The 144,179-nt window shown below is 42.5% G+C and overlaps 5 protein-coding genes, 1 non-coding gene and 1 pseudogene across 9 annotated transcripts; 3 read left to right on the top strand and 4 right to left on the bottom strand.

Annotated features, from left to right (window-relative positions):
• Nucleotides 1-15,215: 15,215 nt before the first annotated feature.
• Nucleotides 15,216-26,116, bottom strand: LOC123491493 (TOG array regulator of axonemal microtubules protein 1-like). The gene is made up of 5 exons (XM_045222305.1): nucleotides 26,048-26,116; nucleotides 25,658-25,893; nucleotides 19,440-19,598; nucleotides 18,145-18,276; nucleotides 15,216-15,225 (listed from the first exon to the last, which is right to left on the bottom strand). The coding sequence occupies exons 1-5, from the start codon at nucleotides 26,114-26,116 to the stop codon at nucleotides 15,216-15,218; spliced, it is 606 nt and encodes a 201-aa protein (XP_045078240.1).
• A 2,487-nt stretch (nucleotides 26,117-28,603) lies between these two features.
• LOC123491492 lies at nucleotides 28,604-29,867 on the bottom strand. Its single transcript, XM_045222303.1, has 3 exons — nucleotides 29,727-29,867; nucleotides 28,995-29,546; nucleotides 28,604-28,768 (listed from the first exon to the last, which is right to left on the bottom strand). Exons 1-3 carry the CDS (start codon nucleotides 29,865-29,867, stop codon nucleotides 28,604-28,606), a joined length of 858 nt encoding a protein of 285 aa, XP_045078238.1.
• A 1,755-nt stretch (nucleotides 29,868-31,622) lies between these two features.
• Nucleotides 31,623-42,638, top strand: LOC121573061. Of its 2 annotated transcripts, none has more exons than XM_045222409.1 (2): nucleotides 31,623-31,875; nucleotides 41,892-42,638. In XM_045222409.1, the coding sequence occupies exon 2, from the start codon at nucleotides 41,896-41,898 to the stop codon at nucleotides 42,550-42,552; it is 657 nt and encodes a 218-aa protein (XP_045078344.1). In that variant the 5' UTR covers nucleotides 31,623-31,875; nucleotides 41,892-41,895; the 3' UTR covers nucleotides 42,553-42,638. The 2 variants fall into 2 exon arrangements, with proteins under 2 accessions (XP_045078344.1, XP_045078343.1); XM_045222408.1 differs by having other exon boundaries at nucleotides 41,889-42,638.
• Nucleotides 42,639-94,557: 51,919 nt separating this feature from the next.
• Nucleotides 94,558-94,631, bottom strand: trnas-uga. Its single transcript has one exon. It is a non-coding gene; the product is annotated as a tRNA-Ser (tRNA).
• A 1,569-nt stretch (nucleotides 94,632-96,200) lies between these two features.
• On the top strand, nucleotides 96,201-98,056 carry LOC123491542. 3 transcript variants are annotated; one of them, XM_045222406.1, is made up of 2 exons: nucleotides 96,201-96,243; nucleotides 97,306-98,056. In XM_045222406.1, exon 2 carries the CDS (start codon nucleotides 97,310-97,312, stop codon nucleotides 97,964-97,966), a length of 657 nt encoding a protein of 218 aa, XP_045078341.1. In that variant the 5' UTR covers nucleotides 96,201-96,243; nucleotides 97,306-97,309; the 3' UTR covers nucleotides 97,967-98,056. The 3 variants fall into 3 exon arrangements, with proteins under 3 accessions (XP_045078341.1, XP_045078340.1, XP_045078342.1); XM_045222405.1 differs by having other exon boundaries at nucleotides 97,303-98,056; XM_045222407.1 differs by having other exon boundaries at nucleotides 96,214-96,265.
• Nucleotides 98,057-108,187: 10,131 nt separating this feature from the next.
• Nucleotides 108,188-124,476, bottom strand: LOC121572667 (TOG array regulator of axonemal microtubules protein 2-like). Its single transcript, XM_045222302.1, has 9 exons — nucleotides 124,305-124,476; nucleotides 123,573-124,124; nucleotides 123,084-123,345; nucleotides 120,538-120,649; nucleotides 120,243-120,348; nucleotides 119,853-120,088; nucleotides 112,094-112,252; nucleotides 110,834-110,965; nucleotides 108,188-108,197 (listed from the first exon to the last, which is right to left on the bottom strand). Exons 1-9 carry the CDS (start codon nucleotides 124,443-124,445, stop codon nucleotides 108,188-108,190), a joined length of 1,710 nt encoding a protein of 569 aa, XP_045078237.1. The 5' UTR covers nucleotides 124,446-124,476.
• A 1,746-nt stretch (nucleotides 124,477-126,222) lies between these two features.
• Nucleotides 126,223-137,122, top strand: LOC123491491 (annotated as a pseudogene).
• The last annotated feature ends 7,057 nt before the right edge of the window (nucleotides 137,123-144,179 follow it).

The raw sequence follows: 144,179 nt of genomic DNA, 5'->3' as shown, positions 1-144,179 counted from the left end.
TCTAATGTCTAGCTTTGTTTTTAAAATAAGGGATTTTTGCTGAATAGTCCACAAAGCTAGAAACAAGTCATATAAACATCACATACTTTTAGACAAAGACACAAAATAATCGAGTTTCCAGTTGGTAAAAATACATGAAGGATAAATGTAAGAATGCTGGTGGTGGGTGAAATATTTTCATGCCAATTTGCAGCTAATGAAGCACATGTACATTTCCAATTACGATTTAAGCTTAAGGCGTTTCTCTTCGTTGTTGCGCCTCCTTTCTGCGGCTGTCACGGTATTCAAATAGTCAAACAGAGCACAGAAGTTTCCATTTTAGCAGATGACTTTGCCTGTCAAGAAACCTCACGTCTCGTGCTTTGAGCAGAGGGGAAGATAAACGAAAATGGGCTGATTTTCTGGTTGGCTTGTTTTTTATCCCAGTTAACATTGAGTGTACAAGTCTTGGGCCTCTTCCTCTTCCTAATCTTTGTTTGAGTAACTCAGAGTGTGGTTGCATTCCTAACATTGTTGAAAGTGAGGGAGAACCAGTAGGGTTCAGAAGCCAATGACATTCATTGACATGACAGCATTATTCTGCTAGATATACCTAATTGAGTGGAGTCTATGCAAATATAGGAAACCGACACTGAATGAGATATAACATTTTTTTAAACATTTTTACATTTACATTTTAGTCATTTAGCAGACGCTCTTATCCAGAGCGACTCACAGTTAGTGAGTGCATACATTTTTCATACCCCAGTGGGAAACGAATCCAATAATAATAATAATAGCCACCCCCAAAAAAGGCTACTGACAGGCTTTCCTGCATAGCACATAAACATTGGGTTGCATATGTTATCATAACATTCAAATTACTTGATATGGGGTGTAATTCAATTCCCTTGCGGGTCCTCCATCTGAAATTATATATTTATGGGGGATTCACTTTCTTTCCCATGACCTGGCAATGTAATGTCTTTTACATTGAATTCTCCCATGCAGAACATTTACTCTTGTATTACCACCGTGCACAGTTTCCAACCAATGTGCCATGGTCCATATCCTCACAGAGCAAAACATTTGCTGCCCCTTGTTGATGGATGGGTCCACATACTTATTTTCTCTTCATGAGTTTTTTTCTAAGTATTTCAGACACGAAAGGGGGAAAACATATCAGTCAAATGTCAAATTTCAGCATATTTCCATTTCTTAATTTTCTCCACAAAGCTTGCCGCATTTCGAGAGCCACCACCCAGTTGTTGATAATACTCCAAGTCAGAAGATTTCTGCAGAGAAAATATGGACAAATAAGTGAATGTGGGAATAAATGCTTCAACTTGTCCCCTTTAGTGACAACATAACGAGAGGGTCTCTCCCAGTACCAGTTATTGTTAACATGGTACCTCAGGGATGTCTAAGTCACCAACCTCCCTGAGCTACTGTCGCCACCTCCCAAACCCACTCTCCATTTATGAATGCACTGTTATGAACTCTACTGTATTGGGCTGATGTGCACAGTAAATACGCTCTATTTTTAGCTTGTGTTTGAATGTAATACCCTGATATGTGATTTTAATCTGTTTGTACAGTGAGGGAAAAAAGTAGTTGATCCCCTGCTGATTTTGTATGTTTGCCCACTGACAAATAAATGATCAGTCTATCATTTTAATGGTAGGTTTATTTGAACAGTGAGAGACAGAATAACAACAAAAAAATCCAGAAAAACGCTATAAAATGTTATAAATTGATTTGAATTTTAATGAGGGAAATAAGTATTTGACCCCCTCTCAAACAGACAGATTTCTGGCTCCCAGGTGTCTTTTATACAGGTAACGAGCTGAGATTAGGAGCACACTCTTAAAGGGAGTGCTCCTAATCTCAGCTTGTTACCTGTATAAAAGACACCTGTCCACAGAAGCAATCAATCAATCCGATTCCAAACTCTCCACCATGGCCAAGTCCAAAGAGCTCTCCAAGGATGTCAGGGACAAGATTGTAGACCTACACAAGGCTGGAATGGGCTACAAGACCACTGCCAAGCAGCTTGGTGAGAAGGTGACAACAGTTGGTGCGATTATTCGCAAATGGAAGAAACACAAAATAACTGTCAATCTCCCTTGGCCTGGGGCTCCATGCAAGATCTCACCTCGTGGAGTTGCAATGATCATGAGAACGGTGAGGAATCAGCCCAGAACTACACGGGAGGATCTTGTCAATGATCTCAAGGCAGCTGGGACCATAGTCACCAAGAAAACAATTGGTAACACACTACGCCGTGAAGGACTGAAATCCTGCAGCGCCCGCAAGGTCCCCCTGCTCAAGAAAGCACATATACAGGCCCGTCTGAAGTTTGCCAATGAACATCTGAATGATTCAGAGGAGAACTGGGTGAAAGTGTTGTGGTCAGATGAGACCAAAATGGAGCTCTTTGGCATCAACTCAACTCGCCGTGTTTGGAGGAGGAGGAATGCTGCCTATGACCCCAAGAACACCATCCCCACCGTCTAACATGGAGGTGGAAACATTATGCTTTGGGGGTGTTTTTCTGCTAAGGGGACAGGACAACTTCACCGCATCAAAGGGACGATGGACGGGGCCATGTATCGTCAAATCTTGGGTGAGAACCTCCTTCCCTCAGCCAGTGCATTGAAAATGGGTCGTGGATGGGTATTCCAGCATGACAATGACCCAAAAACACGGCCAAGGCAACAAAGGAGGGGCTCAAAAATAAGCACATTAAGGTCCTGGAGTGGCCTAGCTAGTTTCCAGACCTTAATCCCATAGAAAATCTGTGGAGGGAGCTGAAGGTTCGAGTTGACAAACATCAGCCTCGAAACCTAAATGACTTGGAGAACATCTGCAAAGAGGAGTGGAACAAAATCCCTCCTGAGACCACCACACCTGGTGGCCAACTACAAGAAATGTCTGACCTCTGTGATTGCCAACAAGGGTTTTGCCACCAAGTACTAAGTCATGTTTTGCAGAGGGGTCAAATACTTATTTCCCTCATTAAAATGCAAATCAAATTATAACATTTTTGACATGCGTTTATCTGGATTTTTTTGTTGTTATTCTGTCTCTTACTGTTCAATAAACCTACCATTAAAATTATAGACTGATTATGTCTTTGTCAGTGGGCAAACGTACAAAATCAGCAGTGGATCAAATACTTTTTTCCCTCACTGTATATACCTATACAATGCACACTATATATACAATTAGTAGATGTGGCTATTTCAGCCACACCCGTTGCTGACAGGTGTATAAAATCAAACACACAGCCATGCAATCTCCATAGACAAACATTGGCAGTAGAATAGCCTTACTGAAGAGCTCAGTGACTTTTAACATGGCACCGTCATAGGATGCCACCTTTCCAACAAGTCAGTTCGTCACATTTCTGCCCTGCTAGAGCTGCCCTGGTCAACTGTAAGTGCTGTTATTGTGAAGTGGAAATGTCTAGGAGCAACAACGGCTCAGCCGCAAAGTGGTAGGGCACACAAACTCACAGAATGGGACTGTCGAGTGCTGAAGAACTTGACTGGCCTGCATAGAGCCCTGACCTTAACCCCATCGAACACCTTTGGGATGAACTGGAACGCCGACTGCGAACCAGGCCTAATCACCCAAATTCAGTGCCCGACCTCACTAATGCTCTTGTGGCTGAATGGAAGCAAGTCCCCGCGGCAATGTTCCAACATCTAGTGGAAAGCCTTCCCAGAAGAGTGGAGCAAAGGGGCGACCAACTCCATATTCATGACCATGATTTTGGAATGAGATTTTCGACGAGCAGGTGTCCACATACTTTTGGTCATGCAGGGTATATGACTATGTATATGAATACAGATGGAAATTCACTGGCTGGCTAATCTGGCACGTTTACAAAAATATTGATTAATGTTCATTGTCCATGTCAAATAAACCTAATGTGAAGGTAATGTGCTGTTTTGTGATTTTAAAGTGGTTGTATGTACCTTACACCACAAATGAGGTTCCTGTGGGAAAATTAAAGTTATTCTAAATTTAAGACAGCCCATGTCTGGGCTACTCCGGTCCTATTGGTCCTTTACAGATAAGGGACGAGGGGACCATTCCCTTCCCGTGTCCTCATTGCTGGCAGCCAGTCACAATGGGCGGGATTCATCGGGGTAATTCTGTCGTGCAGCTACCGACTAGGCCAGCACTCCCGAAGCCAAAGAAGGAATGTGACCTCACAATACACCTCTTTCAACATGACCCTGGCCTGGATTGGACTGTAATGTACGTCTCCTGGACTCTCCTTTCATCACCATCAAAACTCGCCTCTGTTCACCCCGCATAGGCCAAACTATCTGGGCCACGTTCGGCAGAACAAAATGTTGTGGAACTTTCAGATAGAAATATGTGATTTTGATGTCTGTGTGAACAGACATGCTTGTCTATGTCAGCTCTATTCATGACGTCTCGATCTATCGCCTTTAAGAACTTGTTGGGGTGGGGGAAGGGTACCATCCCATTTACTGTTTGGTTTTATGAACAAAAGAGCGTAGGGACTAGGGAGTCTCCTCTCTTCCTTTCTCACTCCCTCATTTTCCCTCTTCTTTTCCTCCTGCACTTTTTGAGGCCAACCTCGTAAACTTGTGTGCAACGTGGGAATATTGCGGCGCACCATCCAAGTGCACTTGAGTGTACAGGACATACAGGACATACAGTAATGTAAAGCAGATGACTCCAAAGCCATTAGAATAGATATTCATTATAGTCAGTGTTGTGTTTCGAGCAACCTCACAAGTTGTCTACATCAAGCCCAATGTGTAATCAGGCCTGCTAACCAAAGAACCCTTTATAACTACATTCACATCACGCCTTGCACACAAAGCACATTGCTGGTTATATAGTCAGCTGTCACTCATCAACATACATATTTGTATGTCATATGTACGTATATCAACGTAGGTTTTTATCGGAGTGCATTTATGCTGTGTAATCACCTGGCATGACAGACCATGGAGACTCATTAAGATGGCACCCATTATGCTGTCAAACAAACCCGTAGTTATGTTTAAATCCCAGGCTTACATGCCGCTACCAACTGAATCTGCCTCAAAGGAAAGTTGAATCCTCCTCCTAGTCTTGACACCCATCCAGGCTTTTCACGATCCATACAACATTTGCCTGCGTGATATATCATCTTAAAATGGAGGACGATGTCACCCCGGGCTTGTAATGATGCCTGTCAGCCTCCCTGGGAAAGGCATTTAACACAGTGCATTAAAGGTCTATAAGTATTTTTATAGGATGCTTCTTGTAGCCATAATTGTTCACAATGACCATAAAGACGCGAGACAATCAAAACTGTAATTAAAATTTCGAACTGCCTTGTTTGTGCTCCCATAACACAGGGCGTGTAAAAAACAGAGGGAGAATTTGTTGAAGGGCACACACAAGAAAAAGCGTTGAAACCACAAACGGCTCCGTCCAAGTGGGAGAAAGCCCAGCCAAGGGCAGACTTTGTAGGGGGAACAAGCTGTTAGCTCAGCGTCTTAAAATAAGAATGAGGCAGCTCATTAAGCGAGAGGAAAACTATGTCACCCTTTAATGTCAAAACATCGCTGGGCCGATTCGATACATAAGAGGGCGCTGAGCTGACAAACTGAGCTGCGGAACCCATATTGAATGACGGTTGCCATGGCACTATTTAAAGTAGGAGAGGTTCAAGGCTGAGATTTCCCCTCGGGCACTCTCTCGGCCACCAACCCTAAATAAGGACCCCAACGATGACAGCAGGGCCATTTACTGAGTTACTCACTTCCTGGTGGCAACTGTGTTTTGAATAAACTCCCCTGATTGTTTTGTCTGGAATGCAGATTAATCGGTTAAAAGAGGATGACTGTAGACTGAGACATTGCAAAGGAATTGTCCGTTTGATGTTGCGGCTAAACAACAAAGTATTGTGTAATTCAATGGAGACAATGAAAACACTAATTAAACCATTTTGGAGGCCATCACACGCTGTTAAAGGAAGGCTATACACCTGCTAAGGGATTGTGGGACAGAGATATCTGGATGTGTATGTGAAATAAACGACATAACGCATAACAAAGCAGCCTAGACCTGGGTTCAAATAGTATTCGATATCCTTCAAATTGTCTGAGTGAACAAATGGGAGGGGTTTACCATTTTGGGACTTATTCCATTGGTTCCATTTTGGCAAGCTCAATCAGGCACAGCTAAAGCATTTGAAATAGACAAATGCTATTTGGACCCAGGTCTGAAGCAGTCCTCCATTTCTTTCTTTTTGCCTAGTTTCTGTTAGAAGCCTATGCATCATTTTATTGGATATCACTATGGAATGGAAAGTGCTGCAATGGAGATGGAGAGGGAAAAAAGGGGGACAGAAACGGAGAGAAGTGACAGATGAGTGAGTTAGGGGTGGGCTTCTAAAAAGCTTTCTGTTATTCATAGTGCCTGTCTATTTCACCCTCTATTAGAATACTCCGGTCAAAGGGGTAGTGCTTAATAGGCAAATATTCCAAGGCATCACAGATCTCTAGTCAAAACATGGCAGGAACAGTCCCTAACAAGTGGACCTTCAAGTGGTTGGATCATAATGGGCTACACTAATAATTCCTGTGTTAGTGAGTGAAGTGGCATTTCTCCACAATTTCGAACTTGTCTCATCGCTGCAACTCCACAACGGGCTCGGGAGGCAAAGGTCGAGTCAAGGGCCTCCGAGTGGCGCAGCGGTCTAAGGCACTGCATTGCAGTGCTAGAAGTGTCACTACAGACCCGGGTACGATCCCGGGCTGTATCACAACCGGCCGTGATCGGGAGTCCCATAGGGCGGTGCACAATTTGCCCAGCGTCGTCCGGGTTGGGGGAGGGTTTGGCTGGGGGGGCTTTACAAGTAGGCTGTCATTGTGAATAAGAATTTGTTCTAACTGACTTGCCTAGTTAAATTAAGGTTGAATAAAAAATGCGTCCTCCGAAACATGACCCGCCAAACCGCGCTTCTTAACACCCGCCCGCTTAACCCGGAAGCCAGCCGCACCAATGTGTCAGAGGAAACACCGGTCAACTGATGACCGAGGTCAGCCTGCAGGTGCCAGGCCCGCCACAAGGAGTCGCTAGAGTGCGATGAGCCAAACCGGCAGTATACATTTTTTGTGTGAAAAACATGAATTGAAACTGATTCAAATGTACTTTCACCAGTTTTTATTCCACTATCTCAGCAGCTCTGTTGTGTAACGCTAAGGAACGTTTTGTTTTAATGTTCCATCAAAGTGCTGATATAACTTTTTAATAAACAGGATGCAAAATGACTACAATGTATGTACATAATATTCATTTAGCATTTATTGTAAAAATTACGTTCGTAACCAGGAGACAAGCCAAAGTATATTCAACTATTATTTTCAAACCACTGACATCTACATTTCCAAGGACACAGGTTTCAAGGATTCAAGTACAATAGCTGGCCATACAACCACAGATATAAGAAATCCCTCCCTGATACAGCAAAGTTGAAACACGTGGGTTGAATGAATACTTGGTGTTGTTGTTCGCGGTGGCCATAGCTTCTGACTGCAGGGATATTAGTAGCATATTAGCATCCACACCGTGCCTTATTCAAAAGGGATTTCAATTCAATTTCACTCGGGCAATGATGATGGCCATGCAATCATAATGGGGATTAAAAGAGAGCCCTGACATCAGTCGACAACAATGCCACACCATTGGCATTTAGTCCATTCTGCAAGTTTCTTATGGTCCCCTTTAATGCTGTTTGGGCCTTAGGGGCCCCCATTGTAATTGCAGCCAATTAATTGTAATGCTAGACTGAATAGCCCGTGCTCATTGGCGGAACAATGGCCGACAAATAGAGCAAGAAGCACGCCAGGCTGCCAGCAGCCTCTCGCCAGATTATCAACAGCTGCTGCTGTCGTGGCACGGCCGTCCCTTTCAATGCCCAATCCCTTCTCATGAGGACCTGAGGTGGGGTTGAGGGGAGGACCCGGTGGCATGAGAGTGCCATCAATCTCTATTGTGTCCCCTCCCCTTTCTAAAGAAAACAGTCACTAAAGTCTCATTTGTCGCCACTTTTCCATGGTGGGTGGGGTTGTGGGTGTGCGTGATGGAGCCGCAGTGCTTTCTATGTGGGGATTATTAAGGGTTAATTGAGTGTGGTAAATGATTGGGTGATGAATAGGGATCAATAGGAGGAGGTGGTGGAGGTGGCAGATGTGGTGTGAAACGAGGAGCCACTCGGCTTCTAAAGAATACAAATCAGGGCCCATGCTCTATTCCGGACTCTATCTAAGACTCAATTATCCCATTCACGCTGGGAGCAAAGGAGTTGCTGGAGGGGCTGGAGTGCACAGATGGTTTCCATGCTAAAGAACTCTGGGGAAAGCAGAACTATTTTCTGGGCACCTTTTCTTCAGGTTCAATTTACCATGGAGCGATGGGCTTTTTATTGGGTATTCATGATGCGCCGGGCCTTGTCAACAGGTCTTTAGGATTGAAGGATTCTGAAAGGGACAATGGAAGAATGGAAGGCCATGAATCGGAATGAGAGGGTGAGGATGCGGCTTAGCTCTGTCTGTTTTCCGAATTGGGACTACTATACTGAAAAATGGGAACCTCTGATAAATGGGGAAAAATACGTAGATAGGTGTGTCCACCTGGGGGCTGCCTGCCTGGCACGCCGTCTGTCACTCGTCATCTCAAGCCAACGGAACAATAATCGAATTCATTCTCCTTAAAAAAACTCCAGACCTCTCCTTAGCCCCTCAAAACAACACAGCTCAAAACAGGCTTGAAAAGGCCTGAGAACCCTGGAGAACAGTGGAGACAAAGGTAAAGGGGAGCTCAGTCAGGTCATGAATATAGGGGCCTGTATTAGGGCTGCCATGTGTTCACTTCACCCTTGGCTGTTGTTGTTGTGGAGGCACACGATTCTCAGGCGATCGCCCCTCTCTCTATCTAGTAAAACCAAATGAATGCTACTTGTCAGGGAGAAAGGAAAAGAAAAACATCCAAAGAGTAATGTGGCTAATTTATCCTTTTAATGTATATGAACAATGCTTCATTTACAATATACTTCTAATTGACTTTCAAAGCAGTGGCACAGAACAGGATTGAACTATAGGTTACACTTTAGGATAGGGATCACATACTAGGCACTAATTTGCCTTATTTATACGTGTGTATTTTTGTGAATTTTTGTGTATCTTTGTGAATGTGTGGCGGGTGGAACGCAAACAAGACTGCTACATCTCTGCTGGCATGGCAACTGACCATGACGCCAAGCCTCCGCACAGTCGCTATGTCAGAGGTGAGAATGGTCCAGGAGGGTTTGTGGTCTTGAAGTCCAGCAGTAACCCCTCGGTTTGTACCTTTATCTGGGTGCTCAACACAGACCTCAAGGGTTGACTGCCCCGCTACCTTATCCACCAGAGTCTGGCTGCCACCATGTTTGAGTTCATGGCCCATCTACGCCAACGCATTGCTGACCTACGGTCCACTCGCTAGATGCCCTTTCACTTACTTCCTGTAGGGAAGCTGAATGCCTGCAATCCACAGCGCCACCACAGGTTTGGAGGCGTCACTGCAGATTTTTGGGAACACCTACAGTTGGAAGTGCACCTGAGATTATGGTGGATATCAAACTTACTTAGACTAGATGAAAGTCAACAGCATAGAGGATGGGAGACTGGTGTGTCTGTACTTTTACTGGTCTTTTAGATGTGAGGAGGTCTGGGGCTGTCGGAGGAGACCTTCCTCCTCTCCCGTAGACTCTATGTTGTTTTTAAACACAGTTACACACATTTTTATGTAACCTTTCTGCTGTTTCTCTCACTGTGATGCCAGTGCTGGCTGCAACTCCCTTCAGCCAAGAAGTCTAACAGTGTTGAAAGTGTAATGGAGTTCGAACTATGCTTGACGAGACTTGATGAAGGTGGACGTCTTTTTGACTGCGTAGGAAGAACTGGTACAATGACTGTGGGTTTGCTGCATCAGACCGCTAACTCTAACTCTGAGCCTTATTCAACTGTACATTTATGTTAGCCATTGACTGGCTGTTTTTGCTTTTTTCTTGTTATTTTTCCACTGTCTTCACCGTGTTTCTCTGGTAACCGGGGAAACAGCTACACATGACCACATCATAAGCAAAAATGGAACTGTTGGAACACAATGAACCCATAGCGTGTCCCCTTTTTCCTCGTTGACCCTCACTGCACTGTGATCCATGGAAGCAGATTGTAAGGGTGCTGTGGTCCTCCAGCCACTAGAGGGCGACACACCACTGATCTACTGACAACAGGAGACAACCTACTTAATGGAGCTCAAGATGGATGGTTTGATGAGTTATCGGTCGCTCATGGGTTCATAAAGAGATTCAGAAACTCTACTTCTCTGTGCCAAGCCTTACCATGGCCCCGTGTAGCTCAGTTGGTAGAGCATGGCGTTTGCAACGCCAGGTTTGTGGGTTCGATTCCCACGGGGGGCCAGTATGAAAATGTATGTACTCACTAACTGTAAGTCGCTCTGGATAAGAGCGTCTGCTAAATGACTAAAATGGTAAATGTATTGATATCTAATCAAATCATATCAAATTGTATTTGTCACATACACGTGTTTAGCAGATGTTATAGCAGGTGTAGCGAAATGCTTGTGCTTCTAGCTCTGACAGTGCAGTAATATCTAACAAGTAATATCTAACAATTTCACAACATATACCTAATACACACAAAACTAGTAAGGAATGGAATTTAAGAAAATATACATATATGGACAAGCAATGACAGAGCGGCATGGACTAAGATACAGTAGAATATTATAGAATAGAATGCAGTATATACATATGAGATGAGTAGTGCAAGATATCTAAACATTATTAAAGTGACTGTAAACATTATTAAAGTGACTAGTGTTCCATTTCTTAAAGTGGCCAGTGATTTCAATAGGCAGCAGCAGCCTCTAATGTGCTAGTGATGGCTATTTAACAGTCTGGCTCGTTTAGGCCTGTTATTAGGTATTATTTGCCATGACTTCTAATGTTAGAATAATACATCTCTGAATAAATACCTAATAAATGTCTAACAATACCCAATAAAGGCCAATTTGCTACTTATATTGCAAATGAGTGCCAATGATGTGATTCAGAAGTGTTAGATAATAGAGTATGGGCTGTTCTTCCACTTCAACCATATCTTCTGACCAAGTGCAACCGAATAATATTGTTTACCTCAGTCTGCAATCTCATTAAACAAGCTTTAACTTTGTGATCTATCACCTCCAGGACTTTTGCTTGTGAACTCCACATTGTTTGACGCTCAACAGTATGTTTCAAAGTTTGCACACCGACAACTAGCCTATAACTCCTCGACTGAAATTCCTCAAGGATTCCTGTCAAATGTAACAGGCTCACATACACTCAAGACAAACCGCAGGCATATTTCTCAGTCTCCATTCTAGCTATCTCAAACATTCGCAAAATGTCCTTCCTGGCATGTTTGTGTGTGGATGTAGAAGAGGTCATTAATATTGGGCCTAATCACCGTTCAAGGTCCCTCATCCATGTATGGCCTTGCCCCTGACCCAGTGGTTGAAAAGCAGCTAATATCAGCCAGGAAGGAAGAATGGACAAAGCCGAGCACTTGAATCACAATGAAGGAGAAGGACCTGCCCTGCCAATACAAGCTGCGAAGACCCACCCGACTGATGGATGCCTCACAATACACCCAACAATAAATCACAGTGTTTGAAACAAGGGCCCCAGACGATAACCTCTTATCGCCCCCTAAATACAGTACAAAAACCTATTCATTCATGTATATTTACCAAAGGGGATTTGAATCAAAACTCAATAAGCAAAATGGCAGTCAAACGGTACACAAACAACATATTTTTTTTATTAGAGTGTTGAACTGGAGGACCCATAGTATAATGGTCATTTCCTGGGTTTAAATAAACCATGAATAGGCTTTCAAAGGGCTATAGCAATGGCGGCTCTGAGAGAAGTGCTATTTCGGCTAAAGATTGGAATCAGGTCAGGGTCCCAGACAATACAAAGTGCTGCTGGCTATTTATGGCGCTTCATTGTCAGGGAAATGGGGTTCCTTTCTTTCATTGTGTACAGTATCCACTCCTTTCTTTCTTTCTTTCTACCCATAATCAAAAACAAAACGTCCCAGGTCTGTACTATGGGTCAATCAGGGAAAGCTTATGTAATGCTATTCATTGCATTAGGAGGCTAAGGGGTTGAGACTAGTACATTCTTGTGGTCATTTTCGTAAGCTTGCGGCAAAGCCGTTGCACTGCAGTCACCCTGTCCAGGTCAGCTCGTGGGAATGCGTCGATGGCTTCTCTGCTTTTACTGTTCATTGTTTTGGAAATGTGTGTTCAAAAATGTGCATTGTTCATGGGGTCTACACACAAGAATATGTTATCATAATTAATTTTCCTGATGTAACTTTTGTCTTGTGTACTATTACAAACATTCACTCTCTTTTCAAAGAGTGACTGTATCTGACATTGAATTGCATCGACTGAAACACTGTAGGTCTCTTGGCCACAATTTAGAGGACGAAAAATATGTTGTTTTCCGTTCACCAAAAAATACCCTTAGGATGTTTTCTCTACAGAAAGACTAACAAAAAAATGGCATATTCCACGCATTATTATTCCATGGATATTTTCTTCTTTCAGTTCCCATGACTGTCCCATACTGGACTTTGACCTTTATGTTTACTCAGTCCTGAACGGACTGGATTGGTGTAAACAATACGGAAAAAATGCTAAAGAAATCACAGAGCCTATCAGAGGTTAAAGTGACTATGCATAGATAATAAACAGAGAGTAACAGCAGCATGTGTGAATGAATGTGAATATATGTGTGTGTGTGTGTGTGTGTGTGTGTGTGTGTGTGGTGTGTGTGTGTGTGTGTGTGTGTGTGTGTGTGTGTGTGTGTGTGTGTTTTGGAGTGTCAGTGTAGTATGTGTGAGTGTGTGGTTAGAGTCCAGTGAGTGTATATCGAGCCTGTGCAAGACAGTCAGTGCAAAAAATACGAATAAATCAGAATAAAATAAGGGGTCAATGCAAATAGTCCAGGTAGCCATTTGATTAACTGTTAACTGCAATATTATGGCTTAGGGGTAAAAGCTGTTAAGGAGCCTTTTGGCCCCAGACTTGGCGCTCCAGGACTGCTTACTGTGCAGTAGCAGAGACAACAGTCTATGACTTGGGTGGCTGTGACAATTTTTAGGGCCTTCCTCTGACACCGCCTGGTATAGAGCTTGAAGAATATTGAAAAGAATAATGGGCAAATGTTGCACAATCCAGGTGTGGAAAGCTCTTAGAGACTTACCCAGAAAGACTCACAGCTGTAATCGCTGCCAAAGGTGTGTCTACAAATTATTGACTCAAGGGTGTGAATACTTATGTAAATGAGATATTTCTGTATTTAATTTTCAATAAATTTGCAAACATTTCTTAAAACATGTTTTCGCTTTTCATAATGGGCTATTGTGTTTAGCTGGGTGAGAGAAAAATATATATTTAATCCATTTTGAATTCAGGCAGTAACACAACAAAATGTGGAAAAAGTCAAGGGGTATGAATACTTTCTGAAGACACTGTAGACAAGGATGGGGGCTTGGGGTTTTGATGGGAAAGGTCTAGACTTTACAGTGAAGGACCATGGTTAGCAGGGTTGACCTTCATTCCATTTCAACTCAATTAACTCTGAAAATGAAGTCAAATGCAGTTAATGAGTTCACTCAGTTCAGGAAACAACAATATCATTGAATTGCATTAGCTACGTTTTCAAATGTCCAATTACTAAATTCGCTGAGCTGAGCCAGACTGGAATGGAATCAGAGTTGTGCAGGCAGATCACCCGTGATACAAGTCAGTATTCGACGTCAATCTATGGCTGAGAATGTTGGGAGATGACGTGGAAACCGGCCACTAGGGCCAACAGTGAGCGCTGTTACCTTTAAGTAAGTTTCGGTTTTGATAGAACATTGTGGATGGGGATAAGCATCTGCCTCTGATTCCAAAGGTTTCATGGTTGAATCCAGCGATATAAAGTAGTTTTTGATATTCTTGTTTTAAGCCTATCCCAAACCTTACCCTTACCTTAACCATTCGGAGTTAATGCCTAACCTTAACATTTCGGAGTTCATACCTAAACTTAACCCTAACCTTATAATCCAGAGTTAACGCCTAAACTTAACCTTAAACACTTTGAAATGTTACGTTTGGAACAACTTTGAAATTTGAAGTTTGAGAAACATGGATGAACGTGTAATTCTGATGTGAGACTGTGAGACCTTGTAGGAAGTTAGATCCTAGCTGATAGATTTGTGGATCCAGGATCATAAATTGGGATATGGCTCCCTCTAGTGGTGATATTCCATATATAATTACCACCACGCCAGGGTGTCAACTGTGTTTTATGTTAATATCAGCTCTAAAGACTTATGGCGAGGGAATCAACAACCTCTGCATCATTCAAGTCTGTTGCTTTGTGAGAAGGTGTTAAAGTTCACAGTTAGCCATTGTTATGTAAATGACAGGTGAAAAGAACACAGGGCCTTGCCTTGGCCCGAAGTGAGAGCAGGTCTGCCGGAGCGATGGATAAAACACTACGGTGTAAATCTTGTATGGAAATGCACCATTAGAAGCTGGATGTAGAAACCAATGGTAGAAACTCTGGGTGGTCGTGTTTGTGAGGCACCATCTTTTACTTGAGCATCATTTAGGTCACTGTAAACAAGGGCAACAAAGCCCAAATCCAATGATAATCAAACAGAAAGAAAGAAGCAAACATTATTTTTATCCCCACCAGTGACTACGCTTTTCCACTTGTGCTCTGACTAGCTATCCCACTTTCCCTTTCTTTAAATTTTCTCACCTAAATTATTGGGTAGTCCCATCTATGCAAATGGTATGTCCGCCAGCTAGTGGTGTTTTTCAGTATGACATGACTGGAGTCCTGTCTACCTCTGTAAACTTGCTACTGTGTTTCTCACTCAAGGTAAGCACTTTATCACATTTCTATGTCTGAAGGAACTTGATAAATTCAAGTAAGGTCATTCTGAGCAAGTTACAGAGCCCGGGAGGTGACACAAATTAGATTTGATTTGAAATTGTACCCATGTAATATAGAACGTGCCCATTAATTACTGAAACAAGCTCACAAATTGATATAAAACATGCCCACCAAATATAAAACATGCTCACGAATTTCTACAAAACGAGCACAAATTGATATAAAAGATGGCCACAAATTATGAAACGAGCTCACGAATTGTAAAATGTCCCCATACTTTTATATACATCCACTATACTTTTAGCTTTGGATGTTATGATGATATTCCCTGGAGGTCGGGGCCCACAGGGCATGTGCCCTGCGTGCCCGTTCGGTAATCTGGCCCTAATCATCAAGTTAAACCATAGGTATTGTTGTTACACATCCTCACACTGTCTTGGAGGATAAAACTGAGACAGTAGCCAGCTTCCATTTCACCTCATTTTATTGTCCAAAGAATGTTCTCATAGTCCATAAGTATTGGATGAAAATCCACAATGTTGGTGCCATACAGGAGCACTGACCAATCTGGCTCCAAAAGAAGACTGCTGGTTTTGAGGATGGTGTAGAGGTCAGTGGTTTCAGTAGACCACTGTTGGGCTGGTAGATCAGATATGCGCTTTGAGGCAAGGTCATTTAGTGCTTTGAATGTGGTTGATATCGCCTTATAGTGGATTCAGGACTTGGACAAGGAGTCAATGCAGCTTAAATATCCATTTACATTGGGGTTTGGATGATAGGGTCAAATTTCTTAGAACGAGCGAGTTCTGAAAATATTGGAGTTTGGGGACTGGAGGGGATACAGTGGGGGAAAAAAGTATTTAGTCAGCCACAATTGTGCAAGTTCTCCCACTTAAAAAGATGAAAGAGGCCTGTAATTTTCATCATAGGTACACGTCAACTATGACAGACAAATTGAGAAGAAAAGAATTCCAGAAAATCACATTGTAGGATTTTTAATGAATTTATTTGCAAATTATGGTGGAAAATAAGTATTTGGTCACCTACAAACAAGCAAGATTTCTGGCTCTCACAGACCTGTAACTTCTTCTTTAAGAGGCTCCTCTGTCCTCCACTTGTTACCTGTATTAATGGCACCTGTTTGAACTTGTTATCAGTATAAAAGACACCTGTCCACAACCTCAAACAGTCACACTCCAAACTCCACTATGGCCAAGATCAAAGAGCTGTCAAAGGACACCAGAAACAAAATTGTAGACCTGCACCAGGCTGGGAAGACTGAATCTGCAATAGGTAAGCAGCTTGGTTTGAAGAAATCAACTGTGGGAGCAATTATTAGGAAATGGAAGACATACAAGACCACTGATAATCTCCCTCGATCTGGGGCTCCACGCAAGATCTCACCCCGTGGGGTCAAAATGATCACAAGAACGGTGAGTAAAAATCCCAGAACCACACCTAGTGAATGACCTGCAGAGAGCTGGGACCAAAGTAACAAAGCCTACCATCAGTAACACACTACGCCGCCAGGGACTCAAATCCTGCAGTGCAAGACGTGTCCCCCTGCTTAAGCCAGTACATGTCCAGGCCCGTCTGAAGTTTGCTAGAGGGCATTTGGATGATCCAGAAGAGGATTGGGAGAATGTCATATGGTCAGATGAAACCAAAATAGAACTTTTTGGTAAAAACTCAACTCGTCGTGTTTGGAGGACAAAGAATGCTGAGTTGCATCCAAAGAACACCATACCTACTGTGAAGCATGGGGGTGGAAACATCATGCTTTGGGGCTGTTTTTTCTGCAAAGGGACCAGGACGACTGATCCGTGTAAAGGAAAGAATGAATGGGGCCATGTATCGTGAGATTTTTAGTGAAAACCTCCTTCCATCAGCAAGGGCATTGAAGATGAAACGTGGCTGGGTCTTTCAGCATGACAATGATCCCAAACACACCGCCCGGGCAACGAAGGAGTGGCTTCGTAAGAAGCATTTCAAGGTCCTGGAGTGGCCTAGCCAGTCTCCAGATCTCAACCCAATAGAAAATCTTTGGAGGGAGTTGAAAGTCCGTGTTGCCCAGCGACAGCCCCAAAACATCACTGCTCTAGAGGAGATCTGCATGGAGGAATGGGCCAAAATACCAGCAACAGTGTGTAAAAACCTTGTGAAGACTTACAGAAAACGTTTGACCCGTGTCATTGCCAACAAAGGGTATATAAGAAAGTATTGAGAAACTTTTGTTATTGACCAAATACTTATTTTCCACCATAATTTGCAAATAAATTCATTAAAAATCCTACAATGTGATTTTCTGGATTTGTTTTCTCATTTTGTCTTGGCCATAGTGGAGTTTGGAGTGTGACTGTTTGAGGTTGTGGACAGGTGTCTTTTATACTGATAACAGGTGCCATTAAGTTCAAACAGGTGCCATTAATACAGGTAACAAGTGGAGGACAGAGGAGCCTCTTAAAGAAGAAGTTACAGGTCTGTGAGAGCCAGAAATCTTGCTTGTTTGTAGGTGACCAAATACTTATTTTCCACCATAATTTGCAAATAAATTCATAAAAAATCCTACAATGTGATTTTCTGGAATTTTTTTCTTCTCAATTTGTCTGTCATAGTTGACGTGTACCTATGATGAAAATTACAGGCCTCTCTCATCTTTTTAAGGGGGAGAACTTGCACAATTGGTGGCTGACTAAATACTTTCCCCCAGTGTAATAGTAAAGTTGGGAAATGTGCAAATATTTAGATACAAATATATAGTCAAGTTGGGGATTATTTAGATATTCCTGTTGAAAAATAGAAAAGACAGAAAGATAGAATGTTACCGTATTTTAAATTCATCCCACTGGGCCAAAACTGGTTGAATCAACGTTGTTTCCACATAATTTCAACAACAAAAAAATCTATGTGATGACGGTGAACCTGATTACATTTTCAAGAAGTAATCAACGTAAGTTAATGTCGTCCATTTTTGGTTGATTTCACATTTTGGTTGATTTCCCAAATGTAAATCAAAACTAGACATTGAACTGACGTCTGTGCCCAGTGGGATTGGATTTCTGTAATCATATCAACTCATTTGTCATACTTCTTCCACTCATCCAGAGAGAACGTACCTTGCTTTGAGGTTAAGCTTTGAGATGACCTCCCTCAAGGATTCTCGCTCTTTCTTCGGAGCGAATTTGTCCCACATTTTAGCAAAGTCGCTATAGGTGGCCATGTTTTTCAAGATATTGCGACCATGATGCCTGTGGACAAAGATATTTATATCATCTTAAACGTGCGACAGATCAAACAATTTCTGCTGTCTGTGATTAAAAACAGTACACAATTGATGGCAACCTGAGAAAAACTATCCCATCAAAATAAGACATTAGGTAGAATTTGCAAGAGGGTCGGTTTGAGTAATGCACTGCATTACCTGATCTACAAATCATCTCAACTATCTAACAACTGGTCATTAACCGTTCGTTATTATAAAAATCTTAGCGAATCTGCACAGCGCTTGGCTCAGGCCAACCATTGTGTTCAAGTAGGGTTGTCTTCATTAGGCACCAAATAGAAGGAAGGAAACTGAATCAGGTACTGACTATTTTTTCCATTGCTAAATGTTTTAAAAAGTTTTGTGCCCTAACAAACACAACCCAAATGGCAACTATGTTGATAATCAGTTTGGGGTCACCCAGGTCATCCAAGTGTTGTCTACAGTTGTGTGGTTGTTTTGTCTGGTTGGTGTCTGGTTGTTGTGTCTGAAGATTGACTGTGTTCAATTTGTAAAGTGTATTAGGATCTGTTTGATGTTTGAAAGGGGTTGACATAAAGACTTTCTGTCTTTAAATGAAAAGCAAAAGGAAAAATTATATCCACAAATAGGTGCAACGTGACATAAAAGTCAAAGTCCAGGCACTCGTGTGGGTTTTAAAGGTAAAAAGCTTTTGGCAAAAGCCTTTGGCTTAGGCTAAGCCTTTGGCTTTTTAACTTTCAAACCCACATGAGTGCCTGGACTTGGATTATTCTATGCCAAGTAGCATCTATTTGTGTTTATAATTTTTCCTTTTGGTTTTCAATTACTATTCCCCTCCAAGAGCACGTGTGGTTGTTTTGGAATAGCGCTTCCGCTACTTCATGTTCTTCAAGACGTTCTGTCTTTAGATGGGTTTAGTTGAGGCCACAATTCAATTCATGGCACCCTTTAGCGTAGATGCTCTAGACAGCTGACAATGTGGCTTTTAAAGGCAATTTCAATTCGTAATCGTGGTAAACGCTGCAGATGTCGACTCAAGTATAAATAACCTTTAAAAGCTGCATTGTCGGTGGTCTAGTGCTATAGCGTGCCATGGATTGAATCCCAGCCTTAGTTTAGGCCGGCCATTATGTTTAAGCAAGCAACTATACAGGATGAACTTCCCACCTGACTTCCTGTGCAGGGTCCACAGCCAGTTTACTGACGGCAATCAAGAAACGGTCAGTGAGTTCTTTCTTCCCTGACAGGAGACGAGCCGCCCCAATTACCTCAGCCAGTCTCTCCAGGTGCTGAGCAGTGCAGCACCTCACCGCAGCGTTACGGTGGCTGAGGAAGGACAAACAGAGAACATCAGTGACAGGTCATAGAGATATATGAGTTAGGAGACAAATGATAATGGTTGTATTGATGAAGTCTCATCGATGGATCAAAATGTTCAGTAACACTTTATATTAAGGTCCCTTAATAAACCATTTATAAACTGTTTGTAAAGTTTACTTACCATTTATTAATCATTATTCCTACATTTGTAAATGTCAATAAGAAATCTATAAATAGTTATTTACACATTTATAAACATTATTTTAAATGATTTATTAATGATTTATAAGGTCATTAATAAGGTGTTTGATTATAGTATGTACACAATTTGTAAATGATTAATAATGTACTACTAATGTACTATGTGGTCCTCTGTAGCTCAGCTGGTAGAGCACGGCGCTTGTAACGCTAAGGTAGTGGGTTCGATCCCCGGGACCACCCATTCACAAAAAAAAAAAAATGTATGCACGCATGACTGTAAGTCGCTTTGGATAAAAGCGTCTGCTAAATGGCATATTATATTATTATTATAAACCAGTTATAAAGGAGTTATTGTCAACTCATAAGATTATTTATAAGGCATTTGTTAATGGTTGATTAATGGTTTGACTTACCATTTATATACATATTTATAAATGTCATGAAGGGTGTATTTATTCATTGTTAATGAGTGCATTTATAAATGTGAGTACATGCACTTACTAATACCTCAGTATCTCACTAATACCCCCTAATCTAAAGTGTTCACTATATATACTTTATAAAGTATGAAAATGTATGCACTCACTAACTTTAAATCGCTCTGGATAAGAGCGTCTGCTAAATGACTAAAATGTAAATGTAAATAAATGTTTATAAATGACTTGTTATTCCCCATAAGCTGGTCACATCAGTAGACAGTACCTCTCCACCAATGGCTAAAAATAACCTAAATCATGGAATAGTAAAAGAAGAAGTACACAACACAAGGAAGTATAAGACAAAATGGATTCCATTAAAATTTGACGTCTAGCATTGGGGTGAGTTGCTGCCAGAAGTGTTGTGGAGTCTAATAAGCTACTTTAGCATGTTAGTAACCTAGCATGCTGATGAAAAAGGCAGTTAATTAAAAACTAGCAGTATTTTATTTCAATCTTCTTGATTTCGAGGCTTGGATAATGGGACAATTAGGAATACAGCGACACCTTCCATCCCTGGATTGAGATAACGTTTTCAAGCCATATCCCTTTTCCGTCACCACAGTGAAAACATATTGGCATAGGACCGTTTCGACTTGATGGCAGATTTAACTTGAAGTCGAGCTTTGGCTAACTAAGCCCAGTAACATAACTAAACTCAAAATATGCTATTCTGTTATTTTGAAAGACATTTTTTTTATAAAAAGTAAGACCTGCCTAAATAAAAAAATAAAAAACATTGTGATGGTGTATATTAAATTGATTTACTTTGACGTGTGGTAGTATTTGATATACAGTTGAAGTTGGAAGTTTACATACACTTAGGTTGGAGTCATTCAAACTAATTTTTCAACCACTCCACAAATGTCTTGTTAACAAACTATAGTTTTGGCATGTCGGTTAGGACATCTACTTTGTGCATGACACAAGTAATTTTTCCAACAATTGTTTACAGACAGATTATTTCACTTATAATTCACTGTATCACAATTCCAGTCGGTCAGAAGTTTACATACACTAAGTTGACTGTGCCTTTAAACAACTTGGAAAATTCCAGAAAATTATGTCATGGCTTTAGAAGCTTCTGATAGGCTAATTGACATCATTTGAGTCGATTGGAGGTGTACCTGTGGATTTATTTCAAGGCCTACCTTCAAACTCAGTGCCTCTTTGCTTGGCATCATGGGAAAATCAAAAGAAATCAGCCAAGACCTCAGAAAAACAATTGTAGAACTCCACAAGTCTGGTTCATCCTTGGGAGCAATTTCCAAACGCCTGAAGGTCCCACGTTTATCTGTACAAACAATAGTACGCAAGTATAAACACCATGGGACCACGCAGCCGTCATACCACTCAGGAAGGAGACGCTTTCTCTCTCCTAGAGATGAATGTACTTTGGTGCGAAAAGTGCAAATCAGTCCCAGAACAACAGCAAAGGACTTTGTGAAGATGCTGGAGGAAACAGGTACAAAATTATCTATATCCACAGTAAAACGAGTCCTATATCGACATAATCTGAAAGGCCGCTCAGCAAGGAAGAAGCCACTGCTCCAAAACCGCCATAAAAAAGCCAGACTACAGTTTGCAACTGCACATGGGGACAAAGATCGTACTTTTTGGAGAAATGTCCTCTGGTCTGATGAAACAAAAATAGAACTGTTTGGCCATAATGACCATCATTATGTTTGGAGGAAAAAGGGGGTGGGTTGCAAGCCGAAGAACACCATCCCAACCGTGAAGCACGGGGGTGGCAGCGTCATGCTATGCGGGTGCTTTGTTGCAGGAGGGACTGGTGCACTTCACAAAATAGATGGCATCATGAGGAAGGAAAATTATGTGGATATATTGAAGCAACATCTCAAGACATCAGTCAGGAAGTTAAAGCTTGGTCACAAATGGGTCTTCCAAATGGACAATGACCCCAAGCATACTTCCAAAGATGTGGCAAAATGGCTTAAGGACAACAAAGTCAAGGTATTGGAGTGGCCATCACAAAGCCCTGACCTCAATCCTATAGAAAATGTGTGGGCAGAACTGAAAAAGTGTGTGCGAGCAAGGAGGCCTACAAACCTGACTCAGTTACACCAGCTCTGTCAGGAGGAATGGGTCAAAATTCACCCAATTTATTGTGGGAAGCTTGTGGAAGACTACCCGAAACGTTTGACCCAACTAATGCCAGGCTGGGCAGGGATCCGTAGTTGTTTTTTTATTTTTCTGTAGGTAGGCCTAAAAAGTTTTATGTAAAATAAACCTATCAAAATGGAAAGCTCCTTGAAAGAGGTAATATGCCAGACGTATTGGGCCAAAATCAATGATGGCCTATTGTATAGATAATATAATTAAAATTAACGAAACTTTTTAGAGTCGATTGCCATAACTCAAAAATATAGATTGCTTGCATATTCGCCATCACGTAGGCCATGTGTTCGTTATTTATCAGTTAATCTAATAGAATAAACTCAAATTTAGTCCAAAGTATCTGTAAAATAAATCACGTCAGGGTCACCAGTCTGATATATAAGTATTTACATATATACTGTGTATATTAGCCTATTAAAAATGTTAATCTGACTCCATAAAGATAATTAAAATATGCAAGCATTAAGCATTGAGTTGACGTTGACTAGCAAGAATTGGTCTGAGAGTGGAATACGAAAAGCAGATATTTAATACAATTATGGAATCACATACAAGGCATAATCTTCAGTTACAAGACATTAACAAACATTACAATGCAATACTCTAGGCATGGTCAGAGACGGAGAGAGAAGTTATAGCCTGTTAAATGGCGATATAGCACTGCAAATATGCTTTTTGTTCAAGTGCAAGTTGCCGAAGTTGATGATCACTTGTGATTTATCAGGCCTTTGTTAATGGCTGCAGTTGTGAAGCAAGAAGTTCAAGAAGTTCATGCAATAAAATAGATTCTGGAGATGCTCTGTTTTTAATGTAATTATTTTTCTTATACTTGTATTTTGTACTTCTATTATCATTGCATGTTTTAGGTTATTTTTAGCTATTGCTGGAGCATCAGGTACTGTCTACTAATGTGGCCAGCTTTTGGGGAGTAACAGGTCATTTATAAATGTTTATAAAGTATACATAGTGCACACTAAATTAGAGGCTGCGAAATAGTTTATTAATAATTAGTAAATGGTTTATAAGGAGCTACATTAATCATCAACTGAGGTATTAGTAAGTGCATGTACTCACATTTACAAATGCACTCATAAACAATAATAAATATACCATTCATGACATACTGTATATAAATATATTTGTAAATATGTATATAAATGTTGAGTCAAACCATTAATCAGCCATTAACAAATGGCTTATAAATAATCTTATGTGTTGACAATATCTCCTTTATAACTGGTTTATAAGTCCATTAGTAGTACATTATTAATCATTTACAGATTTTGAACATACTATGATCAAACACTTGATTAATTATCGTATAAATCATTAATAGATCATTTAAAATAGAGTTTATTAATGCGTAAATGACTATTTAGAGATTGCTTATTGACATTTACAAATGTAGGAACAATTATCAATAAATGGTAAGTAAACTCTTTATAAAAAGTGTTTATATATGATTTATTCAAGCTTGAATCCTTAGTTGCTACATCCATTTTTGGACTTATTAATTAATTATATATACCCATTGATTCTTGAAGAACATAACTTTGAAATGCATCATGGGCTTAGTTCAGAACCCAAAATATAAGCTTGTTTTACTCCAATGTTTGTAAACAATGTACATGTAAACATTTTACATTTTAGTCATTTAGCAGACACTCTTATCCAGAGCGACTTACAGTTAGTGAGTGCATTCATTTTCATAAACAAACACTGTTTAGCCTCAAATAATGGTTACAACTATAATTTTGATATCATGGATGGTCAGTCCTTGCATCCATAACTCTGTCTATGAATTTGATGGTGGTTACATTTCTCAAGGCCCATCCCTCAGCTATTTACCGAAACAGAGGCGGGGTGAAGCTTTGTTATTGTTTCAATTAAGGATTCTAGCTTTAAGCTAATCAGAATTTGTAAGATATCATAGGAATTGCAAAACAAATTGTTTTTTTATTTTATGATTTTCTTTGCAGGACGTAGCATATCATATGAAATGGATGTCATAGTACACAATTGTGCACAATTTTCGGGGACCAGTTTTGGCTTGTGAGCACTACTTTCAAAACTACTGGATGAAATTATACAAAAGCTCTTGAGCAGGGCATAAGCGACATAAGCGGTCGCTTAGGGGGCCCCCGACCCAAATTATTATATATACTGTATTTTTTTAGGAACTCAGTCGGCGTCTCAATTTCCTGCTGAGATTTAGAATAGTAGAATAGCAGTTTTTCTCTTGTTTTGTCAGTCACTGACAGTTACTCAATTAGCCATGTCAGCTAATAATTTTTAGATTGGTAAATTAGTCTAGCCAGTTATCTAAACTTGTAGTAATCATGGACGAAAATTGAACGGGCACGCAGGCCACGTGGCCAGGGGCCCTGACCTCAAGGGTGCCCATATTGAGTCATTTTCACTCAGATGTCATTAACATGGCATGAGTCATGGCAAAATGTGCAGAATTGCAGGACATTTGCTTTAAAACGGCAAACATTTTTCTCCACCCCATGGCAAAATGGGTAGAATAGCAGGAAATAAGCTTTAAAACTGCAAAAATATATATACGCCCCATGGCAAAATGTGTCGAATTGCAGGAAATTAACTTAAAAACGTAATTTTTCTCTCAGCCGTTATAATTTTTTTTTGCCTGCTTGGTGGGGGGGGTCTCCCAACTTAGGGCCCCTAAGAGGCTAGAGCCGGCCCTGCTCTGGATCATCACTTTCATAGAAAGTGTTACCAAACATTCTTGTGTAGAGATGACACACATTCACTGCTAACTAGGGCCGGGACATACCAGTATCCAAAACACGAAGCGGATTTAACTTCTTTAGGAAAACAGTTGTAATGTTGAAAACAAATATCATTATGTTGTCATCCTGAGTCACATTTATTTTTATTTCCAAGCTATAGCACACAATATTTTACATACATAATTTTTCTTTTTAAAGGACCAAAGAGTGAGATCTGCTTTGTGTTTTCATTTTTGCCATCGAAAAAATATTGTGATACTGGTATTGTCCTGGCCCTAATACTAATGTGTAGTATACATAAGCAAGCAGTGACCATTTTGCACCAGAAAGTTCACTACATATCAATGATCTATTGCATTGTCACATCAGGGATGTATGGACTGAATCCTAACTACCACTCGAGTCAAACTTTCAATGTGAGACAAAGTGAACATTTGTGGAAGTTAGGATCTACCCCTTAGTGAGTGACTGTTAATTGATCCCTCTCCCTCTTTACCTCAGCCCACCGACCAGCAGGGCTTTCATGACACGGGTAGGGGTGCAGCTCTGCACCATGTGACCCAGGGCAAAGTTTGCGCCCTGCCGGATGAAGGTGTTGGACTCGCTGGCTTTGTGCAGCAGCACGCGTGCCGTCCCCTCCACCTCACTGTCCATGGCCCTCTGGAGGTAGGCGTACATGTCACCCAGTGTGGCCATGGCAGCAGAGGACACTGCAGAGCGCAGGTTCTTCACCTGAATCATAATAACACACAGGACCAGCTATTAATGTTGAGCAGTACAACCCGCTAACATCAGAAACATGACACAATCATTTGTCTTGACTTGTTCTCCAAATGTAGCAGATTTGTGCAGATGAATAAATAGGGCAGTGAATGAATACAGCTACCTCATTTATAATAGCAAGGCAGATATCATGGAGTTTAGGCATCAGCATGTCCATGTGGTTCTGAGCCATCGCACGGAGAGAGGTCAAGCCCTCGATCTTCTTCTCCCCTGCAATTCAGTGAAATAAACATAAGCAATTTCCACAACATTTTCCATTGAAAAACATTATGATGATGTTCATCAATTAGGACTCCCCTGTAGTTTCTACGCTCTGTAGCTAAAATCTACATTTACAAGGACACTACACTGTGCTTCCTTTAGCCGAGCTCCATTGGTCTTGTCTACAGTGAATGCTCACCAGTCATCAGAGCGGAGCAGCTGGAAGGTCTTAGTCAGGGCCTGCTCTGGGTTGGAAAGGGGCTGCAAGCTGGTCTTTATTTGGTCCTTTGGCTCACTGGCTAACTTCTTGTCTATAGGTTGACAGTGGACATCTATCTGTCTGTGAACTGTATATATATATATATATATATATATATATATATATATATATATATATATATATATATATATATATATTTATATTTATATTTATATTTATATTTATGTATTTATTAATTTCCATATCTGTTTTTAGCTTTTAAAACTAGAACATCTTAGTTCATTATGACATCATATAATTCTAAATTTAGCACACATTTTTTGGGTGCTCACCCAGTTAGCCTTCAGCAAAGACTATCTCAATGTGAAACAAGCAAAGCAAATGTGGAAAAATGTCTTAGCCTTGGGCTAAGCTGGGAAAAAAGTCATATGAAAAGCTATTTGTGTCCCTTCCCTTTCTACTGTCTTCCTATCAATCTACCTACAGTGAGGGAAAAAGTATTTGATCCCCTGCTGATTTTGTACGTTTGCCCACTGACAAAGACATGATCAGTCTATAATTTGAATGGTAGGTTTATTTGAACAGAGAGAGACAGATTAACAACAAAAAAATCCAGAAAAACGCATGTCAAAAATGTTATAAATTGATTTGCATTTTAATGAGGGAAATAAGTATTTCACCCCTCTGCAAAACAGTACTTAGTACTTGGTGGCAAAACCCTTGTTGGCAATTACAGAGGTCAGACGTTTCTTGTAGTTGGCCACCAGGTTTGCACACATCTCAGGAGGGATTTTGTCCCACTCCTCTTTTCAGATCTTCTCCAAGTCATTATGGTTTCGAGCCTGACGTTTGGCAACTGAAACCTTCAGCTGCCTCCACAGATTTTGTATGGGATTAAGGTCTGGAGACTGGCTAGGCCACTCCAGCACCTTAATGTGCTTCTTCTTGAGCCACTCCTTTGTTGCCTTGGCCGTGTGTTTTGGGTCATTGTCATGCTGGAATACCCATCCACGACCCATTTTCAATGCCCTGGCTGAGGGGAGAAAGTTATCACCCAAGATTTGACGGTACATGGCCCCGTCCATCATCCCTTTGATGCGGTGAAGTTGTGCTGTCTCCTTAGCAGAAAAACACCCCCAAAGCATAATGTTTCCACCTCCATGTTTGACGGTGGGGATGGTGTTCTTGGGGTCATAGGCAGCATTCCTCCTCCTCCAAACACAGCGAGTTGAGTTGATGCCAAAGAGCTCGATTTCGGTCTCATCTGACCACAACACTTTCACCCAGTTCTCCTCTGAATCATTCAGATGTTCATTGGCAAACTTCAGACGGGCCTATATATGTGCTTTCTTCAGCAGGGGGACCTTACGGGCACTGCAGGATTTCAGTCCTTCACGGCGTAGTGTGTTACCAATTGTTTTCTTGGTGACTATGGTCCCAGCTGCCTTGAGATCATTGACAAGATCCTCCGTGTAGTTCTGGGCTGATTCCTCACCGTTCTCATGATCATTGCAACTCCACGAGGTGAGATCTTGCATGGAGCCCCAGGCCGAGGGAGATTGACAGTTATTTTGTGTTTTTTCCATTTGCGAATAATCGCACCAACTGTTGTCACCTTCTCACCAAGCTGCTTGGCGATGGTCTTGTAGCCCATTCCAGCCTTGTGTAGGTCTACAATCTTGTCCCTGACATCCTTGGAGAGCTCTTTGATCTTGGCCATGGTGGAGAGTTTGGAATCTGATTGATTGATTGCTTCTGTGGACAGGTTTATTTTATACAGGTAACAAACTGAGATTAGGAGCACTCCCTTTAAGAGTGTGCTCCTAATCTCAGCTCGTTACCTGTATAAAAGACACCTGGGAGCCAGAAATCTTTCTGATTGAGAGGGGGTCAAATATTTATTTCCCTCATTAAAATGAAATCAATTTATAACATTTTTGACATGCGTTTTTCTGGATTTTGTTGTTGTTATTCTGTCTCTCACTGTTCAAATAAACCTACCATTAAAATTATAGACTGATCATTTCTTTGTCAGTGGGCAAACGTACAAAATCAGCAGGGGATCAAATACTTTTTCCCCTCACTGTAGCTTCATCTCCCGTCGAATTCCCATTAGTGTGAGTACATGAGAGGGACTGACCTGAGCCGGTGGCAGCCTTTGGCAGACTAAGGAACCTTATAGGCCGAGCCAGTTGGCTCCTGGGCTTGGTAGGAGGGGGAGTAGGCCTGGGTGTGGGGTCACGCGGCGTGACCGAGGGTCCCGACATTCAAGTAGTCACGGAGCTCCTCAGGGGTGTTCATATCCACTGAGCTCAGGCTTCCCAGAGAGCTGGTGGCTATTTCCCCCATAGACATGACCGGGCTCAAACTTCTCCTGCCCATGGCCTTCACCGCATGTACCACCTTTGGAGTAGACCAAAAAATAATGCTCCTATCATAGAAATACATATAGAACTATATACATAAACTAATACATAGAGAGATCTTGTATTCTATGATCTATTCTATCATGCTGTCATAGACAGTGTCCTAAGACATGGAACCACTGTCTAGTTTGGCAATTTATCAGTCCAAGTATAATCCCGAACTGCAAATCTGCACATTTACAATAAATTGAAGTCCATCCTACCTTCCAGGCCTCCTCCTTCAGGTGAGCCTCCATGGCCCTCACCTCCTCCAACAGGTCAATGGGTCCGTTGTTGTCAGCACAGCCCTGGTCCGAATGGACTTTCAGGGCCTTGACTCCCCGCCTGCCCTTCCTCTTCTTGCCCCTTTTGGAGGGAGCTCCAGTGGAAGGGTCGGGGACAGGATGCACGCTACTACTGCTGAATGACTTCTTTACCTGGATGGACTCCAGAGAGTGAGATCCGGGTCGAACTTGGGCTCCGTCCACCCCCACCACGTTCTTCAGTGGGGCCAGAGCTATGTGTTCAAGCCTTCGTGGCAAAGGCCTTAGCGGAGCTTTCGGGGGCAGAGTGCACTGCATAGTGGGGATGAAGTGGTGCGCGAAGGTGCTGCCAACACCGACGAGAGCAGTCCGGACGTAATTCTCGTGGACAGCACTTATCTTCCTTTGCTTTGCTTCCATGGCCTCTCTCTCAGCTCTCTGCATCTGCCGAAGTCTGGCGTCACTGATGAAGCCACGATGGCCTTCTGGGATTGTGTAGCTCTCCTGATAGCCCTGGATCACAATGGTGAAATGAATAGCAGAAGTGAAGTAGTCAAAATAGTTTCTACAGTGTGTCATATAAAGCTTTTAAGCTAAAGATTTTATGGATGTAAGCCTACTGTATATCTATGAAACCACAAAATAAACACAGTGATATTTTAGAAAAACTTTAGAAAAACTGATGAGCCTTACAAAACTTGAAGACTTGTCCTGGTCACCCTGTTGGTTTAAAGCCATGTTTTGCTTCCTCAAGTTTTCGATGACACTCTTCATCTTAGAGTTCTCCTTCTGGAGTTTGTCAATCTCACTTGTTTTTCTTCCTCGATAAGCCATTGATGATAAATAGTAACACTCTCTAAATAAGAACTTAACCTATCTCTGTGAGAGATCTATCATGAACTGAGTGGAAATAGAATTTTGCCAGTCAGATGGAACCAGCAATGACATAATGGCAAGGGTTCCGTTACATTGTGATGTCATAATGGAGTCTGTTGACAGTGTTGATTAGCACATCAGCACATGGTGAACATTCATGAAAGCTTTTTGATTCCCATATAAAATCATAAATATGTGATGAATTTTTAAATACTATATAAATATACACTGAACAAAAATATAAACGCAACATGTAAAGTGTTGGTCCCATGTTTCATGAGCTGAAATTAAAGATCCCAGAAATTTTCCATACGCATAAAATCTTAATTCTCTAAAATTCTGTGCACACATTTCTCCTTAGATAACCAAGATAATCCATCCACCTGACAGCTGTGGCATATCAAGAAGCTGATTAAACAGCATGATCATTACACAGGTGCACCTTGTGCTGGGGACAATAAAAGGCCACTCTAAAATGTGCAGTTTTGTCACACAACACAATGCCACAGAGGTCTCTCCACCAGAGCTGTTGCCAGAGAACAGAATGTTCATTTCTCTACCATAAACCTCCTCCAACGTTGTTTTAGAGACTTTGGCAGTACGTCCAATCAGCCTCACAACCGCAGACCATGTGTAACCACGCCAGTCCAGGACATTTGAGTCATTTAGCAGACGCTCTTATCCAGAGCAATTTACAGTTGGTTTTACAATTTTTCATATTGGCCACCCGTGGGAATCGAACCCACAACCCTGGCGTTGCAAGCGCCATGCTCTACCAACTGAGCTACAGGAGGCTCCACATCCAGTTTCTTCACCAGCGGGATAATCTGAGACCAGCCACCCAGACAGCTGATGAAACTGTGGGTTTGCACAACCAAAGAATTTCTGCACAAACTGTCAGAAACCGTCTCAGGGAAGCTCATCTGCATACTTGTCGTCCTCACCATGGTCTTGACCTGACTGCAGTTCAGCGTCGTAACCGACTTCATTGGGCAAATGCTCACCTTCGATGGCCACTTGCACGCTGGAGAAGTTTGCTCTTCACGGATGAATCCCAGTTTCAACTGTACCGGGCAGATGGCAGACAGCGAGCGGTTTACTGATGTCAACGCTGTGAACAGAGTACCCCATGGTGGGGTGGGGTTATGGCATGGGCAGGCATAAGCCTCAGACAACAAACACAATTGCATTTTATCTAAGGCAATTTGAATGCACAGAGATACTGTGACGAGATCCTGAGGCCCATTGTCGTGCCATTCATCCACCGCCATCACCTCATGTTTCAGCATGATAATGCACGGCCCCATGTCATCGGATCTGTACACAATTCCTGGAAGCTGAAAATGTCCCAGATCTTCCTTGGCCTGGATACTCAACAGACATGTCACCCATTGAGCATGTTAGGGATTCTCTGGATTGACGTGTACGACAGCGTGTTCCAGTTCCCGGCAATATCCAGCAGAGTATACTTTTTGTTTATGAACGTCAGGGTTGAGGTCAATTCCATTTAAATTCCAGTCAATTCAGGAACTACACTGAAATTCCAATTCCAATTCTCTTAAATGTTTTTCAATTAGGAAAATGTGTAATTTAATCTGGTTTAGTTTCTGAATTGACTGGAATTTAAATGGAATTAACCACAACCCTGATGACCAATGAACAAATAATACATGCTGTATCCCCAAAAAATCACTAGAGGGAAACATTGCCTGGTATGTCTTACCATGAGAATGGACCTATCGTCTTACCTGACGATATGGAATAGCATGATTACAAGAATGTGGGATTCTGTGTACAGCACTTTAAAATGAAAGTGAATGTGATCTCTAAAGCAAACGGGATATTGTTTGAAGAAATTCTATTGGGTATGATGTCCATGGATGCCACACAAGGAAGCAGAGTTGACCTGAAAAATCGAAAGTTAAACTATCTGAGAAACACTGTCAAAACATTGGAGGCAGAACAAGTAGGTTAATTACGAGAGAAAGTATTGGGGATTTATTATTCTCCTAAATTGATGGGATGACTAATTTAGAAAGAATGCAGTCTTGACTGGGCTAATGTAGGCTGTGACACCTGGCAAGGCTGTGATTGATGTGAAGAGCTGTTTTAGGGGGTAAAAATAAGATAAGGATTGTGTCTTCAAATTCTAGACTATACTGGTTCTTTGTGATCTATGAGTCTTCCTTTGACTAGGAATGATGTCTAAGGGAGCTGGCTCTTCTCACTATGATAGGTTGTTATGATAATCTTGTGCCTGGCTGAAGTGTGTAACAAATGGCGCCGAGGAGATGAGAGCAACCCCTGAATCAACGGATTGGCTGAAAAAGTTTAAACCACGCTCAAGTCTTTACTCTAATTGGCCAGCAGAGAAGTGGGAAACTCCCTCTGTCAGAGTATTTGGGTATTGTTTCTGGAACAATGTGTGAGTTCTCTGGAGTGTCCTGCGAGACATCACAGAGAGCCCGTATATACGAAACATCATTTTTACCATTGAAGGTTTTTGCATTAATTAAAATAACTAGTATACCTTAGAAGTCGTGTTGACCTCTTTTGTTCCTGATACCAGATTTGAATTGACGCGACTTTGACAATTGGTGACCCCGACGCGGTCTGGTAGAAGGGACTTCGCTGGATACTGTCCGGCCCATTTGGTCAACTCTTTAATCGAACCGTGTGTTTCACAAACTGCCCGGGCTTCTATAAAGGTAAGCAGATACCTGTTGTTAAATAACCAAAGATCTGCAAATTGGCTTTATCCAAATTAATTTTGTGAAACACCTGTCTGATGTAAGTGAACTAAATTATGAAACTAATATGAGTAGATAAGCACAATATTGTGACATGCAAACCTTTGCTAAATGTGATGTTTAAAACCATGGTACCAGAGTGTTGATTCTACCGGCAAGGTCCGCTAAGAGACGGCTAGGTTCAGGAGACAATGCTGACATCTACCGGCAAGGTCCGTAATTGCGACATACGGCTAAGGTTCGGAAGATATAGGGAATAATTGGTTTAAGTAATTGCTATCGGCAAGGTTCGTAACTACGACAGTACGACTAGGTTCGAAGAATTACACCGGCAAGGTCCGTAACTACGAGGATACGGCTAAGGTTCGGGAAATTTTAGATATAGGGAATAATTGGTTTAAGTAATTGCTATCGGCAAGGTTCGTAACTACGACAGTACGACTAGGTTCGAAGAATTACACCGGCAAGGTCCGTAACTACGAGGATACGGCTAAGGTTCGGGAAATTTTAGATAAATACTAGCGACTGGCAAGGTCCATAACTTCGAGGATATGGCTAGGTTCAGCGGAGTATTTTTTAAAGATAGTAGAAGAGGCTGTGTGCTCAAATAGATTGTGTGTGGAACATGGGTGTCATTTATGACTGTGTGACATTTTGACTGTATGATAGGATTATGACTGTGTATTGTGAGTGAGGGCGATAACTGTGTACTATTTTTGCTGTGTGATAACTGTATACTACGCTTAACTGTGTACCATTTTTGGCTGTGAATAGAAATAATATTTTAAAACAGTAAATAATGAGAATTACAAATAGGAAATAAGGTTTAAATTGTGCAAACGTTAACAAAAGACACCCATAGGAGGTACTATAAAAAGTTAAACAGTGCGAGTGTTGTCGTATGCATGAAAGTGTGAATGATAAACCTGTATACCTTGATAGAAAACAAATTGGGAATCATAAGACGTCTGTGGCTGTCCAAACTGTATAATTTGGGAATAACTGTTGGATTTATGGTTGCTTAAACCATATAACCCGTTAAAAACAATTGGGAACATAAAGCTAAAGTGATGAATTGTGTGACTGAACTAAAACGTTTGAACTGATACATTTGAAATATAACGTTTGGTGTTTGAAATAGCATAATACTGCTTTTGAATAGTTGTGTCGAAACAATTCGGTTTAGTATTTGATTTGAGGTTTGATGTTTGACATAGAATAATACTGGTTTTAGGTGCTTGGTTTGGGCTATTTGGTTTATTATTTGATTTAACGTTTGATGTTTGACCGTGCAAAATACTGGTTAAACAATTAGACCGAAATCATTCGGTTTATAAACGTGCACCAACTTTAACTAATTAGGTGGGAATTATTTGATTTAAATAAATGGACTGGAATACTTTGAGTAACGGCGGAATATTGGAGGCGCGCTGGGACGAGAAGCAGCTCCTCACAGCTCCTCAAAAAGGTAGAGTTGCAAGGGGAGGGGCTGGAGAGAGCGAAAGTGTGGCTTTTGGAGCCATGAAAAGACTGGAAGATGGCTGGGAACGCATGTGGGTTTCTGACGAGAAATTTTCTAAACTTGCTCACCCGACCGTCGTGGGTGAGAAAGTAGAGAATGTTTACATTTGCATTTTTGTAATTTGGCAGACGCTCTTGTCTAGAGCGATTTATGGGAGCAATTGGGGGTTGAGTGCCTTGCTCGAGGGCACATCGGCAGATTTTTCGCCTGGTCGGCTCGGGGATTGTAACCGGCAACCTCTCGGTTGTTGGCGCGGTGCTATTGGTCACTAAACTGCCAGCCGCCCCCATATGAGTTTAAGATTGTGGCGTTGTTGGATAATGTGATGGTGGAATAAACTAAGTAAATGTTGTTTTAGACGTAACGTATAATATAGTACAAAACAAATAGAGGGTTAAATTGAACTAATTATCATGGTAGAGCTAACGTAGTACAGTGAGGGAACTTCATTTTGTGTCAGAGGGTAAAATGAGAAATCATTGTAATATGCTATTGGTGGAAATCTATTTATCATTTCAAGGCATGGAGTAACAATCTGCATTTATGAGTGTAAATTCCACGGCTGATGTGTTGATTGAATGGGTACGATGGAGTATTTGGTTTGGTAATGTTGAATGGACTATTTGTAGCGAGCGTGTTTAGGGGTTAAATAGAAAAACTAACTTATTCAATAGGGAATCAAAGAGAGAGTGTTTTTTGCTGAGGTGAAAGCTACTGCGATTTTCATTTGGTGACGTCACTTGCTCTATGAACTGGGAGTGGTTACTTTGAGAGCATCGCAGATGGTGTGAAGTGACTGGCGATGTCCCTGGTTCGAACTCAGGTAGGGACAGTAGACAAAGCTTTCGCTGTGGGGCTATATACCTAGATTATTATGTGGATTGAGAAATATGAAAGGTTGAATTAGATAGCTTAAATAGAAGTATTCTAGAAAAGTCTATGAAAATATGTTACCAACGATAGCAAGTATTTGTTTTATTAATTAGGGCCTAATCAGAGAGAACAGTTAAATAAATTGAATAGCGAACTGAAATGGGTTAGCGGGAAAAATACAAAATAATTGGACGATTTTAAAACGATAATTTATTTTGGTTAGGATGAAAGTATGCATTGGCTGTTGTGCTGGGGAATAGCGCCAGCCTGTAGTGGGTTATGGATTTGTTACATAAACTTATATTTTAAATTAAAGTGATGGAATAGGCTACAATTATAACATTATCAGAAAAAAGACACAATTTAATGTGAAATAGTTATTACAAGTATTATTGATAGTTATTACAGTTATTATCATTGATCCAGTAATGATATAAGGATAGTAGAGGAAGGCAGGGGATTTAATCTCATTTAGGGAAGTTATATTAGGAAGAAAATACCATTAAATGAGGGAACATTTGATGTAACCGTGATTGTATTGGCTAAAAACTCAAATATGACATTTACAGGGAGGACAGGAACAATAGAAGGGAAGACAGGTTTTCCTAGGGGGTTGAATAAATAATTGATTAATGGATCATTTGAGATGAGATCACATGTAGCAGAGTTAGGTAATCAATTAAATAATCATTGTATACTCGAGGAATTTTGAGTGGTTTAATGGATTAGTTAGGAGGAATTAGAATGATACAAACAATTATTGATGGGTTAAGACTGGGAATATCTATCATGTTTTGTGTGTACTACCATCTTTAGATTATAACTAGGAGAAAGAGATTAGCTCATCTCAGTTAGGAAGTAGGTCATAAAAGTGAGCTATCAAATTGAGTGAGGCCTGGCTATTTGTGATTGTTGTTTTTTCAAATTGGGTTAAAATGGGTTCACAGAGCCAGAGGCTGTACAGAGAAAGGTGGAGCCCCCATGTTGCCCTAGTGAAAGAACATTCAGAGGAATGGTTAACACTAGGTAAATGGATAAAACAGGGGAAAAACATTACTGACTGGCAGAATACACCAAATGGGGATCAGTATGGCCACTCCACTGGGACATATAGAAGAAAGTTAAATTGGAGAGCAAAAACCCAGCCCAGTGTCCATCTGGAGATAAGTTTTAACGGATGACAGGAAGAGATTTTCTTAACTCAGGAACAGGAGGCTGAGTTAGAAGCAATTCCGTTCAAATTATGGTCACAAGGATAACAGATGTAGGACTAATTAAGGGGGTAGCTCCAGTACAAGTGATTCCTCGATTCGATAATAGACCATACCAAAAGCAATATACTATGAAACCAGAAGCAATAAAAGGGATAACACCTACATTTGAGCATTTACTTAAGGGAGGGGTGATAATTCCTGGAGATGAGGTACAATGAAACTCTCCAATGTTTCCTGTTAGAAAGGAGGCACCTAGCGCCGACTGGAGGATGGTCATGGACTTGCAGGGGGTTAATAGAAATATCATTGCTGAAATACATTGCTGAACCAATTAAACCAGAGAACTCCTATTTTACAGTGATAGATTTAGCTAATGCGTTCTTTAGTATCCAAGTTCATCCGGATAGTTAGGGGTGGTTTGGCTTTACTTTTCAGGGAAGGAAATGGACTTAGGCTAGGATGCCTCAAGGCTACTTGGAAAGTCTTACAATCTTAGCCCAGGCTATAACTAAGAATTTGGGAAAGTTTGAACCTAGGGAAGGAAGCAAATGTTAGTTTATATAGATGATATTCTATTGGCTGATCCCACTCAGGATGGATGTAAGAGGGATACAATCCAATTGTTAACCTTCCTGGCAGAACAGGGACACAAAGTGAGCAAAAAGAAACTTCAACTTTGGTAGAGTGAGGTCATTTACCTAGGACACACTATAACACAGGAGGGGCGAATGTTAAATTCATCCAGGAAAACTGCTATATTTGAAGCGCCAAAACCGTTAAAACAAAAAACAAATGATGAGCTTTTGTTAATGATAAAGTGCTGTAAAGTTTGCGTACTCCATTATGTACTGCATACGGGTAAATTAAGTGATCTTATCTATGGGAAGGCAATGGCAGCCCATGGTAAAATCATTTGGAACTCTAAGGAGGCATACATACATCAGGGATGTTATCCAAATGGTAGAGAGATTAACGAGGGATATGACATTGGTAGTGATTTAAAGATGATGAGGTTTTTTGGTGGGCTATTAGATATAACTGGGTTAATCATGAACATAATAAAGATTTTTATTCTTTGTTGCTAGACAGAAGACTTAGGTGACCTAAGAAATAGACTTGTCATGTCCAACAATTAGTCTTCAGGTCAAGCCCGGGAGAGCCTGGGTAGAACAGAGTTTGAACTAAACATGAGTGTTTTTACAAGATAAGAGATTGAATGATTGGATTACTAATTGATTCTGAACTGGATGAAAGTTGAATTTAGCTGCCATAAAAGACAAAGGAAGTGGGAGGAGCAATAAAGAAGCAAAAGATAATCTAAAAAATTAAAGGCATGGCAATTGGATGATAAATTACATAAGGAGGGTTTAGAAAGGTGGTAATATTGACACATGGGCAAATCATGTGTCAAAAAAGGGGGAGTGATAGGATTAAATAATAGTGATAGGATTAAATAATAATGATAGAATTAAATAAAAAAATAAAAAACAACAATAGAAATTGAGAGCTCAACATGTATGTGTGAAGATAGTTTATTAACCACACCCGTATGTCAGAGGTTCTGTGCCCCACAGGTGAACTAAAGGAGAAGGTGACCCACTCTATCACACCAGGAGACTGGGTGTGGAACCAGTCCCTAAAAGAAGAAAAACTGGAAGCAGGCCTGTTGGGAAGGGCCCTATCAAGTCCTATTAGATCCATCTGGGTGCATGTCACACACTGCAAAAAGTAAACCCAGTTACACCTGATGAACAAACACAGAGTTAGGAGAAAGATCCGATCACCATTAGGGCTCGGGGGTTGGCTCCTTAACGAAGATTCCCTTACCCTGTCTGATCATCCCTGTGTGAGTTTGGTAGAAGGTGAAGTAATGGGTTGGCGTCTGACATGTTCTCAGGGCAAGGGTGGGGATTCACAGGTTTCCTGACGGTAGGTAGCTGTCTGATTGTGGGGGCCATATTCCTAACACACTCAAACCCTTCTGATCAGCCGAAAGTAGTAGTTAACCTAAAACAAGTTGATAGAATAATACCTGAGCACAGTCTATGAAGGCATAGGATACAGCTAGACGTAGGGAAAGGGGAAGATTAGGGACTTTAGGGGAGGACATCACTGTATGTGTGTCGCCGTGTACATCCTGGGACTATGTAGTTGCTCATATCGAGAGCGTGGGGGATATGTAAATCTTCATACACAGTTTGGGGACAGGTGTAGTGTTGTGAGGGTAGGGAATTACCAGAAATGGCAGTGCGACCCATAGAAGGGTAGGTTCTGTCTGAAAGTCTGAAGTACGCAAAAACAGGTTACAGACCTGACAAGTGAGATATCCTCTTCAACTGGGGCACCCTATAGAGTAAACCTCTCTGAGGGAGGTAGTGAGACAGTGCAACCTATAGACCTGAAGAAAGTAGGACAGGTGGAGACGGGGTGTAGGAATCTTGACCGGTGGTTGGAATGGATTTAGTATACGGCAAGAACTATGTCTAAAGAGGACTGTTATGCCTGTGGGACAGCCAAACCAAGGTTAACAACTACTCCGTTCCCCTTGACAGGCTTTGACTCTCTGTCAGGTTTATCCTCCATACAAGCCACCTGGGAATGTGGTGAAAGAGTCTTGTAGTAACTTGAACTATTAGTATCCCCCGATAACAAAGTCATTCCGACCTAGGTTGCCTACGTTTGAAGTCTCAGGGGATTCTAATTGTTATTCTAGGACTAGTAAGATAGGATACAGAGTAGGGCATCTTAGCTCTGCTCCTACACAGAGAATATCACAACTGAAAGAGACCATGACTAATCTCTCCTCTTTGTTGCAGCCAGAGGATTGTAGGAACTAAAACCAGGCCCGTGCTGACATCTGATGGTTGTGTGGTGATAACTGATTGTGAACTCACCTACATACGCAAACAATCAAACGTGTCAGAGACTGGTGAGTTGTCACATAGAAAGTAGGACCTCCTCCCGGGATCCTTTGATGAAAGGATCCTTTGATGGGGTAGGAGTACCTCGAGAGGTTCCAGAACAATTCAAAGCTAGGAATCAGATCGCAGTTGAGTTTGAATCAAGTATTTTTTGGTGGGCAACAATTAATAAAAACGTAGATTGGATAAATTATATTTACTATAACCAGCAAAGATTTATAAACCACACTTGTGATGCAATAAAGGGATTAGATGAGCAGACAGCGGCAACTATCTAAATGACAAGGCAGAATAGAATAGCTTTAGATATGCTTTTGGCTGAGAGGGGCGGAGTTTGTGTTCTGTTTGGATCTATGTGCTGTATTTTCATCCTCAAACAATATAGCACCGGACGGGTCAGTGACAAAAGAGCTTCATGGGAGTAACTACACTGACAAACAAACTGGCTGAGAGATCTGGTATTGAGAGCTCCATAAACGGATGGTTTGATAACATATTTGATAAATGGAAAACTATTGTTGTAACTATTCTGGGTGAAGTTATAGCCTCTATGGGTATACTTGTTCTTTGTGGATGTTGTCTTATTTCCTGTGTCTGAGGTTGGTGAGAAAGGAGATGGAGAAGGTGATTTCCCACAGATGGTGAGATAAGGCCCAATCCTGGACTCCAACCTAGGAATGGAGGATATGACCTACCAGGCTTGGTGGAGTGACACTAGAGGGTGTCTAAAGGGGGCCAAGATATACTTATCTGTTTGTGTTTTATGTTTTAATAGTCTTATGTTTTGTGTTCTATTAATCCTGTGTTTTATGCTTTATTAATCAAGTTAACCATGTGAATGTTTGTCTTTTCTTATGTGATGATTTGAAGTTCCTTGGTGACTGGTAACAATTTGCAAGTGGGGTGTAGATGGACTGAGGGTTTGCATTTTTTAGTATCATTATGGCCTATTAATAAAAGTGTGATTTTTTGTTTGTATTGTATTATAATGAATGACAATCTGTGTTTTCTTATTTTTTGAATCACACCTTATGAGGTGTGAAAAGGGGGACTATTGGGGATTTATTATTCTCCTAAATTGATGGGATGACTAACTTAGAAAGAATGCAGTCTTGACTGGGCTAATGTAGGCTGTGACACCTGGCAAGGCTGTGATTGATGTGAAGAGCTGTTTTAGGGGGTAAAAATAAGATAAGGATTGTGTCTTCAAATTCTAGACTATACTGGTTCTTTGTGATCTATGAGTCTTCCTTTGACTAGGAATGATGTCTAAGGGAGCTGGCTCTTCTCACTATGATAGGTTGTTATGATAATCTTGTACCTGGCTGAAGTGTGTAACAAATGGCGCCGAGGAGATGAGAGCAACCCCTGAATCAACGGATTGGCTGAGAAAGTTTAAACCACGCTCAAGTCTTTACTCTAATTGGCCAGCAGAGAAGTGGGAAACTCCCTCTGTCAGAGTATTTGGGTATTGTTTCTGGAACAATGTGTGAGTTCTCTGGAGTGTCCTGCGAGACATCACAGAGAGCCCGTATATACGAAACATCATATTTACCATTGAAGGTTTTTGCATTGATTAAAATAACTAGTATACCTTAGAAGTCGTGTTGACCTCTTTTGTTCCTGATACCAGATTTGAATTGACGCGACTTTGACAAAAGGTAGAAACAATGTAAAAAATATTTTAGCAACTTTTCCACAGCCAGTCAGTTGCACCGCATTTGGATCTATAAGGCATAGATTTTAGTTGTTCTATAGTAGTAACTATACAGTACTGCATTTATTGTTGTTACTATCTATATGGATGTTTTGCTTTCTCTCAGTCCTGTCAAATTAACGCTGTACAGCTGGTATGGTGATCAGGGTTGACTTTCATTCAGTTAGTTCAGTAAAAATGAAAAGTGTTCATAATAAATGATGGGAGATTTGAATTAAATTATTCCCTGAAATGACCCCAGCCCTGGTGGTGACTATACAAATAACTCTCTATAGAGGGAGAAGATGGAGTTTAGTTCAGTAAAAAGGAAAAGGTTTGTGTTGTTCAGTGACACCTTGTATACTTTGTATACATTATGATATCATACTTTGTACTCAAATTAGCACACTTAAGGCTTGATTCAATCAGTAGAGAATATATGTGTTGTACTTCACGTTTAAAGATAATTTCTGATTGAGCCGACATATTCAGCGTTTACCGTGAATGCAGTCTCGCAACTGCGGGAACATTGCCTTTGTCAACCGCCCTATAATGCGGATCTTCAGCGCTACGGATTGAATTAAGCCTTAGTCAATCATCTTTTGGGGGGGAATAAATCATGGAAACATACTTGAGTAAATAATCATTTGAGTTGGGAGATTTTAGAAAAGAAAACCTCTCTATGTCTACATCTTCAATATGTTTTTTCCCCAATAAATATATTATTGCTGTATGTGTACAACACATATAGCCTAACCCGGTACAGCCAGAAGAGGATAGGCCACCCCTCTCTCTGAGCTGGGTTCCTCTCCAGGTTTCTTCCTTGATGGGAGTTTTTCCAAGCCTCTGTGCTCTCACTTCTGCTTCGCTTGCACTTTGGGGTCTAGGCTGGGTTACTGTAAAGCACTTTGTGATAACTACTGATGTATAAAGGTCTTTATAAATACATTTGATTGATTGATATCATCTGTTTACAAATTGGTGTCAACTGTGTGTCCGTTAGCAGAGCCATGCCAGCGAAGTCGGTGCAGTTCAGCGGTTGGGAGGCTGTGGTTGAGAAGCAGAGTGTCCTGAAACCTGGTCAGGCACCGCGGGGCAGACAAGGCTACACCATGTACCATGGAACCCACCGTGACAGAGCCCGAGCCATCATCACAGGGGGGTTCCAACCCTCGGCGGGGGGCACGTTGGGCCCGGGGGTCTACTGCAGCCGGGACATAGCCAAGGCACAGGGCTACCCCAGTGGTTGCCCCTCTGTGGAACACGTGGTACTGCAGCTGAAGGTCCGGGTGGGCCGCGTGAAGAAGATGGATGGGCAGAATGTAGCAATGTGGCACTCGTGGCAACAGAGCGGCTACGATACGGCCTGGCTGCCCTCCACCGTCAATGGGCGTGAGGAGGACTGCGTGAAAGACCCCAAGCGGGTGGCGGTGAACGGCATCGCGCACTGTGGCGACCCAGCCACGAAGCACGCCCTCGAGAAGCTCATCAGTCAGCAGAGACAGGGGGCGGAGTCAAGTGGGCGGGGACACGAGCAGGGGATTGTGGCCGGGTGTAAGCGGTGCAAGAAGCAGACACCGATTGGCCACTCTCTGGAGGTGTGTTGGGGGTGTGGCGCCACAGTATGCCCGTTTATGGACAAACATGTCTGCAAAAAGAGCAGTTGAAAGTGACAGCTTCTAAATACTGGAGACTTTATGATGATGACATTACTGGTTCGTTCGACAATAAAAAAGGTTTGTGTGGAATTAAATTAAGCTTTGTTGGTGACTTCATTATAGGTTTATTTGAAATCGGACGGCTCACTCATTGTCCCCCATGATGAAATCGGAGGGGCGGCAGGAGGAGGGGCGGCATGTAGCTTAGTGGTTAAGAGCGTTGTGCCAGAAACCGAAAGGTCGCTGGTTCTAATCCCCGAGCCGACTAGGTGAAAAATCTGTTGTTGTGCCCTTGAGCAAGGCACTTAACCCTAATTGCTCCTGTAAGTCGCTCTGGATAAGAGCGTCTGCTAAATGACTAAAATGTAAATGACTATGTATCTGTCTCCGTCCATTCGTACGTACAGTACGTACATTAGTTAGTCACACGCAAGGAGTCAATGAAATCCATTTGAGAAAAGGCCTAGGGAGAATCTCAATTGGGATTTGCTAAATTCCTCACGTCCTCTCCTCTGTCTTCTCCCCATCGAGGAGAGGAGGCGAGTTGTGGTAACGTGGAAACATGCATGTATGAAATGAGACTCAGGCAAATAACGTTTACAGAGGAGGAATCCCATAATACATGTGTAAAGAGGTAAAAATAAATTGAGCTAGTTCTGCTAAACATTTTATAATTAAGTAGCATGTCGTTTTTAAGAGAAAAACAACAGCTCTTTCAAAGGGGGTGATGTGGATTTCTAAACTCTTCCGCAATAAGATACACCTGAGGATCATCCACCAGAGGAGGAAATTGATGAGAGGAGCAAACTCCTCCATTCACCTACAGTGTATTAACGAATTGACACACACGCGACCACTTAACGGTTTACGGTTACGGATGAGAGGAGGAAGGAGAAGTCGAGGAGAGGACAGACTTTTTCCCAATTAAGAATATTCCTTTGTTACAAGAGGCCCTTGCTCTGGCTTGCCTGTCACAGATTAAACATGGAATACAATCTTATTTTATTGTAGGATATTTACATAAATTTTTGATCACTTAAATGATTGGTATTTACACATTGAATCCGACTGCTTATAACTCTAGCATAGTGGTAGATACAGTGTGGGCGAGGGGATGGATGGAGTAAGGCACAGGAGTGTGAAGAAGGAATATGCTTTAATCAGCTCAATAAGGTAGTCCGCAGCAATGCGTAAACACGATCCCAGGGCGACTTAAATGCGTACTGGGAACCAAACATACACGGGTAAATGTTCCTGGGGATAAAAACAATAAAATGCTCAACCGAGCATGCGAATACCTCCACAAAGAACAATCACACACAAAGACAAGGGGGGCAGAGGGAACACTTATATAGGTACTGATGAGGGGATTTGAACCAGGTGTGTGTAATAAACAAGACAAAACGATTTGAATGATGAGATGAGGAGCGGCAGTGGCAAGAAGGCCGGTGACGACAAACGCAGAAGCCTGCCCGAACAAGGAGAGGAGGCAGCTTCGGAGGAAGTCGTGACATACAGTATCTCCGAAGGACTGTTCCGGCTAGGGGTTAGGCAAACTTACTCCTTATCTCATGTTTCGGGCAAATGTGGATTTAGGCCGGAATTCAATCCGCTTAAACACGCTTGACATTTAAAGGTAATTTCCGATTGAGCGGTCATCTGCAGAATTTATCGTTAATTCGATCTCTGCATACGTCAAGGAAAATTCCTTTAAACACCGCATCGTCGGCTTTCCAGTGCGCTGCGCTATAAATGGAACTGGACTGAACTGCTAGTGATTTAGCGTTAGGTTTGTATGCTTAACTCAACATTTGTGTTACTCTTAGACCAACCTTGACTCTAAAAAGCAAATATTAAAGAAACACTAAAGTCCAGAAAGTGAGCCTACTCCCGGTTGATATCAGGCTGCTCTGTCAAGTCTAAAGAATTTGGAAAAAGCACACACACCCACACACACACACACACACACACACACACACACACACACACACACACACACACACACACACACACACACACACACACACAGTATGACTATGTCTGCCCAACCTGGTCTCAGAGCATTTTGTATTATTCTGTAAGTAAATCTGAAATTCAATTTAGTATGATATGTTGTGTTTCGTATGGTTCATAAGACAGATGGTTACTTAAGGCAAAAACTAAAGTACAGTGGTTGGTCGGGGTAGATAGGTGGGCGTATAACGCGAATGTCTAGTAACCCAAAGTTGCGAGTTCAAATCTCATCACAGACAACTTTTCATCTACTTACTACTTAGCATGTTAGCTAACCATTTCCCTAAACCTAACCCTTTTAGCTAACCCTAACGTTAACCCTTTTAGCTAACCATTCTCCTAACCCTTTAACCTAATTTCTAAACCTAACCCTGACCTTAACCCAAACCCTAACATAACATATTGTACATTTTGCAAATTTGTAACATAATATTATTTGTAACATATCATATGAAATGGGTGATGGACAACCACAAATTAATACATAAGATATGAATTGAAACAGAATAATACGAAATGCTCTGAGACCAGGTTGGTCTGCCCCCAGAACCAAATCTAGTAGCTGGCCAGCATTCATGCACAATTTGGTTCTGGGTTCCGAGACTCCTCCCAGTTCTCCTCTGAATCATTCAGATGTTCATTGGCAAACTTCAGACGGCCCTGTATATGTGCTTTCTTGAGCAGGGGGACCTTGCGGGCGCTGCAGGATTTCAGTCCTTCACGGCGTAGTGTGTTACCAATTGTTTTCTTGGTGACTATGGTCCCAGCTGCTTTGAGATCATTGACAAGATCCTCCCGTGTAGTTCTGGGCTGATTCCTCACCGTTCTCATGATCATTGCAACTCCACGAGGCGAGATCTTGCATGGAGCCCCAGGACGAAGGAGATTGACAGTTTTGCGAATAATTGCACCAACTGTTGTCACCTTCTCACCAAGCTGCTTGGCGATGGTCTTGTAGCCCATTCCAACCTTGTGTAGGTCTATAATCTTGTCCCTGACATCCTTGGAGAGCTCTTTGGTCTTGGCCATGGTGGAGAGTTTGGAATCTGATTGATTGATTGCTTCTGTGGACAGGTGTCTTTTATACAGGTAACAAACTGAGATTAGGAGCACTCCCTTTAAGAGTGTGCTCCTAATCTCAGCTCGTTACCTGTATAAAAGACACCTGGGAGCCAGAAATCTTTCTGATTGAGAGGGGGTCAAATACTTATTTACCTCATTAAAATGCAAATCAATTTATAACATTTTTGACATGCGTTTTTCTGGATTTTTTTGTTGTTATTCTGTCTCTCACTGTTCAAATAAACCTTCCATTAAAATGATGGACTGATCATGTTTTTGTCAGTGGGCAAACGTACAAAATCAGCAGGGGATCAAATACTTTTTTCCCTCGCTGTACATGGGTTGCATTTTTCATCACAATATTGTTTTGAACGTTAGTTTTAGGACTGATGGCCAGCTGAATATTTACTCAATACATCCTCAATATGCGCTGATGAAGATTTGGTCTAAAGTACATTACTGTAGCTTGAAAACACGATGCCATTTCTACATAAGGTAACTTATTAGTAGCAAAACCTTGTGTCTTCATTTTGATGTTGCCAGATTGACTTTAGTTGCAGTTTAACGTTAGCTAGCTAGCTAAGATCGAGTGGAGACCACCAAACTTTAGCTAGCTAAAGTTCGCATTTCTAGGAATTATTTACAAACTTGGCTAGCTAATGACAACATTGCCATCTTTCTAAAGTGAAGTCGATGACATGATGATAATGGCAGTTGTTTCCTACTAAATATTCGCCTACTTTAGCAATGTCATCGTATTTCGAAGCCACTATAGTGTAATTTAGGCGTAACAGTCATAGCTCCTGTTCAACGTCATTAGCCCCGTTTTACTTTTGGACATCAATGTGGCTGCGGCTTCTGTAGAACGTTGATAACAATGGCAACGACTCAACCGCGTGATGAAGGTGCAATCCATGAAAATGTAAGTACCAATTCAGATACCTACTGACTTTGTCTGTACAATTGTGATCAAGTTGCTTTTCTCACGCCACTTACATTACAGATTACATTTACGGAGCTTGTCTCTCTCTCATTTACGGTCACTGTCTCTCTCTCAGGCACAGACCTATCAGGAAAAGTGATCTTCTACGGGCAGGGTTTTGTACTATTAGAACCGAAGAAACACAACGAGTCTTCGACTGTCTGCCTGACTTACTTCACCGACCTTACTCTTTGGACCTCTCTCTTCTCTTCTACTGATGAATTTTGCTTTTTGTCCTTGTGTTTCATGGCTATTTACATAGTTTTGTTCACAAGCTACGTTGTTTTTCAATGTTTGAGTTTCAACTGCTAGGGAAGAGAAGACAAAGCTGCTACTAACCAGACTCTCAATTTCACAGGTAGTGGTGGGGAGTCGACTCCAAAAGCATCGATTCGTCGACTCCTTGCCCGTCGACTCCCGGTGTCGACTCCAATTTCTGGGTGTCAAGCTTGGCCGAATCGACTCTTCGACTCCTAAAATTCAGTATTTTCTGCAACGGAGGAAACTATTTTCCGTAGTCTACTTCGAGAACATAAACTCTAGCATCTTTCACAGAAAATAAAGATAGAGCTAGCGAGGGAGAGAGGGAGATGGGAGGGGCAAAGCCAGGCATAGGTAGGCATGTCGGCCACCAGGCAGGCAGTCAGAACCGTGCATCGGTAATCAAAAGATGTAGGCTATAGGCTATCGCAATGCTTTATATCGCAATTTCTTGGCTTGCAATGTCTTGTGCAAGTTCACTAAAGTAGGGGCTTTCAATGAGTATGCTGAGCTATTCTACAAGCAACAGACCGAAGTCCAACACACACTAGCGTTTTTCATAGCGAAAAGAAAGGGGCACAGGCGAGGGAGAGAGAGGATTGGGACAGGCAGAGAGACAGTCAGAACCGTGCACATAGGCTATACCGGTGGTTCCCAACCTTTTTGGGTTACTGTACCACCAACTGAATTTTGCTCTGTCCGGAGTACCCCTGAAGTACCCCCTGGTGCATTTTACCAGTAGACCTATGGTCTCATGAGTATTCTCAAGTACCCCCTGTGGATATGCCAAGTACCCCCAGGGGTCCTAGTACCCCTGGTTGGGAACCACTGGTCTATACTGTATCTTGGTAATCTGTATCTAGCAATGCCTCATAAATTCATCAAAAGTATATTAAAGTATTTATTAGGCTATCAATGAGCATGGCTAAGCTGTTCTTCATAGTGCCAGTGAATTGAAGTTGAACATCCCCAAATGTATCAGTTTAATTAGGCCGAAATGTGCAATATAAGGTATTGCCTATAATTCATTTAATGAAACCCTGGCTGACTGTTGATGTCCCAGGTCAGGGCTCTCCAACCATATTCCTGGAGAGCTACCTTCCTGTAGGTTTTTGCTCCAACATTTACATTTACATTTACATAATTTAGCAGACGCTCTTATCCAGAGCGACTTACAAATTGGTGCATTCAACTTATGATAGCAAGTGGGACAACCACTTTTATTTTTATTTTATTTTTTATGGGGGGTGGGGGAAGAAGGATTACTTTTATACTATTCCAGGTATTCTTTAAAGAGGTAGGGTTTCAAGTGTCTCCGGAAGGTGGTGAGTGACTCCACTGTCCTGGCGTCGTGGGGGAGCTTGTTCCACCATTGGGGTGGCAGAGCAGCGAACAGCTTTGACTGGGCTGAGCGGGAACTGTACTTCCGTAGAGGTAGGGGAGCTAGCAGGCCAGAGGTGGATGAACGTAGTGCCCTCATTTGGGTGTAGGGTCTGATCAGAGCCTGAAGGTAAGGAGGTGCCGTTCCACTCACAGCTCCGTAGGCAAGCACCATGGTCTTGTAGTAGATGCGAGCCTCAACTGGAAGCCAGTGGAGTGTGCGGAGGAGCGGGGTGACATGAGATAACTTGGGAAGGTTGAACACCAGACGGGCTGCAGCGTTCTGGATAAGTTGAAGGGGTTTAATGGCACAGGCAGGGAGCCCAGCCAACAGCGAGTTGCAGTAATCCAGACGGGAGATGACAAGTGCCTGGATTAGGACCTGTGCCGCTTTCTGTGTAAGGTAGGGTCGTACTCTGCGAATGTTGTAGAGCATGAACCTGCAGGATCGGGTCACCGCTTTGATGTTAGCGGAGAACAACAGGGTATAGTCCAGGGTCACGCCAGGGTTCTTTGCACTCTGGGAGGAGGACACAATGGAGTTGTCAACCGTGATGGCGAGATCATGGAGCGGGCAGTCCTTCCTCGGGAGGAAGAGCAGCTCCGTCTTGCCGAGGTTCAGCTTGAGGAGGTGATCCGACAACCCCAGTTGTAACTAACCTGATTCAGCTTATCAACCAGCTAATTATTGAATCAGATGCGCTAGATTAGGGTTTGAGTGAAAACCTACAGGATGTTAGGTCTCCACGAACAGGGTAAGACAGCCCTGTCCTAGGCAATAGATCTCAAAGCAGCATCCCCGCTAAACCTTTTGGAAATGGCAAGTTCACTTTCTCATCCATAAACACAGTCAAGTGCAAATACGGTTCAGCAGCTCAAATCAGCAGGATGTGGGGCATTGTTATTAGGAAGGACGTCTACCATGGATGGATTGCTAAAATAATGATTATGATCACACTTTATCAATTTAAATATTATGGGGAGACCTATAGGCCTACATTTGGCAGCCACGCACAAGTTATCAGTGTAGCCTATTATTGTCTAGACATGCCGTTGAAATATCTTCACGCTTACAATAAAAACTTCCAGGCTTCCGTCATCAGATTCAATTCATTAAAAAAAGATTAATTTAAAAGAACAGGGGGCAGTTTGGAAAAACTCATCCTGTGTGAATCGTCCTCTGGAATAACGCACATGCTTGGATAATAAGTACAAAACCAACGTCTCTAGTAATACCCGCCCGAATAGGGCTATATCATGGTATAGAATAGGCTTTTCAGAGTAGAGTGCGCCACATCATCATTTATTGTTTTAGAAACATCATAAAGCATGCTCATCCTTTATTTTGGCTGGTAAAAAATCTGATTGGCTGGTAGATTTTCTTTTGGGGGGGAATATGTTTCTAAACACTTCTACGTGAATGTGGATGCTATGAATGAATGTGGATAATACTGAATGAATCGTGAATAATGATGAGTGAAAAAGTTATAAATGCACAAATATCATACCCACAAGAATCTACAGTCTCTTCCTTTCTGGTTAGAATTTCCACGACAGGGTCCACCACCCTGCAGCACCCCAACCCAACCATTCCCACTCAGCTTTAGGATCTTAGTGAAACATTCATTATTGGTTTCAGTTGTGTTAGGCCAATGCCAGAGTGACAACCAACCATATGGAAGGGCCAGGACTGAGCAGCCTAGCAGCTAGTGATTGCCTAAATAAGTATCTCAACTGACGTGGACATGTTTTCAATACAGACTCTTTCGTCGTACAGTATTCCATATAAGGCATCCAGACCTTATGAAAGTTGCACAGTATACCTTTAATCTGGTAATAAATCAAATCTAGTGATACATAACTTAACATTTCTGCCATCCATTGTGACATTGTTGGAGGATAACCAACCTTCCAATTAATGGCAATGCATTTCAGTAGCCGCTATAAATGCTAGGTTACACAGTTTCTTCTGATAACAGTCTCCAGTATCAACATTCCCAAGCAAACAAAAACAGGGAGAAGGGAGAATCTGTAGACATGCTGAGATAAAATAACTTACATCTTTTCCAGTCTTTATGAAGTCATTTCAATAAAAATAATGTATTACAATGTAGATATTATTTGTTTATCGTCCCATAATTTTGAATCAAAGGTGACCTAATTATTTGTTTGTTAAAAGCAACAACACCATTATGTATAAATGCCTTTATAGTGCATTGTAGAGATGAGCAATAGATAAGTTCACAACCAGAAAACAGAAAACGAATTGCAAAAGTTGGGTCTTGATGGGGAAATCATGTTTGACAAGGAAGTGGTAGCTGACAATCTCGATACCTTTTTCACAACAGTTGCCTCACATTTGGTTGAGAAGTGTGTGTTTTGGAGTGTCAGTGTAGTATGTGTGAGTGTGTATGTGTGGTGTGTGTGTGTGTGTGTGTGTGTGTGTGTGTGTGTGTGTGTGTGTGTGTGTGTGTGTGTGTGTGTGTGTGTGTGTGTGTGTGTGTGTGTGTGTGTGTGTGTGTGTGTGTGTGTGTGTGTGTGTGTGTGTGTGTGTGTTTTGGAGTGTCAGTGTAGTATGTGAGAGTGTGTATGTGTGGTGTGTGTCTGTGTGTGTGTGTGTGTGTGGTGTGTGTGTGTGTGTGTGTGTGTGTGTGTGTGTGTGTGTGTGTGTGTGTGTGTGTGTGTGTGTGTTTTGGAGTGTCAGTGTAGTATGTGTGAGTGTGTGGTTAGAGTCCAGTGAGTGTATATCGAGCCTGTGCAAGACAGTCAGTGCAAAAAATAAGAATAAATCAGAATAAAATAAGGGGTCAATGCAAATAGTCCAGGTAGCCATTTGATTAACTGTTAACTGCAATATTATGGCTTAGGGGTAGAAGCTGTTAAGGAGCCTTTTGGCTCCAGACTTGGCGCTCCGGGACTGCTTACTGTGCGGTAGCAGAGACAACAGTCTATGACTTGGGTGGCTGTGACAATTTTTAGGGCCTTCCTCTGACACCGCCTGGTATAGAGCTTGAAGAATATTGAAAAGAATAATGGGCAAATGTTGCACAATCCAGGTGTGGAAAGCTCTTAGAGACTTACCCAGAAAGACTCACAGCTGTAATTGCTGCCAAAGGTGGGTCTACAAAGTATTGACTCAAGGGTGTGAATACTTATGTAAAGGAGATATTTCTGTATTAAATTTTCAATAAATGTGCAAACATTTCTTAAAACATGTTTTCGCTTTTCATTATGGGGTATTGTGTTTAGCTGGGTGAGAGAAAAATATATATTTAATCCATTTTGAATTCAGGCAGTAACACAACAAAATGTGGAAAAAGTCAAGGGGTATGAATACTTTTTGAAGACACTGTAGACAAGGATGGGGGCTTGGGGTTTTGATGGGAAAGGTCTAGACTTTACAGTGAAGGACCATGGTTAGCAGGGTTGACCTTCATTCCATTTCAACTCAATTAACTCTGAAAATGAAGTCAAATGCAGTTAATGAGTTCACTCAGTTCAGGAAACAACAATATAATTGAATTGCATTAGCTCTGTTTTCAAATGTCCAATTACTAAATTCACTGAGCTGAGCCAGACTGGAATGGAATCAGAGTTGTGCAGGCAGATCACCCGTGATACAAGTCAGTATTCGACGTCAATCTATGGCTGAGAATGTTGGGAGATGACGTGGAAACCGGCCACTAGGGGCAACAGTGAGCGCTGTTACATTTAAGTAAGTTTCGGTTTTGCTAGAACATTGTGGATGGGGATAAGCATCTGCCTCTGATTCCAAAGGTTTCATGGTTGAATCCAGCGATAGAAAGTAGTTTTTGATATTCTTGTTTTAAGCCTATCCCAAACCTTACCCTTACCTTAACCATTCGGAGTTAATGCCTAACCTTAACATTTCGGAGTTCATACCTAAACTTAACCCTAACCTTATAATCACGAGTTAACGCCTAAACTTAACCTTAAACACTTTGAAATGTTACGTTTGGAACAACTTTGAAATTTGAAGTTTGAGAAACATGGATGAACGTCTAATTCTGATGTGAGACTGTGAGACCTTGTAGGAATTTTGATCCTAGCTGATAGATTTGTGGATCCAGGATAATAAATTGGGATATGGCTCCCTCTAGTGGTGCTTTTCCATATATAATTACCACCACGCCAGGGTGTCAACTGTGTTTTATGTTAATGTCAGCTCTAAAGACTTATGGCGAGGGAATCAACAACCTCTGCATCATTCAAGTCTGTTGCTTTGTGAGAAGGTGTTAAAGTTCACAGTTAGCCATTGTTATGTAAATGACAGGTGAAAAGAACACAGGGCCTTGCCTTGGCCCGAAGTGAGAGCAGGTCTGCCGGAGCGATGGATAAAACACTATGGTGTAAATCTTGTATGGAAATGCACCATTAGAAGCTGGATGTAGAAACCAATGGTAGAAACTCTGGGTGGTCGTGTTTTTATTTTTTATTTATTTATTTATTTCACCTTTATTTAACCAGGTAAGCCAGTTGAGAACAGGTTCTCATTTACAACTGCGACCTGGCCAAGATAAAGCAAAGTAGTGCAATAAAAACAACACAGAGTTTTTGTGAGGCACCATCTTTTACTTGAGCATCATTTAGGTCACTGTAAACAAGGGCAACAAAGCCCAAATCCAATGATAATCAAACAGAAAGAAAGAAGCAAACATAATTTTTATCCCCACCAGTGACTACGCTTTTCCACTTGTGCTCTGACTAGCTATTGTCGTAGTAAATATATTATGTTATAGCTTGGTCTGACTAAAATCTTGTGCATAACCCATCTTGTGTTGGGCCTTTGGATTTAATACAATGCACAAAGACTTCTATCTTGTCGGCCTTATCAGCAGGTGGCTATGGACAACACCCACGCCATAGGTCTCTCAGTTCTCCCAACTCACGAGTTATTGCTCTGAGGACATACACACACACACCCCCACACACACACACACACATACACACACACACACACACACACACTCATCATTGTTAAACATACACACATACACACACACACACATACACACACACATACACACACACACACATACACACACACACACACACACACACATACACACACGCACACACACACACACACACACATCATCATTGTTAAGCACACACACACAAAAACCCCCTTCTCTTAGGCTGAACATCTGAAGACAGAGAACCCGACTCAGAGCCAATGCAATGGAAGTGACCTCGACCAACTCATCAGGACCAATCAGAAGATCAGAACTACTAGAATCAACCTACTTTATTTTATTGTATAAAATGTCAGCACACAATGTTTAGGGGCTCGCTCTCTCAGATATCTCCCCTACGAGGTTGACGAACGGGTCCGTGCACGCTATTTACAGATATCTTTACCTCTGAATAAACTGCCTCATATTATACAATTATCCACCTTGTCCGAAAGTCTCTACTTGGTCTCCGTTCTCCAGTAAACTTGTGATCATCAACAAACTTGGTAGCAGAGGGTGGTTTTCTAACTCTGAATTCGGTCCATAAAAGTTGATAGAGACAGGAGACAAGTAAGAGACGGATCTGAAAGGACGGGTGACCTGTCCGCAGGAGCAGCCGGGAATCCAGCTCGCCTCAGGAAACTGATCTAGACGGCCGTCAATACAAAGGTAAGCAGAACCTGTTAAAACAAAATCTGCATATTGTATTGTAGGATAAACCCAAATTATGATCAGTAGTACTGGGCGTGAGTATGGATTACTGATAAATTTATAACATATCTATTATGACTCAAAAGGCACATATGTAAAGATATCTGAATTCTTTAGGTTTTTACTGTTGAAATGTGACTCTCTAGGGGAGGAGTCTAGTTACAGAGGTTGTGGTTCACGAGAGACGGACCCTTTTATTTTTTGCTGTTGATATCTGAAATCTTAGGTTTTTACTGTTGAAATGTGACTCTAAGAGAAGAAGTCTAGTTACAGTGGTTTTATTTCCTGTTGAATTGCGGCTTTCTAGTGAGAAGCCTATTACAGTTTTTGGTTCACAAGCGATGGACCCTTTTATTTGATCCACAAGAGAAGGATCTGGTGACTTGATAAAAAGATTCAGATAGTCGGGTTGAGTTAATTCCGTGAGAATCCAAGTCCAGAAAAGGTTCTCCCGACTAGACGCCAGTTGAATGGTTTAAACGACTGGGAGTCTCCTTGAGGAGAATAAAAAAAATAATAAAAAAATACGAGTTCAGATAGTCGGGCAATTGGTTGACGTGGCACTCAACTATATGTACTGTGAGGAACTTAAACTGAATTTGTGTGTTGATGCTGATATGTAATGAAAATGTAATTGTTGAAATGATAACCTGAATGTTGTGTAAGATTGGCCGTTTCATGAGACTAACTAGTGGATAACTTTTAAGAGGACCACTGAGTCCTATTTTGCCTGTTATGTAGCCGCTGCGCTAAAAGCTGACTTGAACTTTTTCCCTCTTGTGGTGTTGGTATTTTCATAATTCCTAAAATTAGATTGATAATTATTTTGGGAGCGCTCGAGTTTGCTAATATATTGTTCCAAAAGGGCGATTCTGATACCTTTTGGGAAAATATATAATAACTCGAATACCTGAAAAACAATAATAACTTTTGCAAAATAATTCCCAAAATTAAATTGGTAATTATTTTAGGAGCGCTCGAGTTTGCTAATATATTGTTCCAAAAGGGCGATTCTGATACCTTTTGGGAAAATATATAATAACTCGAATACCTGAAAAACAATAATAACTTTTGCAAAATAATTCCCAAAATTAAATTGGTAATTATTTTAGGAGCCCTTCGAGTTTGCTAATATATTCTTCCAAAGGGCGATTCTGATACCTTTTGGGAAAATATATAATAACTCGAATACCTGAAAAACAATAATAACTTTTGCAAAATAATTCCCAAAATTAAATTGATAATTATTTTAGGAGCGCTCGAGTTTGCTAATATATTCTTCCAAAAGGGCGATTCTGATACCTTTTGGGAAAATATATAATAACTCGAATACCTGAAAAACAATAATAACTTTTGCAAAATAATTCCCAAAATTAAATTGGTAATTATTTTAGGAGCGCTTGGGTTTGTTAATGTATTCTTCCAAAAGGGCGATTCTGATACCTTTTGGGAAAGTATATAATAGCTCGAGTACCTGAAAGACAATAATAACTTTTGCAAAATAATTCATGGGATTAAATTGATGATTGTTTTGGGAGCGCTCGGGTTTGTTAATATATTGTTCCAAAAGGGCGGTTCTGATACCTTTTGGGAAAATATATAATAATTCGAATAATTGAAAAACAATAATACCTTTTGCAAAATAATTCCTAATAATAAAGTATTGAACATTTTTTTTTTTTTTTTTTGGGACATCAGAGATAAATCTCAGTCAGCGCCAAGAATACATTGCTGGATTCGGCCAGTGACGGGCTAAGAGCACCAAGATAGTCTAATAAACTGTATAACCATGGCAACCACTACCGTCCCAAAACTCAAATTTAATGAATATCTAGATCAAAAAATACAGGATAGAGCGGGAGGGAAAGAACAGTATAAGACAGTGAAGAAAGTGTGGGAGGGAGTGAAACTCAAATGGACACAGGCAGGTTACTTTAGCGGGGGTGCCCCGTCTAAAGGGCAACTCACCTCTATGGAGAAAGAGCTAGGGGAGGCAGTGAGGGAAGGAACAGAAAGTGAAGTGGAAAGGAATAAGTCTCACTTATTCAAGAAGGAAGGGACTAAACACAGAGAGAGAGCAGAGGCTGAGCTAAGGATAGGTACGTGGGCAATTGAGGAAACACGACGAGCACACCCATACAAGAAACCAGACATGATGGGTGTGGTGATTGAACCCACAACTGAGACAACACCAATAGTGGGGACACAGTCCATGAGTGACATACCAGCGCCCTCAGCACCACTGTATCCGACCCTGCCACAGGAAGCGAAGAGCACACCACCCGCATACACACCCACTCCTCCAACTAACCCCTTATAACCCATTCCTAAGTCCTGCAGTGGTACAAGCGCCTGTGTTCGTGGTGCAAGGAGGACACCTAGAGGGGAACATGGCACTAAGCGTAGGGCAAGGAGTACTTCACTGTGTGGAAGTCCGAGCCAACAGCGAGCCACAAGGACGAGAGGAGCCACACCCGGCCGGCGGAACCCAACCCAGACCTAGTCCCACAAGAGGGGGTTCCAACCCAGAGTCCCTGGTAATGATGACTCAAAACCAACCGTCAGATCTATACAGGAAAGGGGGAGCATCTGGCCTAAGACAAGCAGCTGCACCCAATCAGCCTAAACCCAGACTCTCAGAATGGTTTGTCGAAAGAGAAACAGAAGGGGGTGCAGGGGACAATGAGCTTTGGGGGTCGTTAGGGTCTGGCTCATTAAGAAGCTCACGGGGGGTCTCAATCGGGGACCAACCAAGTGAGGATGATGAAGGAGAACAAAGGAAGGAAGAAAAAAACCTATGAGGATGAGTGGGATGCGTGTCAGGGACAGGCGTCACATAACACCACCATAATAGAAGAAGCAGAGAAGGGGAAGACCTGGGCCTTGAAAGGGGGTGATGGTGGGGGAAGTTGTTGACTTGCATGAACCCATCAGAAAATCTGCCAGACTTAGGGAAAGGGGATTGAACTCCCAAATGCCACTTAGACCAACAGCAGACCGACAACATGAAGAATACCAACCCTGGAAGATGACTGACCTGACCGCCCTGATGGATCAGATGCCCAGCCTCCATGGTGGAGCGTCTGCTTGGCTGTTGCAACTTCAAACCCTTACATCTGGATTTAGGCTTGCTCTGGCAGACATGAAGGCACTCTTGGCCAGGGCCACAGATCACACCACCATGATGGTACTGACAAGAGAGGCAGGTCTGGAAAAGAGCGGAGGTGTGACGCCACCGAAGTCTATAGAACTGTGTTGTGGGAAGTTCTGAGGAGGGCATATCCTACCGAACGAAACCATGCAACACTGACCTCTTTACCATCGGTCCTGGGGAACAGCCAGCTGCCTACCTGGACAGGGCCAAAACCACCTGGAGAACGGTCCATGACGAACCATATGATCACTCCGACACCACGTGCAGCATGTGGAAAGAGATGGTGGTGAGCGGGACCCCAAGTGACGTTCGAACCAAACTAAGGGGAACTGTGGGATTAATGGCACTCCCTAGGGGCGCAGTTTAGCTCCCATGTTCATCATCACATCACCCAATACAACAAAGACAAGGGAGGGCGGAAACACATGTCCAATCCCTGCAGGTGCAGCTGCTCAAACTACAACTGAAAGAGGCACAGAAGGGAGATAAGCCAAAGAAACAGATGGTGGCTGAAGACCAACCTGACATTTCTCAAATAATTGAAAAAACTGTCTCACAAATGATACAAACACAACAGCCGCCTCCAACAACACTCCCAACGATCGCAATGGTGCCTCAGCCATACTATCAAGCACCAACTCCACCGTATCAGCCACCGGTGGCACCATACCAGACTCAATGGGGACAGCCAAGGCCACAAGGTAATGGGGGGCCTGTTACAATTGTCATCAATATGGACACTCTGTCAGATGGTGTCCATTACCACCTAGTCCGCAACAGCAACACTGGCTGGCAAACAGGGGTAGAGGTTATGCCTTCAGATCAAGAGGAGGCCCAAGACCGATGTACCAGCCACATGCTGCCCTACCAGCATATAACCACCCACAACAAGACCCAAACCAACAGCCTAACCAGCAGCCAGCTCCTACCTTCCAGGGCATGTCAGACGAATATCCTCCCTGGCCCTGAAGCTGCCCACCACCACAGAACGGGAATGGGGGTCAGCATTTTCCACTCCACACTGAACCAACTGTCATGTGTGAAGTGGAGGGAGTTACCCACCAATTTTTGGTAGATACAGGATGTACGTACTCTGCCATAAGATCTCGTCAACCACTCTCTTCGGAATCAATACAGGTGGTGGGGGTATCAGGAACACCCGAAGCACAAAACAAGACCATACCATTGCTCTTCCAATGGGGCCCTTCCAATTTGAAGCATCAATTCCTATATTGTCCCAACTGTCCAATCAACCTATTAGGAAGGGACCTATTGTGCAAACTGAAATGTTCAATCTACCTTACCGAAAAGGGTGTGGAGGTTTCCATTGATCCCATTACCTCCACACCAGTTCATCCAGTTAGGGTGCTGATGCTACCCATCATCCCAACCCCAGTGCTCTCCCTGACCCAAGAAATATACTGGTTGAAGTGCATCGAATCCGGCCAAGGAACCCCTGAGGTTCAATTCAAGTTCAACCAGCTGAGACAACTCATTTACACATTTCACCCATACAAGACTCCTCAAGCTGAAATCCACTGTACACTTAATGTGACTGATAATGATGTCAACCCATATACCGATGACTGGGATGAAAACATGATGCACCTGACACCAACAATCAGATGTTGTACCATAGTGTGTGGACAGGAAGGAGTGGCTGCTCCGGTTATCCTACCTTCCCATTTGAAATCCTGGTACCTACTGGGCGAAGAATCTGCTCCCCATGTTACACTGGCAGTTGGAAACGGTTTTGAAGCAAGGAGCCTTGGGCCTATGATCAGAAGAGCATCCAAACTCCAGTGGGAACCCACCCAAACTCCAGGAATAACCAAAGCCACCACTGAGAACATGTGGAGGTTTATGACAGTTGACACAGAGGAACATTGCCTTCCTGAACGTTTGACTCTCCCAAGACACCATGGTAAACCTTACACAGACCACCCCTCATCACAAGCACTGCTTTCCACCATTGATGAAGGCATATGGACACACACCCCCATTTGATGTTGGACAACTACAGGTGGCACCAGTCACCATCACCTTACTCAACCCTGATCAAATTCCTATCTACCGAACACAGTACCGTCTGAAACCTGAACAGACCATGGGGATCAAACCAACCATAGATGGGTTGTTGGGAGCTCGTGTCATATATCGCACTGTGTCTCCATGGAACACACCAATCTTACCAGTCTTGAAAACAGGAGGTGAAACATACCGGATGGTACAAGACTTCCGAGCAGTGAACGACGTCACTGCACCCATTGACCTACCTGTCCCTGACCCTCACATTACACTGAGTAATCTCTCACCAAAACACCAATACTTCACCGTTGTGGATCTGGCTAATGCCTTCTTCAGCATTCCACTGGATGAGGCTTCACAGCCTCTCTTTGCCTTCACATATGAACATCAACAGTATACGTATTCGGTTCTTCCACAGGGTTACAGGTGTTCTCCCGGAATCTTCAATCATATCCTAAAGACACACCTGGCTGAATTGAAAATCCCTGAAGGAGTGATACTCATCCAATATGTAGATGACCTTTTGCTGGGGGCTCCCACATCTGATCTCTGTCTACAAATGACAAAAACCCTACTTGACTTCTTGGCTGTCAAAGGCTACAAGGTCAAAATGAGCAAAGTCCAGTCCTGTCGCAGAACTGTCCTTTTCCTTGGCAGAGAAATCTCAGGAGAAGGTGCTGGTCTCTCGAAATCCCACCGAGATTCCATACTCCATCATCCACGTCCCATCACAGTGTCAGGCATGTTGTCCTTCCTGGGGTTGACAGGGTACAGCCGTACCCACATCCCTGACTACACATCCAGGACTGAACCACTGAGAGAAATAGTGAGAGAAGCAGGACCAAGAAACTTACACTCCTCACTTACCTGGACACCTGAAGCATCAACAGCATTTGCTCTCCTAAAAACCGATCTCTCGGTGGCAGCAGCTCTGACAGCACCCGACTACAAAAACAAATTTCATCTTGATGTTTCTGAAAAGGAGGGGTTCACTTCTTCCATCCTTTTTCAGAAACAAGAGGGGAGAGAAGAGTACTGATGTATCATTCCTCTAAGTTGGACCATATTGAAGCAGGTCAGACAACATGTTCCAGGTACGTGGCTGCAGTGGCAAAAGCTATTGAAAAAACCGCCCACCTGGTAATGTGCCACAAATTGGAAATCCATACGCACCATGGGGTTGCAGCATATCTGATGAGCAAGGAATTCACGTTCAGCGCTGAAAGAAAGAACAAAATCCAGAATAAATGCACCCAATCACACATTACTTTTGTCAACACCGACAAAAACATGGCAGACGCACTCAATGCAGAAGAAGGGTTGGCACACTCCTGCGAAGAGAGGGCGGCACAGGAACTGAAACTGCGACCAGACTTGGGAAACGAACCCCTTACCAATCCTGATCTATGGTTGTACACCGATGGATGCTGCTATAGAGGAGAAGAAGGGAACATAGCAGCATATGCAGTGGTACAGCAGCTTCCAGACGGGTCACACGTGACCCTGGAATCAGACATCATCCCACAACCTGCCTCAGCCCAACTAGCCGAGATCATTGGTTTGACTCAAGCCCTGGAAAAGGCTGAAGGAAAGACTGTGAACATCTACACTGACTCAGCATATGCTCATGGAGCAGTCCATACAGATGGACCACAATGGGTCAGACGTAACTTCACCACAACAGGAAACCTTCCGATCAAACACAAGGCACAAATGGAGAGACTGATAAAGCAGTCTCACTACCTGAGCAGGTGGCCATCATGAAGTGCAAAGGACATCAGCAACTCAAGAACAAAGTCAGCGAGGGAAATGACGCAGCTGACAAAGCAGCCAAGAAAGCTGGGGGCTACACTCCAAGACAGATGGTGCTGCAGACTCAACCAGCTAGAACAGAACTCACAGACCAACACATAAAGGAACTACAATTCACAGCGGGCCCGTATGAGCACTCGGTATGGGGACAGATGGGAGCCACCAAAGGACCTGATGAACTTTGGAGATGCCATGACGGCAGGTTGGTGGCCCCAGCTAATCTCTGCCCCGAGCTGATACGTGAGGCTCATGGGCCCACCCATGAAGGGAAACTCAAAACTTTACAGAAGGTTTCCCATATTTGGTGGCACCCACACATTAAGGACATGACAGACTTGTTTTGTGATGAGTGCAGCATTTGTGGCAGCCACAACCCAAAGAAACCTTTCCAAACACCCATGGGTTCATACCCAGTACCTAATGCATGTTTTCAGGACATTAGCATAGATTACACTGACATGGGGGCTGATAATGTAACTAATGGGAAAAGGTACTTATTGGTAATGGTAGATCGATTCTCCAAATGGGTTGAGGCAATACCAACAGCACGTGAGGATGCTAGGTCAGTTATTAAGTGGCTGCAGACTGAACTCATACCAAGGTATGGGGTTCCAAGACAAATTCGATCCGACAACGGGTCCCATTTCAGTAACCAACACCTGAGACAGGTGGAGGAGAGGTTCGGCATTGTGCACAAGTTTGGGTCTGTGTACCGGCCGCAATCTCAGGGCCTCGTGGAACGCGCCAATCAAACTTTGAAGGCTAAGATAGCCAAGGTATGTGCAGGTTCAAAGTTGACGTGGGTTGAAGCTCTGCCCCTGGCGTTGATGGCCATGAGCCTCTCCAGGAGCAGGCACCCATCTCTCTCCACATGAGATTATGACTGGTAGAGTCATGCCTGGTCCACCAAGGGAGGGAGGTCATATGCCCGCCCTTGATGTACAACAAATTGTAATGTCTGAATATGTGAGAAAACTAACGGAACTCTCTGCAGCTCTCTCCAAACAGATTCACAAGGTCCAAGAGGGGAGCTGACGGGAGATCCGGCGCTGCTGAAGGTAAAAGTTGGCGACTGGGTAAGGATCAAGGTTCACAAGAGAAAGTGGCAAGATCCCAGGTGGACTGGACCGTCACGAAGTGAAGGAGGTTACTTCACACTCAGTCCAGGTCAAAGGTAAATCAGGCGCACCTTGGCACCACTTGACACATTGTACACCAGCACCAACTCCTTCCAGAACCCTGACTGAAGTCAGAAGTGATTTAATCACATTAAATTCGGATCAAATTCTTGACACCAACACTATCTGAATATGTGGAGGAGACTCCCATCTTCAGATACTGGAGGGGAAAAACAGAGGAGGGACAGACCACCATGGGAGAGACTGGGGTGCTCTGCTCCACTCCTTGTTTTGCTGATTGTAACTATTGGGGTTACTCTAGGAATCATACTCTGGTCAGTACAGCACATGACACAGACACCCATTACACCCACTAGTAAACCTAACGACACATTCAATGCCACAACCATACGTCCGACCAACCTGCACTCCGACACATTGAGCCCAGATCAGAATGTAAGCCACAGCCACCACGTAAATAAACGACAAGTTGTCTCTAACACCCTTTCCTGTGGGCCCAGACAATTGTATAGAAGCACCACATTATGTATACCCTTTAATGTTACCACTACTGCGACAGTGCCGTGGGTAGACTTCAGAGAACTTACCTACTACCGTGACTGGGACTGGTATATGACAGTGGGGGTCACCCATAGCGATTGGACTTGGACAAACTTGGTATGTGAGACTAATTATGACTGGTCCAGTTGCACCTCTACTACATTAGGAAAACAATGGAGGAAACTCTTGACTTTGACAAAAAACTCTAAAGGACTCAAATTTACTATCTATCCTGGTATTGCATTAGGCTGCCAGGACTTTAGACTTGCTCCTTATGTAAGCTGTACCACTGCACCAGTCCATTGGAATGTTCGAATTTGTCATATTATTAACACAAAAGCACAGGCTATTAATGAAAATGGTAATAAGAATAATTCTATTATTTTACTTACCACTCCACCTACTTTGGATGATGCAATCCTGACCGCTACAGGTGTCTCCGGCCTTTCTAACAACTGGCTCTTGTTGACTGAGGAAGCGGCAAAGGTGACTCATCAGAGTTGTGTGGTTTGTATGGGGCACGGCCATTGCTTCGCATTATCCCTGCCGCCATTACGCCAGAATGCTTCCTGTCTGTCATGAAACATGACAACCCTTCCGCCAATTGTACACTATGGGACGTAGTTCATCCCTTGGTTACTAAAGCAACTAAGAAACCAATTTTTTCCTATCAGGTGGCTAGAGCTAACTTTACCTGTGTTAATCTCATGAAAGGTCTACCATTGTTGGGTATGGTACCTGTTGGATGGTGTCGGTTTATCTATACGCCTAATGCTGAGTTTAAACCTGTTTCCAGGGCTGATGTCTGGTGGTGGTGTGGAGGCGTTCATCTGTTTGATGGACTGCCTGGAAATGCCACAGGCACCTGTGCACTAGTCTCTCTTTTGCTACCAATTTCTGTGTATCCAACAGGTGTTCAGGAGCTGGTGACCCATGTGTCTGACTTAATTCCTACCAGGACCAGGCGCTGTGGGCCCCTACTCATGGGGACCCAACCTACATTGATGCAATTGGGGTCCCTAGGGGGTACCAGATGAGTATAAATTGATTGACCAAGTAGCCGCAGGTTTTGAATCTTCATTTTGCTGGTGGTGCACAATTAATAAAAATGTTGACAGAATCAATTATGTCCATTTTAATGTTCAAAAATTAGGCAATTGGACACAACAAGGTTTTGAGGCGGTGCATGGCCAGTTGGCTGCGACCTCTCTCATGGCTTTCCAAAATCGTATTGCTGTCGACATGCTCCTGGCTGAAAAAGGAGGAGTATGTGCTATGTTTGGTGAACAATGTTGTACCTTTATTCCCAACAATACAGCCACAGATGGCAGCTTGACTGTCGCCCTGGAAGGGTTCTGAACTCTTAATGGCAAAATGAAGAGCCACTCAGGGGTGGATACTTCAATGTGGGACTCTTGGATGGATGCGTTTGGTAAATATAAAACGCTTGTTTCTTCTATACTTGTATCCATCTCTGTTTTTGCTGCAATTCTAGTGCTTTGTGGATGCTGTTGCATTCCATGCATACGGACGCTGACAACCAGGATTATAACCACCGCTATTGATCCACATCCTGCAGATAACGGTCAGATGTTTCCTTTGCTTGCTATTGACGATGCTGACCAAGGATATCTGGATGATGAATAGCATTTAAGCTTTTGTCACGTCTCTTGTGAGACGTGAAGAGGGGGAATGTAAAACTTTATCCTCTGATAAAGTTTTCCCTATTTTGCCAATTGCAGCATTTAAGCTTTTGTCACGTCTCTTGTGAGGCGTGAAGAGGGGGAATGTAAAACTTTATCTTCTGATAAAGTTTTCCCTATTTGCCAATTGCAGCATTTAAGCTTTATGTCACGTCTCTTGTGAGACGTGAAGAGGGGGAATGTAAAACTTTATCTTCTGATAAAGTTTTCCCTATTTTGCCAAATTGCAGCATTTAAGCTTTATGTCACGTCTCTTGTGAGACGTGAAGAGGGGGAATGTAAAACTTTATCTTCTGATAAAGTTTTCCCTATTTTGCCAATTACACTGTTAGCTTGTGTCACGTCTTAAGTTTTCCTTCTTTACTGTTACTTGGTCACGTCTCTGGGGAGACGTGAAGAGAAGGGATTTGTCGTAGTAAATATATTATGTTATAGCTTGGTCTGACTAAAATCTTGTGCATAACCCATCTTGTGTTGGGCCTTTGGATTTAATACAATGCACAAAGACTTCTATCTTGTCGGCCTTATCAGCAGGTGGCTATGGACAACACCCACGCCATAGGTCTCTCAGTTCTCCCAACTCACGAGTTATTGCTCTGAGGACATACACACACACACCCCCACACACACACACACATACACACACACACACACACACATCATCATTGTTAAACATACACACATACACACACACACACATACACACACATACACACACACACACATACACACACACACACACACACACACACACATACACACACGCACACACACACACACACACATCATCATTGTTAAGCACACACACACAAAAACCCCCTTCTCTTAGGCTGAACATCTGAAGACAGAGAACCCGACTCAGAGCCAATGCAATGGAAGTGACCTCGACCAACTCATCAGGACCAATCAGAAGATCAGAACTACTAGAATCAACCTACTTTATTTTATTGTATAAAATGTCAGCACACAATGTTTAGGGGCTCGCTCTCTCAGATATCTCCCTACGAGGTTGACGAACGGGTCCGTGCACGCTATTTACAGATATCTTTACCTCTGAATAAACTGCCTCATATTATACAATTATCCACCTTGTCCGAAAGTCTCTACTTGGTCTCCGTTCTCCAGTAAACTTGTGATCATCAACACTATCCCCCTTTCCCTTTCTTTAAATTTTCTCACCTAAATTCTTGGGTAGTCCCATCTATGCAAATGGTATGTCCGCCAGCTAGTGGTTATTATTATTATTATTATAGTGGTGTTTTTCAGTATGACATGACTGGAGTCCTGTCTACCTCTGTAAGCTTGCTACTGTGTTTCTCACTCAAGGTAAGCACTTTATCACATTTCTATGTCTGAAGGAACTTGATAAATTCAAGTAAGGTCATTCTGAGCAAGTTACAGAGCCCGGGAGGTGACACAAATTAGATTTTATTTGAAATTGTGCCCATGTAATATAGAACGTGCCCATTAATTACTGAAACAAGCTCACAAATTGATATAAAACATGCCCACCAAATATGAAACATGCTCACGAATTTCTACAAAACGAGCACAAATTGATATAAAAGATGGCCACAAATTATGAAACGAGCTCACGAATTGTAAAATGTCCCCATACTTTTATATACATCCACTATACTTTTAGCTTTGGATGTTATGATGAAATTCCCTGGAGGTCGGGGCCCACAGGGCATGTGCCCTGCGTGCCCGTTCGGTAATCTGGCCCTAATCATCAAGTTAAACCATAGGTATTGTTGTTACACATCCTCACACTGTCTTGGAGGATAAAACTGAGACTGTAGCCAGCTTCCATTTCACCTCATTTTATTGTCCAAAGAATGTTCTCATAGTCCATAAGTATTGGATGAAAATCCACAATGTTGGTGCCATACAGGAGCACTGACCAATCTGGCTCCAAAAGAAGACTGCTGGTTTTGAGGATGGTGTAGAGGTCAGTAGTTTCAGTAGACCACTGTTGTGTCACAGTTCCCTCAGCCAGAACCCAAAAGCAGACCAGGACAAGGAGAGTTGAACGAAAGTGAGGGTTTATTCGGATACAAACAAAAGGTGCAGAATATTCCAGGGACAGAGCGGGCGGCGTGGATGAGTAGTTGGGGGTGCAGTGCAAGGTCCAGTGATGGCTCGGCAGCCGCCGACCATCAGGCAGAGGTGGGGTGAAGGTTCCGGACGTGTGACTGCAGGTGAAACAAAAACGGAGGTAAGGACACAAAACTCAACAAAGTACAAAACAACAAAACTCACGCTAGATACTCTAACTGATACGCAGATACACCTACTGTTCATGGCTAACGATCCGGCAGGAACTGGATGTTGGGCCAGAGCCTAAGAAAGGTGCTGATTAGGCCCAGGTGTGCAGATTGCTAATGGGAAGCAGGTGCGGAAACCAGAGCGCTCCCGGAGCGTTCCCGAACCCTCGGGAAACTGGAGATTACGACCAGGACCCGACTCAGACAGCCGGGATCGTTACAGTACCCCCCTCCGACGAACGCCACCGGGCGGACTCCCGGAGCGCCAGGATGGAGGCGGTAAAAGTCCCTGATGAGATCCGCATCTAGGACCTGTCGCCGCGGAATCCAACTCCTCTCTTCAGGACCATACCCCTCCCAGTCCACGAGATACTGGAAACCCCGGCCCCGCCGTCTGGAATCCATAATGCGACGCACCGTGTAGGCAGGACCACCTCCGATCATCCGAGGAGGAGGAGGAGGAGGCGGAGGAGGCAACAGAGGACTGAGGAAGACAGGCTTGAGGCAGGAGACATGAAAGGTGGGATGGACTCTGAGCGTCCTCGGTAGTTTGAGTCGCACTGCCACTGGATTGATCACCTTCTCCACCACAAACGGACCAATAAACTTCGGTAACAACTTCCTAGACTCAGTCCGTAACGGAAGATCCCGTGTGGCCAACCAAACCCTATCTCCGATGGTATAGGTGGGAGCGGGGGTCCGGCGACGATTCGCCTGGAGCTGATACCGGTCCGAACCTCTAAGGAGTGCCTTTCTGGCCCGATGCCAGGTCCGGTGGCAACGACGAATATGGGCCTGAACAGAAGGCACAGAGAGCTCCTTCTCCTGAGAAGGGAACAGGGGAGGTTGGTAGCCATACAGGCACTGGAAGGGAGACATCCCAGTGGCAGATGTAGGGGAGAGTATTGTGGGCATACTCAACCCAAGGCAACTGAGAGGCCCAGGAGGTGGGGTTGGAAGAGACCAGACAGCGTAGCGTGGATTCCATCTTCTGGTTGGCTCTCTCCGCCTGACCATTGGATTGGGGGTGAAAACCAGATGTGAGACTGACTGTAGCTCCAATGGCCAAACAGAAGGACTTCCAGACAGCAGAGGTAAACTGAGGGCCACGGTCGGAAACGATATCACTGGGCAAACCGTGGACCCTGAAAACCTCCCTGACCAGGATCTCGGACGTCTCCGAGGCAGAGGGAAGCTTGGCAATAGGCACAAAGTGGGCGAACTTGCTGAACCTGTCCACGATAGTCAGAACGACCGTGTTCCCCTCAGAAGCGGGCAACCCCGTGACGAAGTCCAGGGCCAGATGCGACCATGGACGCCGGGGAATAGGAAGGGGGTGAAGTAGTCCAGAGCTGGGCCGATTGGTACTCTTATTCTGCGCACACACTGGACAGGCAGCCACAAAACCCCGAGTATCCTCGGCCATGGCAGGCCACCAAAAACGTCTGCGAAGAAACGCCATTGTCCGAGCCACGCCAGGGTGACAAGCCATCTTACTGGCGTGGGACCATTTGAGAACAGCAGGACGAACCGACTCAGGCACAAACAACCGACCGGGTGGACCGTTACCGGGACCGGGCTGAGTCCGAAGGGCCGCCAGCACCTCCTCCTCAATCCTCCACATAACTGCTCCCACGACGCAGTTCCGGGGGAGAATAGTCTCGGTCTTGGACCCACTCTCCTCCGTCTTGGAGAACATCCGGGACAAGGCGTCCGCCTTGCCGTTCTTAGATCCAGGTCGGAACGTCAGGACAAACTTGAATCGTCCGAAAAACAACGCCCACCTGGCCTGACGGGAGTTGAGACGTTTAGCCGATTGCACGTAAGCAAGATTCTTGTGGTCAGTCCAGACAATAAACGGTTGCTCCGCCCCCTCCAACCAGTGGCGCCACTCCTCCAAGGCAAGTTTCACCGCGAGAAGCTCCCGGTTACCCACATCGTAATTCCTCTCCGCAGGCGAAAGGCGACGAGAGTAGTAGGCGCAGGGATGGAGTTTACTGTCCGTGGAGCATCGCTGCGACAGGATGGCGCCAACTCCCACATCAGACGCGTCCACTTCAACGACGAACTGACGGGCCGTGTCCGGTTGAGAGAGAATCGGTGCGTTGGTGAATCGCCTCTTCAAATCCAGAAACGCTCGATCCGCCTCCGGATTCCACTTGAAGGTCCTGATGCTGGAAGTCAAGGCAGTTAATGGAGCGGCCACACGGCTGTAATCCCGGATGAATCTGCGGTAGAAATTCGCAAACCCCAAAAATCTCTGGAGTTGCAATCTCGCATCGGGCTGGGCCCATTCCAGAACCGCTCTAACCTTCTCCTGATCCATCCTAATCTCACCCCTGGAGATGATGTACCCGAGAAAGGATGTAGTGTGGGCGTGAAACTCGCACTTCTCGGCCTTCACGAACAGGCGATTCTCCAACAATCGCTGCAGAACCTGCCGGACATGCTGGACGTGGTCGGAAGGTTCCTTCGAGAAGATCAGAATGTCATCCAGGTAAACAAACACGAAGAGACCGATCATATCTCTCAGGACGTCATTCACCATACTCTGGAATACCGCTGGAGCATTGGTCAGTCCAAACGGCATCACCTGATACTCAAGTGACCCATCGGTGTATTGAAACCCGTCAACCACTCGTCCCCCTCTCTGATCCGGACCAGGTGATACGCATTGCGTAGGTCTAGCTTGGTGAACACCGTAGCACCCTGTAAGGAGTCGAAGGCAGAACTCATCAAGGGCAGGGGATACTTGTTCTTGACCGTGATGTCATTCAACCCCCGATAATCAATACACGGTCGAAGAGAGCCATCCTTCTTTCCCACAAAGAAGAATCCTGCCCCCAGGGGGTGATGACGAGGGACGAACGAGACCAGCAGCTAGGGACTCCTTGATGTAGGTCTCCAACGCCTCACGTTCAGGTCGGGAGATACTGTATAACCTTCCCTTGGGGTAGACAGCTCCAGGAACCAGGTTGATGGCACAATCATATGGTCGGTGGGGAGGAAGTGACAGAGCCTTCTGCTTACTGAAAACTTCCCCCAAATCGTGATATGTCTCGGGAACCAGGGACAAATCTGGGGGTTTAGCCTCAATCACCTGACTGGGAACCGAATGGGGGCAGGCAGTCTTGAGACAGTTAGCATGACAATCAAGGCTCCAACTCGTTACCTTGCCCGTCACCCAATCGAACGTGGGATTGTGTTCCTTCAGCCAGGGGTATCCAAGGACCAGAGGAACATGGGAAGACGGCAGAATGAAAAATGAAATCATCTCAGAATGATTCCCCGACAACCGCATCTTAACCGGTTCAGTCCTCATCGTGATACGTGCCAGACTACTGCCGTTCAGAGTGGTCGCTTCAATGGCTTCCGGCAATTGCTCCTTGGAAAGCCCCAGCTGTTCCACCAATTCGGCATCAAGAAAGCTTCCATCGGCACCTGAATCGATAAAAGCGTTAAGCGCTAAACTCTGATTCCTGTTCACAAGGGTAGCCGGGAAGCGGGGTCTGACAGAGGTACTGAGAGGTTGAAACTGGCTCGCTAAAAGTCCTCCCAACTTTAGCGAGCCGGGCAGTTTGACGACCGCCGGGAACAAGTGGAGATGTAATGTCCCGAGCGACCACAGTAGAGGCAGCAGTTGGTCTTACGTCTATGTTGACGCTCCTCCTTGGTTAACCCGTGCCGCCCCACTTGCATGGGTTCAGAATCGGGAGAGAGGTCCTCTCCACTAATCCTTAGTGGTGGAGAATGATCGACGTGTTCTGGTCCACCACCCGACCCGACTGGGAACTGAGAAGCTGATCGATTGGACGGACCCCATTGCTTCTCCCTCCTTCGCTCTCGGACTCGATTATCCACCCGAATAGACAAGGCTACCAAGCTGTCCAGGTCACTAGGCTCCGGATAGGAGATCAACTCATCCTTGAGCTGCTCCGACAGGCCCTGGTAAAAGGCCGCTTGCAAAGACTCCTCGTTCCACCCACTCTCCACAGCCAACGTCTTGAACTCGATCACGAAGTCGGCCACGCTGCGAGTTCCTTGGTGAAGAGAAAACAGACGCCTAGCTGCGTCCCTCCCTCGGACGGAATGGTCGAAGAGCTTCCTCATCTCGGCCGTGAACCCCTGGTATGAAGCCATGCAGGGATCCTGTCGTTCCCAAACGGCTGAAGCCCACTCCAGCGCTCGACCACGCAGCAACTCAATCAAAAAGGCTATCCTAGCCTTGTCAGTGGCATAAGAGTAGGGCTGTAGATCGAACACTAATCCACACTGCATAAGGAAGGAACGGCATCTTCCCAGCTCCCCCTCATATTTCTCCGGCGTCGGAACCTTGGGCTCACGGAGGGACACAACTTCAGAAGCGGCAGGCGAGATGGGTGAAACCGGTAGTGGGTCCTCCACCGGACACTGGCGTTGGTTCTGGACCTCCATCAGGCCGGTAGAAAGGTTCCGAACTGACAACGCGATCTCCTGTAGTACCGTGCTATGATGGCCCAACATCTTCTCCTGCTGGGTAATGGCATGGCGAACGGAGTCCAGGTCCGCTGGGTTCATAATTGGCCGGATCGTTCTGTCACAGTTCCCTCAGCCAGAACCCAAAAGCAGACCAGGACAAGGAGAGTTGAACGAAAGTGAGGGTTTATTCGGATACAAACAAAAGGTGCAGAATATTCCAGGGACAGAGCGGGCGGCGTGGATGAGTAGTTGGGGGTGCAGTGCAAGGTCCAGTGATGGCTCGGCAGCCGCCGACCATCAGGCAGAGGTGGGGTGAAGGTTCCGGACGTGTGACTGCAGGTGAAACAAAAACGGAGGTAAGGACACAAAACTCAACAAAGTACAAAACAACAAAACTCACGCTAGATACTCTAACTGATACGCAGATACACCTACTGTTCATGGCTAACGATCCGGCAGGAACTGGATGTTGGGCCAGAGCCTAAGAAAGGTGCTGATTAGGCCCAGGTGTGCAGATTGCTAATGGGAAGCAGGTGCGGAAACCAGAGCGCTCCCCGGAGCGTTCCCGAACCCTCGGGAAACTGGAGATTACGACCAGGACCCGACTCAGACAGCCGGGATCGTTACATGTTGGGCTGGTAGATCAGATATGCGCTTTGAGGCAAGGTCATTTAGTGCTTTGAATGTGGTTGATATCGCCTTATAGTGGATTCAGGACTTGGACAATGAGTTTACATTGGGGTTTGGATGATAGGGTCAAATTTCTTAGAACGAGCGAGTTCTGAAAATATTGGAGTTTGGGGACTGGAGGGGATACAGTGGGGGAAAAAAGTATTTAGTCAGCCACCAATTGTGCAAGTTCTCCCACTTAAAAACATGAGAGAGGCCTGTAATTTTCATCATAGGTACACGTCAACTATGACAGACAAATTGAGGAAAAAAATTCCAGAAAATCACATTGTAGGATTTTTAATGAATTTATTTGCAAATTATGGTGGAAAATAAGTATTTGGTCACCTACAAACAAGCAAGATTTCTGGCTCTCACAGACCTGTAACTTCTTCTTTAAGAGGCACCTCTGTCCTCCACTTGTTACCTGTATTAATGGCACCTGTTTGAACTTGTTATCAGTATAAAAGACACCTGTCCACAACCTCAAACAGTCACACTCCAAACTCCACTATGGCCAAGACCAAAGAGCTGTCAAAGGACACCAGAAACAAAATTGTAGACCTGCACCAGGCTGGGAAGACTGAATCTGCAATAGGTAAGCAGCTTGGTTTGAAGAAATCAACTGTGGGAGCAATTATTAGGAAATGGAAGACATACAAGACCACTGATAATCTCCCTCGATCTGGGGCTCCACGCAAGATCTCACCCCGTGGGGTCAAAATGATCACAAGAACGGTGAGTAAAAATCCCAGAACCACACCTAGTGAATGACCTGCAGAGAGCTGGGACCAAAGTAACAAAGCCTACCATCAGTAACACACTACGCCGCCAGGGACTCAAATCCTGCAGTGCCAGACGTGTCCCCCTGCTTAAGCCAGTACATGTCCAGGCCCGTCCGAAGTTTGCTAGAGCGCATTTGGATGCTCCAGAAGAGGATCGGGAGAATGTCATATGGTCAGATGAAACCAAAATATAACTTTTTGGTAAAAACTCAACTCTTCATGTTTGGAGGACAAAGAATGTTGAGTTGCATCCAAAGAACACCATACCTACTGTGAAGCATGGGGGTGGAAACATCATACTTTGGGGCTGTTTTTCTGCAAAGGGACCAGGACGACTGATCTGTGTAAAGGAAAGAATGAATGGGGCCATGTATCGTGAGATTTTTTGTGAAATCCTCCTTCCATCAGCAAGGGCATTGAAGATGAAACGTGGCTGGGTCTTTCAGCATGACAATGATCCCAAACACACCGCCCGGGCAACGAAGGAGTGGCTTCGTAAGAAGCATTTCAAGGTCCTGGAGTGGCCTAACCAGTCTCCAGATCTCAACCCCATAGAAAATGTTTGGAGGGAGTTGAAAGTCCGTGTTGCCCAGCGACAGCCCCAAAACATCACTGCTCTAGAGGAGATCTGCATGGAGGAATGGGCCAAAATACCAGCAACAGTGTGTGAAAACCTTGTGAAGACTTACAGAAAACGTTTGACCCGTGTCATTGCCAACAAAGGGTATATAAGAAAGTATTGAGAAACTTTTGTTATTGACCAAATACTTATTTTCCACCATAATTTGCAAATAAATTCATTAAAAATCCTACAATGTGATTTTCCTGATTTTTTTTTCATTTTGTCTGTCATAGTTGACGTGTACCTATGATGAAAATTACAGGCCTCTCTCATCTTTTTAAGTCGGAGAACTTGTACAATTGGTTGCTGACTAAATACTTTTTCCCCCCAGTGTAATAGTAAAGTTGGGAAATGTGCAAATATTTAGATACAAATATATAGTCAAGTTGGGGATTATTTAGATATTCCTGTTGAAAAATAGAAAAGACAGAAAGATAGAATGTTACAGTATATTAAATTCATCCCACTGGGCCAAAACTGGTTGAATCAACATTGTTTCCACATCATTTCAACAACAAAAAAATCTATGTGATGACGGTGAACCTGATTTTCAAGAAGTAATCAACGTAAGTTAATGTCGTCCATTTTTGGTTGATTTCACATTTTGGTTGATTTCCCAAATGTAAATCAAAACTAGACATTGAACTGACGTCTGTGCCCAGTGGGATTGGATTTCTGTAATCATATCAACTCATTTGTCATACTTCTTCCACTCATCCAGAGAGAACGTACCTTGCTTTGAGGTTAAGCTTTGAGATGACTTCCCTCAAGGATTCTCGCTCTTTCTTCGGAGCGAATTTGTCCCACATTTTAGCAAAGTCGCTATAGGTGGCCATGTTTTTCAAGATATTGCGACCATGATGCCTGTGGACAAAGATATTTATATCATCTTAAACGTGCGACAGATCAAACAATTTCTGCTGTCTGTGATTAAAAACAGTACACAATTGATGGCAACCTGAGAAAAACTATCCCATCAAAATAAGACATTAGGTAGAATTTGCAAGAGGGTCGGTTTGAGTAATGCACTGCATTACCTGATCTACAAATCATCTCAACTATCTAACAACTGGTCATTAACCGTTCGTTATTATAAAAATCTTAGCGAATCTGCACAGCGCTTGGCTCAGGCCAACCATTTTGTTCAAGTAGGGTTGTCTTCATTAGGCACCAAATAGAAGGAAGGAAACTGAATCAGGTACTGACTATTTTTTCCATTGCTAAATGTTTTAAAAAGTTTTGTGCCCTAACAAACACAACCCAAATGGCAACTATGTTGATAATCAGTTTGGGGTCACCCAGGTCATCCAAGTGTTGTCTACAGTTGTGTGGTTGTTTTGTCTGGTTGGTGTCTGGTTGTTGTGTCTGAAGATTGACTGTGTTCAATTTGTAAAGTGTATTAGGATCTGTTTGATGTTTGAAAGGGGTTGACATAAAGACTTTCTGTCTTTAAATGAAAAGCAAAAGGAAAAATTATATCCACAAATAGGTGCAACGTGACATAAAAAGTCAAAGTCCAGGCACTCGTGTGGGTTTTAAAGGTAAAGAGCTTTTGGCAAAAGCCTTTGGCTTAGGCTAAGCCTTTGGCTTTTTAACTTTCAAACCCACATGAGTGCCTGGACTTGGATTATTCTATGCCAAGTAGCATCTATTTGTGTTTATAATTTTTCCTTTTGGTTTTCAATTACTATTCCCCTCCAAAAGCACCTGTGGTTGTTTTGGAATAGCGCTTCCGCTTACTTCGTGTTCTTCAAGACGTTCTGTCTTTAGATGGGTTTAGTTGAGGCCACAATTCAATCCATGGCACCCTTTAGGGTAGATGCTCCTAGACAGCTGACAATGTGGCTTTTAAAGGCAATTTCAATTCGTAATCGTGGTAAACGCTGCAGATGTCGACTCAAGTATAAATAACCTTTAAAAGCTGCATTGTCGGTGGTCTAGTGCTATAGCGTGCCATGGATTGAATCCCAGACTTAGTTTAGGCCGGCCATTATGTTTAAGCAAGCAACTATACAGGATGAACTTCCCACCTGACTTCCTGTGCAGGGTCCACAGCCAGTTTACTGACGGCAATCAAGAAACGGTCAGTGAGTTCTTTCTTCCCTGACAGGAGGCGAGCCGCCCCAATGACCTCAGCCAGTCTCTCCAGGTGCTGAGCAGTGCAGCACCTCACCGCAGCGTTACGGTGGCTGAGGAAGGACAAACAGAAAACATCAGTGACAGGTCATAGAGATATATGAGTTAGGAGACAAATGATAATGGTTTGTATTGATGAAGTCTCATCGATTGGATCAAAATGTTCAGTAACACTTTATATTAAGGTCCCTTAATAAACCATTTATAAACTGTTTGTAAAGTTTACTTACCATTTATTAATCATTATTCCTACATTTGTAAATGTCAATAAGAAATCTATAAATAGTTATTTACACATTTATAAACATTATTTTAAATGATTTATTAATGATTTATAAGGTCATTAATAAGGTGTTTGATTATAGTATGTACACAATTTGTAAATGATTAATAATGTACTACTAATGTACTATAAACCAGTTATAAAGGAGTTATTGTCAACTCATAAGATTATTTATAAGGCATTTGTTAATGGTTGATTAATGGTTTGACTTACCATTTATATACATATTTATAAATGTCATGAAGGGTGTATTTATTCATTGTTAATGAGTGCATTTATACATGTGAGTACATGCACTTACTAATACCTCAGTGTCTCACTAATACCCCCTAATCTAAAGTGTTCACTATATATACTTTATAAAGTATGAAAATGTATGCACTCACTAACTGTAAATTGCTCTGGATAAGAGCGTCTGCTAAATGACTAAAATGTAAATGTAAATAAATGTTTATAAATGACTTGTTATTCCCCATAAGCTGGTCACATCAGTAGACAGTACCTCTCCACCAATGGCTAAAAATAACCTAAATCATGGAATAGTAAAAGAAGAAGTACACAACACAAGGAAGTATAAGACAAAATGGATTCCATTAAAATGTGACGTCTAGCATTGGGGTGAGTTGCTGCCAGAAGTGTTGTGGAATCTAATAAGCTACTTTAGCATGCTAGTAACCTAGCATGCTGATGAAAAAGGCAGTTAATTAAAAACTAGCAGTATTTTATTTAAATCTTCTTGATTTCGAGGCTTGGATAATGGGACAATTAGGAATACAGCGACACCTTCCATCCCTGGATTGAGATAACGTTTTCAAGCCATATCCCTTTTCCGTCACCACAGTGAAAACATATTGGCATAGGACCGTTTCGACTTGATGGCAGATTTAACTTGAAGTCGAGCTTTGGCTAACTAAGCCCAGTAACATAACTAAACTCAAAATATGCTATTCTGTTATTTTGAAAGACATTTTTTTTATAAAAATTAAGACCTGCCTAAATAAAAAAATAAAAAAACATTGTGATGGTGTATATTAAATTGATTTACTTTGACGTGTGGTAGTATTTGATATACAGTTGAAGTTGTAAGTTTACATACACTTAGGTTGGAGTCATTCAAACTAATTTTTCAACCACTCCACAAATGTCTTGTTAACAAACTATAGTTTTGGCAAGTCGGTTAGGACATCTACTTTGTGCATGACACAAGTAATTTTTCCAACAATTGTTTACAGACAGATTATTTCACTTATAATTCACTGTATCACAATTCCAGTCGGTCAGAAGGTTACATACACTAAGTTGACTGTGCCTTTAAACAACTTGGAAAATTCCAGAAAATTATGTCATGGCTTTAGAAGCTTCTGATAGGCTAATTGACATCATTTGAGTCGATTGGAGGTGTACCTGTGGATTTATTTCAAGGCCTACCTTCAAACTCAGTGCCTCTTTGCTTGGCATCATGGGAAAATCAAAAGAAATCAGCCAAGACCTCAGAAAAACTATTGTAGAACTCCACAAGTCTGGTTCATCCTTGGGAGCAATTTCCAAATGCCTGAAGGTACCACGTTCATCTGTACAAACAATAGTACGCAAGTATAAACACCATGGGACCACGCAGCCGTCATACCACTCAGGAAGGAGACGCTTTCTCTCTCCTAGAGATGAATGTACTTTGGTGCGAAAAGTGCAAATCAGTCCCAGAACAACAGCAAAGGACTTTGTGAAGATGCTGGAGGAAACAGGTACAAAATTATCTATATCCACAGTAAAACGAGTCCTATATCGACATAATCTGAAAGGCCGCTCAGCAAGGAAGAAGCCACTGCTCCAAAACCGCCATAAAAAAGCCAGACTACAGTTTGCAACTGCACATGGGGACAAAGATTGTACTTTTTGGAGAAATGTCCTCTGGTCTGATGAAACAAAAATAGAACTGTTTGGCCATAATGACCATCATTATGTTTGGAGGAAAAAGGGGGTGGCTTGCAAGCCGAAGAACACCATCCCAACCGTGAAGCACAGGGGGTGGCAGCGTCATGCTATGGGGGTGCTTTGTTGCAGGAGGGACTGGTGCACTTCACAAAATAGATGGCATCATGAGGAAGGAAAATTATGTGGATATATTGAAGCAACATCTCAAGACATCAGTCAGGAAGTTAAAGCTTGGTCACAAATGGGTCTTCCAAATGGACAATGACCCCAAGCATACTTCCAAAGATGTGGCAAAATGGCTTAAGGACAACAAAGTCAAGGTATTGGAGTGGCCATCACAAAGCCCTGACCTCAATCCTATAGAAAATGTGTGGGCAGAACTGAAAAAGTGTGTGCGAGCAAGGAGGCCTACAAACCTGACTCAGTTACACCAGCTCTGTCAGGAGGAATGGGTCAAAATTCACCCAACTTATTGTGGGAAGCTTGTGGAAGGCTACCTGAAACGTTTGACCCAAGTTAAACAATTTAAAGGCAATGCTACCAAATACTAATTGAGTGTATGTAAATGTCTGACCCACTGGGAATGTGATGAAATAAATAAAAGCTGAAATAAATCATTCTCTCTACTATTATTCTGACATTTCACATTCTTAAAATAAAGTGGTGATCCTAACTGACCTAAGACAGAGAAGTTTTACTAGGATTAAATGTCAGGACTTGAAAAACTGAGTTTAAATGTATTTGGCTAAGGTGTATGTAAACTTCCGACTTCAACTGTATAAGTATTTATATATTAAATGTTTATCTGACTCTATAAAGATACTTAAAATATGCAAGCAAGAATTAGGCAATGAGTTGACATTGACTAGCAAGAATTGGTCTGAGAGTGCAAAGGCTGATATTTAACATTATGAAATCATATACAAGGCATAAACTTAAGTTATAAGGCATTAACAAACATTACAATGCAATACTTTAAGCATGATCAGAGAGGGGGAGAGAGAGAGAGAGAAGTCATAGCCTGAAAGGTCATGCCCCAAGAGTCCCTGTTGTGGAGAGAGAAAGAGAGAGAGTGGATCTCACCAGCGCAGGTCAGGAACAAAGAAAAAGAGAGAGACAATGAATCTAAGACTCTTTTATAAGCCGCCGAGTTGTTAGAATAAAATAATCTGAGTTGTTGACCAATAGGATACTGTAAAAATGAACTTCCAATCATATATCAGACCTACAGGCCGTCATTGTAAATAAAAAATTGTTCTTAACTGACTTGCCTAGTTAAATAAAGGTTAAATATAAAATATAAAAAATAAAACCTCTGCTACCCAGAGGGGTGACAAGAGGGGGTTGGTGAGATAATGCAGCATTCCTAAGACAACACAGAGGAAATTCTTGCATACAGTGTAAAGAGTTACTTATGGGCCCTATATAATCCTCCCTTGAACACATCTGATTCTGGATCAGACAGAAGTGTTCGAAACGATCTGGATGGCCAGCACTGTAGTCACTGTAGACAATCTTCAGACCAGCAGTTCATGGTCCTTGCAGCATCACAGGTAGCATTGTGTTCTGCTTTAGACATGCAAAAGGTCTGATATCTGATTGGAAGTTCACTTTTACAGTATACTATTGGTCAACAACTCAGATTTTTAAATTGAAATTATAAACTGGGTGGTTCGAGCCCTGAATGCTGATTGGCTGGAAGTCGTGGTATATAACCTACCATTTGGGTTTTGTGGTAGGTTATATACCACGAGTGTTGAAACCAAACCATATGATTTGTATTAAAAGTATTTTAATAAACAACAGGAAAAGGTGACTGTAAGAAGCGCTCATCATTTCAAATAGGCTACATGTCGTATTAAACAGCATATAAACACTCTAAATAGGTCAGGAGTCAGACAGGTAGCCTAAGAAGGATTATTTAGGATGTATAATTTCAATTATTTCAAGTCGATAGCCTACAAATAAAAAAAATGGTGAAGTATTTGCGAGAGCAACACACTAGGCTGGCATGGACATTAAGTGCTCAGCATTTAAACAACATTTTGTTGTATTAAATCATTATAGTCTTTAAATTGCACACATAGGCTGTTTGACTTACTTAGAATAAAATACAAATTAAACGAAAAATGCTTATTAGGCTCAGTCTACAGTGCCTTTGAATTAAGAAACATGAGTTTGGCCAGAGTCTGTGGCTTCAGGTTCATGTGATGGTGCCTGGAGAGCAGGCCAGCCGCGAAGAATACCCTCTCAGCTCCTGCAGAGCCAATGGGGATGCTAAACACCATTTGGGCAACTAATGCCAGGCTGGGCAGGGATCCGTAGTTGTTTTTTTATTTTTCTGTAGGTAGGCCTAAAAAGTTTTATGTAAAATAAACCTATCAAAATGGAAAGCTCCTTGAAAGAGGTAATATGCCAGACCTATTGGGCCTATTGTATAGATAATATAATTAAAATTAACGAAACTTTTTAGAGTCGATTGCCATAACTCAAAAATATAGATTGCTTGCATATTCGCCATCACGTAGGCCATGTGTTCGTTATATATCAGTTAATCTAATAGAATAAACTCAAATTTAGTCCAAAGTAGCTGTAAGATAAATCACGTCGGGGTCACCAGTCTGATATATAAGTATTTACATATATACTGTGTATATTAGCCTATTAAAAATGTTAATCTGACTCCATAAAGATAATTAAAATATGCAAGCATTAAGCATTGAGTTGACGTTGACTAGCAAGAATTGGTCTGAGAGTGGAATACGAAAAGCAGATATTTAATACAATTATGGAATCACATACAAGGCATAATCTTCAGTTACAAGACATTAACAAACATTACAATGCAATACTCTAGGCATGGTTGTTTACACTGGTTGTGTTTTCTCTAGCAGGAGGTAAGCTTGGCTTCTTATATGGTGTTGAGTAAAGCTTAAACCATGTATTTAGATTGTAGGTAGGTAGTTGTAGTTAGGTATTGTAGGTAGCTTATTTAGGTAGTTATTGTAGGTTATTGTAGGTAATTATTGTAGGTAAGTAGGTAAGTATTGTATACGGCGGAGCCCGGCGAAGCACGAGGCTAGCTAACTCACTACCTAGACCAATATAGCTAGCTAGCTAGCTAGCGGGTAGCTACTGGTAACTTTTAGCAACCGTGGATAGTTGTTTCCAATGTTATTTCACGCTTAAGAGTACCTGTAATTACAGTTTTTCTCAATTGCTAAAACACTAAACCCTATTGTCTGAACCAAATGCTCAGTTGCCTGAACCCACTGATTGAATCAATCACTCTTTTGGCAAAACCATAAGCACTTTTCACCTGTTTAGACACAACTTGCCAACACATTTTCATTGTGATGCACCCGTGCTGCATAATGGTGAGCACATGTGACAAAAGTCAAACACAATTAGAGCACAGGTATCACCACTTGAACACAACAACTCAAAATTGATCACACTTGTGGCTAATGATGTGAGGGAACATATACAGTAAGCCAGTTTAGAGAGCACTGGTTTGTGAGGCCCTACAATTGATAGAAATCTGAGAGGAAGAGTTCGTGTGAGAGGTGGTCGAGGTGGTCAGCGAAGACAAAGAACAGTAATATCTGATGAAATCAGAGCTACTGTGATTGACCATGTTCTTGTCCATGGTATGAGCATGAGGGAGGCTGGACAAAGGGTACAACCAAACATCAGTAGATTCACTGTGTCCACCATAATCCGAAGATTTAGAGAAGAGAACAGGTAATTACCTTTTTTTGACATTATAGTACAGTATGTAAATGTTGACAGCAATTACTGTATGACATACTATATACTGTACCACAGTATACTGTAAGTGAATATATGTTTCAGTACATCACTGTACCAATGTACTGTAGTATTGTAATGGAGGGTTGGTCTAACTGTTTGTAGGCCTAGTATTCCATGTATATTTTTTTGTAACTCCATGTTCTCTTTTTGTAGAATTGAAAGACTGCCACATGGGGGTGGGAGGACAGGTATGTTCTCCCCACACCAAGAGACCCTAATTGTTGATATGGTCCGTAAGAAAAATGCCATTAAACTGAGCGAAATTCAGCAGAAGATCATTGAGGACCATTTACATTTTGAGGGTATCAACAGTGTCAGCCTCTCTACTGTTGATCGTGTCCTCAAGCGCAACAGACTGCGCATGAAACAGCTATACAGAGTGCCCTTTGATCGCAACTCAGACAGAGTCAAAGAGCAAAGATTCCCACATTCAATGTTGATTACTCTAAGTAGTGATTTACTGTAGTGGCCTAAATCACTTTTTCCGTATCACTTACAAAACTATATCTATTTCTACAGAGGGTTTTTCAACTGGATGCAATGGAAAGACCCCATCAATACATCTACATGGATGAAGCTGGGTTTAATCTCACCAAAAGGAGAAGGAGAGGCCGTAATGTGATTGGCCATCGGGCCATTGTTGGTGTTCCTGGGCAGCGTGGTGGCAATGTCACATTATGTGCTGCCATCAGCAATCATGGGGTTGTCCACCATCATGCCAACCTGGGGCCCTACAACACTCACCAGCTCCTCATTTTCCTCAATCACATGCGAGATGCTTTGTTAGGGGCAGCAGGATGAGCATCCCATCTATGTTGTTGTTTGGGACAATGTGAGTTTTCACAGAGCCCTCCAGGTTAGAGAGTGGTACAATATGAACCAAGGTTTTATCAATCTTTGCCTTCCACCGTACTCCCCTTTCCTAAACCCCATTGAGGAATTCTTCTCCTCATGGCGGTGGAAGGTATATGAACGCCAACCTTACACCAGGGTAAATCTCCTGCAAGCCATGGGACTTGCCTGTGGTGACATAGGTGTGGAGGCATGCCAAGCCTGGATACGGCATGCCAGGTTTTTTTTCCCCGTTGCCTGGCCAGACAAAATGTGGCCTGTGATGTGGATGAAGTCCTGTGGCCTGACCCAGTACGGAGACATGATGCTGTGGCTGAGTAATGCACTTATTTGTATATTTCTGTACTTTATTTTTACATGGGCTTACTGTACACAAGTGGCAAACGCATAAGATTTCTGTTTGTTTTTACAAGTGCTACATGTAAATGCACAAGATTTCTGTTTTGTGTTTTTGTACAAGTGCTAAATGCACAGGTTTTTTTGTTTTGCAACATGCATTTAGCCTACAGTGAACAAACAAACATTTATTTCTCCAGCTTCATGTCCTGAGCATTGTGTTTTCTATTTTTCTACGTAGTGTTTAGTGACTGTTCAGTAGTGTTTTTTATTTTGATTGACTCGGGGCACGATTTGACAACATAGTTCAGTTTTGAGCACAGATTGAACTGTTTTGAGGTGAAAGTTTGGTTTTGCAAGAAGAGTCTGAGGTTTTGTGAATGTAGCTTGAAAATTGGGTTTTGTGTTCACAGTTAAGAGAAAAGGAGAGCAGCTTTCAAGAAATGTGTCTTAGCAATCGAGAAAAACTGTAAGCCAGCTAGCTACCTACCATTCAGCTGTTTTTCTAACCTCATTATCTGAGGCATTAACGTTAGGTAGTTAGTAGCTACTGTACTTAATTACAGCTACTGATTGCAGAAGACAAATGTCTTCTTGTCTGCCACCCAGACAGCTGGCGTCGGGTAAGTTTGGCTTTATACATAGCTTGGGATTTGTCGAGTAAGGCTTAAATTATGTATTTAGATTGTAGTTAGGTATTGTAGGTAGGCATCGTGGGCTGTTGTGGGTAGTTATTGTAGGTTAGCATTGTATTCGGCGGTGCCGGGTGTAGCACGAAGCTAGCTAGCTAGCTAACTCACCTCCTGGAGTAGCTATTAGCAACGGTAGCAACTAGATACAATATCCTTTTAGCCAGCTACATTTGTTCGCAGCGCTGCCGTTTTTCAAACAAAGTCAACACAGCAGCCATTGCTAGCTAGCCAACACGACCAGCTAGCTGTACTGTAGCAGCTAAATACAATATATTTGTGCTAGCTAGCCAACGTTTAATTATTGCTGCGTTACGAAAGGAACTAGACACGGACACAAATTATCTGTTTAGTGTGTTAACACACTATTGGTAGTTTGTTGTAACCAAGTATTGGTGCTAAACTGTGTGTTATTGGATGCTAGCATGCTAGTTAGCTATGGCGTCATAGTTAGCTAGCTGAATAAAGTAAGTTGAGTCTATTCCTTGAAACATTGAACCGCTGTAGTTCACAACAATTCTAATTTCTAAAGTGGAAGTTGGGAGAGTTTTTATTCGGGTGGTTCAGTGATACAATTATAGTTTCTGAGGTGGAAGTTGGGTGAGTTATATTTGGGAGTTTTGGTGAGGGAGGCCCTACTCTCTCCTTTCCCATATGTTTAGTTCATTTCATTCCGATCTCCTCTGCATTATTGTAGCCATTTGCTACAGCCTGTCAACTATGCCTCTGCCTATCCCTGTTCTCTCCTCTCCGCACAGGCTACACAAACGCCTCACACCGCGTGGCTGCTGCCTCTCTAACCTGGTGGTCCCTGCACGCACCCCACACCTGGAGTTCCAGGTCTCAGGCAGCCTCTGGAACTGCCGTTCTGCTGCCAACAAGGCTGACTTCATCCCAGCCTATGCTAACCTCCAGTCCCTCGACTTCCTGGCGCTGACGGAAACATGGATTACCACTGAAAACACTGCTACTCCTACTGCTCTCTCCTCGTCTGACCATGTGTTCTCGCATACCCCGAGAGCATCTGGTCAGAGGGGTGGTGGCACAGGAATCCTCATCTCTCCCAAGTGGACATTCTCAATTTTTCCCCCTAACCCATCTGTCTATCTCCTCATTTGAATTCCATGCTGTCACAGTCACTAGCCCATTTAAGCTTAATATCCTTGTCATCTATCGCCCTCCAGGTTCCCTTGGAGAGTTCATCAATGAGCTTGACGCCTTGATAAGTTCCTTTCCTGAGGATGGCTCACCCCTCACAGTTTTGGGGGATTTCAACCTCCCTACGTCTACATTTGACTCATTTCTCTCTGCCTCCTTCTTTCCATTCCTCTCCTCTTTTGACCTCACCCTCTCACCGTCCCCCCCTACTCACAAGGCAGGCAATACGCTTGACCTCATCTTTACTAGATGCTGCTCTTCTACTAATCTCACTGCAACTCCCCTCCATGTCTCCGACCACTACTTTGTATCCTTTTCTCTCTCGCTCTCCAACACTACTCACTCTGCCCCTACACAGATGGTAATGCGCCGCCGCAACCTTCGCTCTCTCTCTCCCACTACTCTCTCCTCTTCCATCCTATCATCTCTTCCCTCTGCTCAATCCTTCTCCCTCCAATCTCCTGATTCTGCCTCCTCAACCCTCCTCTCCTCCCTTTCTGCATCCTTTGACTCTCTGTGTCCCCTATCCTCCCGGCCGGCTCGGTCCTCCCCTCCAGCTCCGTGGCTTGATGACTCATTGCGAGCTCACAGAACAGAGCTCCGTGCAGCGGAGCGGAAATGGAAGAAAATAAACTCCCTGCCGACCTGGCATCTTTTCACTCCCTCCTCTCTACATTTTCTTCATCTGTTTCTGCTGCTAAGGCCACTTTCTACCACTCTAAATTCCAAGCATCTGCATCTAACCCTAGGAAGCTCTTTGCCACATTCTCCTCCCTGCTGAATCCCCCCTCCCCTCCTCTCTCTCTGTGGATGACTTCGTCAACCACTTTGAAAAGAAGGTTGACGACATCCGATCCTCGTTTGTTAAGTCTAATGACACTGCTGGTCCTGCTCATACTGCCCTACCCTATGCTTTGACTTCTTTCTCCCCTCTCACTCCAGATAAAATCATGCGACTTGTGACTGCAGGCCGCCCAACAACCTGCCCGCTTGACCCCATCCCTTCCTCTCTTCTCCAGACCATCTCCGGTGACCTTCTCCCCTACCTCACCTCGCTTATCAACTCATCCTTGACCGCTGGCTATGTCCCTTCCGTCTTCAAGAGAGCGAGAGTTGCACCCCCTTCTCAAAAAAACCAACACTCGATCCCACTGATGTCAACAACTACAGACCAGTATCCCTTCTTTCTTTTCTTTCCAAAACTATTGAGCGTGCCGTCTTTAGCCAACTCTCTTGCTATCTCTCTCAGAATGAACTTCTTGATCCAAACCAGTCAGGTTTCAGGACTGGTCATTCAACTGAGACTGCTCTTCTCTGTGTCACGGAGGCTCTCCGCACTGCTAAAGCTAACTCTCTCTCCTCTGCTCTTGTCCTTCTAGACCTGTCTGCTGCCTTTGATACTGTGAACCATCAGATCCTCCTCTCCACCCTCTCCGAGCTGGGCATCTCCGGCGCGGCTCACTCCTGGATTGCGTCCTACCTGACCGGTCGCTCCACCAAGTGGCGTGGCGAGAAGCTGTCTCCGCACCACGTGCTCTCACCACTGGTGTCCCCAGGGCTCAGTTCTAGGCCCTCTCCTATTCTCCCTATACACCAAGTCACTTGGCTCTGTCATATCCTCACATGGCCTCTCCTATCATTGCTACGCCGACGATACACAACTAATCTTCTCCTTTCCCCCTTCTGATAACCAGGTGGCGAATCGCATCTCTGCATGTCTGGCAGACATATCAGTATGGATGACGGATCACCACCTCAAGCTGAACCTTGGCAAGACGGAGCTGCTCTTCCTCCCGGGGAAGGACTGCCCGTTCCATGATCTCGCCATCACGGTTGACAACTCCGTTGTGTCCTCCTCCCAGAGTGCGACGAGCCTTGGCGTGACCCTGGACAACACCCTGTCGTTCTCCGCTAACATCAAGGCGGTGACCCGATCCTGCAGGTTCATGCTCTACAACATTCGGAGAGTACGACCCTGCCTTACACAGGAAGCGGCACAGGTCCTAATCCAGGCACTTGTCATCTCCCGTCTGGATTACTGCAACTCGCTGTTGGCTGGGCTCCCTGCCTGTGCCATTAAACCCCTACAACTCATCCAGAATGCCGCAGCCCGTCTGGTGTTCAACCTTCCCAAGTTCTCTCACGTCACCCCGCTCCTCCGCACACTCCACTGGCTTCCAGTTGAAGCTCGCATCTGTTACAAGACCATGGTGCTTGCCTATGGAGCTGTGAGGGGATCGGCACCTCTGCACCTTCAGGCTCTGATCAGTCCCTACACCCAACCGAGGGCATTGCGTTCATCCACCTCTGGCCTGCTGGCTCCCCTTCCTCTGCGGAAGCATAGTTCCCGCTCAGCCCAGTCAAAACTGTTCGCTGCTCTGGCACCCCAATGGTGGAACAAGCTCCCCTCACGACGCCAGGACAGCGGAGTCACTCACCACCTTCCGGAGACATTTGAAACCCCACCTCTTTAAGGAATACCTGGGATAGGATAAAGTAATCCTTCTACCCCCCGCCCCCCCTAAAAAAAATAATAATAATAAATAAAAAACAAAAAACATATTGTAAAGTGGTTATCCCACTGGCTATAGGGTGAATGCACCAATTTGTAAGTCGCTCTGGATAAGAGCGTCTGCTAAATGACGTAAATGTATGTAAATGTAAATGTAAATGGTCAGAGACAGAGAGAGAAGTCATAGCCTGTTAAATGGCGATATAGCACTGCAAATATGCTTTTGTTCAAGTGCAAGTTGCCGAAGTTGATGATCACTTGTGATTTATCAGGCCTTTGTTAATGGCTGCAGTTGTGAAGCAAGAAGTTCATGCAATAAAATAGATTCTTGAGATGCTCTGTTTTTAATGTAATTATTTTTCTTATACTTGTATTTTGTACTTCTATTATCATTGCATGTTTTAGGTTATTTTTAGCTATTGCTGGAGCATCAGGTACTGTCTACTAATGTGGCCAGCTTTTGGGGAGTAACAAGTCATTTATAAATGTTTATAAAGTATACATAGTGCACACTAAATTAGAGGCTGCGAAATAGTTTATTAATAATTAGTAAATGGTTTATAAGGAGCTACATTAATCATCAACTGAGGTATTAGTAAGTGCATGTACTCACATTTACAAATGCACTCATAAACAATAATAAATATACCATTCATGACATACTGTATATAAATATATTTGTAAATATGTATATAAATGTTGAGTCAAACCATTAATCAGCCATTAACAAATGGCTTATAAATAATCTTATGTGTTGACAATATCTCCTTTATAACTGGTTTATAAGTCCATTAGTAGTACATTATTAATCATTTACAGATTTTGAACATACTATGATCAAACACTTGATTAATTATCGTATAAATCATTAATAGATCATTTAAAATAGAGTTTATTAATGCGTAAATGACTATTTAGAGATTGCTTATTGACATTTACAAATGTAGGAACAATTATCAATAAATGGTAAGTAAACTCTTTATAAAAAGTGTTTATATATGATTTATTCAAGCTTGAATCCTTAGTTGCTACATCCATTTTTGGACTTATGAATTAATGATATATACCCATTGATTCTTGAAGAACATATCTTTGAAATGCATCATGGGCTTAGTTCAGAACCCAAAATATAAGCTTGTTTTAATCCAATGTTTGTAAACAATGTACATGTAAACATTTTACATTTTAGTCATTTAGCAGACGCTCTTATCCAGAGCGACTTACAGTTAGTGAGTGCATTCATTTTCATAAACAAACACTGTTTAGCCTCAAATAATGGTTACAACTATAATTTTGATATCATGGATGGTCAGTCCTTGCATCCATAACTCTGTCTATGAATTTGATGGTGGTTACATTTCTCAAGGCCCATCCCTCAGCTATTTACCAAAACAGAGGCGGGGTGACGCTTTGTTATTGTTTCAATTAAGGATTCTAGCTTTAAGCGAATGAGAATTTGTAACATATCATAGGAATTGCAAAACAAATTGTTTTTTATTTTATGATTTTTTTTGCAGGACGTAACATATCATATGAAATGGATGTCATAGTACACAATTGTGCACAATTTTCGGGGACCAGTTTTGGCTTGTGAGCACTACTTTCAAAACTACTGGATGAAATTATACAAAAGCTCTTGAGCAGGGCAAAAGCTCTTGAGCAGTGCATAAGCGACATAAGCTTAATAACTCCGGCACCAAATTATTATATATACTGTATTTTTAGGAACTCAGTCGGCGTCTCAATTTACTGCTGAGAGTTAGAATAGTAGAATAGCAGTTTTTCTCTTGTTTTGTCAGTCACTGACAGTTACTCATTTAGCCATGTCAGCTAATAATTTTTAGATTGGTAAATTAGTCTAGCCAGTTATCTAAACTTGTAGTAATCATGGACGAAAATTGAACGGGCACGCAGGGCACGTGGCCAGGGGCCCTGACCTCAAGGGTGCCCATATTGAGTCATTTTCACTCAGATGTCATTAACATGGCATGAGTCATGGCAAAATGTGCAGAATTGCAGGAAATTTGCTTTAAAACGGCAAACATTTTTCTCCACCCCATGGCAAAATGGGTAGAATAGCAGGAAATAAGCTTTAAAACTGCAAAAATATATATACGCCCCATGGCAAAATGTGTCGAATTGCAGGAAATTAACTTAAAAAGGTAATTTTTCTCTCAGCCGTTATTATTTTTTTGCCTGCTTGGTGGGGGGGTCTCCCAACTTAGGGCCCCCAAGAGGCTAGAGCCGGCCCTGCTCTGGATCATCACTTTCATAGAAAGTGTTACCAAACGTTCTTGTGTAGAGATGACACACATTCGTGCTAACTAGGGCCGGGACATACCAGTATCCAAAACACGAAGCGGATTTAACTTCTTTAGGAAAACAGTTGTAATGTTGAAAACAAATATCATTATGTTGTCATCCTGAGTCACATTTATTTTTATTTCCAAGCTATAGAACACAATATTTTACATACATCATTTTTCTTTTTAAAGGACCAAAGAGTGAGATCTGCTTTGTGTTTTCATTTTTGCCATCGAAAAAATATTGTGATACTGGTATTGTCCTGGCCCTAATACTAATGTGTAGTATACATAAGCAAGCAGTGACCATTTTGCACCAGAAAGTTCACTACATATCAATTATCTATTGCATTGTCACATCAGGGCTGTTTGGAGTGAATCCTACCTACCACTCGAGTCAAACTTTCAATGTGAGACAAAGTGAACATTTGTGGAAGTTAGGATCTACCCCTTAGTGAGTGACTGTTAATTGAGCCCACCGACCAGCAGGGCTTTCATGACACGGGTAGGGGTGCAGCTCTGCACCATGTGACCCAGGGCAAAGTTTGCGCCCTGCCGGATGAAGGTGTTGGACTCGCTGGCTTTGTGCAGCAGCACGCGTGCCGTCCCCTCCACCTCACTGTCCATGGCCCTCTGGAGGTAGGCGTACATGTCACCCAGTGTGGCCATGGCAGCAGAGGACACTGCAGAGCGCAGGTTCTTCACCTGAATCATAATAACACACAGGACCAGCTATTAATGTTGAGCAGTACAACCCGCTAACATCAGAAACATGACACAATCATTTGTCTTGACTTGTTCTCCAAATGTAGCAGATTTGTGCAGATGAATAAATAGGGCAGTGAATGAATACAGCTACCTCATTTATAATAGCAAGGCAGATATCATGGAGTTTAGGCATCAGCATGTCCATGTGGTTCTGAGCCAACGCACGGAGAGAGGTCAAGCCCTCGATCTTCTTCTCCCTGCAATTCAGTGAAAGAAACATAAGCAATTTCCACAACATTTTCCATTGAAAAACATTATGATGATGTTCATCAATTAGGACTCCCTGTAGTTTCTACGCTCTGTAGCTAAAATCTACATTTACAAGGACACTACACTGTGCTTCCTTTAGCCGAGCTCCATTGGTCTTGTCTACAGTGAATGCTCACCAGTCATCAGAGTGGAGCAGCTGGAAGGTCTTAGTCAGGGCCTGCTCTGGGTTGGACAGGGGCTGCAAGCTGGTCTTTATTTGGTTCTTTGGCTCACTGGCTAACTTCTTGTCTATAGGTTGACAGTGGACATCTATCTGTCTGTGAACTGTATATATATATATATATATATATATATATATATATATATATATATTATATATATATATATATATATATTTATATTTATGTTTATGTATTTATTAATTTCCATATCTGTTTTTAGCTTTTAAAACTAGAACATCTTAGTTCATTATGACATCATATAATTCTAAATTTAGCACACATTCTTTGGTGCTCACCCAGTTAACCTTCAGCAAAGACTATCTCAATGTGAAACAAGCAAAGCAAATGTGGAAAAATGTCTTAGCCTTGGGCTAAGCTGGGAAAAAAAGTCATATGAAAAGCTATTTGTGTCCCTTCCCTTTCTACTGTCTTCCTATCAATCTACCTACAGTGAGGGAAAAAAGTATTTGATCCCCTGCTGATTTTGTACGTTTGCCCACTGACAAAGACATGATCAGTCTATAATTTGAATGGTAGGTTTATTTGAACAGAGAGAGACAGATTAACAACAAAAAAATCCAGAAAAACGCATGTCAAAAATGTTATAAATTGATTTGCATTTTAATGAGGGAAATAAGTATTTGACCCCTCTGCAAAACAGTACTTAGTACTTGGTGGCAAAACCCTTGTTGGCAATTACAGAGGTCAGACGTTTCTTGTAGTTGGCCACCAGGTTTGCACACATCTCAGGAGGGATTTTGTCCCACTCCTCTTTGCAGATCTTCTCCAAGTCATTATGGTTTCGAGCCTGACGTTTGGCAACTCGAACCTTCAGCTGCCTCCACAGATTTTGTATGGGATTAAGGTCTGGAGACTGGCTAGGCCACTCCAGCACCTTAATGTGCTTCTTCTTGAGCCACTCCTTTGTTGCCTTGGCCGTGTGTTTTGGGTCATTGTCATGCTGGAATACACATCCACGACCCATTTTCAATGCCCTGGCTGAGGGGAGAAAGTTATCACCCAAGATTTGACGGTACATGGCCCCGTCCATCATCCCTTTGATGCGGTGAAGTTGTCCTGTCCCCTTAGCAGATAAACACCCCAAAAGCATAATGTTTCCACCTCCATGTTTGACGGTGGGGATGGTGTTCTTGGGGTCAGAGGCAGCATTCCTCCTCCTACAAACACGGCGAGTTGAGTTGATGCCAAAGAGCTATTTTTTCGGTCTCATCTGACCACAACACTTTCACCCAGTTCTCCTCTGAATCATTCAGATGTTCATTGGCAAACTTCAGACTGGCCTATATGTGCTTTCTTCAGCAGGGGGACCTTACGGGCACTGCAGGATTTCAGTCCTTCACGGCGTAGTGTGTTACCAATTGTTTTCTTGGTGACTATGGTCCCAGCTGCCTTGAGATCATTGACAAGATCCTCCCGTGTAGTTCTGGGCTGATTCCTCACCGTTCTCATGATCATTGCAACTCCACGAGGTGAGATCTTGCATGGAGCCCCAGGCCGAGGGAGATTGACAGTTATTTTGTGTTTTTTCCATTTGCGAATAATCGCACCAACTGTTGTCACCTTCTCACCAAGCTGCTTGGCGATGGTCTTGTAGCCCATTCCAGCCTTGTGTAGGTCTACAATCTTGTCCCTGACATCCTTGGAGAGCTCTTTGGTCTTGGCCATGGTGGAGAGTTTGGAATCTGATTGATTGATTGCTTCTGTGGACAGGTGTCTTTTATACAGGTAACAAACTGAGATTAGGAGCACTCCCTTTAAGAGTGTGCTCCTAATCTCAGCTCGTTACCTGTATAAAAGACACCTGGGAGCCAGAAATCTTTCTGATTGAGAGGGGATCAAAAATTTATTTCCCTCATTAAAATGTAATCAATTTATAACATTTTTGACATGCGTTTTTCTGTTTTTTTTTGTTGTTATTCTGTCTCTCACTGTTCAAATAAACCTACCATTAAAATTATAGACTGATCATTTCTTTGTCAGTGGGCAAACGTACAAAATCAGCAGGGGATCAAATACTTTTTTCCCTCACTGTAGCGTCATCTCCCCGTCGAATTCCCATTAGTGTGAGTACATGAGAGGGACTGACCTGAGCCGGTGGCAGCCTTTGGCAGACTAAGGAACCTTATAGGCCGAGCCAGTTGGCTCCTGGGCTTGGTAGGAGGGGGAGTAGGCCTGGGTGTGGGGTCACGCGGCGTGACCGGGGTCCCGACATCCAAGTAGTCACGGAGCTCCTCAGGGGTGTTCATATCCACTGAGCTCAGGCTTCCCAGAGAGCTGGTGGCTATTTCCCCCATAGACATGACCGGGCTCAAACTTCTCCTGCGCATGGCCTTCACCGCATGTACCACCTTTGGAGTAGACCAAAAAATAATGCTCCTATCATAGAAATACATATAGAACTATATACATAAACTAATACATAGAGAGATCTTGTATTCTATGATCTATTATATCATGCTGTCATAGACAGTGTCCTAAGACATGGAACCACTGTCTAGTTTGGCAATTTATCAGTCCAAGTATAATCCCCGAACTGCAAATCTGCACATTTGCAATAAATTCGAAGTCCATCCTACCTTCCAGGCCTCCTCCTTCAGGTGAGCCTCCATGGCCCTCACCTCCTCCAACAGGTCAATGGGTCCGTTGTTGTCAGCACAGCCCTGGTCCGAATGGACTTTCAGGGCCTTGACTCCCCCGCCTGCCCTTCCTCTTCTTGCCCCTTTTGGAGGGGAGCTCCAGTGGAAGGGTCGGGGACAGATGCACGCTACTACTGCTGAATGACTTCTTTACCTGGATGGACTCCAGAGAGTGAGATCCGGGTCGAACTTGGGCTCCGTCCACCCCCACCACTTTCTTCAGTGGGGCCAGAGCTATGTGTTCAAGCCTTCGTGGCAAAGGCCTTAGCGGAGCTTTTCGGGGGCAGAGTGCACTGCATATTGGGGATGAAGTGGTGCGCGAAGGTGCTGCCAACACCGACGAGAGCAGTCCGGACGTAATTCTCGTGGACAGCACTTATCTTCCTTTGCTTTGCTTCCATGGCCTCTCTCTCAGCTCTCTGCATCTGCCGAAGTCTGGCGTCACTGATGAAGCCACGATGGCCTTCTGGGATTGTGTAGCTCTCCTGATAGCCCTGGATCACAATGGTGAAATGAATAGCAGAAGTGAAGTAGTCAAAATAGTTTCTACAGTGTGTCATATAAAGCTTTTAAGCTAAAGATTTTATGGATGTAAGCCTACTGTATATCTATGAAACCACAAAATAAACACAGTGATATTTTTGAAAAACTTTTGAAAAACTGATGAACCTTACAAAACTTGAAGACTTGTCCTGGTCACCCTGTTGGTTTAAAGCCATGTTTTGCTTCCTCAAGTTTTCGATGACACTCTTCATCTGAGAGTTCTCCTTCTGGAGTTTGTCAAACTCACTTGTTTTTCTTCCTCGATAAGCCATTGATGATAAATATTAACACTTTCTAAATAAGAACTTAACCTATCTCTGTGAGAGATCTATCATGAAATGAGTGGAAATAGAATTTTGCCAGTCAGATGGAACCAGCAATGACATCATAGCAAGGGTTCAATTACATTGTGATGTCATAATGGGGTCTGTTGACAGTGTTGATTAGCACATCAGCACATGGTGAACATTCATGAAAGCTTTTTGATTCCCATATAAAATCATAAATATGTGATGAATTTTTAAATACTATATAAATATACACTGAACAAAAATATAAACGCAACATGTAAAGTGTTGGTCCCATGTTTCATGAGCTGAAATTAAAGATCCCAGAAATTTTCCATACGCATAAAATCTTAATTCTCTCAAATTCTGTGCACACATTTCTCCTTAGATAACCAAGATAATCCATCCACCTGACAGCAGTGGCATATCAAGAAGCTGATTAAACAGCATGATCATTACACAGGTGCACCTTGTGCTGGGGACAATAAAAGGCCACTCTAAAATGTGCAGTTTTGTCACACAACACAATGCCACAGAGGTATGTCCACCAGAGCTGTTGCCAGAGAACATAATGTTCATTTCTCTACCATAAACCGCCTCCAACGTTGTTTTAGAGACTTTGGCAGTACGTCCAATCAGCCTCACAACCGCAGACCACGTGTAACCACGCCAGTCCAGGACATTTTAGTCATTTAGCAGACGTACTTATCCAGAGCGATTTATAGTTAGTGAGTGCATACATTTTTCATATTGGCCCCCCGTGGGAAACGAACCCACAACCCTGGCGTTTCAAGCGCCATGCTCTACCAACTGAGCAACAGGAGGCTCCACATCCAGTTTCTTCACCAGCGGGATCATCTGAGACCAGCCACCCAGACAGCTGATGAAACTGTGGGTTTGCACAACCAAAGAATTTCTGCACAAACTGTCAGAAACCGTCTCAGGGAAGCTCATCTGCATACTTGTCGTCCTCACCATGGTCTTGACCTGACTGCAGTTCAGCGTCGTAACCGACTTCATTGGGCAAATGCTCACCTTCGATGGCCACTTGCACGCTGGAGAAGTTTGCTCTTCACGGATGAATCCCAGTTTCAACTGTACCGGGCAGATGGCAGACAGCGAGCGGTTTGCTGATGTCAACGCTGTGAACAGAGTACCCCATGGTGGGGTGGGGTTATGGCATGGGCAGGCATAAGCCTCAGACAACAAACACAATTGCATTTTATCTAAGGCAATTTGAATGCACAGAGATACTGTGACGAGATCCTGAGGCCCATTGTCGTGCCATTAATCCACCGCCATCAACTCATGTTTCAGCATGATAATGCACGGCCCCATGTCATCGGATCTGTACACAATTCCTGGAAGCTGAAAATGTCCCAGATCTTCCTTGGCCTGGATACTCAACAGACATGTCACCCATTGAGCATGTTAGGGATTCTCTGGATTGACATGTACGACAGCGTGTTCCAGTTCCCGGCAATATCCAGCAATTTTGCACAGCCATTGAAGAGGGGTGGGCCAACATTCCACAGGCCACAATCAACAGCCTGATCAACTCTATGCGAAGGAGATGTGTCGCACTGCATGAGGCAAATGGTGGTCACACCAGATACTGACTTGTTTTCTGATCCACACCCCTACCTTTTTTTAAAGGTATCTGTGACCATCAGATGCATATCTGTATTTCCAGTCATGTGAAATCCATAGATTAGGGCCTAATTTATTTATTTCAATTGACTGATTTGCTCATATGAACTGCAACTCAGTAAAATCTTAGAAATTGTTGCATGTTGCGTTTATATTTTTGTTCAGTGTATTATATATATTGTATATACACACATTCTCACACATCAATTATCTTTCTATTACACTACTTCCATAGTGTTTTTAAAAAAGATTTTCCTCTGTCTCTGTTTTTCTCTTTCCAGCTGAGCATACTTTTTGTTTATGAACGTCAGGGTTGAGGTCAATTCCATTTAAATTCCAGTCAATTCAGGAACTACACTGAAATTCCAATTCCAATTCTCTTAAATGTTTTTCAATGAGGAAAATGTGTAATTTAATCTGGTTTAGTTTCTGAATTGACTGGAATTTAAATGGAATTAACCACAACCCTGATGACCAATGAACAAATAAAACATGCTGTGTCCCCAAAAAATCACTAGAGGGAAACATTGCCTGGTATGTCTTACCATGAGAATGGACCTATCGTCTTACCTTACGATATGGAATAGCATGAATACAAGAATGTGGGATTCTGTGTACAGCACTTTAAAATGAAAGTGAATGTGATCTCTAAAGCAAACGGGATATTGTTTGAAGAAATTATATTGGGTATGATGTCCATGGATGCCACACAAGGAAGCAGAGTTGACCTGAAAAATCAAAAGTAAAACTATCTGAGAAACACTGTCAAAACATTGGAGGCAGAACAAGTAGGTTCATTACGAGAGAAAGGTAGAAACAATGTCAAAATATTTTAGCAACTTTTCCACAGCCAGTCAGTTGTACCAGATTTGGATCTATAAGGCATAGATTTTAGTTTTTCTATAGTAGTAACTATACAGTACTGCATTTATTGTTGTTACTATCTATATGTATGTTTTGCTTTCTCTCAGTCCTGTCAAATTAACGCTGTACAGCTGCTATGGTGATCAGGGTTGACTTTCATTCAGTTAGTTCAGTAAAAATGAAAAGTCTTCATAATAAATGATGGGAGATTTGAATTAAATTATTCCCTGAATTGACCCCAGCCCTGGTGGTGACTATACAAATAACTCTCTATAGAGGGAGAAGATGGAGTTTAGTTCAGTAAAAAGGAAAAGGTTTGTGTTGTTCAGTGACACCTTGTATACTTTGTATACATTATGATATCATACTTTGTACTCAAATTAGCACACTTAAGGCTTGATTCAATCAGTAGAGAATATATGTGTTGTACTTCACGTTTAAAGATAATTTCTGATTGAGCCGACATATTCAGCGTTTACCGTGAATGCAGTCTCGCAACTGCGGGAACATTGCCTTTGTCAACCGCCCTATAAAGCGGATCTTCAGCGCTACGGATTGAATTAAGCCTTAGTCAATCATCTTTTTGGGGGGAATAAATCATGGAAACGTACTTGAGTAAATAATCATTTGAGTTGGGAGATTTTAGAAAAGAAAACCTCTCTATGTCTACATCTTCAATATGTTTTTTCCCCAATAAATATATTATTGCTGTATGTGTACAACACATATAGCCTAACCCGGTACAGCCAGAAGAGGATAGGCCACCCCTCTCTCTGAGCTGGGTTCCTCTCCAGGTTTCTTCCTTGATGGGAGTTTTTCCAAGCCTCTGTGCTCTCACTTCTGCTTCGCTTGCACTTTGGGGTCTAGACTGGGTTACTGTAAAGCACTTTGTGATAACTACTGATGTATAAAGGTCTTTATAAATACATTTGATTGATTGATATCATCTGTTTACAAATTGGTGTCAACTGTGTGTCCGTTAGCAGAGCCATGCCAGCGAAGTCGGTGCAGTTCAGCGGTTGGGAGGCTGTGGTTGAGAAGCAGAGTGTCCTGAAACCTGGTCAGGCACCGCGGGGCAGACAAGGCTACACCATGTACCATGGAACCCACCGTGACAGAGCCCGAGCCATCATCACAGGGGGGTTCCAACCCTCGGCGGGTGGCACGTTGGGCCCGGGGGTCTACTGCAGCCGGGACATAGCCAAGGCACAGGGCTACCCCAGTGGTTGCCCCTCTGTGGAACACGTGGTACTGCAGCTGAAGGTCCGGGTGGGCCGCGTGAAGAAGATGGATGGGCAGAATGTAGCAATGTGGCACTCGTGGCAACAGAGCGGCTACGATACGGCCTGGCTGCCCTCCACCGTCAATGGGCGTGAGGAGGACTGCGTGAAAGACCCCAAGCGGGTGGCAGTGAATGGCATCGCGCACTGTGGCGACCCAGCCACGAAGCACGCCCTCGAGAAGCTCATCAGTCAGCAGAGACAGGGGGCGGAGTCAAGTGGGCGGGGACACGAGCAGGGGATTGTGGCCGGGTGTAAGCGGTGCAAGAAGCAGACACCGATTGGCCACTCTCTGGAGGTGTGTTTGGGGTGTGGCGCCACAGTATGCCCGTTTATGGACAAACATGTCTGCAAAAAGAGCAGTTGAAAGTGACAGCTTCTAAATACTGGAGACTTTATGATGATGACATTACTGGTTCATTCGACAATAAAAAAGGTTTGTGTGGAATTAAATTAAGCTTTGTTGGTGACTTCATTATAGGTTTATTTGAAATCGGACGGCTCACTCATTGTCCCCCATGATGAAATCGGAGGGGACTATGGATCTGTCTCCGTCCATTTGTACATTAGTACGTACAGTACGTACATTAGTTAGTCACACGCAAGGAGTCAATGAAATCCATTTGAGAAAAGGCCTAGGGAGAATCTCAATTGGGATTTGCTAAATTCCTCACGTCCTCTCCTCTGTCTTCTCCCCATCGAGGAGAAGACAGAGGTTGTGGTAACGTGGAAACATGCACTCGTATGAAATGAGACTCAAGCAAATTACGTTTACAGAGGAGGAATCACATAATCACATAATAAATGTGTAAAGAGGTAAAAATAAATTGAGCTAGTTCTGCTAAACATTTTATAATTAAGTAGCATGTCGTTTTTAAGAGAAAAACAACAGCTCTTTCAAAGGGGGTGATGTGGATTTCTAAACTCTTCCGCGATAAGATACACCTGAGGATCATCCACCAGAGGAGGAAATTGATGAGAGGAGCAAACTCCTCCATTCACCTACAGTGTATTAACGAATTGACACACCGCGACCACTTAACGGTTTACGGTCACGGATGAGAGGAGGAAGGAGAAGTCGAGGAGAGGACAGACTTTTTCCCAATTAAGAATATTCCTTTGTTACAAGAGGCCCCTTGCTCTGGCTTGCGCTACTTAAAGTCCTACCTGTCACAGATTAAACATGGAATACAATTTTATTTTATTGTAGGATAGTTACATACATTTTTGATCACTTAAATGATTGGTATTTACACATTGAATCCGACTGCTTATAATAGTGGTAGATACAGTGTGGGCGAGGGGATGAAAGGAGTAAAGCACAGGAGTGTGAAGAAGGAATATGCTTTAATCATCTCAACAAGGTAGTCCGCAGCAATGCGTAAACACGATCCCAGGGCGACTTAAATGCGTACTGGGAACCAAACATACACGGGTAAATGTTCCTGGGGATAAAAATAATAAAATGCTCAACCGAGCATGCGAATACCTCCACAAAGAACAATCACACACAAAGACAAGGGGGGCAGAGGGAACACTTATACAGGTACTGATGAGGGGATATGAACCAGGTGTGTGTAATAAACAAGACAAAACAATTTGAATGATGAGATGAGGAGCGGCAGTGGCTAGAAGGCCGGTGACGATGAACGCAGAAGCCTGCCCGAACAAGGAGAGGAGGCAGCTTCGGAGGAATTCGTGACATACAGTATCTCCGAAGGACTGTTCCGGCTAGGGGTTAGGCAAACTTACTCCTTATCTCATGTTTCGGGCAAATGTGGATTTAGGCCGCGATTCAATCCGCTTAAACACGCTTGACATTTAAAGGTAATATCCGATTGAGCGGTCATCTGCAGAATTTATCGTTAATTCGTTCTCTGCATACGTCAAGGAAAATTCCTTTAAACACCGCATCGTCGGCTTTCCAGTGCGCTGCGCTATAAATGGAACTGGACTGAACTGCTAGTGATTTAGCGTTAGGTTTGTATGCTTAACTCAACATTTGTGTTACTCTTAGACCAACCTTGACTCTAAAAAGCAAATATTAAAGAAACACTAAAGTCCAGAAAGTGAGCCTACTTCGGTTGATATCAGGCTGCTCTGTCAAGTCAAAAGAATTTGGAAATAGCACACACACACACACACACACACACACACCTAGCTAGCTAAGATCGAGTGGAGACCACCAAAATTTAGCTAGCTAAAGTTCGCATTTCTAGGAATTATTTACAAACTTGGCTAGCTAATGACAACATTGCCATCTTTCTAAAGTGAAGTCGATGACATGATGATAATGGCAGTTGTTTCCTACTAAATATTTGCCTACTTTAGCAATGTCATCGTATTTCGAAGCCACTATAGTGTAATTTAGGCGAAACAGTCATAGCTCCTATTCAACGTCATTAGCCCCGTTTTACTTTTGGACATCAATGTGGCTGCGGCTTCTGTAGAACGTTGATAACAATGGCAACGACTCGACCGCGTGATGGAGGTGCAATCCATGAAAATGTAAGTACCAATTCAGATACCTACTGACTTTGTCTGTACAATTGTGATCAAGTTGCTTTACTCACGCCACATACATTACAGATTACATTTACGGAGCTTGTCTCTCTCTCATTTACGGTCACTGTCTCTCTCTCAGGCACAGACCTATCAGGAAAAGTGATCTTCTACGGGCACGGTTTTGTACTATTAGAGCCGAAGAAACACAACGAGTCTTCGACTGTCTGCCTGACTTACTTCACCGACCTTACTCTTTGGACCTCTCTCTTCTCTTCTACTGATGAATTTTGCTTTTTGTCCTTGTGTTTCATGGCTATTTACATAGTTTTGTTCACAAGCTACGTTGTTTTTTAATGTTTGAGTTTCAACTGCTAGGGAAGAGAAGACAAAGCTGCTACTAATCAGACTCTCAATTTCACAGGTAGTGGTGGGGAGTCGACTCCAAAAGCATCGATTCGTCGACTCCTTTCCCGTCGACTCCCGGTGTCGACTCCAATTTCTGGGTGTCAAGCTTGTCGAATCGACTCCCCCGACTCCTAAAATTCAGTATTTTCTGCAACGGAGGAAGCTATTGTCCGTAGTCTACTTCGAGAACATAAACTCTAGCATCTTTCACAGAAAATAAAGATAGAGCTAGCGAGGGAGAGAGGGAGATGGGAGGGGCAAAGCCAGACATAGGTAGGCATGTCGGCCACCAGGCAGGCAGTCAGACCATGCATCGGTAATCAAAAGATGTAGGCTATAGGCTATCGCAATGCTGTATATCGCAATTTCTTGGCTTGCAATGTCTTGTGCAAGTTCACTAAAGTAGGGGCTTTCAATGAGTATGCTGAGCTATTCTACAAGCAACAGACCGAAGTCCAACACACACTAGCGTTTTTCATAGCGAAAAGAAAGGGGCACAGGCGAGGGAGAGAGAGGATTGGGACAGGCAGAGAGACAGTCAGAACCGTGCACATAGGCTATACCGGTGGTTCCCAACCTTTTTGGGTTACTGTACCACCAACTGATTTTTGCTCTGTCCGGAGTACCCCTGAAGTACCCCCTGGTGCATTTTACCAGTAGACCTATGGTCTCATGAGTATTCTCAAGTACCCCTTGTGGATATGCCAAGTACCCCCAGGGGTCCTAGTACCCCTGGTTGGGAACCACTGGTCTATACTGTATCTTGGTAATCTGTATCTAGCAATGCCTCATAAATTCATCAAAAGTATATTAAAGTATATATTAGGCTATCAATGAGCATGGCTAAGCTGTTCTTCATAGTGCCAGTGAATTGAAGTTGAACATCCCCAAATGTATCAGTTTAATTAGGCCGAAATGTGCAATATAAGGTATTGCCTATAATTTATTTAATGAAACCCTGGCTGACTGTTGATGTCCCAGGTCAGGGCTCTCCAACCATATTCCTGGAGAGCTACCTTCCTGTAGGTTTTTGCTCCAACATTTACATTCACATTTACATGATTTAGCAGATGCTCTTATCCAGAGCGACTTACAAATTGGTGCATTCAACTTATGATAGCAAGTGGGACAACCACTTTTATTTTTATTAATTTTTTTATGGGGGGTGGGGGAAGAAGGATTACTTTTATACTATTCCAGGTATTCTTTAAAGAGGTAGGGTTTCAAGTGTCTCCGGAAGGTGGTGAGTGACTCCACTGTCCTGGCGTCGTGGGGGAGCTTGTTCCACCATTGGGGTGCCAGAGCAGCGAATAGCTTTGACTGGGCTGAGCGGGAACTGTGCTTCTGTAGAGGTAGGGGAGCTAGCAGGCCAGAGGTGGATGAACGTAGTGCCCTCGTTTGGGTGTAGGGTCTGATCAGAGCCTGAAGGTAAGGAGGTGCCGTTCCCCTCACAGCTCCGTAGGCAAGCACCATGGTCTTGTAGTAGATGCGAGCCTCAACTGGAAGCCAGTGGAGTGTGCGGAGGAGCAGGGTGACATGAGATAACTTGGGAAGGTTGAACACCAGACGGGCTGCAGCGTTCTGGATAAGTTGAAGGGGTTTAATGGCACAGGCAGGGAGCCCAGCCAACAGCGAGTTGCAGTAATCCAGACGGGAGATGACAAGTGCCTGGATGAGGACCTGTGCCGCTTTCTGTGTAAGGTAGGGTCGTACTCTGCGAATGTTGTAGAGCATGAACCTGCAGGATCGGGTCACCGCTTTGATGTTAGCGGAGAACAACAGGGTATAGTCCAGGGTCACGCCAGGGTTCTTTGCACTCTGGGAGGAGGACACAATGGAGTTGTCAACTGTGATGGCGAGATCATGGAGCGGGCAGTCCTTCCCCGGGAGGAAGAGCAGCTCCGTCTTGCCGAGGTTCAGCTTGAGGGGGTGATCCGACAACCCCAGTTGTAACTAACCTGATTCAGCTTATCAACCAGCTAATTATTGAATCAGATGCGCTAGATTAGGGTTTGAGTGAAAACCTACAGGATGTTAGGTCTCCACGAACAGGGTAAGAGAGCCCTGTCCTAGGCAATAGATCTCAAAGCTGCATCCCCGCTAAACCTTTTGGAAATGGCAAGTTCACTTTCTCATCCATAAACACAGTCAAGTGCAAATACGGTTCAGCAGCTCAAATCAGCAGGATGTGGGGCATTGTTATTAGGAAGGACGTCTACCATGGATGGATTGCTAAAATAATGATTATGATCACACTTTATCAATTTAAATATTATGGGGAGACCTATAGGCCTACATTTGGCAGCCACGCACAAGTTATCAGTGTAGCCTATTATTGTCTAGACATGCCGTTGAAATATCTTCACGCTTACAATAAAAACTTCCAGGCTTCCGTCATAAGATTCAATTCATTAAAAAATGATTAATTTAAAAGAACAGGGGGCAGTTTGGAAAAACTCATCCTGTGTGAATCGTCCTCTGGAATAACGCACATGCTTGGATAATAAGTACAAAACCAACGTCTCTAGTAATACCCGCCCGAATAGGGCTATATCATAGTATAGAATAGGCTTTTCAGAGTAGAGTGCGCCGCATCATCCCATGGGATATCACTGAAATATTCTACTTCCTACACATCTTCTTTCTATAGTCAAACAAAATAGGCATTTTACCATCAAATAGGCAGCATCATGCTCATATTCTAGAATGCAAATGTAGTCTTCCTAGTAGGACTGCAATAATGAGATGGTGTGTATGTGTGTGCGCATTCGTTTCAGCGTGTTTTGGGAGTTCAGCCAGAGTCGACTCCTTTCGACTCCAATCACAGGAGTCGGAGTCGACTCCAAAAATCCTGGAGTTGTGCACCACTACTCACAGGCACAAAAATGACTCAGTCACTTTACCATGGTAACCTCCCGCCTTTAAAGGGGCAGGTGAACATTTTTGTCTCATCTGTGATATTTTGGATAAAAGACTCAGGTCAGAAGTGTTTTAATGAATTTAAACAGTATACCATATTACTTCTTACTAGTAATACATTTATTGTTTTAGAAACATCATAAAGCATGCTCATCCTTTATTTTGGCTGGTAAAAAATCTGATTGGCTGGTAGATTTTCTTTTGGGGGGGAATATGTTTCTAAACACTTCTACTTGAATGTGGATGCTATGAATGAATGTGGATAATACTGAATTAATCGTGAATAATGATGAGTGAGAAAGTTATAAATGCACAAATATCATACCCCCAAGAATCTACAGTCTCTTCCTTTCTGGTTAGATTTTCCACGACAGGGTCCACCACCCTGCAGCACCCCAACCCAACCATTCCCACTCAGCTTTAGGATCTTAGTGAAACATTCATTATTGGTTTCAGTTGTGTTAGGCCAATGCCAGAGTGACAACCAACCATATGGAAGGGCCAGGACTGAGCAGCCTAGCAGCTAGTGATTGCCTAAATAAGTATCTCCACTGACGTGGACATGTTTCAATGCAGACTCTTTCGTCGTACAGTATTCCATATAAGGCATCCAGACCTTATGAAAGTTGCACAGTATACCTTTAATCTGGTAATAAATCAAATCTAGTGATACATAACTTGACATTTCTGCCATCCATTGTGACATTGTTGGAGGATAACCAACCTTCCAATTAATGGCAATGCATTTCGTAGCCGCTATAAATGCTAGGTTACACAGTTTCTTCTGATAACAGTCTCCAGTATCAACATTCCCAAGCAAACAAAAACAGGGAGAAGGGAGAATCTGTAGACATGCTGAGATAAAATAACTTACATCTTTTCCAGTCTTTATGAAGTCATTTCAATAAAAATAATGTATTACAATGTAGATATTATTTGTTTATCGTCCCATAATTTTGAATCAAAGGTGACCTAATTATTTGTTTGTTAAAAGCAACAACACCATTATGTATAAATGCCTTTATAGTGCATTGTAGAGATGAGCAGTAGATAAGTTCACAACCAGAAAACAGAAAACGAATTGCAAAAGTTGGGTCTTGATGGGGAAATCATGTTTGACAAGGAAGTGGTAGCTGACAATCTCGATACCTTTTTCACAACAGTTGCCTCACATTTGGTTGAGAAGTGTGTGTTTTGGAGTGTCAGTGTAGTATGTGTGAGTGTGTATGTGGGGTGTGTGTGTGTGTGTGTGTGTGTGTGTGTGTGTGTGTGTGTGTGTGTGTGTGTGTGTGTGTGTGTGTGTGTGTGTGTGTGTGTGTGTGTGTGTGTGTGTGTGTGTGTGTGTGTGTGTGTGTGTGTGTGTGTGTGTGTGTGTGTGTGTGTGTGTGTGTGTGTGTGATTTGGAGTGTCAGTGTAGTATGTGTGAGTGTGTGGTTAGAGTCCAGTGAGTGTATATCGAGCCTGTGCAAGACAGTCAGTGCAAAAAATAAGAATACATCTGAATAAAATAAGGGGTCAATGCAAATAGTCCAGGTAGCCATTTGATTAACTGTTAACTGCAATATTATGGCTTAGGGGTAGAAGCTGTTAAGGAGCCTTTTGGCTGCAGACTTGGCGCTCCGGGACTGCTTACTGTGCGGTACCAGAGACAACAGTCTATGACTTGGGTGGCTGTGACAATTTTTAGGGCCTTCCTCTGACACCGCCTGGTATAGAGCTTGAAGAATATTGAAGAGAATAATGGGCAAATGTTGCACAATCCAGGTGTGGAAAGCTCTTAGAGACTTACCCAGAAAGACTCACAGCTGTAATCGCTGCCAAAGGTGCGTCTACAAAGTATTGACTCAAGGGTGTGAATACTTATGTAAATGAAATATTTCTGTATTTAATTTTCAATAAATTTACAAACATTTCTTAAAACATGTTTTCGCTTTTCATTATGGGGTATTGTGTTTAGCTGGGTGAGAGTAAAATATATATTTAATCCATTTTGAATTCAGGCAGTAACACAACAAAATGTGGAAAAAGTCAAGGGGTATGAATACTTTCTGAAGACACTGTAGACAAGGATGGGGCTTGGGGTTTTGATGGGAAAGGTCTAGACTTTACAGTGAAGGACCATGGTTAGCAGGGTTGACCTTCATTCCATTTCAACTCAATTAACTCTGAAAATGAAGTCAAATGCAGTTAATGAGTTCACTCAGTTCAGGAAACAACAATATCATTGAATTGCATTAGCTACATTTCCAAATGTCCAATTACTAAATTCGCTGAGCCAGACTGGAATGGTCCTTCAGACCTTCTTGATCCAAACCAGTCAGGTTTCAGGACTGGTCATTCAACTGAGACTGCTCTTCTCTGTGTCACGGAGGCTCTCCGCACTGCTAAAGCTAACTCTCTCTCCTCTGCTCTTGTCCTTCTAGACCTGTCTGCTGCCTTTGATACTGTGAACCATCAGATCCTCCTCTCCACCCTCTCCGAGCTGGGCATCTCCGGCGCGGCTCACTCCTGGATTGCGTCCTACCTGACCGGTCGCTCCTACCAAGTGGCGTGGCGAGAAGCTGTCTCCGCACCACGTGCTCTCACCACTGGTGTCCCCCAGGGCTCAGTTCTAGGCCCTCTCCTTTTCTCCCTATACACCAAGTCACTTGGCTCTGTCATATCCTCACATGGCCTCTCCTATCATTGCTACGCTGACGATACACAACTAATTTTCTCCTTTCCCCCCTTCTGATAACCAGGTGGCGAATCGCATCTCTGCATGTCTGGCAGACATATCAGCATGGATGACGGATCACCACCTCAAGCTGAACCCTGGCAAGACGGAGCTGCTCTTCCTCCCGGGGAAGGACTGCCCGTTCCATGATCTCGCCATCACGGTTGACAACTCCGCTGTGTCCTCCTCCCAGAGTGCGAAGAGCCTAGGCGTGACCCTGGACAACACCCTGTCGTTCTCCGCCAACATCAAGGAGGTGACCCGCTCCTGCAGGTTCATGCTCTACAACATTCGGAGAGTACGACCCTGCCTTACACAGGAAGCGGCACAGGTCCTAATCCAGGCACTTGTCATCTCCCGTCTGGACTACTGCAACTCGCTGTTGGCTGGCCTCCCTGCCTGTGCCATTAAACCCCTACAACTCATCCAGAATGCCGCAGCCCGTCTAGTGTTCAACCTTCCCAAGTTCTCTCACGTCACCCCCCTCCTCCGCACACTCCACTGGCTTCCAGTTGAAGCTTCGCATCCGCTACAAGACCATGGTGCTTGCCTACGGAGCAGTGAGGGGAACGGCACCTCTGTACCTTCGGGCTCTGATCAGTCCCTACACCCAAACGAGGGCATTGCGTTCATCCACCTCTGGCCTGCTGGCTCCCCTTCCTCTGCGGAAGCATAGTTCCCGCTCAGCCCAGTCAAAACTGTTCGCTGCTCTGGCACCCCAATGGTGGAACAAGCTCCCTCACGACGCCAGGACAGCGGAGTCACTCACCACCTTCCGAGACATTTGAAACCCCACCTCTTTAAGGAATACCTGGGATAGGATAAAGTAATCCTTCTACCCCCCCCTGTCTCTGATTACAAAGGTTTCATGGTTGAATCCAGCGATAGAAAGTAGTTTTTGATATTCTTGTTTTAAGCCTATCCCAAACCTTACCCTTACCTTAACCATTCGGAGTTAATGCCTAACCTTAACATTTCGGAGTTCATACCTAAACTTAACCCTAACCTTATTATCCAGAGTTAACGCCTAAACTTACCTTAAACACTTTGAAATGTTACGTTTGGAACAACTTTGAAATTTGAAGTTTGAGAAACATGGATGAACGTCTAATTCTGATGTGAGACTGTGAGACCTTGTAGGAATTTAGATCCTAGCTGATAGATTTGTGGATCCAGGATCATAAATTGGGATATGGCTCCCTCTAGTGGTGCTTTTCCATATATAATTACCACCACGCCAGGGTGTCAACTGTGTTTTATGTTAATGTCAGCTCTAAAGACTTATGGCGAGGGAATCAACACCTCTGCATCATTCAAGTCTGTTGCTTTGTGAGAAGCTGTTAAAGTTCACAGTTAGCCATTGTTATGTAAATGACAGGTGAAAAGAACACAGGGCTTTGCCTTGGCCCGAAGTGAGAGCAGGATGTGCCGGAGCGATGGATAAAACACTATGGTGTAAATCTTGTTTGGAAATGCACCATTAGAAGCTGGATGTAGAAACCAATGGTAGAAACTCTGGGTGGTCGTGTTTGTGAGGCACCATCTTTTACTTGAGCATCATTTAGGTCACTGTAAACAAGGGCAACAAAGCCCAAATCCAATGATAATCAAACAGAAAGAAAGAAGCAAACATTATTTTTTATCCCCACCAGTGACTACGCTTTTCCACTTGTGCTCTGACTAGCTATCCCCCTTTCCCTTTCTTTAAATTTTCTCACCTAAATTCTTGGGTAGTCCCATCTATGCAAATGGTATGTCCGCCAGCTAGTGGTGTTTTTCAGTATGACATGACTGGAGTCCTGTCTACCTCTGTAAGCTTGCTACTGTGTTTCTCACTCAAGGTAAGCACTTTATCACATTTCTATGTCTGAAGGAACTTGATAAATTCAAGTAAGGTCATTCTGAGCAAGTTACAGAGCCCGGGAGGTGACACAAATTAGATTTGATTTGAAATTGTGCCCATGTAATATAGAACGTGCCCATTAATTACTGAAACAAGCTCACAAATTGATATAAAACATGCCCACCAAATATAAAACATGCTCACGAATTTCTACAAAACGAGCACAAATTCATATAAAAGATGGCCACAAATTATGAAACGAGCTCACGAATTGTAAAATGTCCCCATACTTTTATATACATCCACTATACTTTTAGCTTTGGATGTTATGATGAAATTCCCTGGAGGTCGGGGCCCACAGGGCATGTGCCCTGCGTGCCCGTTCGGTAATCTGGCCCTAATCATCAAGTTAAACCATAGGTATTGTTGTTACACATCCTCACACTGTCTTGGAGGATAAAACTGAGACTGTAGCCAGCTTCCATTTCACCTCATTTTATTGTCCAAAGAATGTTCTCATAGTCCATAAGTATTGGATGAAAATCCACAATGTTGGTGCCATACAGGAGCACTGACCAATCTGGCTCCAAAAGAAGACTGCTGGTTTTGAGGATGGTGTAGAGGTCAGTAGTTTCAGTAGACCACTGTTGGGCTGGTAGATCAGATATGCGCTTTGAGGCAAGGTCATTTAGTGCTTTGAATGTGGTTGATATCGCCTTATAGTGGATTCAGGACTTGGACAAGGAGTCAATGCAGCTTAAAGATCCATTTACATTGGGGTTTGGATGATAGGGTCAAATTTCTTAGAACGAGCGAGTTCTGAAAATATTGGAGTTTGGGGACTGGAGGGGATACAGTGGGGGAAAAAAGTATTTAGTCAGCCACCAATTGTGCAAGTTCTCCCACTTAAAAAGATGAGAGAGGCCTGTAATTTTCATCATAGGTACACGTTAACTATGACAGACAAATTGAGGAAAAAAATTCCAGAAAATCACATTGTAGGATTTTTAATGAATTTATTTGCAAATTATGGTGGAAAATAAGTATTTGGTCACCTACAAACAAGCAAGATTTTTGGCTCTCACAGACCTGTAACTTCTTATTTAAGAGGCTCCTCTGTCCTCCACTTGTTACCTGTATTAATGGCACCTGTTTGAACTTATTATCAGTATAAAAGACACCTGTCCACAACCTCAAACAGTCACACTCCAAACTCCACTATGGCCAAGACCAAAGAGCTGTCAAAGGACACCAGAAACAAAATTGTAGACCTGCACCAGGCTGGGAAGACTGAATCTGCAATAGGTAAGCAGCTTGGTTTGAAGAAATCAACTGTGGGAGCAATTATTAGGAAATGGAAGACATACAAGACCACTGATAATCTCCCTCGATCTGGGGCTCCATGCAAGATCTCACCCTGTGGGGTCAAAATGATCACAAGAACGGTGAGTAAAAATCCCAGAACCACACCTAGTGAATGACCTGCAGAGAGCTGGGACCAAAGTAACAAAGCCTACCATCAGTAACACACTACGCCGCCAGGGACTCAAATCCTGCAGTGCCAGACGTGTCCTCCTGCTTAAGCCAGTACATGTCCAGGGCCGTCTGAAGTTTGCTAGAGCGCATTTGGATGCTCCAGATGAGGATTGGGAGAATGGCATATGGTCAGATGAAACCAAAATATAACTTTTTGGTAAAAACTCAACTCATCGTGTTTGGAGGACAAAGAATGCTGAGTTGCATCCAAAGAACACCATACCTACTGTGAAGCATGGGGGTGGAAACATCATGCTTTGGGGCTGTTTTTCTGCAAAGGGACCAGGACGACTGATCCATGTAAAGGAAAGAAGGAATGGGGCCATGTATCGTGAGATTTTTTGTGAAAACCTCCTTCCATCAGCAAGGGCATTGAAGATGAAACGTGGCTGGGTCTTTCAGCATGACAATGATCCCAAACACACCGCCCGGGCAACGAAGGAGTGGCTTCGTAAGAAGCATTTCAAGGTCCTGGAGTGGCCTAGCCAGTCTCCAGATCTCAACCCCATAGAAAATGTTTGGAGGGAGTTGAAAGTCCGTGTTGCCCAGCGACAGCCCCAAAACATCACTGCTCTAGAGGAGATCTGCATGGAGGAATGGGCCAAAATACCAGCAACAGTGTGTGAAAACCTTGTGAAGACTTACAGAAAACGTTTGACCCGTGTCATTGCCAACAAAGGGTATATAAGAAAGTATTGAGAAACTTTTGTTATTGACCAAATACTTATTTTCCACCATAATTTGCAAATAAATTCATTAAAAATCCTACATTTTCTGGATTTTTTTTTTCATTTTGTCTGTCATAGTTGACGTGTACCTATGATGAAAATTACAGGCCTCTCTCATCTTTTTAAGTGGGAGAACTTGCACAATTGGTGGCTGACTAAAAACTTTTTTCCCCCAGTGTAATAGTAAAGTTGGGAAATTTGCAAATATTTAGATACAAATACATAGTCAAGTTGGGGATTATTTATATATTCCTGTTGAAAAATAGAAAAGACAGAAAGATAGAATGTTACAGTATATTAAATTCATCCCACTGGGCCAAAACTGGTTGAATCAACGTTGTTTCCACATCATTTCAAAAAAAAAAAAATCTATGTGATGACGGTGAACCTGATTACATTTTCAAGAAGTAATCAACGTAAGTTAATGTCGTCCATTTTTGGTTGATTTCACATTTTGGTTGATTTCCCAAATGTAAATCAAAACTAGACATTGAACTGACGTCTGTGCCCAGTGGGATTGGATTTCTGTAATCATATCAACTCATTTGTCATACTTCTTCCACTCATCCAGAGAGAACGTACCTTGCTTTGAGGTTAAGCTTTGAGATGACTTCCCTCAAGGATTCTCGCTCTTTCTTCGGAGCGGATTTGTCCCACATTTTAGCAAAGTCGCTATAGGTGGCCATGTTTTTCAAGATATTGCGACCATGATGCCTGTGGACAAATATATTTATATCATCTTAAACGTGCGACAGATCAAACAATTTCTGCTGTGATTAAAAACTATACACAATTGATGGCAACCTGAGAAAAACTATCCCATCAAAATAAGACATTAGGTAGAATTTGCAAGAGGGTCGGTTTGAGTAATGCACTGCATTACCTGATCTACAAATCATCTCAACTATCTAACAACTGGTCATTAACCGTTCGTTATTATAAAAATCTTTGCGAATCTGCACAGCGCTTGGCTCAGGCCAACCATTGTGTTCAAGTAGGGTTGTCTTCATTAGGCACCAAATGGAAGGAAGGAAACTGAATCAGGTACTGACTATTCTTTCCATTGCTAAATGTTTTTAAAAGTTTTGTGCCCTAACAAACACAACCCAAATGGCAACTATGTTGATAATCAGTTTGGGGTCACCCAGGTCATCCAAGTGTTGTCTACAGTTGTGTGATTGTTTTGTCTGGTTGGTGTCTGGTTGTTGTGTCTGAAGATTGACTGTGTTCAATTTGTAAAGTGTATTAGGATCTGTTTGATGTTTGAAAGGGGTTGACATAAAGACTTTCTGTCTTTAAATGAAAAGCAAAAGGAAAAATTATATCCACAAATAGGTGCAACGTGACAAAAAAAGGTAAAAAGCTTTTGGCAAAAGCCTTTGGCTTAGGCTAAGCCTCTGGCTTTTTAACTTTCAAACCCACATGAGTGCCTGGACTTGGATTATTCTATGCCAAGTAGCATCTATTTGTGTTTATAATTTTTCCTTTTAGTTTTCAATTACTATTCCCCTCCAAGAGCACCTGTGGTTGTTTTGGAATAGCGCTTCCGCTACTTCATGTTCTTCAAGACGTTCTGTCTTTAGATGGGTTTAGTTGAGGCCACAATTCAATCCATGGCACCCTTTAGCGTAGATGCTCTAGACAGCTGACAATGTGGCTTTTAAAGGCAATTTCAATTTGTATTCGTGGTAAACGCTGCAGATGTCGACTCAAGTATAAATAACCTTTAAAAGCTGCATTGTCGGTGGTCTAGTGCTATAGCGTGCCATGGATTGAATCCCAGCCTTAGTTTAGGCCGGCCATTATGTTTAAGCAAGCAACTATACAGGATGAACTTCCCACCTGACTTCCTGTGCAGGGTCCACAGCCAGTTTACTGACGGCAATCAAGAAACGGTCAGTGAGTTCTTTCTTCCCTGACAGGAGACGAGCCGCCCCCATGACCTCAGCCAGTCTCTCCAGGTGCTGAGCAGTGCAGCACCTCACCGCAGCGTTACGGTGGCTGAGGAAGGACAAACAGAGAACATCAGTGACAGGTCATAGAGATATATGAGTTAGGAGACAAATGATAATGGTTTGTATTGATGAAGTCTCATCGATGGATCAAAATGTTCAGGAACACTTTATATTAAAGTCCCTTAATAAACCATTTATAAACTGTTTGTAAAGTTTACCTACCATTTATTAATCGTTATTCCTACATTTGTAAATGTCAATAACTAATCTATAAATAGTTATTTACACATTTATAAACATTATTTTAAATGATTTATTAATGATTTATAAGGTCATTAATAAGGTGTTTGATTATAGCATGTACACAATTTGTAAATGATTACTAATGTACTACTAATGTACTATAAACCAGTTATAAAGGAGTTATTGTCAACTCATAAGATTATTTATAAGGCATTTGTTAATGGTTGATTAATGGTTTGACTTACCATTTATATACAAATATTTAAATGTCATGAAGGGTGTATTTATTCATTGTTAATGAGTGCATTTATAAATGTGAGTACATGCACTTACTAATACCTCAGTATCTCACTAATACCCCCTAATCTAAAGTGTTCACTATATATACTTTATAAAGTATGAAAATGTATGCACTCACTAACTGTAAATCGCTCTGGATAAGAGCGTCTGCTAAATGACTAAAATGTAAATGTAAATAAATGTTTATAAATGACTTGTTATTCCCCATAAGCTGGTCACATCAGTAGACAGTACCTCTCCACCAATGGCTAAAAATAACCTAAATCATGGAATAGTAAAAGAAGAAGTACACAACACAAGGAAGTATAAGACAAAATGGATTCCATTAAAATGTGACGTCTAGCATTGGGGTGAGTTGCTGCCAGAAGTGTTGTGGAATCTAATAAGCTACTTTAGCATGCTAGTAACCTAGCATGCTGATGAAAAAGGCAGTTAATTAAAAACTAGCAGTATTTTATTTCAATCTTCTTGATTTCGAGGCTTGGATAATGGGACAATTAGGAATACAGCGACACCTTCCATCCCTGGATTGAGATAACGTTTTCAAGCCATATCCCTTTTCCGTCACCACAGTGGAAACATATTGGCATAGGACCGTTTCGACTTGATGGCAGATTGAACTTGAAGTCGAGCTTTGGCTAACTAAGCCCAGTAACATAATTAAACTCAAAATATGCTATTCTGTTATTTTGAAAGACATTTTTTTATAAAAATGTAGACCTGCCTTAAATAAAAAAATTAAAAAACATTGTGATGGTGTATATTAAATTGATTTACTTTGACGTGTGGTAGTATTTGATATACAGTTGAAGTTGGAAGTTTACATACATTTAGGTTGGAGTCATTCAAACTAATTTTTCAACCACTCCACAAATGTCTTGTTAACAAACTATAGTTTTGGCAAGTCGGTTAGGACATCTACTTTGTGCATGACACAAGTAATTTTTCCAACAATTGTTTACAGACAGATTATTTCACTTATAATTCACTGTATCACAATTCCAGTCGGTCAGAAGTTTACATACACTAAGTTGACTGTGCCTTTAAACAACTTGGAAAATTCCAGAAAATTATGTCATGGCTTTAGAAGCTTCTGATAGGCTAATTGACATCATTTGAGTCGATTGGAGGTGTACCTGTGGATTTATTTCAAGGCCTACCTTTAAACTCAGTGCCTCTTTGCTTGGCATCATTGGAAAATCAAAAGAAATCAGCCACGACCTCAGAAAAACAATTGTAGAACTCCACAAGTCTGGTTCATACTTGGGAGCAATTTCCAAACGCCTGAAGGTACCACGTTCATCTGTACAAACAATAGTATGCAAGTATAAACACCATGGGACCACGCAGCTGTCATACCACTCAGGAAGGAGACGCTTTCTCTCTCCTAGAGATGAATGTACTTTGGTGCGAAAAGTGCAAATCAATCCCAGAACAACAGCAAAGGACTTTGTGAAGATGCTGGAGGAAACAGGTACAAAATTATCTATATCCACAGTAAAACGAGTCCTATATCGACATAATCTGAAAGGCCGCTCAGCAAGGAAGAAGCCACTGCTCCAAAACCGCCATAAAAAAAGCCAGACTACAGTTTGCAACTGCACATGGGGACAAAGATTGTACTTTTTGGAGAAATGTCCTCTGGTCTGATGAAACAAAAATAGAACTGTTTGGCCATAATGACCATCATTATGTTTGGAGGAAAAAGGGGGTGGCTTGCAAGCCGAAGAACATCATCCCAACCGTGAAGCACGGGGGTGGCAGCGTCATGCTATGGGGGTAATTTGTTGCAGGAGGGACTGGTGCACTTCACAAAATAGATGGCATCATGTGGAAGGAAAATTATGTGGATATATTGAAGCAACATCTCAAGACATCAGTCAGGAAGTTAAAGCTTGGTCACAAATGGGTCTTCCAAATGGACAATGACCCCAAGCATACTTCCAAAGATGTGGCAAAATGGCTTAAGGACAACAAAGTCAAGGTATTGGAGTGGCCATCACAAAGCCCTGACCTCAATCCTATAGAAAATGTGTGGGCAGAACTGAAAAGGTGTGTGCGAGCAAGGAGGCCTACAAACATGACTCAGTTACACCAGCTCTGACAGGAGGAATGGGTCAAAATTCACCCAACTTATTGTGGGAAGCTTGTGGAAGGCTACCCGAAACGTTTGACCCAAGTTAAACAATTTAAAGGCAATGCTACCAAATACTAATTGAGTGTATGTAAATGTCTGACCCACTGGGAATGTGATGAAAGAAATAAAAGCTGAAATAAATCATTATCTCTACTATTATTCTGACATTTCACATTCTTAAAATAAAGTGGTGATCCTAACTGACCTAAGACAGGGAAGTTTTGCTAGGATTAAATGTCAGGAATTGAAAAACTGAGTTTAAATGTATTTGGCTAAGGTGTATGTAAACTTCCGACTTCAACTGTATAAGTATTTATATATTAAATGTTTATCTGACTCTATAAAGATACTTAAAATATGCAAGCAAGAATTAGGCAATGAGTTGACATTGACTAGCAAGAATTGGTCTGAGAGTGGAAAGGCTGATATTTAACATTATGAAATCATATACAAGGCATAAACTTAAGTTATAAGGCATTAACAAACATTACAATGCAATACTTTAAACATGATCAGAGAGGGGGAGAGAGAGAGAGAGAAGTCATAGCCTGAAAGGTCATGCCCCAAGAGTCCCTGTTGTGGAGAGAGAAAGAGAGAGAGTGGATCTCACCAGCGCAGGTCAGGAACAAAGAAAAAGAGAGAGACAATGAATCTAAGACTCTTTTATAAGCCGCAGAGTTGTTAGAATAAAATCATCTGAGTTGTTGACCAATAGGATACTGCAAAAATGAACTTCCAATCATATATCAGACCTACAGGCCGTCATTGTAAATAAAAAATTGTTCTTAACTGACTTGCCTAGTTAAATAAAGGTTAAATATAAAATATAAAATATAAAACCTCTGCTACCCAGAGGGGTGACAAGAGGGGGTTGGTGAGATAATGCAGCATTCCTAAGCATTCCTAAGACAACACAGAGGAAATTCTTGCATACAGTGTAAAGAGTTACTTATGGGCCCTATATAATCCTCCCTTGAACACATCTGATTCTGGATCAGACAGAAGTGTTCGAAACGATCTGGATGGCCAGCACTGTAGTCACTGTAGACAATCTTCAGACCAGCAGTTCATGGTCCTTGCAGCATCACAGGTAGCATTGTCTTCTGCTTTAGACATGCAAAAGGTCTGATATCTGATTGGAAGTTCACTTTTACAGTATACTATTGGTCAACAACTCAGATTTTTTAATTGAAATTATAAACTGGGTGGTTCGAGCCCTGAATGCTGATTGGCTGGAAGTCGTGGTATATAACCTACCATTTGGTTTTGTGGTAGGTTATATACCACGAGTGTTGAAACCAAACCATATGATTTGTATTAAAAGTATTTTAATAAACAACAGGAAAAGGTGACTGTAAGAAGCGCTCATCATTTCAAATAGGCTACATGTCGTATTAAACAGCATATAAACACTATAAATAGGTCAGGAGTCAGACAGGTAGCCTAAGAAGGATTATTTAGGATGTATAATTTCAATTATTTCAAGTCGATAGCCTACAAATAAAAAAAATTGTGAAGTATTTGCGAGAGCAACACACTATGCTGGCATGGACATTAAGTGCTCAGCATTTAAACAACATTTTGTTGTATAGTAGTCTTATAGTCTTTAAATTGCACACATAGGCTGTTTGACTTACTTAGAATAAAATACAAATTAAACGAAAAATGCTTTTGAATTCAGAAACATGAGTAGGCCAGAGTCTGTGGCTTCAGGTTCATGTGATGGTGCCTGGAGAGCAGGCCAGCCGTGAAGAATACCCTCTCAGCTCCTGCAGAGCCACTGGGGATGCTAAACACCATTTGGGCAACTAATGTCAGGCTGGGCAGGGATCCGTAGTTGTTTTTTTATTTTTCTGTAGGTAGGCCTAAAAAGTTTTATGTAAAATAAACCTATCAAAATGGAAAGCTCCTTGAAAGAGGTAATATGCTAGACCTATTGGGCCAAAATCAATGATGGCCTATTGTATAGATAATATAATTAAAATTAACGAAACTTTTTAGAGTCGATTGCCATAACTCAAAAATATAGATTGCTTGCATATTCGCCATCACGTAGGCCATGTGTTCGTTATATATCAGTTAATCTAATAGAATAAACTCAAATTTAGTCCAAAGTATCTGTAAGATAAATCACGTCGGGGTCACCAGTCTGATATATAAGTATTTACATATATACTGTGTATATTAGCCTATTAAAAATGTTAATCTGACTCCATAAAGATAATTAAAATATGCAAGCATTAAGCATTGAGTTGACGTTGACTAGCAAGAATTGGTCTGAGAGTAGAATACGAAAAGCAGATATTTAATACAATTATGGAATCACATACAAGGCATAATCTTCAGTTACAAGACATTAACAAACATTACAATGCAATACTCTAGGCATGGTCAGAGACGGAGAGAGAAGTCATAGCCTGTTAAATGGCGATATAGCACTGCAAATATGCTTTTTGTTCAAGTGCAAGTTGCCGAAGTTGATGATCAGTTCATGCAATAAAATAGATTCTGGAGATGCTCTGTTTTTAATGTAATTATTTTTCTTATACTTGTATTTTGTACTTCTATTATCATTGCATGTTTTAGGTTATTTTTAGCTATTGCTGGAGCATCAGGTACTGTCTACTAATGTGGCCAGCTTTTGGGGAGTAACAAGTCATTTATAAATGTTTATAAAGTATACATAGTGCACACTAAATTAGAGGCTGCGAAATAGTTTATTAATAATTAGTAAATGGTTTATAAGGAGCTACATTAATCATCAACTGAGGTATTAGTAAGTGCATGTACTCACATTTACAAATGCACTCATAAACAATAATAAATATACCATTCATGACATACTGTATATAAATATATTTGTAAATATGTATATAAATGTTGAGTCAAACCATTAATCAGCCATTAACAAATGGCTTATAAATAATCTTATGTGTTGATAATATCTCCTTTATAACTGGTTTATAAGTCCATTAGTAGTACATTATTAATCATTTACAGATTTTGAACATACTATGATCAAACACTTGATTAATTATCGTATAAATCATTAATAGATCATTTAAAATAGAGTTTATTAATGCGTAAATGACTATTTAGAGATTGGTTATTGACATTTACAAATGTAGGAACAATTATCAATAAATGGTAAGTAAACTCTTTATAAAAAGTGTTTATATATGATTTATTCAAGCTTGAATCCTTAGTTGCTACATCCATTTTTGGACTTATGAATTAATTATATATACCCATTGATTCTTGAAGAACATAACTTTGAAATGCATCATGGGCTTAGTTCAGAACCCAAAATATAAGCTTGTTTTAATCCAATGTTTGTAAACAATGTACATGTAAACATTTTACATTTTAGTCATTAAGCAGACGCTCTTATCCAGAGCGACTTACAGTTAGTGAGTGCATTCATTTTCATAAACAAACACTGTTTAGCCTCAAATGATGGTTACAACTATAATTTTGATATCATGGATGGTCAGTCCTTGCATCCATAACTCTGTCTATGAATTTGATGGTGGTTACATTTCTCAAGGCCCATCCCTCAGCTATTTACCGAAACAGAGGCGGGGTGACACTTTGTTATTGTTTCAATTAAGGATTCTAGCTTTAAGCGAATCAGAATTTGTAACATATCATAGGAATTGCAAAACAAATTGTTTTTTATTTTATGAATTTTTTTGCAGGATGTAAAATATCATATGAAATGGATGTCATAGTACACAATTGTGCACAATTTTCGGGGACCAGTTTTGGCTTGTGAGCACTACTTTCAAAACTACTGGATGAAATTATACAAAAGCTCTTGAGCAGGGCATAAGCGACATAAGCGGTCGCTTAGGGGGCCCCCGACCCAAATTATTATATATACTGTATTTTTTTAGGAACTCAGTCGGCGTCTCAATTTACTGCTGAGATTTAGAATAGTAGAATAGCAGTTTTTCTCTTGTTTTGTCAGTCACTGACAGTTACTCAATTAGCCATGTCAGCTAATAATTTTTAGATTGGTAAATTAGTCTAGCCAGTTATCTAAACTTGTAGTAATCATGGACGAAAATTGAACGGGCACGCAGGGCACGTGGCCAGGGGCCCTGACCTCAAGGGTGCCCATATTGAGTCATTTTCACTCAGATGTCATTAACATGGCATGAGTCATGGCAAAATGTGCAGAATTGCAGGACATTTGCTTTAAAACGGCAAACGTTTTTCTCCACCCCATGGCAAAATGGGTAGAATAGCAGGAAATAAGCTTTAAAACTGCAAAAATATATATACGCCCCATGGCAAAATGTGTCGAATTGCAGGAAATTAACTTAAAAACGTAATTTTTCTCTCAGCCGTTATAATTTTTTTTGCCTGCTTGGTGGGGGGGTCTCCCAACTTAGGGCCCCTAAGAGGCTAGAGCCGGCCCTGCTCTGGATCATCACTTTCATAGAAAGTGTTACCAAACGTTATTGTGTAGAGATGACACACATTCACTGCTAACTAGGGCCGGGACATACCAGTATCCAAAACACTAAGCGGATTTAACTTCTTTAGGAAAACAGTTGTAATGTTGAAAACAAATATCATTATGTTGTCATCCTGAGTCACATTTATTTTTATTTCCAAGCTATAGCACACAATATTTTACATACATCATTTTTCTTTTTAAAGGACCAAAGAGTGAGATCTGCTTTGTGTTTTCATTTTTGCCATCGAAAAAATATTGTGATACTGGTATTGTCCTGGCCCTAATACTAATGTGTAGTATACATAAGCAAGCAGTGACCATTTTGCACCAGAAAGTTCACTACATATCAATGATCTATTGCATTGTCACATCAGGGATGTTTGGAGTGAATCCTAACTACCACTTGAGTCAAACTTTCAATGTGAGACAAAGTGAACATTTGTGGAAGTTAGGATCTACCCCTTAGTGAGTGACTGTTAATTGATCCCTCTCCCTCTTTACCTCAGCCCACCGACCAGCAGGGCTTTCATGACACGGGTAGGGGTGCAGCTCTGCACCATGTGACCCAGGGCAAAGTTTGCGCCCTGCCGGATGAAGGTGTTGGACTCGCTGGCTTTGTGCAGCAGCACGCGTGCCGTCCCCTCCACCTCACTGTCCATGGCCCTCTGGAGGTAGGCGTACATGTCACGCAGTGTGGCCATGGCAGCAGAGGACACTGCAGAGCGCAGGTTCTTCACCTGAATCATAATAACACACAGGACCAGCTATTAATGTTGAGCAGTACAACCCGCTAACATCAGAAACATGACACAATCATTTGTCTTGACTTGTTCTCCAAATGTAGCAGATTTGTGCAGATGAATAAATAGGGCAGTGAATGAATACAGCTACCTCATTTATAATAGCAAGGCAGATATCATGGAGTTTAGGCATCAGCATGTCCATGTGGTTCTGAGCCATCGCACGGAGAGAGGTCAAGCCCTCGATCTTCTTCTCCCTGCAATTCAGTGAAATAAACATAAGCAATTTCCACAACATTTTCCATTGAAAAACATTATGATGATGTTCATCAATTAGGACTCCCTGTAGTTTCTACGCTCTGTAGCTAAAATCTACATTTACAAGGACACTACACTGTGCTTCCTTTAGCCGAGCTCCATTGGTCTTGTCTACAGTGAATGCTCACCAGTCATCAGAGCGGAGCAGCTGGAAGGTCTTAGTCAGGGCCTGCTCTGGGTTGGAAAGGGGCTGCAAGCTGGTCTTTATTTGGTCCTTTGGCTCACTGGCTAACTTCTTGTCTATAGGTTGACAGTGGACATCTATCTGTCTGTGAACTGTATATATATATATATATATATATATATATATATATATATATATTTTATATATATATTTATATTTATATTTATGTATTTATTAATTTCCATATCTGTTTTTAGCTTTTAAAACTAGAACATCTTAGTTCATTATGACATCATATAATTCTAAATTTAGCACACATTTTTTGGTGCTCACCCAGTTAGCCTTCAGCAAGGACTATCTCAATGTGAAACAAGCAAAGCAAATGTGGAAAAATGTCTTAGCCTTGGGCTAAGCTGGGAAAAAAAGTCATATGAAAAGCTATTTGTGTCCCTTCCCTTTCTACTGTCTTCCTATCAATCTACCTACAGTGAGGGAAAAAGTATTTGATCCCCTGCTGATTTTGTACGTTTGCCCACTGACAAAGACATGATCAGTCTATAATTTTAATGGTAGGTTTATTTGAACAGAGAGAGACAGAATAACAACAAAAAAATCCAGAAAAACGCATGTCAAAAATGTTATAAATTGATTTGCATTTTAATGAGGGAAATAAGTATTTGACCCCTCTGCAAAACAGTACTTAGTACTTGGTGGCAAAACCCTTGTTGGCAATTACAGAGGTCAGACGTTTCTTGTAGTTGGCCACCAGGTTTGCACACATCTCAGGAGGGATTTTGTCCCACTCCTCTTTTCAGATCTTCTCCAAGTCATTATGGTTTCGAGCCTGACGTTTGGCAACTGAAACCTTCAGCTGCCTCCACAGATTTTGTATGGGATTAAGGTCTGGAGACTGGCTAGGCCACTCCAGCACCTTAATGTGCTTCTTCTTGAGCCACTCCTTTGTTGCCTTGGCCGTGTGTTTTGGGTCATTGTCATGCTGGAATACCCATCCACGACCCATTTTCAATGCCCTGGCTGAGGGGAGAAAGTTATCACCCAAGATTTGACGGTACATGGCCCCGTCCATCATCCCTTTGATGCGGTGAAGTTGTGCTGTCTCCTTAGCAGAAAAACACCCCCAAAAGCATAATGTTTCCACCTCCATGTTTGACGGTGGGGATGGTGTTCTTGGGGTCATAGGCAGCATTCCTCCTCCTCCAAACACAGCGAGTTGAGTTGATGCCAAAGAGCTCGATTTCGGTCTCATCTGACCACAACACTTTCACCCAGTTCTCCTCTGAATCATTCAGATGTTCATTGGCAAACTTCAGACGGGCCTATATATGTGCTTTCTTCAGCAGGGGGACCTTACGGGCACTGCAGGATTTCAGTCCTTCACGGCGTAGTGTGTTACCAATTGTTTTCTTGGTGACTATGGTCCCAGCTGCCTTGAGATCATTGACAAGATCCTCCCGTGTAGTTCTGGGCTGATTCCTCACCGTTCTCATGATCATTGCAACTCCACGAGGTGAGATCTTGCATGGAGCCCCAGGCCGAGGGAGATTGACAGTTATTTTGTGTTTTTTCCATTTGCGAATAATCGCACCAACTGTTGTCACCTTCTCACCAAGCTGCTTGGCGATGGTCTTGTAGCCCATTCCAGCCTTGTGTAGGTCTACAATCTTGTCCCTGACATCCTTGGAGAGCTCTTTGATCTTGGCCATGGTGGAGAGTTTGGAATCTGATTGATTGATTGCTTCTGTCCACCTCTGGCCTGCTGGCTCCCCTTCCTCTGCGGAAGCATAGCTCCCGCTCAGCCCAGTCAAAACTGTTCGCTGCTCTGGCACCCCAATGGTGGAACAAGCTCCCTCACGACGCCAGGACAGCGGAGTCACTCACCACCTTCCGGAGACATTTGAAACCCCACCTCTTTAAGGAATACCTGGGATAGGATAAAGTATTCCTTCTAACCCCCCCCAAATTGTAAAGTGGTTATCCCACTGGCTATAGGGTGAACGCACCAATTTGTGAGTCGCTCTGGCTAAGAGCGTCTGCCAAATGACGTTAATGTGCCCCTGAGCAAGGCACTTAACCCTAATTGCTCCTGTAAGTCGCTCTGGTTAAGAGCGTCTGCTAAATGACTAAAATGTAAATGTAAAATGTTCTGTGGACAGGTTTCTTTTATACAGGTAACAAACTGAGATTAGGAGCACTCCCTTTAAGAGTGTGCTCCTAATCTCAGCTCGTTACCTGTATAAAAGACACCTGGGAGCCAGAAATCTTTCTGATTGAGAGGGGGTCAAATATTTATTTCCCTCATTCAAATGAAATCAATTTATAACATTTTTGACATGCGTTTTTCTGGATTTTGTTGTTGTTATTCTTTCTCTCACTGTTCAAATAAACCTACCATTAAAATTATAGACTGATCATTTCTTTGTCAGTGGGCAAACGTACAAAATCAGCAGGGGATCAAATACTTTTTTCCCTCACTGTAGCTTCATCTCCCCGTCGAATTCCCATTAGTGTGAGTACATGAGAGGGACTGACCTGAGCCGGTGGCAGCCTTTGGCAGACTAAGGAACCTTATAGGCCGAGCCAGTTGGCTCCTGGGCTTGGTAGGAGGGGGAGTAGGCCTGGGTGTGGGGTCACGCGGCGTGACCGGGGTCCCGACATTCAAGTAGTCACGGAGCTCCTCAGGGGTGTTCATATCCACTGAGCTCAGGCTTCCCAGAGAGCTGGTGGCTATTTCCCCCATAGACATGACCGGGCTCAAACTTCTCCTGCCCATGGCCTTCACCGCATGTACCACCTTTGGAGTAGACCAAAAAATAATGCTCCTATCATAGAAATACATATAGAACTATATACATAAACTAATACATAGAGAGATCTTGTATTCTATGATCTATTCTATCATGCTGTCATAGACAGTGTCCTAAGACATGGAACCACTGTCTAGTTTGGCAATTTATCAGTCCAAGTATAATCCCGAACTGCAAATCTGCACATTTACAATAAATTCGAAGTCCATCCTACCTTCCAGGCCTCCTCCTTCAGGTGAGCCTCCATGGCCCTCACCTCCTCCAACAGGTCAATGGGTCCGTTGTTGTCAGCACAGCCCTGGTCCGAATGGACTTTCAGGGCCTTGACTCCCCGCCTGCCCTTCCTCTTCTTGCCCCTTTTGGAGGGAGCTCCAGTGGAAGGGTCGGGGACAGGATGCACGCTACTACTGCTGAATGACTTCTTTACCTGGATGGACTCCAGAGAGTGAGATCCGGGTCGAACTTGGGCTCCGTCCACCCCCACCACGTTCTTCAGTGGGGCCAGAGCTATGTGTTCAAGCCTTCGTGGCAAAGGCCTTAGCGGAGCTTTCGGGGGCAGAGTGCACTGCATAGTGGGGATGAAGTGGTGCGCGAAGGTGCTGCCAACACCGACGAGAGCAGTCCGGACGTAATTCTCGTGGACAGCACTTATCTTCCTTTGCTTTGCTTCCATGGCCTCTCTCTCAGCTCTCTGCATCTGCCGAAGTCTGGCGTCACTGATGAAGCCACGATGGCCTTCTGGGATTGTGTAGCTCTCCTGATAGCCCTGGATCACAATGGTGAAATGAATAGCAGAAGTGAAGTAGTCAAAATAGTTTCTACAGTGTGTCATATAAAGCTTTTAAGCTAAAGATTTTATGGATGTAAGCCTACTGTATATCTATGAAACCACAAAATAAACACAGTGATATTTTAGAAAAACTTTAGAAAAACTGATGAGCCTTACAAAACTTGAAGACTTGTCCTGGTCACCCTGTTGGTTTAAAGCCATGTTTTGCTTCCTCAAGTTTTCGATGACACTCTTCATCTTAGAGTTCTCCTTCTGGAGTTTGTCAATCTCACTTGTTTTTCTTCCTCGATAAGCCATTGATGATAAATATTAACACTCTCTAAATAAGAACTTAACCTATCTCTGTGAGAGATCTATCATGAACTGAGTGGAAATAGAATTTTGCCAGTCAGATGGAACCAGCAATGACATAATGGCAAGGGTTCCGTTACATTGTGATGTCATAATGGAGTCTGTTGACAGTGTTGATTAGCACATCAGCACATGGTGAACATTCATGAAAGCTTTTTGATTCCCATATAAAATCATAAATATGTGATGAATTTTTAAATACTATATAAATATACACTGAACAAAAATATAAACGCAACATGTAAAGTGTTGGTCCCATGTTTCATGAGCTGAAATTAAAGATCCCAGAAATTTTCCATACGCATAAAATCTTAATTCTCTCAAATTCTGTGCACACATTTCTCCTTAGATAACCAAGATAATCCATCCACCTGACAGCTGTGGCATATCAAGAAGCTGATTAAACAGCATGATCATTACACAGGTGCACCTTGTGCTGGGGACAATAAAAGGCCACTCTAAAATGTGCAGTTTTGTCACACAACACAATGCCACAGAGGTCTCTCCACCAGAGCTGTTGCCAGAGAACAGAATGTTCATTTCTCTACCATAAACCTCCTCCAACGTTGTTTTAGAGACTTTGGCAGTACGTCCAATCAGCCTCACAACCGCAGACCACGTGTAACCACGCCAGTCCAGGACATTTGAGTCATTTAGCAGACGCTCTTATCCAGAGCAATTTACAGTTAGTGAGTACATACATTTTTCATATTGGCCACCCGTGGGAATCGAACCCACAACCCTGGCGTTGCAAGCGCCATGCTCTACCAACTGAGCTACAGGAGGCTCCACATCCAGTTTCTTCACCAGCGGGATCATCTGATACCAGCCACCCAGACAGCTGATGAAACTGTGGGTTTGCACAACCAAAGAATTTCTGCACAAACTGTCAGAAACCGTCTCAGGGAAGCTCATCTGCATACTTGTCGTCCTCACCATGGTCTTGACCTGACTGCAGTTCAGCGTCGTAACCGACTTCATTGGGCAAATGCTCACCTTCGATGGCCACTTGCACGCTGGAGAAGTTTGCTCTTCACGGATGAATCCCAGTTTCAACTGTACCGGGCAGATGGCAGACAGCGAGCGGTTTACTGATGTCAACGCTGTGAACAGAGTACCCCATGGTGGGGTGGGGTTATGGCATGGGCAGGCATAAGCCTCAGACAACAAACACAATTGCATTTTATCTAAGGCAATTTGAATGCACAGAGATACTGTGACGAGATCCTGAGGCCCATTGTCGTGCCATTCATCCACCGCCATCACCTCATGTTTCAGCATGATAATGCACGGCCCCATGTCATCGGATCTGTACACAATTCCTGGAAGCTGAAAATGTCCCAGATCTTCCTTGGCCTGGATACTCAACAGACATGTCACCCATTGAGCATGTTAGGATTCTCTGGATTGACGTGTACGACAGCGTGTTCCAGTTCCCGGCAATATCCAGCAGAGTATACTTTTTGTTTATGAACGTCAGGGTTGAGGTCAATTCCATTTAAATTCCAGTCAATTCAGGAACTACACTGAAATTCCAATTCCAATTCTCTTAAATGTTTTTCAATTAGGAAAATGTGTAATTTAATCTGGTTTAGTTTCTGAATTGACTGGAATTTAAATGGAATTAACCACAACCCTGATGACCAATGAACAAATAATACATGCTGTATCCCCAAAAAAATCACTAGAGGGAAACATTGCCTGGTATGTCTTACCATGAGAATGGACCTATCGTCTTACCTTACGATATGGAATAGCATGATTACAAGAATGTGGGATTCTGTGTACAGCACTTTAAAATGAAAGTGAATGTGATCTCTAAAGCAAACGGGATATTGTTTGAAGAAATTCTATTGGGTATGATGTCCATGGATGCCACACAAGGAAGCAGAGTTGACCTAAAAAATCGAAAGTGAAACTATCTGAGAAACACTGTCAAAACATTGGAGGCAGAACAAGTAGGTTAATTACGAGAGAAAGTATTGGGGATTTATTATTCTCCTAAATTGATGGGATGACTAATTTAGAAAGAATGCAGTCTTGACTGGGCTAATGTAGGCTGTGACACCTGGCAAGGCTGTGATTGATGTGAAGAGCTGTTTTAGGGGGTAAAAATAAGATAAGGATTGTGTCTTCAAATTCTAGACTATACTGGTTCTTTGTGATCTATGAGTCTTCCTTTGACTAGGAATGATGTCTAAGGGAGCTGGCTCTTCTCACTATGATAGGTTGTTATGATAATCTTGTGCCTGGCTGAAGTGTGTAACAAATGGCGCCGAGGGAGATGAGAGCAACCCCTGAATCAACGGATTGGCTGAGAAAGTTTAAACCACGCTCAAGTCTTTACTCTAATTGGCCAGCAGAGAAGTGGGAAACTCCCTCTGTCAGAGTATTTGGGTATTGTTTCTGGAACAATGTGTGAGTTCTCTGGAGTGTCCTGCGAGACATCACAGAGAGCCCGTATATACGAAACATCATATTTACCATTGAAGGTTTTTGCATTAATTAAAATAACTAGTATACCTTAGAAGTCGTGTTGACCTCTTTTGTTCCTGATACCAGATTTGAATTGACGCGACTTTGACAATTGGTGACCCCGACGCGGTCTGGTAGAAGGGACTTCGCTGGATACTGTCCGGCCCATTTGGTCAACTCTTTAATCGAACCGTGTGTTTCACAAACTGCCCGGGCTTCTATAAAGGTAAGCAGATACCTGTTGTTAAATAACCAAAGATCTGCAAATTGGCTTTATCCAAATTAATTTTGTGAAACACCTGTCTGATGTAAGTGAACTAAATTATGAAACTAATATGAGTAGATAAGCACAATATTGTGACATGCAAACCTTTGCTAAATGTGATGTTTAAAACCATGGTACCAGAGTGTTGATTCTACCGGCAAGGTCCGCTAAGAGACGGCTAGGTTCAGGAGACAATGCTGACATCTACCGGCAAGGTCCGTAATTGCGACATACGGCTAAGGTTCGGAAGATATAGGGAATAATTGGTTTAAGTAATTGCTATCGGCAAGGTTCCGTAACTACGACAGTACGACTAGGTTCGAAGAATTACACGGCAAGGTCCGTAACTACGAGGATACGGCTAAGGTTCGGGAAATTTTAGATATAGGGAATAATTGGTTTAAGTAATTGCTATCGGCAAGGTTCGTAACTACGACAGTACGACTAGGTTCGAAGAATTACACCGGCAAGGTCCGTAACTACGAGGATACGGCTAAGGTTCGGGAAATTTTAGATAAATACTAGCGACTGGCAAGGTCCATAACTTCGAGGATATGGCTAGGTTCAGCGGAGTATTTTTTAAAGATAGTAGAAGAGGCTGTGTGCTCAAATAGATTGTGTGTGGAACATGGGTGTCATTTATGACTGTGTGACATTTTGACTGTATGATAGGATTATGACTGTGTATTGTGAGTGAGGGCGATAACTGTGTACTATTTTTGCTGTGTGATAACTGTATACTACGCTTAACTGTGTACCATTTTTGGCTGTGAATAGAAATAATATTTTAAAACAGTAAATAATGAGAATTACAAATAGGAAATAAGGTTTAAATTGTGCAAACGTTAACAAAAGACACCCATAGGAGGTACTATAAAAAGTTAAACAGTGCGAGTGTTGTCGTATGCATGAAAGTGTGAATGATAAACCTGTATACCTTGATAGAAAACAAATTGGGAATCATAAGACGTCTGTGGCTGTCCAAACTGTATAATTTGGGAATAACTGTTGGATTTATGGTTGCTTAAACCCGTTAAAAACAATTGGGAACATAAAGCTAAAGTGATGAATTGTGTGACTGAACTAAAACGTTTGAACTGATACATTTGAAATATAACGTTTGGTGTTTGAAATAGCATAATACTGCTTTTGAATAGTTGTGTCGAAACAATTCGGTTTAGTATTTGATTTGAGGTTTGATGTTTGACATAGAATAATACTGGTTTTAGGTGCTTGGTTTGGGCTATTTGGTTTATTATTTGATTTAACGTTTGATGTTTGACCGTGCAAAATACTGGTTAAACAATTAGACCGAAATCATTCGGTTTATAAACGTGCACCAACTTTAACTAATTAGGTGGGAATTATTTGATTTAAATAAATGGACTGGAATACTTTGAGTAACGGCGGAATATTGGAGGCGCGCTGGGACGAGAAGCAGCTCCTCACAGCTCCTCAAAAAGGTAGAGTTGCAAGGGGAGGGGCTGGAGAGAGCGAAAGTGTGGCTTTTGGAGCCATGAAAAGACTGGGAGATGGCTGGGAACGCATGTGGGTTTCTGACGAGAAATTTTCTAAACTTGCTCACCCGACCGTCGTGGGTGAGAAAGTAGAGAATGTTTACATTTGCATTTTTGTAATTTGGCAGACGCTCTTGTCTAGAGCGATTTATGGGAGCAATTGGGGTTGAGTGCCTTGCTCGAGGGCACATCGGCAGATTTTTCGCCTGGTCGGCTCGGGGATTGTAACCGGCAACCTCTCGGTTGTTGGCGCGGTGCTATTGGTCACTAAACTGCCAGCCGCCCCATATGAGTTTAAGATTGTGGCGTTGTTGGATAATGTGATGGTGGAATAAACTAAGTAAATGTTGTTTTAGACGTAACGTATAATATAGTACAAAACAAATAGAGGGTTAAATTGAACTAATTATCATGGTAGAGCTAACGTAGTACAGTGAGGGAACTTCATTTTGTGTCAGAGGGTAAAATGAGAAATCATTGTAATATGCTATTGGTGGAAATCTATTTATCATTTCAAGGCATGGAGTAACAATCTGCATTTATGAGTGTAAATTCCACGGCTGATGTGTTGATTGAATGGGTACGATGGAGTATTTGGTTTGGTAATGTTGAATGGACTATTTGTAGCGAGCGTGTTTAGGGGGTTAAATAGAAAAACTAACTTATTCAATAGGGAATCAAAGAGAGAGAGTTTTTTGCTGAGGTGAAAGCTACTGCGATTTTCATTTGGTGACGTCACTTGCTCTATGAACTGGGAGTGGTTACTTTGAGAGCATCGCAGATGGTGTGAAGTGACTGGCGATGTCCCTGGTTCGAACTCAGGTAGGGACAGTAGACAAAGCTTTCGCTGTGGGGCTATATACCTAGATTATTATGTGGATTGAGAAATATGAAAGGTTGAATTAGATAGCTTAAATAGAAGTATTCTAGAAAAGTCTATGAAAATATGTTACCAACGATAGCAAGTATTTGTTTTATTAATTAGGGCCTAATCAGAGAGAACAGTTAAATAAATTGAATAGCGAACTGAAATGGGTTAGCGGGAAAAATACAAAATAATTGGACGATTTTAAAACGATAATTTATTTTGGTTAGGATGAAAGTATGCATTGGCTGTTGTGCTGGGGAATAGCGCCAGCCTGTAGTGGGTTATGTATTTGTTACATAAACTTATATTTTAAATTAAAGTGATGGAATAGGCTACAATTATAACATTATCAGAAAAAAGACACAATTTAATGTGAAATAGTTATTACAAGTATTATTGATAGTTATTACAGTTATTATCATTGATCCAGTAATGATATAAGGATAGTAGAGGAAGGCAGGGGATTTAATCTCATTTAGGGAAGTTATATTAGGAAGAAAATACCATTAAATGAGGGAACATTTGATGTAACCGTGATTGTATTGGCTAAAAACTCAAATATGACATTTACAGGGAGGACAGGAACAATAGAAGGGAAGACAGGTTTTCCTAGGGGGTTGAATAAATAATTGATTAATGGATCATTTGAGATGAGATCACATGTAGCAGAGTTAAGGTAATCAATTAAATAATCATTGTATACTCGAGGAATTTTGAGTGGTTTAATGGATTAGTTAGGAGGAATTAGAATGATACAAACAATTATTGATGGGTTAAGACTGGGAATATCTATCATGTTTTGTGTGTACTACCATCTTTAGATTATAACTAGGAGAAAGAGATTAGCTCATCTCAGTTAGGAAGTAGGTCATAAAAGTGAGCTATCAAATTGAGTGAGGCCTGGCTATTTGTGATTGTTGTTTTTTTCAAATTGGGTTAAAATGGGTTCACAGAGCCAGAGGCTGTACAGAGAAAGGTGGAGCCCCATGTTGCCCTAGTGAAAGAACATTCAGAGGAATGGTTAACACTAGGTAAATGGATAAAACAGGGGAAAAACATTACTGACTGGCAGAATACACCAAATGGGGATCAGTATGGCCACTCCACTGGGACATATAGAAGAAAGTTAAATTGGAGAGCAAAAACCCAGCCCAGTGTCCATCTGGAGATAAGTTTTAACGGATGACAGGAAGAGATTTTCTTAACTCAGGAACAGGAGGCTGAGTTAGAAGCAATTCCGTTCAAATTATGGTCACAAGGATAACAGATGTAGGACTAATTAAGGGGGTAGCTCCAGTACAAGTGATTCCTCGATTCGATAATAGACCATACCAAAAGCAATATACTATGAAACCAGAAGCAATAAAAGGGATAACACCTACATTTGAGCATTTACTTAAGGGAGGGGTGATAATTCCTGGAGATGAGGTACAATGAAACTCTCCAATGTTTCCTGTTAGAAAGGAGGCACCTAGCGCCGACTGGAGGATGGTCATGGACTTGCAGGGGGTTAATAGAAATATCATTGCTGAAATACATTGCTGAACCAATTAAACCAGAGAACTCCTATTTTACAGTGATAGATTTAGCTAATGCGTTCTTTAGTATCCAAGTTCATCCGGATAGTTAGGGGTGGTTTGGCTTTACTTTTCAGGGAAGGAAATGGACTTAGGCTAGGATGCCTCAAGGCTACTTGGAAAGTCTTACAATCTTAGCCCAGGCTATAACTAAGAATTTGGGAAAGTTTGAACCTAGGGAAGGAAGCAAATGTTAGTTTATATAGATGATATTCTATTGGCTGATCCCACTCAGGATGGATGTAAGAGGGATACAATCCAATTGTTAACCTTCCTGGCAGAACAGGGACACAAAGTGAGCAAAAAGAAACTTCAACTTTGGTAGAGTGAGGTCATTTACCTAGGACACACTATAACACAGGAGGGGCGAATGTTAAATTCATCCAGGAAAACTGCTATATTTGAAGCGCCAAAACCGTTAAAACAAAAAACAAATGATGAGCTTTTCGTTAATGATAAAGTGCTGTAAAGTTTGCGTACTCCATTATGTACTGCATACGGGTAAATTAAGTGATCTTATCTATGGGAAGGCAATGGCAGCCCATGGTAAAATCATTTGGAACTCTAAGGAGGCATACATACATCAGGGATGTTATCCAAATGGTAGAGAGTAACGAGGGATATGACATTGGTAGTGATTTAAAGATGATGAGGTTTTTTGGTGGGCTATTAGATATAACTGGGTTAATCATGAACATAATAAAGATTTTTATTCTTTGTTGCTAGACAGAAGACTTAGGTGACCTAAGAAATAGACTTGTCATGTCCAACAATTAGTCTTCAGGTCAAGCCCGGGAGAGCCTGGGTAGAACAGAGTTTGAACTAAACATGAGTGTTTTTACAAGATAAGAGATTGAATGATTGGATTACTAAATGATTCTGAACTGGATGAAAGTTGAATTTAGCTGCCATAAAAGACAAAGGAAGTGTGAGGAGTAATAAAGAAGCAAAAGATAATCTAAAAAATTAAAGGCATGGCAATTGGATGATAAATTACATAAGGAGGGTTTAGAAAGGTGGTAATATTGACACATGGGCAAATCATGTGTCAAAAAGGGGGAGTGATAGGATTAAATAATAGTGATAGGATTAAATAATAATGATAGGATTAAATAAAATAAAAAAAAACAACAATAGAAATTGAGAGCTCAACATGTATGTGTGAAGATAGTTTATTAACCACACCCGTATGTCAGAGGTTCTGTGCCCCACAGGTGAACTAAAGGAGAAGGTGACCCACTCTATCACACCAGGAGACTGGGTGTGGAACCAGTCCCTAAAAGAAGAAAAACTGGAAGCAGGCCTGTTGGGAAGGGCCCTATCAAGTCCTATTAGATCCATCTGGGTGCATGTCACACACTGCAAAAGGTAAACCCAGTTACACCTGATGAACAAACACAGAGTTAGGAGAAAGATCCGATCACCATTAGGGCTCGGGGGTTGGCTCCTTAACGAAGATTCCCTTACCCTGTCTGATCATCCCTGTGTGAGTTTGGTAGAAGGTGAAGTAATGGGTTGGCGTCTGACATGTTCTCAGGGCAAGGGTGGGGATTCACAGGTTTCCTGACGGTAGGTAGCTGTCTGATTGTGGGGGCCATATTCCTAACACACTCAAACCCTTCTGATCAGCCGAAAGTAGTAGTTAACCTAAAACAAGTTGATAGAATAATACCTGAGCACAGTCTATGAAGGCATAGGATACAGCTAGACGTAGGGAAAGGGGAAGATTAGGGACTTTAGGGGAGGACATCACTGTATGTGTGTCGCCGTGTACATCCTGGGACTATGTAGTTGCTCATATCGAGAGCGTGGGGGATATGTAAATCTTCATACACAGTTTGGGGACAGGTGTAGTGTTGTGAGGGTAGGGAATTACCAGAAATGGCAGTGCGACCCATAGAAGGGTAGGTTCTGTCTGAAAGTCTGAAGTACGCAAAAACAGGTTACAGACCTGACAAGTGAGATATCCTCTTCAACTGGGGCACCCTATAGAGTAAACCTCTCTGAGGGAGGTAGTGAGACAGTGCAACCTATAGACCTGAAGAAAGTAGGACAGGTGGAGACGGGGTGTAGGAATCTTGACCGGTGGTTGGAATGGATTTAGTATACGGCAAGAACTATGTCTAAAGAGGACTGTTATGCCTGTGGGACAGCCAAACCAAGGTTAACAACTACTCCGTTCCCCTTGACAGGCTTTGACTCTCTGTCAGGTTTATCCTCCATACAAGCCACCTGGGAATGTGGTGAAAGAGTCTTGTAGTAACTTGAACTATTAGTATCCCCCGATAACAAAGTCATTCCGACCTAGGTTGCCTACGTTTGAAGTCTCAGGGGATTCTAATTGTTATTCTAGGACTAGTAAGATAGGATACAGAGTAGGGCATCTTAGCTCTGCTCCTACACAGAGAATATCACAACTGAAAGAGACCATGACTAATCTCTCCTCTTTGTTGCAGCCAGAGGATTGTAGGAACTAAAACCAGGCCCGTGCTGACATCTGATGGTTGTGTGGTGATAACTGATTGTGAACTCACCTACATACGCAAACAATCAAACGTGTCAGAGACTGGTGAGTTGTCACGTAGAAAGTAGGACCTCCTCCCGGGATCCTTTGATGAAAGGATCCTTTGATGGGGTAGGAGTACCTCGAGAGGTTCCAGAACAATTCAAAGCTAGGAATCAGATCGCAGTTGAGTTTGAATCAAGTATTTTTGGTGGGCAACAATTAATAAAAACGTAGATTGGATAAATTATATTTACTATAACCAGCAAAGATTTATAAACCACACTTGTGATGCAATAAAGGGATTAGATGAGCAGACAGCGTCAACTATCTTAATGACAAGGCAGAATAGAATAGCTTTAGATATGCTTTTGGCTGAGAGGGGCGGAGTTTGTGTTCTGTTTGGATCTATGTGCTGTATTTTCATCCTCAAACAATATAGCACCGGACGGGTCAGTGACAAAAAGAGCTTCATGGGAGTAACTACACTGACAAACAAACTGGCTGAGAGATCTGGTATTGAGAGCTCCATAAACGGATGGTTTGATAACATATTTGATAAATGGAAAACTATTGTTGTAACTATTCTGGGTGAAGTTATAGCCTCTATGGGTATACTTGTTCTTTGTGGATGTTGTCTTATTTCCTGTGTCTGAGGTTTGGTGAGAAAAGAGATGGAGAAGGTGATTTCCCACAGATGGTGAGATAAGGCCCAATCCTGGACTCCAACCTAGGAATGGAGGATATGACCTACCAGGCTTGGTGGAGTGACACTAGAGGGTGTCTAAAGGGGGCCAAGATATACTTATCTGTTTGTGTTTTATGTTTTAATAGTCTTATGTTTTGTGTTCTATTAATCCTGTGTTTTATGCTTTATTAATCAAGTTAACCATGTGAATGTTTGTCTTTTCTTATGTGATGATTTGAAGTTCCTTGGTGACTGGTAACAATTTGCAAGTGGGGTGTAGATGGACTGAGGGTTTGCATTTTTTAGTATCATTATGGCCTATTAATAAAAGTGTGATTTTTGTTTGTATTGTATTATAATGAATGACAATCTGTGTTTTCTTATTTTTTGAATCACACCTTATGAGGTGTGAAAAGGGGGACTATTGGGGATTTATTATTCTCCTAAATTGATGGGATGACTAACTTAGAAAGAATGCAGTCTTGACTGGGCTAATGTAGGCTGTGACACCTGGCAAGGCTGTGATTGATGTGAAGAGCTGTTTTAGGGGGTAAAAATAAGATAAGGATTGTGTCTTCAAATTCTAGACTATACTGGTTCTTTGTGATCTATGAGTCTTCCTTTGACTAGGAATGATGTCTAAGGAGCTGGCTCTTCTCACTATGATAGGTTGTTATGATAATCTTGTGCCTGGCTGAAGTGTGTAACAAATGGCGCCGAGGAGATGAGAGCAACCCCTGAATCAACGGATTGGCTGAGAAAGTTTAAACCACGCTCAAGTCTTTACTCTAATTGGCCAGCAGAGAAGTGGGAAACTCCCCTCTGTCAGAGTATTTGGGTATTGTTTCTGGAACAATGTGTGAGTTCTCTGGAGTGTCCTGCGAGACATCACAGAGAGCCCGTATATACGAAACATCATATTTACCATTGAAGGTTTTTGCATTGATTAAAATAACTAGTATACCTTAGAAGTCGTGTTGACCTCTTTTGTTCCTGATACCAGATTTGAATTGACGCGACTTTGACAAAAGGTAGAAACAATGTAAAAATATTTTAGCAACTTTTCCACAGCCAGTCAGTTGCACCGCATTTGGATCTATAAGGCATAGATTTTAGTTTTTCTATAGTAGTAACTATACAGTACTGCATTTATTGTTGTTACTATCTATATGGATGTTTTGCTTTCTCTCAGTCCTGTCAAATTAACGCTGTACAGCTGGTATGGTGATCAGGGTTGACTTTCATTCAGTTAGTTCAGTAAAAATGAAAAGTCTTCATAATAAATGATGGGAGATTTGAATTAAATTATTCCCTGAAATGACCCCAGCCCTGGTGGTGACTATACAAATAACTCTCTATAGAGGAGAAGATGGAGTTTAGTTCAGTAAAAAGGAAAAGGTTTGTGTTGTTCAGTGACACCTTGTATACTTTGTATGCATTATGATATCATACTTTGTACTCAAATTAGCACACTTAAGGCTTGATTCAATCAGTAGAGAATATATGTGTTGTACTTCACGTTTAAAGATAATTTCTGATTGAGCCGACATATTCAGCGTTTACCGTGAATGCAGTCTCGCAACTGCGGGAACATTGCCTTTGTCAACCGCCCTATAATGCGGATCTTCAGCGCTACGGATTGAATTAAGCCTTAGTCAATCATCTTTTGGGGGGGAATAAATCATGGAAACATACTTGAGTAAATAATCATTTGAGTTGGGAGATTTTAGAAAAGAAAACCTCTCTATGTCTACATCTTCAATATGTTTTTTCCCCAATAAATATATTATTGCTGTATGTGTACAACACATATAGCCTAACCAGTACAGCCAGAAGAGGATAGGCCACCCCTCTCTCTGAGCTGGGTTCCTCTCCAGGTTTCTTCCTTGATGGGAGTTTTTCCAAGCCTCTGTGCTCTCACTTCTGCTTCGCTTGCACTTTGGGGTCTAGGCTGGGTTACTGTAAAGCACTTTGTGATAACTACTGATGTATAAAGGTCTTTATAAATACATTTGATTGATTGATATCATCTGTTTACAAATTGGTGTCAACTGTGTGTCCGTTAGCAGAGCCATGCCAGCGAAGTCGGTGCAGTTCAGCGGTTGGGAGGCTGTGGTTGAGAAGTAGAGTGTCCTGAAACCTGGTCAGGCACCGCGGGGCAGACAAGGCTACACCATGTACCATGGAACCCACCGTGACAGAGCCCGAGCCATCATCACAGGGGGTTCCAACCCTCGGCCGGGTGGCACGTTGGGCCCGGGGGTCTACTGCAGCCGGGACATAGCCAAGGCACAGGGCTACCCCAGTGGTTGCCCCTCTGTGGAACACGTGGTACTGCAGCTGAAGGTCCGGGTGGGCCGCGTGAAGAAGATGGATGGGCAGAATGTAGCAATGTGGCACTCGTGGCAACAGAGCGGCTACGATACGGCCTGGCTGCCCTCCACCGTCAATGGGCGTGAGGAGGACTGCGTGAAAGACCCCAAGCGGGTGGCAGTGAATGGCATCGCGCACTGTGGCGAACCAGCCACGAAGCACGCCCTCGAGAAGCTCATCAGTCAGCAGAGACAGGGGCGGAGTCAAGTGGGCGGGGACACGAGGCAGGGGATTGTGGCCGGGTGTAAGCGGTGCAAGAAGCAGACACCGATTGGCCACTCTCTGGAGGTGTGTTTGGGGTGTGGCGCCACAGTATGCCCGTTTATGGACAAACATGTCTGCAAAAAGAGCAGTTGAAAGTGACAGCTTCTAAATACTGGAGACTTTATGATGATGACATTACTGGTTCATTCGACAATAAAAAAAGGTTTGTGTGGAATTAAATTAAGCTTTGTTGGTGACTTCATTATAGGTTTATTTGAAATCGGACAGCTCACTCATTGTCCCCCATGATGAAATCGGAGGGGGACTATGGATCTGTCTCCGTCCATTTGTACATTAGTACGTACAGTACGTACATTAGTTAGTCACACGCAAGGAGTCAATGAAATCCATTTGAGAAAAGGCCTAGGGAGAATCTCAATTGGGATTTGCTAAATTCCTCACGTCCTCTCCTCTGTCTTCTCCCCATCGAGGAGAAGACAGAGGTTGTGGTAACGTGGAAACATGCGCTCGTATGAAATGAGACTCAAGCAAATTACGTTTACAGAGGAGGAATCACATAATCACATAATACATGTGTAAAGAGGTAAAAATAAATTGAGCTAGTTCTGCTAAACATTTTATAATTAAGTAGCATGTCGTTTTTAAGAGAAAAACAACAGCTCTTTCAAAGGGGGTGATGTGGATTTCTAAACTCTTCCGCGATAAGATACACCTGAGGATCATCCACCAGAGGAGGAAATTGATGAGAGGAGCAAACTCCTCCATTCACCTACAGTGTATTAACGAATTGACACACACGCGACCACTTAACGGTTTACGGTCACGGATGAGAGGAGGAAGGAGAAGTCGAGGAGAGGACAGACTTTTTCCCAATTAAGAATATTCCTTTGTTACAAGAGGCCCTTGCTCTGGCTTGCGCTACTTAAAGTCCTACCTGTCACAGATTAAACATGGAATACAATTTTATTTTATTGTAGGATAGTTACATACATTTTTGATCACTTAAATGATTGGTATTTACACATTGAATCCGACTGCTTATAATAGTGGTAGATACAGTGTGGGCGAGGGGATGGATGGAGTAAAGCACAGGAGTGTGAAGAAGGAATATGCTTTAATCAGCTCAACAAGGTAGTCCGCAGCAATGCGTAAACACGATCCCAGGGCGACTTAAATGCGTACTGGGAACCAAACATACACGGGTAAATGTTCCTGGGGATAAAAATAATAAAATGCTCAACCGAGCATGCGAATACCTCCACAAAGAACAATCACACACAAAGACAAGGGGGGCAGAGGGAACACTTATACAGGTACTGATGAGGGGATATGAACCAGGTGTGTGTAATAAACAAGACAAAACAATTTGAATGATGAGATGAGGAGCGGCAGTGGCTAGAAGGCCGGTGACGATGAACGCAGAAGCCTGCCCGAACAAGGAGAGGAGGCAGCTTCGGAGGAATTCGTGACATACAGTATCTCCGAAGGACTGTTCCGGCTAGGGGTTAGGCAAACTTACTCCTTATATCATGTTTCGGGCAAATGTGGATTTAGGCCGGGATTCAATCCGCTTAAACACGCTTGACATTTAAAGGTAATATCCGATTGAGCGGTCATCTGCAGAATTTATCGTTAATTCGATCTCTGCATACGTCAAGGAAAATTCCTTTAAACACCGCATCGTCGGCTTTCCAGTGCGCTGCGCTATAAATGGAACTGGACTGAACTGCTAGTGATTTAGCGTTAGGTTTGTATGCTTAACTCAACATTTGTGTTACTCTTAGACCAACCAATGACTATGTCTGCCCAACCTGGTCTCAGAGCATTTTGTATTATTCTGTAAGTAAATCTGAAATTCAATTTAGTATGATATGTTGTGTTTCGTATGGTTCATAAGACAGATGGTTACTTAAGGCAAAAACTAAAGTACAGTGGTTGGTCGGGGTAGATAGGTGGGCGTATATGTCTAGTAACCCAAAGGTTGCGAGTTCAAATCTCATCACAGGCAACATTTCATCTACTTGCTACTTAGCATGTTAGCTAACCATTTCCCTAAACCTAACCCTTTTAGCTAACCCTAACCTTAACCCTTTTAGCCAACCATTCTCCTAACCCTTTAACCTAACTTCTAAACCTAACCCTGACCTTAACCCAAACCCTAACCCCTAGCCTAGCTAATGTTAACCAGGTAGCTAACGTTAGCCACCTAGCTAGAATTCGTAGCATAACATATTGTAAGTTTTGCAAATTTGTAACATAATATTATTTGTAACATATCATATGAAATGGGTGATGGACAACCACAAATTAATACATAAGATATTAATTGAAACAGAATAATACGAAATGCTCTGAGACCAGGTTGGTCTGCCCCCAGAACCAAATCTAGTAGCTGGCCAGCATGCATGCACAATTTGGTTCTGGGTTCCGAGACTCCTCCCAGTTCTCCTCTGAATCATTCAGATGTTCATTGGCAAACTTCAGACGGCCCTGTATATGTGCTTTCTTGAGCAGGGGGACCTTGCGGGCGCTGCAGGATTTCAGTCCTTCACGGCGTAGTGTGTTACCAATTGTTTTCTTGGTGACTATGGTCCCAGCTGCTTTGAGATCATTGACAAGATCCTCCCGTGTAGTTCTGGGCTGATTCCTCACCGTTCTCATGATCATTGCAACTCCACGGCGAGATCTTGCATGGAGCCCCAGGCCGAAGGAGATTGACAGATTGACATTGTGTTTCTTCCATTTGCGAATAATTGCACCAACTGTTGTCACCTTCTCACCAAGCTGCTTGGCGATGTTCTTGTAGCCCATTCCAACCTTGTGTAGGTCTATAATCTTGTCCCTGACATCCTTGGAGAGCTCTTTGGTCTTGGCCATGGTGGAGAGTTTGGAATCTGATTGATTGATTGCTTCTGTGGACAGGTGTCTTTTATGCAGGTAACAAACTGAGATTAGGAACACTCCCTTTAAGAGTGTGCTCCTAATCTCAGCTCGTTACCTGTATAAAAGACACCTGGGAGCCAGAAATCTTTCTGATTGAGAGGGGGTCAAATACTTATTTACCTCATTAAAATGCAAATCAATTTATAACATTTTTTACATGCGTTTTTCAGGATTTTTTTGTTGTTATTCTGTCTCTCACTGTTCAAATAAACCTAGCATTAAAATTATGGACTGATCATGTCTTTGTCAGTGGGCAAACGTACAAAATCAGCAGGGGATCAAATACTTTTTTCCCTCGCTGTACATGGGTTGCATGTTTCATCACAATATTGTTTTGAACGTTAGTTTTAGGACTGATGGCCAGCTGAATATTGACTCAATACATCCTCAATATGCGCTGATGAAGATTTGGTCTAAAGTACATTACTGTAGCTTGAAAACACGATGCCATTTCTACAGAAGGTAACTTATTAGTAGCAAAACCTTGTGTCTTCATTTTGATGTTGCCAGATTGACTTTAGTTGCAGTTTAACGTTAGCTAGCTAGCTAAGATCGAGAGGAGACCACCAAACTTTAGCTAGCTAAAGTTCGCGATTTCTAGGAATTATTTACAAACTTGGCTAGCTAATGACAACATTGCCATCTTTCTAAAGTGAAGTCGATGACATGATGATAATGGCAGTTGTTTCCTACTAAATATTTGCCTACTTTAGCAATGTCATCGTATTTCGAAGCCACTATAGTGTAATTTAGGCGAAACAGTCATAGCTCCTGTTCAACGTCATTAGCCCCGTTTTACTTTTGGACATCAATGTGGCTGCGGCTTCCTGTAGAACGTTGATAACAATGGCAACGACTCGACCGCGTGATGGAGGTGCAATCCATGAAAATGTAAGTACCAATTCAGATACCTACTGACTTTGTCTGTACAATTGTGATCAAGTTGCTTTTCTCACGCCACATACATTACAGATTACATTTACGGAGCTTGTCTCTCTCTCATTTACGGTCACTGTCTCTCTCTCAGGCACAGACCTATCAGGAAAAGTGATCTTCTACGGGCAGGGTTTTGTACTATTAGAGCCGAAGAAACAGCAACGAGTCTTCGACTGTCTGCCTGACTTACTTCACCGACCTTACTCTTTGGACCTCTCTCTTCTCTTCTACTGATGAATTTTGCTTTTTGTCCTTGTGTTTCATGGCTATTTACATAGTTTTGTTCACAAGCTACGTTGTTTTTCAATGTTTGAGTTTCAACTGCTAGGGAAGAGAAGACAAAGCTGCTACTAATCAGACTCTCAATTTCACAGGTAGTGGTGGGGAGTCGACTCCAAAAGCATCGATTCGTCGACTCCTTGCCCGTCGACTCCCGGTGTCGACTCCAATTTCTGGGTGTCAAGCTTGGCCGAATCGACTCCTCGACTCCTAAAATTCAGTATTTTCTGCAACGGAGGAAACTATTGTCCGTAGTCTACTTCGAGAACATAAACTCTAGCATCTTTCACAGAAAATAAAGATAGAGCTAGCGAGGGAGAGAGGGAGATGGGAGGGGCAAAGCCAGGCATAGGTAGGTATGTTGGCCACCAGGCAGGCAGTCAGAACCGTGCATCGGTAATCAAAAGATGTAGGCTATAGGCTATCGCAATGCTGTATATCACAATTTCTTGGCTTGCAATGTCTTGTGCAAGTTCACTAAAGTAGGTGCTTTCAATGAGTATGCTGAGCTATTCTACAAACAACAGACCGAAGTCCAACACACACTAGCATTTTTCATAGCGAAAAGAAAGGGGCACAGGCGAGGGAGAGAGAGGATTGGGGCAGGCAGAGAGACAGTCAGAACGTGCGCATAGGCTATACCGGTGGTTCCCAACCTTTTTGGGTTACTGTACCACCAACTGAATTTTGCTCTGTCCGGAGTACCCCTGAAGTACCCCCTGGTGCATTTTACCAGTAGACCTATGGTCTCATGTGTCTTCTCAAGTACCCCCTGTGGATATGCCAAGTACCCCCAGGGGTCCTAGTACCCCTGGTTGGGAACCACTGGTCTATACTGTATCTTGGTAATCTGTATCTAGCAATGCCTCATAAATTCATCAAAAATATATTAAAGTATATATTAGGCTATCAATGAGCATGGCTAAGCTGTTCTTTATAGTGCCAGTGAATTGAAGTTGAACATCCCCAAATGTATCAGTTTAATTAGGCCGAAATGTGCAATATAAGGTATTGCCTATAATTTATTTAATGAAACCCTGGCTGACTGTTGATGTCCCAGGTCAGGGCTCTCCAACCATATTCCTGGAGAGCTACCTTCCTGTAGGTTTTTGCTCCAACATTTACATTCACATTTACATAATTTAGCAGACGCTGTTATCCAGAGCGACTTACAAATTGGTGCATTCAACTTATGATAGCAAGTGGGACAACCACTTATATTTTTATTTAATTTTTTATGGGGGGTGGGGGAAGAAGGATTACTTTTATACTATTCCAGGTATTCTTTAAAGAGGTAGGGTTTCAAGTGTCTCCGGAAGGTGGTGAGTGACTCCACTGTCCTGGCGTCGTGGGGGAGCTTGTTCCACCATTGGGGTGCCAGAGCAGCGAATAGCTTTGACTGGGCTGAGCGGGAACTGTGCTTCCGTAGAGGTAGGGGAGCTAGCAGGCCAGAGGTGGATGAACGTAGTGCCCTCGTTTGGGTGTAGGGTCTGATCAGAGCCTGAAGGTAAGGAGGTGCCGTTCCCCTCACAGCTCCGTAGGCAAGCACCATGGTCTTGTAGTAGATGCGAGCCTCAACTGGAAGCCAGTGGAGTGTGCGGAGGAGCGGGGTGACATGAGATAACTTGGGAAGGTTGAACACCAGACGGGCTGCAGCGTTCTGGATAAGTTGAAGGGGTTTAATGGCACAGGCAGGGAGCCCAGCCAACAGCGAGTTGCAGTAATCCAGACGGGAGATGACAAGTGCCTGGATTAGGACCTGTGCCGCTTTCTGTGTAAGGTAGGGTCGTACTCTGCGAATGTTGTAGAGCATGAACCTGCAGGATCGGGTCACCGCTTTGATGTTAGCGGAGAACGACAGGGTATAGTCCAGGGTCACGCCAGGGTTCTTTGCACTCTGGGAGGAGGACACAATGGAGTTGTCAACCGTGATGGCGAGATCATGGAGCGGGCAGTCCTTCCCCGGGAGGAAGAGCAGCTCCGTCTTGCGAGGTTCAGCTTGAGGGGGTGATCCGACAACCCCAGTTGTAACTAACCTGATTCAGCTTATCAACCAGCTAATTATTGAATCAGATCGCTAGATTAGGGTTTGAGTGAAAACCTACAGGATGTTAGGTCTCCACGAACAGGGTAAGAGAGCCCTGTCCTAGGCAATAGATCTCAAAGCAGCATCCCCGCTAAACCTTTTGGAAATGGCAAGTTCACTTTCTCATCCATAAACACAGTCAAGTGCAAATAGGGTTCAGCAGCTCCAATCAGCAGGATGTGGGGCATTGTTATTAGGAAGGACATCTACCATGGATGGATTGCTAAAATAATGATTATGATCACACTTTATCCATTTAAATATTATGGGGAGACCTATAGGCCTACATTTGGCAGCCACGCACGAGTTATCAGTGTAGCCTATTATTGTCTAGACATGCCGTTGAAATATCTTCACGCTTACAATAAAAACTTCCAGGCTTCCGTCATAAGATTCAATTCATTAAAAAAAGATTAATTTAAAAGAACAGGGGGCAGTTTGGAAAAACTCATCCTGTGTGAATCGTCCTCTGGAATAACGCACATGCTTGGATAATAAGTACAAAACCAACGTCTCTAGTAATAGCCACCCGAATAGGGCTATATCATGGTATAGAATAGGCTTTTCAGAGTAGAGTGCGCCGCATCATCCCATGGGATATCACTCAAATATTTTACTTCCTACACATCTTCTTTCTATAGTCAAACAAAATAGGCATTATACAGGCAAATAGGCAGCATCATGCTCATGTCAGTATTCTAGAATGCAAATGTAGTCTTCCTAGTAGGACTGCAATAAAGAGATGGTGTGTATGTGTGTGCGCATTCGTTTCAGCGTGTTTTGGGAGTTGAGCAAGAGTCGACTCCTTTCGACTCCAATCACAGGAGTCGGAGTCGACTCCAAAAATCCTGGAGTTGTGCACCACTACTCACAGGCACAAAAATGACTCAGTCACTTTACCATGGTAACCTCCCGCCTTTAAAGGGGCAGGTGAACATTTTTTGT

Source organism: Coregonus clupeaformis, chromosome 8 (assembly GCF_020615455.1).
Source record: "Coregonus clupeaformis isolate EN_2021a chromosome 8, ASM2061545v1, whole genome shotgun sequence".
Classification (NCBI taxonomy): Eukaryota; Metazoa; Chordata; class Actinopteri; order Salmoniformes; family Salmonidae; genus Coregonus; species Coregonus clupeaformis.
The sequence above is the reverse complement of the archived record's forward strand: the minus strand, read 5'-3'. Positions and strand labels throughout refer to the sequence as shown.

Coding starts and splice junctions, on each gene's coding strand:
- LOC123491493 (XM_045222305.1), bottom strand. CDS start 26,116: ATGGCTCAGAACCACATGGACATGCTGATGCCTAAACTCCATGATATC. Junction 25,894..26,047: donor GCCTTGCTATTATAAATGAG/GTAGCTGTATTC, acceptor ATTATGATTCAG/GTGAAGAACCTGCGCTCTGC. Junction 19,599..25,657: donor CTGCTGGTCGGTGGGCTGAG/GTAAAGAGGGAG, acceptor GTCCTTCCTCAG/CCACCGTAACGCTGCGGTGA.
- LOC123491492 (XM_045222303.1), bottom strand. CDS start 29,867: ATGGCTTATCGAGGAAGAAAAACAAGTGAGATTGACAAACTCCAGAAG. Junction 29,547..29,726: donor AGGACAAGTCTTCAAGTTTT/GTAAGGCTCATC, acceptor ATTGTGATCCAG/GGCTATCAGGAGAGCTACAC. Junction 28,769..28,994: donor TGAAGGAGGAGGCCTGGAAG/GTAGGATGGACT, acceptor TCTACTCCAAAG/GTGGTACATGCGGTGAAGGC.
- LOC121573061 (XM_045222409.1), top strand. CDS start 41,896: ATGCCAGCGAAGTCGGTGCAGTTCAGCGGTTGGGAGGCTGTGGTTGAG.
- LOC123491542 (XM_045222406.1), top strand. CDS start 97,310: ATGCCAGCGAAGTCGGTGCAGTTCAGCGGTTGGGAGGCTGTGGTTGAG.
- LOC121572667 (XM_045222302.1), bottom strand. CDS start 124,445: ATGGCTTATCGAGGAAGAAAAACAAGTGAGATTGACAAACTCCAGAAG. Junction 123,346..123,572: donor TGAAGGAGGAGGCCTGGAAG/GTAGGATGGACT, acceptor TCTACTCCAAAG/GTGGTACATGCGGTGAAGGC. Junction 120,349..120,537: donor CTGCTCCGCTCTGATGACTG/GTGAGCATTCAC, acceptor ACTGAATTGCAG/GGAGAAGAAGATCGAGGGCT.